This window comes from Asterias rubens, chromosome 16, assembly GCF_902459465.1.
Source record: "Asterias rubens chromosome 16, eAstRub1.3, whole genome shotgun sequence".
NCBI classification, from domain to species: Eukaryota; Metazoa; Echinodermata; class Asteroidea; order Forcipulatida; family Asteriidae; genus Asterias; species Asterias rubens.
In genome coordinates, this window is record NC_047077.1 from 8,362,751 (window position 1) to 8,506,929 (window position 144,179).

The window sequence follows — 144,179 nt, forward strand, 5'->3', positions numbered from 1 at the left end:
GGGGTGAGTGGATCAAAATGGGGAAATGTTTGCTCAAAGGGAAGGTACACGTTTGGTAATTACTCAAAACAAATATTAACTTAAAAACTGACTTGGTAATGAGCATTGGAGAGCTGTTGATAGTATAAAACATTGTGAGAAACGACTCCCTCTGAAGTAACGCAGTTTTTGAGAAAGAGATAATTTCTCACTAAAATATTAAAAGACTTTTAGCTAGAAGTCTTTTATTCCTATCCGAAAGCTCACAATTTGTCCAACAACGGTGTTTTTTCTTTCATCATTTTCTCGCAACTTTGACGACCAATTGAGCCCAAATTTTCACAGGTTTGTTATTTTGTGCTTATGATGGGATGCACCAAGTGAGAACTCTGGTCTTTGACATTTACCAAACGTTTACAGTGCCTTTAAAGACAACGGACACTATTGGTAATTGTCCAAGACTAGCCTTCACAGTTGGTGTATCTCAACATATGCATAAAATAACAAACCTGTGAAAATTTGAGCTCAATCGGTCATCGAAATTGCGAGATAATAAAGAAAGAAAAAATACCCTTGTCACACGAAGTTGTGTGCGTTTAGATAGTTGATTACGAGACCTCAAGTTCTAAACTTGAGGTCTCGAAATCAAATTCGTGGAAAATTACTTCTTTCTCGAAAACTACGTCACTTCAGAGGGAGCGGTTCCTCACAATGTTTTATACTATCAACCTCTCCCCATTACTCTTTAGCAAGTGAGGTTTTATGCTGATAATTATTTTGAGTAATTACCAATAGTGTCCACTACCTTGAATGGTAAGCTTCAGGCATGATGCCAGGTATTAAAGCTGTTTATGTTATGGGGCCATGCAATAAGTTGAATGGCCTTTTGACGACTCCTTATCATTAGCTGTGTCTCATATCAATGCACAGTGGGCAATCTTTTTATATTTTTGGGCGGCACAACGTGTTTTGCTCAGAGTGCTGTGTAAAATTTGCAAGTCCTGGGCAGGCACGCCCAGCACCGTTCACTGTGGCTACAACACTGGCACTCTGGGTTTGTATTTTGGGGAAAAGTCCACAAGACTAAATGACTTGTTGCTCAAAATGTTTACTGGACCAAAATTGTTTTTCCAAAACCAAAATCAAAATGAGAAAAGACATATTGACACGTTTCTTTTCCAATTAGGCCTAACTCTTTTTATTTGAACAATCAGTAATTACTTATGTTTAAGAGAGCGCCATCACGCGGTCAAAAATACAGCGCAGTCCAGTGATGTTAAATTTGAATTGGGTATCAGGAATATTGATCTTTGGTTTTACCCCTCACTGCACTGAGTTTTACCCCTCACACCAATCACACTGTATACTCAGTACTTTACTGAGTTTTACCCCTCACACCAATTACACTGTATACTCAGTACTGCACTGAGTTTTACCCCTCACACCAATCACACTGTATACTCAGTACTTTGGTTTTACCCCTCACACCAATCACACTGTATACTCAGTACTTTACTGAGTTTTACCCCTCACACCAATCACACTGTATACTCAGTACTTTACTGAGTTTTACCCCTCACACCAATCATACTGTATACTCAGTACTTTGGTTTTACCCCTCACACCAATCACACTGTATACTCAGTACTTTGGTTTTACCCCTCACACCAATCACACTGTATACTCAGTACTTTGGTTTTACCCCTCACACCAATCACACTGTATACTCAGTACTTTGGTTTTACCCCTCACACCAATCACACTGTATACTCAGTACTTTACTGAGTTTTGTGAAAACAAAAATCGCAGGCATATTACTCAGGTGAGTTCAAATCTCATACATCTTGGATGAGATTTTGTTCACAGAACTCAGGAAAGTACTGAGTATACAGTGCTTACACACATCGGTGGATTTTATTTTATGGCAATGACCCCTGGACAAATAATTGATTTGTAGTCCCCACCTTGAAGTGGCTTTCAGGCCTTGTGTGTCTGGCGACTTGCAATGAAAGGTACAAAAATGACTGAACTGAATTGTGCTGATTTGTTCTGACAGGTCAGAAATGAGTTTTACAAAGACACTCAGGGAGCGATGTTGGTGTATGATGTATGCAACAGAGGCAGTTTTGAAGCTCTTAATTCATGGATTGCCGAAATGAAACAAGAGATTGGCGCCCCATCAGAGATGGAGAAAGTTTTCTTCTGTGTCTGTGCAAATAAGGTATGTAGTAGTCCAGGTTTTAAACAAGGTTTTGGCTTTTGCTGAACCAACCTTGTGTTACGCATTTGCTTCGGTTGCCCGGGGTTGTATACTCCACAGCTACTCAGGGAGCTGAGAAAGATAACAGGAATGTTATAGACCCTTTGCACAATGCAGAACGCACTTCCTAAAGCAACTTTCTAGCCGCCATGACAGGGGCAAAGTGGTGACATACGTATTTTGCATGACTGTGTAAACAACGAGTGACCCGTGGGGAAACTTTCTGATCGTTTGGAGGCACTATGACGAGCGCCTCAAGTGTTACTTTGACCCCTGTCATGGTGAACGGAAGTTGCGTTAGGAGGTGCGTTTCGCGCTGTGCAAAGGGTCTATTGGCACAATGACCAGGACACTAATGTACAAGCGCATTGAGACAGATATTGGGAAATGCGCTATAATAAGAACTTATTATTATTATTATCATTACTTGAACTTGGGAAAGTACTGAGTAACAGTACTAACACACATTGGTGTATATGGGTAAAACCAAAAATGAATATTCTTTATCCTGATGCAAACTTAACATCTATTAATGCGTTGCAGTACCTGTTGCTTAATATAGGACTTAAACTGCCTCTAGCTACCGGGAAATCTCTGTGGTCTAGTTCATATGACACTGCTCTACAATAGACCGATCCATTAGGCTCCGCCCATGACGCACGTGTGAGCAAGAACACGTGAGCCTCTCCAATGCCTTTCTGCACAATCTGCCGCGCGCGCCAAGAATACGCGCACGCATGTCGGACCTTATTTGTCGACCTTCGTTGCGTTGTGATGGAATGTGGCGGGGCTTAATGGATCGGTCTATTTCAAAGGTGGTGGGGTAGAATCCCACCCGAGATATGACTGTGATTTTTTTTCACAGAACTCTGGGAAGTCCTGAGTAGGACCTATGCAGTGCTAACATACATCGGTGTATGCGTAAAACCAAAGTTAATATCCTTTATCCCCGATGCAAATTGAACATCTATTATTATTTATTACTTGATAATTTGTGTTCAGATTGACAGGGGAAATCAGAGGCAAGTAGAGGAAGGTGAAGGGAGGCTCTGGGCTGATGAACACGGTTTCCATTATTTTGAAACGTCAGCGCTGACTGGTGAAGGGGTTGGTGATGCTTTCAAGGTAAGTAGCTCTTCAGAGCCCCAAAACTTGCTAAGCATAGACAAATATTGCTTAACAGAAACAGGTTACCAGCCAAAATTTCATTAGGTTTACAATGTTGTGACTCAATTTTTGCTCTGCACAGAAATTTGTTAAGCAGTATTTTCTGCTTAATAGCTAGCTCTATAAAACTGGCCCCTGCGCCCAATTTTATATATCTGCTCACCAGAAGCAGGGAATTTTGCACTTTCTTCAAGCGTATTTCAGGGGTTAGCAGGGAATTTTGCACTTTCTTCAAGCGTATTTCAGGGGTTAGCAGGGAATTTTGCACTTTCTTCAAGCGTATTTCAGGGGTTAGCAGGGAATTTTGGCCGGTGGGCGTGCGTACTCCACATGAGGTGTTCTTCACTTAAACAGAAATTCGGTAGGTGCCCTGCAAGTGTACAATGGCGATTGGTGATATTGTGTTTGAAAAAGCCTTTGGAGTGCCACGGCAGCCCAGGAATGTATACTGCCCATGGAATTGAGAAAGATTACAGAATGTTTTTGGCACAATGACCAGGGAACTAATGAAAAGCACATAGAACAAGCGTTATTGTAAATGTGCCATATAATGTAATAAGTAGTTAAAAATATTATTAGTTTATACGTTGATAGTTTTGAAAGGTTATTCAGTTTGGTTTTACCCATACACCAACGTGTGTTAGCAATGAGGATTCAAACTGGCTGTAGCTACCGGGCAATCTTGGTAGTGTAGTTGGTATGACACGGCTCTAGAATTGCAAAGGTCGTGGGTTCGAATCCCACCCAAGTAATATGCCTGTGACTTATTCACATGAGATCAGGAAAGTACAGAGTAAGGTGCTAACACACATGTATCTGTGCACACTGTGTGCGCACCAAAATGAATATTCTTTATCCCCAATGCAAATTCAACATCTATTGAATGAGGTTGTTTACTTTTGTTTGTTCCAGGAGTTGTTCAATGGTCTGGTTACAGCCTATGAGAATGGTGGTAGAGCAGTGCGGATCCAGACTACTCTTGGCTACACCAAGGACCAGGTGGAGACCATACAGAGACTGAAGAACAGTAATAATGATTATGAGAGGCTGGGTATCAGACCTGGTGCATCAAAGTAAGTAGGGCTTGTAACTTGTTTGTTGTTTTTTGCTCAAATGGTGCACGCAGGGATGTGTTTTCTCTGTTTCAACCGGAATTCCGTTTTCTTTTGCCCCCCCCCCCCTCCAAAAAAAAAGAGAACATTTTTGTTAAGATCAAATTCTTAAGAAAAAAAGGAGATAAAACCATTATAATGCCCCAGATTGCAGAGTAGGGTTTTTAAACCACATATAAATGTTAATATTGGGCTTCATGGTGCAAGTTTTCGAGCTTGCATGCTTTCTCGCTTTGCGCTCAGAGTTTAAAATTTTTTTCCTCAACAATCTATCACATCCCTGTGTTGACTTTCGGTCTGATAAGTATCTTTTGATTCTGTTGTCTTATACTCACCCTTGATGCAAATAAGATCAATCTTCGCTAAGTGCTTATTCAAAGTTCAAACAGCTCGAATGTTAACCTCATAGGCATTTCCCCATTTCAATTCCGGTCTTGTAAAACAATGTTTTGGTCTTTAGTCAATATTTTGAGCTACAATAAGCCCTGCAGTCTGGATTTCTCAGGAGTAATCAAAACATTTGTAACCCATAACATTTTTAAGGTTTATATTTTCGTTATAACCTACAACTATATTACCTAATTCAATTAATTGATCGTTTTAAAGATCAAAATAAAACACAGGGTAATTTAACCAAGATGAATATTTTTTATTCCCGATACAAATTTAACATCTATCAGACTTTTTTTAAAAGAAATTTCTAACGTTTTTTTTTCTTCAGAGATGACATCAACAAGGCTTATCGTAAAATGGCCGTCATCCTCCATCCCGACAAGAGTGTAGCCCCTGGGAGCGAGGAAGCATTTAAGATTCTTGTCACTGCGAGAACCAATCTCCTTAAGAACAGATAAAGATCACCATCAACCTCCATCCCAACAATAGTGTATTACCTGGGAGCGAGGAAACGTTTAAGATTCTTGTCACTGTGAGAACCAATCTCCATGAGAACAGATAAAAGAGACCATCAACCTCCATCTCAACAAGAGTGTAGCACCCGGGAGTGAGGTTGATGAAGATGAATTTGGCTTGTGTGAGCGCATACTCCACAATACTAGGTATTATATGCTTACACAGCTAGCGCAGAACTTCGTTCAGCAAGTGGAGAATAGTGATCGTTTGGGCAGAATTTTGTAGAAGCAGAGAGCCACGCCTTCAGATTTTGTCCTTCAGATGGAATGTGAAGCCCTAGGTCCAGTGCGTTGTGTATCAAATCCTTTCTAGTCAAAAGGACCCCCAAGCAAACCAGCCAAAGACGCACAGTCCAGTGACCTTACCTTGGGGATTTAAAAGATAAGAGACGAAACCCACGCTGCATAAAGGATACACAAACAGGGTGGCAGCTCGCCGAGCCCTGCATTACGATCAATTTCATTGGCTTTCAGATCCACAATTTCTTTTTAGTGAATACACGCGAGCCTAAACCTCAACCAATCACAAAAAAAGGTTTACATTGTTAGAAAGCTGACAAGCCAGAGAGAAATGACTCCAGAGATCTAAGCTCACAGAAGGGCGCTATTTAATGTTATGATTATTTTAGTACAGCAGTTTTTGGCTACTCGCGGGTTTTACACAGGAAACGGGTCAATTTTTGACAAAACAGGCAAGTTTTAGCATGATTTACGCGAGTGAAAAACAATTTTTTGTTCAGTGTTTTTTGCATTTTCTAAAAGTATGCAATGTTAGGGTCATAATGTTGCAAGAACTAAGGTATACTTTGTTAAATAATGTTGTGGTGGCGATAGATGTGAAAAAGGACCCGTTTTTCAAGGTTTTTAGATACACGTTCTCATAGAGATGTCACGTGAAAACTGTCCAGTGGCTTTAGATCCCCAAAGGAATCCATATGTGTAATGCCAATGAAAGAACCCAGTACATATTATGTACACTTATTGTTTTGAGAAGGGGGGTTTGCCCCGTTGTTTCTGGCACTGGCTGGCGTGTGTGCCGGAGCACTTTGTAAACCCTTATAAGATGCTGTAGCATTCAGTCTCAATGAGACACTTGAGCGCCTTGAGCACCTTGCTGGTGGATACGTGTGCTAATATGAGACTACATGTACAATTTTATTATTATTACTATGCCTATTATTTCTTTACTCGCTGTAAACGCAAGAAATTTGAATAGCACGAAGTAATTGGGGTTGTTAGTTTTGTTTGTGTGTTTTTGTTGACAGCATTACAAATATTGGGTGTAAATCGATTGTATGCATAATGGTCATTTTGTAGGTTGGAAACCAAAACACAATTCAGTTGTCAGGCCTTGAACTTCATCAGTGAAAGGGCAGGAGATTTTTATTTTAGCAAAGTTCATTTTCATTGGAATATCTTAAAGTCTTTTGGGGAACTTTTGAAGGGGCACCAAGGCCAAGACCAGGGCAACCAGAGTCTATGGCATGTTATATTTTCAGGCCAAATTGTGAATGCCTTTTACAAGCCAAGACAAGAGTTTTTATTGTGTGCAGTGTTCAAGTTTTGTTTATTTTTTTACATGGTCGTATTTCCGTCCACCTTTAAGGAGCCAATAACGTGTGAAGGCTGCAGCTGAAAATCAGCTGAAACTTCTTTTTTATATTCTTGCAAAACCTACAGGAAGAAATAGTTGTATTCATGTTATAGGAACACGTTGCCTGAATCGGACATGTTGGTCTTTGAAAAGTTTTTGAAACCGTTTGTTATGAGATGCATATGGTTAGAAAGATGTTTTAAAAGTACATGTAGAATATAATGATCAATACAAGTATCACTCGAAATTGCGTTGTTTTCCTTTTACCTCGTCGACTAACACGGTCGGCCATTTATGGGAGTCTAATTTTTTACTCCCATAAATGGCCGACAGTGTTAGTTCGTGAAGTAAAATGAAAACCACGCAATTTCGAAGCAAATTTGTGTGGATCATTGTATTCTACTTTTAAAACATCTTTCTCACCATATGCATTTTAAAACAAACGGTTACAAACGCTTTTTAGAAGACCAACTCGACCGATCAAGGCAACGTGTTCCTTTAAGAATGCGTTTAGTGTTAACCGTTTTAGTTCCTAACATCTCTTAAATAATCCGTCCATATAACTTTTGATTTATCTGGTATTCAAAACAAAAATGTTTCTCTATGCAAAGAATAGATTCACAAACCAGCCTAATTTCATGAAGCAGAAAATACTGCTTGACAAAAGTCTTTGCTAAGCAAAAATGAGTGGGGCACTTGTCACAATATGTGAACTTAAAGGGTGGCTGCAGTTTTTTTTTTTTTCATTTAAACGATTAAACATGACTTTTTAAACCTAAAATATTTTATTTTATTATTTTTTATTAAATGCGCAAGTATTTTAAAAATGGTTTTCAAGAGATTAGGGGAACCCACCCCGCCCCTAAAAGGGAGCCTTCATTTGCATAAATGTGACGTCATGTCGGTAACCTGAGCCGACGGGCCCCCTGGCTGTGTGCACATAGAGACGTGTGCACTGTGTGGCCTGGTACCTAGGCGCGTGTAGTTAGGGACCAGACTTTTTTTGCCGACGATATGTTTGAATTCCCGACGCGACGTCGATGGTAGGGGGGCGGTAACAATCCACAAAAGGGGGGGGGCATGAGTTATTCGCTAATTATGCGAGTCAGATATGTCGGGAATAAACAAAACACACTGATGTTCAATACATATATCAGAAATAAATGACAGCAAAATTAACTTTTTTATTTGAATTCACTGCAGCATCCCTTTAATGTAATTTTGGCTGGTAACTTGTTTCTGTTAAGGGATACTTTTCTGTGCAAGTTTTTGTGCTATTGGGCTTTATGAAATTGGGACTAGGCCGCAGTTTGTTTTTTCGTACCACATACTGCTCATCGCAGACACACATAAGGTATGGGCGTTTTCCCGGATCCCTTCACTGTTTACCCTGTGACCTGCGTGTGGTACGAAAAAAAAATGGCAACCAGGCCAAATCAATATATCCAAGATGGCCACCAGATAGGGAATCCCATTTTGTTTTTGATAGGGAAGGGGGAGGGGATGGACATTTCCTTGATTCCCCCCCCCAAAAAAAAAGCCCACTATAAAAACATTTGACCCATGGTCAAACAAAAGGTTGCCTTGGTAGCAATTGACCCCTGAGAAGACCCCCCCTTAACACGAACAGCCTTCGCATTATTAAACAGCCAGATATTACATAATACATGTACATGTACCTTTAAACTTTGTAACAAATCTTTTGATTAATATCTTTTTTAATTCAATATTTATACATTATTATTTATTCAATACATTAGATTTGTATATAATTTCTACAAATAGTGTACATTTGTTTGTTAATAAAGCAACTTGGTTGACAGTTTCATTCAACATCAAAAGTACATTTGAAACTTATTCATGATTTTGTTTGTCAATACCAATGCACTTTTGTAATTACTCAAAATATATATAGCGTAAAAACTGACTTAGTAATGAGCAATGGAAAGCTGTTGATCATTTGATAGTATTTAAACACTGAAAGAAATGTCGAGACAGAGGTACTTTTTCACTAAAATAATATTTGAGTCTGAGAAAGACTTCAGGCCTGAAGCATTTTTTTTTATAAGTTTTTTTTCTAGAAGTCGCATTTAATTCAAACATTTTCCGAAACCCTGGGTTTCTACTTTCTTCCTGTTATAGAACCAAATGGTTTACTCAAATACATGTTAGCCTGGATTGGGAAGATCTTTTTGATTATAGTTTTGTAAAAGAAATTCTGGTCAAGTAAACAGTTTGTGGAAATCCCCCCCCCCCTTGAATTCTAGCCCTGTATTGTTAAGACCAATTATAAGAAATAAGAAAATCTTTAGTTTTAATTTAACAGTGAATACTTAAGGCGATATTAAAAAAAAACATGTTTAGCGTGTAGTCCCGTGCACCTTTTTTGAAGAAAAAAAAGGAGATTTGTTTTAAATGGCCGCTCCACACATTTTTTAATACAAAACGATTTTTTTTTGCTGAGTTCTAAAACATTTTAATTTTGTTTTCACATTAAAAAAAACTACACATGTTTTTATATTGCTTTGGCCTAACTAAAGCTTACTGCTCCATTGATATCCATTATCATCTGCATCTTTGACTGCAAGAGAGAAACAAAGCAAGGAGATCAATTACATAAAATTCATACAAATAACACGTTGAATGGGAAACGAGGAACGACCGCGGTACCACGGGTTCGACTTTTGAAATCCCTTCATTCGAGCTCCTTCTCTTCCTTCCTCCATGGGTGGACACAGGGCCATCTATTAAGGGAACTATTTGGTTTGGGTGAATAACCCAGGTCCTGGTTTCGAATCCCACCCGAGTAATATGCCTGTGATTTTTTCACAGAACTTGGGGGAAAGTAGTGAGTATAAAGTTCTTACACACACCGGTGTGTATGGTTAAACCAAAATGAGTCAGATTGTTGAACATACCAACTTTTCCTTCTTTTTCTAGCTTGGCGAGATGATGACCAACATTGTTGGCTGCGGCAATGTGTAGCGCCTCTGGGGTGTCCTGTAATCAACACACAAACAATTGACTCATTCAAATCTATTTTTAAGGCAGTGGACACTATTGGTAAGTGTCAAAGACTAGCCTTCACAGTTGGTATATCTCAACATATGCATAAAATAACAAACCTGTGAAAATATGAGCTCAATCGGTCATCGAAGTTGCGAGATAATAATGAAAGAAAAAACAACCCTTGTCACACAAATTTGTGTGCGTTTAGATGGTTGATTTCGAGACCTCCAGTTCTAAATGTGAGGTCCCGAAATCAAATTCGTGGAAAAATACTTCTTTCTTGATAACTATGGCACTTCAGAGGGAGCCGTTTCTCACAACGTTTTATACCATCAACCTCTTTCTCCCCTTTACACGGCACCAAGAAATGTTTTATGCCAATAATTGTTTTAAGTAATTACCAATAGTGTCCACTGCCTTTAAGGGCACTAGACACTAATTACTCAAAATAGTTGTTAGCAACGTTACTTGGTAACGAGCAATGGAGAGCAATAGGATAACCTGTTAAAATTAGGGCTCAATTGGATCTTAAAAGTTTCAAGAATATATTACAACGAAAAGGAAAAACACACTTGTTGCACAAAACTATAAGCTTTCAGATGCTAATTTCTCAAGTGTCATGAACTGGATTGGAACCCACACTCTGCTGTTGACAACACCACAGCTTGGGTTTGGTGAACTTGTAGTAGCCCCGAGTCTCTTGGATATTTAGCTAGTTAGCTCTTTAGAAGCATCATCAAGTGTGCTCAACCAAGAACGTAAGGCTGGCTGAATCTTTTATCTCTCTCAGTTTACATCTTAAGCAGCCAGCTGCACCATTTAGCCGCACAGTATAGAATTTGATGAGTGTTCCAGCTCGTTAATTTTAACTTTAAATTTGTCACTTTGAGGTTTCAATTTGGCAGTAGTATACAGCTAATAGGTACACCACAGTGGCCTAGTTTAAGACACGCCGTCTTAAAACTAGAATGCTCCGCCAGGACATGTCATATGATCTGTTCCCTGCATTCATTACTCACAGTGTATACTATCTTGACCACATCCATGGAGGTAAGAGCCTTATCCTTGTGAGACTTCAAGACATCTACAATTTGTCCCTCCCTCATGTTTCTATGATTGATGTACATCTGAACCTTGTTGACAGCATCATGCAAGACCGGTCCATGACCCGGGTACAAGATGTCTGCCTTGCAAGTCAGAAGACGTTCTAGTGACTTCATGTAGGTGAAAAGGTCTTCAAATATCTACAGCATAAAAGAGAGGGAATCGAGGGGAGAGGGATTAAGAAAAGTACAGATTCTATTACTGATAAGTGTCATTTGAAGCTTTGCATGGTGTTGAAAATAAGAAGTAACTATTAATAGAGTGTTGGCTCTGAAAAGAGCCGGTCTGGTCTCAACGTTTCGAACAGTATACTCTGCTCTTCTCCTACATCTCCCGAAAAACGAGCAAAGTAGACTGTTCGAAATGTCACGAGCAAACAGATGCTTCTCAGAGCCAACACTCCTCCCAAACGAGATTTTAAACATGGTTGTACCACAAGTTTACTATTTACAGTTATTTCTTTTACTACTGATGTTTAAAAAAACAGTTCTTGTATAGATTGATTGCACATGACGTCATTGACCACCATCTTTGATGTAAAACAATGGAAAAGTGGATGCATGTTTGGACTGTGCACAACTATCAGCCAATGATGACATAACCACGAAATTCCCTGTTTTCCGTAAGCACCGATTCTTTGCTTAAGCAGAGCCATGAAATTTGGCCCAGTTCTCTTGGATGATGTTTGGAGGAGAAGTTACATAAACAAGAGGCGAGTTACTTACCGCAGAACTCTCCCCAAGAATACAGTCTCCAGTGAAGATGGCATTCTCCTCCTCAAGTAACAGAGCCATGTGGTCATCCGTGTGGCCGGGAGTGTATATAACCCTAAGTATAATAATAATTGCGGATTTTATAAAGCGCCATTCCATCTAGATCATGGCACTGTAGCAAAAAAGAAGATAATGACATACAGAAATACTGGAAACAAGTGAGTCTTAATAAGTTTTTTGAATGACGAAACTGTGTCAAGTGATTTGAGCTGCAGAGGAATATTATTCCAGAGTTTAGGACCAGAAATAGAGATTGCTTTGTCGGCAGAAGAGTTCCTTGATCTTGGTACAGACAGCCAAGATTGTCCAGGTACATAGGGGTGGAAACACTGATTAAGATGTTGAGGCGCAGTGTGGTGTATACATTTGAAGATGTGAAGAGTAACCTTGAACATTATTCTTTGTCGGACAGGAAGCCAGTGTAGTTGGGAAAGTAGTGAAGTTGATTTAACAGGAGGAAATCAGAAAGCTCGTAACTAAATGGAGCTGTCAACATTTGCATCTTGCAATGAATCAGGGAGGAATTTAGAATTACATTCAACATAATAGAAAAGTCCAAACAACTTTCCACATACAGGGAGATTTTCAACTTTGCTCATAAGAACATGGAAATAGGACGATGGAACTTTTAGGGAACATTCTTTGTTCTTTACTCTTGCAAGTTTAACATCAAATAGGCACTGCAAACGTTTAGTAACTGTCAGAGACAAGCATCCTCACTTGGGGTTTCCCAAAGTTAGCATTAAAAAACAAATCTATTTGGACTCAATATTGGTCATCAAAGTTGCAAGAATAACAAAAGGAAAAACACACTGTCGCACAAAACTGTAAGCTTTCATATGCCTGAGAAAGGCTTCAGGCCTGGAAGTCTTTATTAGATTCAAATGTTTCAGTGAGAAATTACCTCTTTCTCAAAAACTATGTTACTTCAGAGAGAGTCGTTTCTCACAATCTTTATGCTATCAACAGCTCTCTGTTGCTCGTTACCAAATAATTTGTTATGCATATTTTGAGTAGTTACCAAACATGTCCAGCACCTTTAAGATGAATAATTTACTATGACAACAAGATTCCAAACCTCAGCGTGGCTCCTTCTGCTTGTAACACCTGGCCATCCTCAAGATACTTGTACTTAAGATCGGCTCCTTCAATGGGCTCTGGCTGAGTTGGGTTTCTTGACAGCTTGCTGAAGCTTATGGAGGGAGCTTTAAAGGAGGAAATTAAATTTTACATTTGTAAGGAAATCGTATACTTTTTTTTTTTTCAATAGTTCAATTTTTCTAATCTTTTATACATTGTACAATAAAACTAACAATCATGTGGAAATATCATTTTGAAGGTATCCCCAAAAATCTGGAGCGGTTATATACATGCAGGAAGAATACTCTGTAGAGTAATTGGAATCTCAGATCCAAATTTGGTGGGGGATAAAAACGGGTTGTTCTAAAACCCCCTCGACCCCCACGACCCACGACCCACGACCCTCCGACGTCCGCCCCGTGTTCGAAGTTCGAAGAATGTCCCAATTCCGAATTCATAAATTGTCGCTTTACGGCCGAGTAAGAATTAAGTCCCCGATTTAGAATTCACAGTGTGTGATCCGTGACGCAACTTCCTTCCACGACTAGGCTTGACTTCAAGTCTGAGACTGCGGTTATATTTATCTGCATCAGCCACACAGAATTGGGAGTATTTACTCTCCGCTTCCGCATGAGACAAGTGCACACCGATTGGGGACCCCAAACACGTCCATGTGGCCATTCGGTCGGTCGGGTCTACAACCTTGAGCTCTGCTTAGAGCAACTAGTAGTACCATAGTACACAGGACGGGAGCGATCGGCCGGAAATGGGTCCGTCTGATCATCACGTAATGAGTTGGCCGTAATCGTACTCGGGCGGTAAATGCAGGTTCCCAGTTGGGTTAATAATCTCGGATCGGCCAAGAGATACACGTGGAAATGCCGCAGTTTTTTATCTGTACATCGTAATTGCCACAGGCCCGATCTCGGCAGCCAATCACGCGAAGTTTGCTTCGTGCATACTACGTGTCTCGTACGCTGTGTTGTTGTGATCTGCGAGGCATGGTAGTCGATGTCAGCAAACAACATTGTGTGCGTGATTGGCTGAGGTTGTGAACTGTGGCAATTTCGGTGTACAAAAAAAAAGATCGCACAAAAGTCGATGGTCGAGGGGGTCGTGGGTCGTGGGTCGTGGGGGTCGAGGGGGTCGAGGGGGTTTTAGAACAACCCGATAAAAACTGATGTCTTTTTCCACTTACCAAATTACTTTGAAGTAAAATGATACTCAATATGCTTTTTTAACTATCAAAACCTGCTGTACTTGTAAACGAGTAAGTTTTCATTGCCCTTTTAGAACAATTTCTGCTGATATCTCAATTAGGGGTTGAACAAAGACAAATTAACTAGAGCAGGATGTGAACCAATGACCTTCCATTTGACATGTCTGAGCTCCACCTACTGAGCTTTGTTGGCGTTCTCCCAAATTAGTCAATATCTTTTTTTGCGAGTGCGAGTCAGAAGCCATACAATCGTGAGCTGTCATGTAGCCAGAGATCACACCCAAGGTTATGAGTCAACCTGAAAACGGCAGCCAGAAATTAAAGGCACTGGACACTGTTGGTAATTGTCTAAGACCAGTGTTCTCACTTGGTTTATCCCAACATACATAAAATAACAAACCTGTGAGAATTTTTGCTGAATATTGGTCATTGAATTTGCAAGAAAATATTGAAAGAAAAAACACCCTTGTTGTATTAACAAACACTGACCCAATTGCAATTCTTTGTGGACATCAGCGATTCCTCCAATGTGGTCATGATGCCAATGTGTGAGTAGTACCTCCTGTATACTTGTATTATGATCACTCAGCGTCTTCTTCAGATTGCTCAGATATTCTGGCCGATCGTCTTCGCCGGTGTCAATCAGAAATCGTCTATTTCAAAAATAAATTCATAAATACAGTTATTATTGAGAAAATAGAATTAGCTAATTGCAAACAACTTACCAGCCACAAGGACCGATAGTATAAATGCAAGAAAATAATTAATGGCCTGACATTTCGACCCCAGCAGAGCCTTTCTTGAAGGCTAAAAAAGAAACCTAAGTTAGCCTTCGAGACAGACTCTGCTACTAGGGTTGAAACAAGGCCATTAACTATTTTGTTTGTTAATATTATTATTTGTTTCTGGTAAGAACCAAGAATGCCTTAGAACAGAAATTGATTATAATCACTGCACTCACAGTTGCGATGATCGTGACACTCCATCCTCTCAACGGTCGGGAGGATGGGTTACGATCTCGAACTATTATCATGTGAAAAGCGATCTTGTTAATTAAAACTAAATACCAATACTGGTAACCGTTACTGGTTAATTGTACATGGGGGGTGTTAAAATATTTTTTTAGACAATTATTTTGGTTGTTCAAGTTCTACTTTTAACTTTACTCGGATAATTTACGCATGGGCTGGCGCTACTCCTCGAACTATTTCGGTTTCGTCCGGATATCGTCTCCGGTAACGATAGCCGGACGAAACTGAAATAGTTCTAGGAGTAGGCTGGCGCCACCACCTTTTCACTCATTTTTACAAAAAGGGATATCTCATTTATTCAGTAAATTTAGATACTATTTTTCAATTTTCATATCGTCATCCGTCTAACCGCATGAAAAAGTGGTGGCGCCACACAGAAACTTTTCCTAAGTAAGTTTAATGTAAAACCGTGGCCATTGTCTGATTGTGTTCTGTTCTACCATCGACCATGGTGCTACATGTACACAACCTAACTTTTATTTTAGTTTTAGTTTACCAACAATAAACTTTATAAGTTTACGCGCAAAACTCGAAATCCGCGCAAGATTAAAACTTCAGCGCAAAATTGTCAGGCACGGTTTAACATTGCCGTGTTTGCGCGAGCAAGTTTCATTCTTGCGCGGGTAACTGCATGCGCTCAACAACAATGACTGTCGAATCACCTTTTACCGGTACCAACGATGTATGTATTTGTTCCCTGTAGAGTTATAGGACCAGGATTACAGCCCAGAACACGAATAACCCTGGAGGAAAGTTGTTCGACTTTTGGGATGAAGGTCGCCATGGTTGTTTTGGGAGGAGAGATGATTGTAAAAAGTTTGTTGTTATCGCAGACCAATGATGAAGGGCGCCACCAATGGTCGATCAAATCATATAAATGATGGGATAGACAGAGACCCGTTTGCCTTAATTTCTTATTCGATTACAAAATGTACATCGACGTCTAGACTTCATGCAAATAATTCACTCTCATTTTTTAGCTGAACTTAGAAGTCTATGTGGAATTGGCAGAGCAGAAATAAGGTAAAAAACACATTTCTTTCAATGATATTTGAGCAAGAACTTTCACTTTTTGTATATTTGTAATTTGGTTAATTTGTTTGTATTTTTTTAAAGATTTTTAATGAATTCAAAAATGTATGTTCGGTGGTGTTTTCCCACACATTTCATTTCTTGAATTTTATAAAAAAGGTAACACAGTAAACTAAAGGCACACATTCATCACTGCATTGGTGAGTAATGTTGTTATTTAATGTTAGGAACTGCTGACAGCAGTGGGATTCCCAGCAGTGATGTGGCTGCCCATGGCCATGAGCTAGCTATAGTCACTACTTCAGTGACGTGTGTGTACGACGTTGGATTTACCTATTGTTACCTAGTTTCTTCCTCCATGCCTAGTCACAGTAAACATGGTAAAACTCCTGTATCCGAACCGAAGGCCATTTTTATAGACTATAGAACTTATGCATTGACGTCATCCAGCCGCCATCTTTGAGGTCAAACGGTGACAAAATAATCGAAACGCACATAGATTGGCCAATGAACAACCTCCTTTTGACCTCAATGCGGGGGCGCCGTACTGAAATGACGTCATGTGCATAAGGTCTATTATATTATAATAGACCTTATTTAACACCCTATTTAACGCAATTCCTGCTCGGGAAAGGCATTGTGGGAAGGAAAAGAGGGCATTCGAAAGGCATTGTGGGAAGGAAAAGGGGGCATTGTAAGCCCCCGTCTCTTTCCAACATAGCCCCATCAATCATTATCAATTCAATAGTGCCTGTAGTGCCAATATGCTGGACTCCCTCCACTTCTTGGCCCTACACCCATGTACTGTATGTAGCATCAGGCTACTTCTAGAAACTATAAGGCTACCCCGTGAGCCTTAATAATAGGGGTCTAATATTTTGGACCTCCCTAATGTATACGTTTTTAAAATCGGCGTTGATAGATGAAAGTTTTACGACCGTTCGCCATCAATAACTAAAATTTCCTTTGTACTTCACACACAAAACTTATCACACACCTCAATATACATTCATGATGCTTGTACTGCCTTTTTGTTGAGTTTAATTAAAAAACATCTTCAAAAAATGCAATTTTCTGCTCGGTACTTACATGTACTGTTGTTTTTCTGCCACATCGCACGTTTTTGGACTTCTCAATATGCTCAACGCTTTATTTTTTGTTCACAAAGCGCTATAACTCGGGCACCAGCCTACTCGCTTTCTGAAGTGCCGAGCCACGACCGAGTTGGACTAAACCATTCTGTAGAAGGGGTGTTACACGGCAGTGCGTGTGCGCTATAAAATGTGTGAACGGCGGGTATCGGTTTAGTCCAACTAGACTTTAAAAGTCACTTTATATGTGTGAAAAGTCACTTTATGTGTGTGAAACTACAAGGCCCAGGTAGACAGTACACATGACATGTTATACCTCGATGTGCTTTTATTTGTTAGGCTAAAATTTGGCATTGTAAAACTAGTCTCAGAATTTAAGACTTCAAATAAAAAATCACGATATTGTTATTATTATTAAATATCGTGATATTTTCTTGACGATACATCGTGAGATAATAAAAGCAACATCGCCCATGTTTACAACAGGGTGTTGAATTTTTTTTAAAATAGAAACCAACAAATTTATGCCTAGATTTTTTCCCCAGTTGTCACTTACCTCAGTACATTAAAGGAACTGTGTTAGTCGACGAGGTAAAGGAAAACCACGCAATTTCCAATGATATTTATGTGGATCATTATATTCTACTTTTAAACTATCTTTCTAATCATTATGCATTTTATAACAAACGGTTACAAACGCTTTTCCAAGACCAACTCGACCGATCCAAGGCAACGTGTTCCTTTAATACACGCACAATACAACAAAAATGTGCGCTCTCCTGTTGGTGTAATTTTATTAACAAATCTCGGGGCAAATCACTAAATTTTATATTGTCGCTCGGCCGTTGGCGCCATGATGTTTACTGATGCGGTCGCATTGTCTGCCAAGTCTTTTAGTGTTGCTGCAGCGCGCAGTTTCACGAGCGTGCACATTTTCGTAATAATGCAGCGCGCAGTTTGACTCCACGCTGCTTGCTGCTGATTCGTGTTCAACTGTGGTGCGTGAGCAATGAAAAAGGATACCCGACTACATGTAAATCACCAATCGCACATGCGCGCACTCAACTGCACTGCCACTGACCATCTTGGCTTGGGGTTTAAAGGGAGTCCGCCGAGGTTGCAAGGTATCGGAGCAGAAACAGTAAAATTCTTTCAATGTTATTTGGATACCTGATTCTGATTCTTGTTATCTAAGTTACCTGTCTGTGTGTGTTGAGTTGTCATTTTGCTTTCGAGAAAGACTCTGCTAAGGTTGAAACGTCAGGCCATTAACTATTTGTTTAATCTAATTGAGTTGTATTAAACATTGGAGTGAAACTTCCTCAATCAGTCTCAAAGGTTCCTTGCCCTCGTTTCGACAATGATATTACTTTTAGACTGGCAGGTTCAAAAATTTGATTTTTAGTGCATGTGATAATATAGGAATTTACAATTTAACCAATAATGAGAATCAGAAATCGCTGAAAATGTCTGTTATTCCTAGCAATGCATGGCAACACAGTGTGCAAAGATGCAAGCAATGCGGAAAGAGGGCGAGGTTTATCCAACATTCATTGTATTGTATTGTATTGTATTGTATTGTATTGTATTTATGTGAATAATTTTATTTATGTGGGGCTGCAACCTGCAGCAAGTCTGAGGTGGGATTCGAACCCGGGGACCACGGAGATGAAAGGCAGGGAAATAAACCACTAAACCAACCCTAATTACCAACCCTGAATCTGATCGGAGTGTGGTCCGATTACCGGTCATGACACTTGTCCTTTAGCGGTGCGACTAATCATACTTTCTTAAACCAAAGTGATGGGAGTCTGTGAGCGCTGAGAGTGAGACAGTAAACAACATCATTTTCCCCAAACCCAATTTCATAAAGCCTTTACTTGCTACTTGCTATAAACACAGAACATAATTGCTTAGCAGAAACTGGTTTCCAGCCAACATTCCATAAAGTTCAAATGGGAAATTGCATTGTTGTGACTAATAATGTTCTAACCACTTTTTGCTTAGCATAGAAATTTGCTAAGCAGTATTTTCTACTTGACAGCTTTATGAAATTGGGCCATGTTCATCTGGCATACTTTTTTAGACCATTCCTCCAACTTTCTCCCTGGGGAGCAAACGACCCCAAGCTGCTTAAATTAGCACTAAAAGGTTACAAACAATACTCCCAAAGGAGTTTTAAGAAAGTTATAGGTATGGTCTAAGTAGGCTTGATAAGCAGGAAATATAATAGACCCTTCCCATGAAGTATGTGAATGACATTCACTCACCTTATTGGTTGGCAGACGCCAGAGATGTGCGCTAAGCAGACCGCAAACGTATCTGCGTCACTCCGGCAGTAGCCGCATACAAAACAGCATGATGCTCCCTCATTTGCATTTTACATATTTCATGGGAAGGGTCTAACACTAACAAGCACCTTGATCTACGTGTAGCTGCTCGGATATACATGTATTGCCCTCAGTATTGTTTTTGACCATGCTGACCCTAGTCACCTCTTTTTTCTTCTACAGAGTTCACACAAAGAGCAAAAGGTCAAGAAGATGTCAGAGGTCATAATGTGACATCATCACACGCAGCTCAAAAGGTCATCAGTTGTAAAAACAGTGAGTTTTAACTCTACTCACTAAATCTCAGACGTGCAGACCTTCATGATAGCTACAGCATTTGACTTCTTGGCCAAGCAGCCATGACGGAGGTGAGTAAATTTTGAAAGTTTATTGTTTTAAAGGAGCATTACATAGTTGTTAAGAAAAAAACATCATGAATATCACAGATTTACATAAAACTTACATGCGGTCTAATGATGATGATAGGTAGAACACATCCCTCAAATATTTCTGTGTGAAATGTCATATTGGATGAGTTACACCTTTAAAACTAATAGCTCGTTTGTAGTATTGCTCAGTGAGCGCTTTATTAATTTTTTTAAAAGGTTTTATTAAAAGGTGTTTTATCAGGTTTTCACTATTTTCTTGTGACCCAGATGGTCGATCGATCTCAAACTTTACAGGTTTGTCAGTTTGTGTATGGTGGTTTACATAAAGTACTTACACTGCCAGCAACTGTTTTGTTACACTAGCAAAACAACAATTCTCTAGTGTTCCTTTAATTTCCCTTACCCTTCATCCCTCATATATTTGGTTTATGCCCCTATCAATAATAAAATAATAAACTACAGCATTTATAAGGCGCACTTTACTGAAAAAGAAAAACATTCAAAGATGCCTGTCAAGTTTTGTCAAGATGTTGGAAAGCAAGCAAGAACAAGTGTGTTTTGAGTTTCTGCTGGAAGAGAGTGATGTTGTGTATTTGTCTGAGGTAATCCGGAAGTGAGTTCCAGAGTCTTGGTGCTATGTTGGAGTAAGCCCTGTCCCCATAACTGACCAGGCAAGTTGGAGGAACATGGAGTGTTTTGCTGATGGATCTTAGACCTGGTCTTTAATTTTCTTTGTTCAGGGATGAGGAAATGAACAGACTTTTAACTGAATTCAGAATTTCAGACTTGTTTATGTCTGCATGATGAAAAAAAGATACCTGTTGTTTCCTTTGGATACAAAGAATTCCGGCTTTTAAACTATCTCTCTAGAACCAAGGATACTGTTAGCACGGACCTAGTAAGCCGGTCAGCCGGACCACCTGGAGTGAATTCTGAAAGGTCCAACTGTGTTTTAATACTGAGTACTGATGTTCTACTATACCCTTTTCTAAAAATTCCCCTGTGGGTTCCAGATTAAACAAAAGAATTCTTGTGTGGGGTCAATGGGTCTATTGTCATGACTGTATAACAAAAGGCCCGACAAGGGCACTCACGTACGACTTGGAGCATAGCCACAGCATAGAGAATTAAAACACAGTAGACATGGTACTTCACAACCCACTCTGCACTCAAAATTGTATGCATGATACAGCATTGTTGTGGATGTACTCGAGGTGTACCTTCTACCTGTCATGCCTATAGTAATACATGTATGCAGAACACTTGTGCCACCATGCCCGGGGTAAGATGCAAATATTCAGCAGCCCTCGAATTTCACCGAAGCCACGCAGGCCATGGCCTACGTTTTCCTGCTCTTGGCAGTGCTACCCCTTCAAAAGTTTCCCATAGACTTGAAGATTTTCCAATGGAAGTGCCTTTGAAAATGATGTCCTCTCTAAGTTGAAATTCCAGGCATGATTCAGGGGCAGTTTCTGCTTTGTCAGCAATGTCAGTCTTGTTAATGTTGTCTGAAACAGGAGTCTGACTTTCTGTGACACTGCTCTAGAATTGCAAACGTCGTGGGTTCGAATCCCACCCAAGTAGCTAAGTATGCATGATTTTTTTTTCACAGAGCTCGGGAAAGTACTGAGCAGACAGTGCTTACACACAACAGTTTATGGGAAAACCAAAACTAAATCAATATTCTTTATCCCTGATGAAAATTTCCATAATTTAAAGGTAACTTGTCATGCTTGTGTGTTCTAAAGCCACTGGACACTAGTTGGTAATTACTCAAGATAATTGTTGCTATAAAAACTCACTTGGTAACGAGCAATGGACAGCTGTAGATAGTATAAAACAGTGTACATGTAGGAAACGGCTCCCTCTGAAGTTACGTAGTTTTTGAGAAAGAAGTAATTTTCTACTAAAATATTTGAATTTGATTTTGAGACCTCAGATTTAGATTTTGAGGTCTCGAAACCAAGCATCTGAAAGCACACAACTTCATGTGACAAGGGTGTTTTTCTGTCATTATCTCGTAACTTCGACGACCAATTGAGTTCAAGGTTTCACAGGTGTGTTATTTTATGCATGTACATGTATGTTGAGATACACCAAGTAAGAAGACTGGTCTTTGACAATTACCAAAGGTGTCCAAAGCCTTTAACACTTCATAAAGTGTTGGCCGGAGATTCAAAGAGGACCAAACATAGTGGATACACAGTGTATACTCAACGAAACAAAGTAATGTCCGCACAGTGACTGAAACCATGGAGCTATAAAAACTTCTTGCTACATCACAGAGGGCGTGTGGGTGAGCAGGCTTTCATTAATAAATACGAGCAGAGCTGCAAATCGCTCTCCTTAAATCAAGAAAGTGAATTAAGGAGGGAGATTTGCTCTTGCTAACAAAACCCAAGTTTAATGAACAATACTCTTGTACTAAATACAAAAGTCTACATATGTAATCCTATTAGTTAGGATGAGTAACTTATCCTACCACTAGTCTTAATTCTTTGCGGAATCTACCCCAGAACAAAATAACTACATGTAATTAAAGAAAATATAACAAAACAAAAAAAACATAAAGAAGAGCCCCCAGTATGATTCTGATTAGAAAACAGTGTCCAGGGTCTATTGGCTTTCGTTGAACCATGTTGAACCAGGCTAGAGAGATAACCTCTTGGCTTTGGTTGAACCATGTTGAACCAGGCTAGAGAGATAACCTCTTGGCTTTGGTTGAACCATGTTGAACCAGGCTAGAGAGATAACCTCTTGGCTTTCGTTGAACCATGTTGAACCAGGCTAGAGAGATAACCTCTAGCTCTGAAGTTGGTTTCAACCATAGAGCAAGGGTTCAAATTAGGGGTAAAGTAAACAAATATTAACTTTGGGTTGAAAGATTAGCCCTGTTATCCCTCTTATGGGGGCTGAACTTTGCCTTAGAGTAAACAGGGTCTGTCCATACCCTCTGGGTGAAAGAATGTTAGGTCATCATTGTCAAGACCAGCTTTGTGGCTGTGTGTGGAGTCAGGGGTGCACCCCACTAAGCTTGGGCGATATCGATTTATTTTATTCACGATATATCGCCGACAATATATTGCGATATTCGATATAATCGCGAATAGTTAAATTTGACATCATCAGTGTTCCAACTCTCAGTGAAAGTTGTATAAGAGACAGTCACAGCATAAGAGAGGTGTTCTAATGACCTATTCTTCTGGTTTTACTCCAAATCTATGGGGTGCATGATGTCTCAGCTAGAAAATACATCTCGATATTGCGATACTTAATCGATATCGCGATATCGCGATATCGCGATATATCGTTATTTTGATATTTCGATATTTCGATAAAAACCAAATCGATCCGATATCGAAATCGTTTCCAAGTTAGTATCGCGATATTCGATAATATCGTGATATCGCCCAAGCTTACACCCCATTAAATAGGGCGTTAACAGAGCGTCTGCCTCATAAATAGGGAGTTAACAGAGATAAATAGGGAGTCTGCCTCATAAATTTGTTGTAGGCCCTCAAAATATAGACCTTTATCACGGTGTGGCCATCTTGATTTTACTCCATTCCAACTCATTGTAACCAGACTGAGGCTGGACGAAAAAATAGTCTGGTGCCATGTTGGCGCAATGAATGTTAGCATTCATTACTGTTATGGAAACAGGGAACATGACCAAGATGGTGACAGCATGATAAAGGTCTACTCCCCAAGCTCGTGCATGGAGAGAAACCTGCTTTTACTTCATCAGTTGCTCGGAGTGTTCGTGAAAAGGCTTGACATAATTAACATAAAATTTGGTCTTCATGTCTTGGCTCGACAGGGATTATTCTCTAATTGGAATTATGACACCATGGCCTTCTCAATGTCAAGTCCCATTCATGCATCACCCTGATTGAATATCAATAAGACTATCGCCCATGACCCAAGCAAAGTCTGTCTTACATAATTAACTCATAGTGGAACCGAGAAGTGATGAACCACAGCAAGAGTAGGCTGACATTTATGATGTTGTTCATTGCTTCAATAAGCCATTTGCAAGTTAGATTTGAATAATGTCTGGTACAACAACTTGCTTAAGAGTAAAACACAATATAGGCCTGCCGCTTAAAGGAACACGTAGCCTTGGATCGGTCGAGTTGGTCTTTGAAAAGCGTTTTGTAACCGTTTGTTATAAAATGCATAGGGCCTATGGTTGGAAAGATGTTGTAAAAGTAGAATACAATGATCCACACAAATATGCCTAGAAATTGCGTGGTTTTCTTTTTACCTCGTCCAATAACACGGTCGGCCATTTATGGGAGACCAACTCGTCCGATCCAAGGCAACGTGTTCCTTTAAATTCATAAATACCCCAGACAGTTTCTCTACTCCTATTGGTGGAGAGGGGGTGTTTAAATGGTTGATAATGACCAGTGTTTATAACCGGCTGGCTTCCGCGTGTCAGGCGCATAAGATTATCACGCGGAATGCAATTTATAGCTATTAGTAGCAGCACGTAATCTACTTCTGAGCGCGTGCGCGTAATCTATTTTTATGCGCGCGCGGGTGTACACACAACCCTAGCGCAACAGACTCTTCACAAAGTTTTTGGAACAAAATATTTCAAAACTCGAATTTTCAACTGTCAAATTGTCTGTAATTGTATTTTTTTAACGTTTTTTAACAAAAGGGCATTTATGAATGGGAATAAAAGTGTAGTGACTCGTTCTTAAAGGTCCGTTTAAAACCTTGCAGGGTCGTTGCTGTGCGCTTTATCACACGGCAATTTGACCCTGCCGGCTTTAAACGGCCGTGTAAGAACTCGTTGCTACCCTTTTATTCCCTTATTGAGTTCCTGAGACAATCAGGCCTAAAAATAACTCACACCATGGTGCCCTGTGCCCTTTGCAAAGTTCCACTACAAATTTAAATTGTTCTCAAAGAAGGGGCTCTTACCAAAAGGAAATTGCTGTGCCCCTTCAAGAATTAAATTCAAGGCCTGTCACATGGTATTTTGGCTGGTAAACTTTATTCTTGTTCAAGTTTAATTCAGAAACTTGGTGAAACTACATTAACCAGCCCTTTACATATTTTTTGTACATTATATTTTACTGCCAATAAAAACTCCTTTTTATGTTCATGTTTAGTCCGTAGCCATGCATGACTTCGTATTAAATCTCTCGATTGCATCTCATTTCACATGATGAGCCAGTCCTTGCTCTATGGATAAACTAGTCATTGGACTGGAAAGAAGATAGGCAATGAAATAGAATGCATCAGTGGTCTTAAATAGTCTGCTCTGAAATTGCATTCAGCCACACATACAGACATAGCTCAGGGTTTTTGTACTTTAGGAATAAATAATGATAATACTTTATTCAGGCATCACAAAACATTCTGATAAAACAAATTTTGAAAAATACATTTTAGTATAAAATATGAAAATTGAAAAACTCTACATCAAAGTAAGAAACCACAGGAGAAACAGAAAGAAAAATGAAATAAAACACTATCACCAGAGAGGTGTGTTACTCCGACCCCTCAAAAAGCGTCAACGACAACCACAACAACAACAACACACGCAGACACACAAACAAAGTGAACAGACAAGCACCAGAAGCAGACAAAAACGGTGGAAACCAGGACAAAGTAAATTCAGTATATTATAAAGACAATCTTTAAAGTCACCTGGAAATAGAATTTTTTTTCTTTCAAACATAAGAGTATATGCTTACGAACAATAAAACAATTTTTTTAGTAATTGTTTGTCACGATTTATATGTTTAAAAAATATATAAAGTTGTTTGGGGGCTGACTCCGCCTACCCCTTTCGTGACGTCAATTGAGGCAGACTTTGCCTGCAATGCGTATAGTAAACACACGTGCAAAGTACATGTACGTCCAAGTCGTGAGTTGGTACATTTCAAAAAGTGTTGTTCTGCATTCAGCAGCAATACACCTGGTCGGCATTGCCGGAAAAAAAGAAAAACAATTTTTTTTTTTGAAACGTACAAACTCACGACTTGGTCCGTACATGTACTTTGCAATTGTGTTTACTCTACGCATTACAGGCAAAGTCTGCCTCGATTGACGTCACAAACAGCGCCCTCTCGGGTCAGGGTCTACTCTTAAATTTGTAAATAACATAAGAACTGATTTTTTAAAACCTTAGTTAACTGTTTATTCACATTCCACTCATCAAAACACGTATATTAGTGACAAAAGCTTTATTTTGAAAAAATACCACTTCCAGGTGACTTTAAGTTCACCCCCCAAAAATTAGAAATCGGCACACATGGAAATCTGTCTACAATGCTATCATGAACTCTAGACTAGTTTCTGATATAAAAAGACTTGGCATAGAGTACTGTCTCCCTCAGCAAATCCACCCCAGCAGTGTCACTAGAAATTTTCAAGAAACATCTACAAACTTTCCAGGGCCCCTGGCCTTATACTTCATGGAGGCAACGGAAGTGATTGCCTCAATGCCCCCTGGTCATTGCCTTGCTGCCCTTAAAATGCTCCAGTAGAAACTTACAATTTCCTGACAGGGTGCCCTCTACCAAGGAGAAAATCCCTTGGTTCCCTGCCCTTCCAAAAACGAAGCACACAGGCCTTTGATGGCTCTGCTTACCATAAGCAAAGAATCGCTGCTTGCAGGTGGGCTTATGTCAAGCGTGTTGCACAGGTTAGCGGGGAATTCTTTTGACAAACTTTTGATGGATCTATCAACAGGGGCACTTCAAACAAAATACAAAACTTACTTTTTATCTTTGTGGTTTATTACAAAATATGAATGATGCAGTATTGTTTGTATAGTTTATGCCTTGCTTACTCTCAACCATGACCGTTCATGTTTTAACCTGAAACAAATATAAGAATAAATCTATAAATACAAAAAATAGTTTTACAGGTACTGTGTGTATAAATAAGTTAATTTGCATACATCAAACAAAAAAAGTAAAAGTTTTTTTTTGCAGGCACTTGTGATGAATGAATCAATTTGCAACCCCTGGTGTTTTGTTTCGTTTATATTGTTAAATATTTAAAAAAATTGCTTTCATATCTCAAAGTATTTGTTGGACCAAAAAAACCCAGAGAGTTTGTTAAGAAAGGAACTCATAAAATACGGAATAAAGTGATGTAACTGTTTCCTCTGATTTGAGAATACATTGTATATATGCTGAATACACGTTTGCTTGATCTGGTTGCATGAAGACCTTGAACAGCCCTTCGGTTCCATTCAAATCCAACAATGTGGTGTCGTTTCAGTTGAAATTCATACAAGTAAACCTTTTAGCAAATTAAACCACATTTTTAGACCTACAGCATTTTGATGTCATACATTACTGTTCGTAATAAGGGAGCAGTATGCCAATGTGCGATGGTGGAATAAAATCAAAGCACCAAGCACAATGTCACGGCCCTCGAGTCACCATGAGCCGTCAACTCTCCCTAACTCTGAAGAAATAAAGCAATCTTTCATCAGTCCCTGCGAATAAAGCAATCTTCCCGTATGTACTGATTCGAAAACATTTCTAAATCACCCTGATTATGGAAGCTAGTTCCTATTTATGTTGCAAACTCCCTGATTGTTGTAAAAAGCTCCCTGATTGCAAGATGCAAGTGTTGGCAGCTCTGGTTTACCACCGAATTCTCTGTGTTTGTGGTCACTATTTTGCACAAGTAGAGTTGGTGCAAAATGTCTGTGCTAGCTGTGTACAAACAGTATAATGTAAGCAGAAGTACGTATGTTGGGTAACGTAAATTTGCGCGTGCACTCAAACCAAATTTCATTGCAAACCTGTGAAGTACAAATTCATCTATTGGTGACTTCCTGGTCTACTCAAAATAATTGTTAGCATAAAAACTTACTTGGTAACGAGCAATGGAGAGCTGTTGATGGTATAAAACATTGTGAGAAACGGCTCCCTCTGAAGTAACAAAGTTTTTGAGAAAGAGGCAAATTCTCACTCAAATATAAAATACTCAGCTGAGGCCTTTTATTAGGCATCTGAAAGCCCACATATTTTTTTAACAATGTGGTTTGTTCTTTCATTACTCTCTTGCAACTTAGATGACCAATCGAGTAAACATTTTCACAGATTAGTTATTTTATGCATTTCTGTATTGTTGTGATCACCAAGTGAGAATACTTATCCTTGACACTTGCGAAAGGTGTCCAGTGGCTTTAAAAACAAAACAAACCCATTTTATAGTAAATCAAATGCAATTTTACAAAGAATCATGCATGAACCTGTGTCTCATGACCTACTTCATCATCAGTGATGTCAAATATAAGATGTGTTCCTTCGTTACGATCACAGTGTCACACCTCTCATAATGGAGGCCATTTTAGCTCCTTGTCTGTGTGAGGCAATTAGTGTTTTGGCCTGTGGGAATAAGACTCCAGAGCTTACTAGTGTTTTGGCCTGTGGGAATTAGACTCCAGAGCTTACTCTACAAGAAATGTGTCAGGCCTTGAACTTCATTCTTCAAGAGGCACAGCTGGTAAGGGACACTTCTATTGCGTAAGAATGTAAGTTTGTCTTGGAACCTGTGTTGGCATTCAATGAGCATGTAGATTCCATTGTGGAAAAAATGAATTCTCGTATGTTTTGTCTTAGGAAATTAAATTCTTTTCATGTCAATCGTAAAATTTTAGCTACTTTTTACGACATTGTGGTTGCTAGTGTTTGGGCCTACTGCTTGATCTGTTGGGGTGGGAATGTACGTGGGATTGCAAAGGATCGCATAAATAGAATGATAAAAGCAGCAGGAAGGATTATTGGGGAGTCGCGGCCGTTTGTTGTCACAGCATATGGGGATCTGCTGGCTTGCAAGCTAAATATGCTACTGAATGATGCTAACCATCTGCTTCATGATGCGCTTGCCAGCCAGTTTATCCCTAGGTCTGGTTGTATGCAAGTGCCATATTCTGCGACAAACCGCTACCCATCCTCCTTTATCCCTCGTGCAATAACACACAACAATCTCAATTTTTTGTGTTTTTTCTTGTTATTGATAGCCATTGTCTGTTTTGTAATGTTTATAGTGTGTCAATGTTTTTACTGTATGCGAGCATTTGAATTACCCTTTTTGGGATCTAATAAAGATTATTGTATTGTATTGTAGGGCACCACTACTGGGTAGAAATCAGCTCAGCACGAAAGCAGAAAATACTTTTAAAAAGTTACAACAAACAATAAAAACTACCAGGGGAAAAAGAAATTTGGAAAGGATGATAGGCATTAAAAAGAAAGCAAAACATTCTTAATAAATATTTTTTTTCAGATCTGAGTAAATTTATGCTATGCTAGTTTTTTTTTACGGTTAACAAAATATGTTAATAATCCAGAGACAATAATTATGGGCTGAAATAATTAGAAGTCTGTAAATTTGTATGAGACCATAATTAATTAGGCCTATAAGCCCGGTAGGCATACTCGTGTACACGAGTCGATGACAGGTCGTCAAATTTCAATGTGTGATAATCAGTTTGTAATTTCAACAGGTACTGTACAAACTTGCTTTACACTTTGTGTTGCATGAACACTCAATAATTAAAACTTGTAGTGGAACAGTGTTCGAAGCACGTTTGGGATAATGCGTCAAATTGTCACTGACTTATAACAGTGTTGGGTCAATAATAACGATTTTCAGAATTTTGAATCAGCACTTGCGGAAGCAGGGAATTCCGCACTTACGTTTTACGTGTTAGCAAAATGTTTTGCTTGTGCGCGTGTGTACTCCACGTTACTGGACCAGAAGTTTGATAACAACAAAACCCGAATTGAAAGACAAATCCTGTAGTTCTTTGAATTGTTTGATTGGTTTAAAATCTACACTTAACATAACCGGCTCATTTCAAAAGGGGGTAGCCATTTTTTTTTTTTAGATATTTTTAGTTTCAAATTTCAAGTTTATTTATTTGTCCACAGTATCAAGATCAGTCAGTTTCAAGATTTCAAATCACTTAATTATTAAGATCAGTCAATGATACATTAACAAATATTACTACAATTTACAAATAGAAAAGTAGTTATTCATGCTTAACATTGCCGAAAGTTGTTATGTCCATGCAGGAAGAATAATCTGTTGGAATATTTTGTACACAATGGGAGAAATGTTACGTGGATGCAGAGAGGTTCCTCAGATTAAAATTTGTTTGCACCATGAAGAGAGTTGTACCCCCTCTATTGATCATTGTTGGCCAATATATTTAGATTCTCCAAACACACATGATACACACATTCTCAATGCATCCCTGTAGAGACATCTTTTGTTCTTTCCATTGTCCCTGTACTTAAGATTTTTTCCATAGACTTTGAACACAAACTTTCTTGTGGAGCACCCGGACTTTAGAATTTCCCTATGGAGTCCTTTTATTTTCCCTTTTTTGTTTTGTCTTTGGTCTCCAGAAGGTACCAAATATGAGAGAGCATTTCTAAAAACTGTCCATTGTTCACTAAATTAGGATCAATGACAAAAGTGTGTGGTAAACAGATTAACACACTGTTTAACAACCCTGTGTTTAGTTATTTTTAGTAATTTATTTCCCTTTAAACGGCCTTTTTCCAACTCTCGTGTATTTTGTATTTTGTCTTGATATTTTTATAATGCACCTGATGTCATTTGAGTAGGGCGCCCTCACTTGTTGATCATTGGCCAATTCTGTGCATCTGTGAATATATTTTTTCAATGCTACCAATGTTTTGCACACCCTTAAAAAAGAACTGTTAAATTGGGCCCAGTGCTGCATTGCCAACATCCAGATCGTCAATACTAGAAGTTGGCACAGTTTGGTGGGTTTTTTAATTAAGAATTCTCCAGATGATGGTTCTTAACCTTGACGTTATGCCAGCTGTTTGGCAACCTCTTCATAATACTGCACCGTGATTCTCTGAAGAAATTGTCTCTGAAAACACAAGACTGTTTGTCTAGTACAGTGTAGGGAACATTAAACGATGTACATCCGAGGATAAGATGTGGGGCCAGCTTCTTAAGTCTCTGCCTGAATGTACCAAGTGGTAATTCATGGGTTCTCAGATCTTCTTCTAAAAAATTAAGAGTGATACATCATTATACCAAACTAATGCAACACAAATTTTAGTTCGCTGAATTTTGGGGTTCGAGCGCAATCAATTATCAAAGTTTCAGCCTTAAGTCCGTGTGAAACGAGGTAGTTAACCTGAAATTAACCTGATATTCGAATAGGTTTTTTTTTCGCCGCTAGAGGGCGCTATTAAAAAAAAAAAAAAATTAAAAAAAAAAAATGTTTTGTTTGCCGCTTTGTTTTAGAGGGCGCTGTTCGTTTGTGAATGAGATCGTATGGGCGGATTGATATTAGTTTTAGACAGTGTCACTCGGTTCATTCATAAAAATAACCGGATCTAATTTAAAGATGGCAATTTGCTTTTTCTTTTGATCGTGATTGGCTCTACGTGAAGGAAAACTTTCGTAATCTTTGAACAAATTACGTCAGAAATGTCATTGTTTTAACTCTTCGTGGTGAGCATAGTTAAATACTTAATTTATGCTGTTTTATGCTGTCTTAATAGAAGTTTCATATGGATTCAGACAAAACATTCATATCAGTGGTCGCCCGACGTCCGCGGATATTCGGATAGGGGCCTATTAAAAGAATATCCGGTTACTTGGTTGTAATTACAGAACTATCCGGTTTATAAATAGCTATTCGCGCCCTATGCGGATATCCGGTTAAGAAAAAAAAGGCATTCGCGGTTACGGATAGGAAAACCTATTCGCCATTAACCGGATATTCGAATAATTCGCCCAGGCCTACAAGAGAGTAGGAACTGTAGTTGGGCCAACTGTATCAAGATATAGAACTGCAATTCGGCCTAGATGGTAAGAACAATAGTAGGGCCAACTGCACCAAGATGTTAGTTAGAACTGCAATCGGGCCTAGAGAGTAAGAACTATAGTTGGGCCAACTGTACCTAGAGAGTTAGAACTATAGTTGGGCCAACTGTACCTAGAGAGTAAGAACTATAGTTGGGCCAACTGTACCTAGAGAGTAAGAACTGGGCCAACTGTACCGGACGTGTAGGTTGTTAGTTGGGCCAACTGTACCAAGATAGTAATATAGAACTGCAATTGGGCCTGCTGTACCTAGAGAGTAAGAACTATAGTTGGGCCAACTGTACCAAGATAGTAATTAGAACTGCAATTGGGCCTGCTGTACCTAGAGAGTAAGAACTATAGTTGGGCCAACTGTACCAAGATAGTAATTAGAACTGCAATTGGGCCTGCTGTACCTAGAGAGTAAGAACTATAGTTGGGCCAACTGTACCACGATAGTAATTAGAACTGCAATTGGGCCTAGAGAGTAAGAACTATAGTTGGGCCACCTGCACCGTCTATAGTTGGAGGAGAGAGTAAGAACTATAGTTGGGCCACCTGCACCGTCTATAGTTGGAGGAGAGAGTAAGAACTATAGTTGGGCCAACTGTACCGTCTATAGTTGGAGGAGAGAGTAAGAACTATAGTTGGGCCACCTGCACCGTCTATGGTTGGAGGAGAGAGTAAGAACTATAGTTGGGCCACCTGCACCGTCTATAGTTGGAGGAGAGAGTAAGAACTATAGTTGGGCCACCTGCACCGTCTATAGTTGGAGGAGAGAGTAAGAACTATAGTTGGGCCACCTGTACCGTCTATAGTTGGAGGAGAGAGTAAGAACTATAGTTGGGCCACCTGCCGTCTATAGTTGGAGGAGAGAGTAAGAACTATAGTTGGGCCACCTGCACCGTCTATAGTTGGAGGAGAGAGTAAGAACTATAGTTGGGCCACCTGTACCGTCTATAGTTGGAGGAGAGAGTAAGAACTATAGTTGGGCCACCTGCACCGTCTATAGTTGGAGGAGAGAGTAAGAACTATAGTTGGGCCACCTGTACCGTCTATAGTTGGAGGAGAGAGTAAGAACTATAGTTGGGCCACCTGCACCGTCTATAGTTGGAGGAGAGAGTAAGAACTATAGTTGGGCCACCTGCACCGTCTATAGTTGGAGGAGAGAGTAAGAACTATAGTTGGGCCACCGGCACCGTCTATAGTTGGAGGAGAGAGTAAGAACTATAGTTGGGCCACCTGCACCGTCTATAGTTGGAGGAGAGAGTAAGAACTATAGTTGGGCCACCTGCACCGTCTATAGTTGGAGGAGAGAGTAAGAACTATAGTTGGGCCACCTGCACCGTCTATAGTTGGAGGAGAGAGTAAGAACTATAGTTGGGCCACCTGCACCGTCTATAGTTGGAGGAGAGAGTAAGAACTATAGTTGGGCCACCTGCACCGTCTATAGTTGGAGGAGAGAGTAAGAACTATAGTTGGGCCACCTGCACCGTCTATAGTTGGAGGAGAGAGTAAGAACTATAGTTGGGCCACCTGCACCGTCTATAGTTGGAGGAGAGAGTAAGAACTATAGTTGGGCCACCTGCACCGTCTATAGTTGGAGGAGAGAGTAAGAACTATAGTTGGGCCACCTGCACCGTCTATAGTTGGAGGAGAGAGTAAGAACTATAGTTGGGCCACCTGCACCGTCTATAGTTGGAGGAGAGAGTAAGAACTATAGTTGGGCCACCTGCACCGTCTATAGTTGGAGGAGAGAGTAAGAACTATAGTTGGGCCACCTGCACCGTCTATAGTTGGAGGAGAGAGTAAGAATTATAGTTGGGCCACCTGCACCGTCTATAGTTGGAGGAGAGAGTAAGAACTATAGTTGGGCCACCTGCACCGTCTATAGTTGGAGGAGAGAGTAAGAACTATAGTTGGGCCAAGTGTACCAAGAGGGTGAAGACTGCATGCTGTACTGTGTAGTATCATGGAGGTAGAAATAGCCTCCATGGTAGTACCTTCTTGAATTAAAGAGAGCACCGAACAATTTCAAATGCATGCAAGTGCAGCATTTAATAAAGCATGTCATACAAATATAACAGCATTATCAATGTTTTACATTATCTTGATTCAAAGAAGTATTAAACAAGAGCACCAGGGCCCAATTTGATAGAGCTGCTCAATGGGCCTTTTTGTGCTTACTGCTACTATTTCCATTGCATAGTGCTGCTTTACTAACAATCCACGAAAAGGAATGCTAACCATCAATGACGTCACAATGCAAATCCATGGAGAACCTGAAAGGTAGCTGACTAATTTTCTTGCTAACCATGCTAACCTGTGAAATACGCTTACACCTAAGCAAATTTTAAGCTCGAAAATGTGCTTACTGCCAGTGTTAAGCAGTGCTGTGAAATTGGGTTCGTGTTGGTGTGTCCCTTGCTTCACCTTTATGGCTGGGAATAGCTTATAAACCACCTTAATTGGCATAATAGCACCAGCAATTAGTTGGATTATTGACAGTAGTAGATCCTTGAGCCAGCGGCAGGCAGGCGGCAGGCATCATGGCACACTGTGTATTGAGGAATGAAAGTCTCTCCGCAGTATAGACCTTTATTTATCATGCTGCCTCCATCTTGATCTTGTTCCTCATTTCGAATAACAATGATGAATGCTGATAATCCTTGTGCAAACAGGAACCAGACTATATTGTTCTTCCAGCCTCGGTTTCGAAACATTTATATCAATGTGTGTAATTTTCAACTTCAACATAAATATATTTATACATAGTTTTATCTGTTTCAAGTGATACCTGTAAATGGCGGTTATCCATTGTTGGATGTCAATAAATAAATAAATAAATAAATAAATAAATAAATAAATAAAACAGGAGAAATTTTAAATGGCTGCACCATGATAAAGGTCTATTAACAGGGTCTAATTTCATAGAGCTGCTGCTTAAAAATATTTTCTATTGAGCAGAAATTAGCAGGACACCAGGCAAATATTGTATACTTGAAATTGTATTTTTGCTGGTATTCTGGTAAGCATAATTTTGTTGTGCTTAAGCAGCTCTATGAAACTGGGCCCTGAGCCTAATTTTTATTGCTATTAATCTTTAAAGTATTAACCAAACCTATCTTCCCTTTAAAAAAACACTGGATCCCACATAAAGCCTTTCAGACAACCAAACGGAAGACTTTCATGTTCTTTTATCATCTGTTCCGCTTGAGGCTCTTTTACAAACATGCACCATCAATTCCAGTGTCATCTCACCAATCAATAACGCAAATTACATGACCATGGACGTTAATTACCGGTGCTTTCCTTATAGGCCTATCAGTGAAAATATAAGAGTAGGGAATGCATGAGAATTGCCATGTGCATAGTATTGATTTTTCATTAATTAAAGGACACGATGAAAACAAAGAATGGAAATGTTAAAATGAGCGGCATGGATATAGCCCTGGAATTTATCTTGGTTGTAGGACAGAAAAACAGTTTTCAGTTAATCAACGACAAATTTACTAGAGCCGGATGTGAACCAATGACCTCCGGATTAATGCACGGGCTATCGGGCTATGGATACCAACTGAGCTACATGCCTTTTTTTTTGCAGTAAATGGATATTTTTGTTTTTGCTTGTTTATGCCTCTGCTGATATAGGTTGGGTGTCGATCTAAAGCCCTTACTAATTTATACTTGTGCATACATAATTCAAACAATCAAATGGTCCCAAAAACTATAACTTTACCCTTTTTTAAAGGGCCTGCATGGGCTGAATTCTTAAGCAGGACAATTAAATTCAGATAAGATTGGCAGCAATTGAGGAATGTCACACCTGTGTGCTTTGTTTTTGAAAGGGCGAGGGCACCAAGGCATTTTCTCCTTGGCAAAGGGCACCCTATGAGGAAATTGCAAATTTCTACTGGAGCATTTCAAGGGCAGCAAGGCAATGACCAGGGGGCATGGAGGCAATTATCTTGGTTGCCTCCATAAGTATGAGGCCTTGAACGTACTTGTACCATTTATCAAAACGTCGCAGAATGTACTTGATTCAAATAATCAAACGGTTCAGAAAACCAAAGGTACCCGTATACCTGTACCATTAAAAGACCTGCGTGCAGGACCAGGAAAATCCAAATAAGATTTGGCAACAAATCGAGGAACGACAACGTACTGGTACCATTTAACAAAACGAAGAATGTTCTTGATTTGTTAATGTCTGTGGTCATGCATACAAACACACGATTAGTGCCTATGGGCACCAGTGGTGATAGAACCAGACGGTAATTCAATTTATACACTAGGCATACTTCTCTGGATCGGAGACTATAGAGAGTCGCGGTGACCCTAAACACCACCAGAGGCTGCTAGTCATGTCTGAACAGCCCTGAAAGGAATCCAGTGTGCATATTAAAGGCACTGGGGTGGATTTCACAAAGAGTTAGGACTAGTCTTATCTCGAGTTAGGACCAGTTACTCGTCCTAACTTAGGACTATCCATGCAATGTGTATATCTCCTTAAACTAGTTCTAAGTTAGGACTAGTCCTAAGTTAGGACTAGTCCTAACTCTTTGTGAAACCTCATAAGAAAAACAATTTAGTTTCCATCAATCGAGACGGGATTAAGGTGGGTAGCTCCCGGACTACTTCCTAAGCTCTTCGTTGTCGCTGACAGCATTATCAAATGCTCAATTAGGGGAACTCTAATGTTAAAAGTTTAAAGGGTTTGGGTACTGTTTTATGTCACAAAACACAGATGTACATGTACATTAAACCTACTGGTTTAACACAGATGTACATGTACATTAAACCTACTGGTTTAAAGATAATGAGGTTAGAAAGCTACCCTTAAAATATTGCGTACTGAGGTGCTGTAGTTTTTGAGAAATGAGTAAAACAATTTGAACATGTACAACGGATTTGCACGACTCTCCTGAAAACATTGCTCTGTGATTTTCACTTTTATTTTCTCTCAACAACTTGACGACTAATGAGGCTGAAACTTCTACAGGTAAATTGTACTGCATACATCATCATTAACAGTTATGAAGTGGCCACAAAATTAATCTACGAGAGGTGTCAAAACCCTTTGAAGGGAACAGGGTTTTTGGAATTACAATAAAACTAACCTGTGAAAATTTTGTTTCAAAAGGTGGAAGCACTTTTGAGAGTTTGCCGAAAATCCAGAGAGGTTATGTCAATGCAGGATACTCTGTAATTGGAATGCACCATCTGATAAAGGTAGCTGACAGATACGTTTGTCAGATTCAAATAACTGATATAATAATAATAATACTGGGAATTTATATAACGCCTATCCATGTAAACATGCTCCTGGGCGCTGAACAATTAAAAGAAAACCTATTAAAATCCATACAGTTATAACACCCAAGAGAAAAAACAGTAAACGTGTCATAAATGCAGAGTTTCTATGCAGAAATCAATGATTAAAAACAATGAGAATAAAACCTAGTTAAAAAGCTGGAATTGCTACAGAGAATAAAAACAAAAAATATGTACTTGTACTTAGTGGTTTAAAAATAGTTTTAACCATGTTAATAAGTACCCGAACCCTTTAAAAGCATCAAGAGACATCGACCCCTCTTGAAATCTCATTGAATACCAAAGCATGAAAGTTGAAGACCCTAAATGACCCGGTGTTCAGGGGTCTTCAGAAATAGAAAAACCTTGGAAGAGAATCGTTCAGGAATTAAAATTACTTCAAGCAGAGACCTTGAGGTATAACCATAAAGGGCTATGGGAATCTATTTTGGGTCTAGCAAGGTTTGAAATTCACATTGATAAGTTGGAGAGTTATTGAAATCAAGTACAATAGACTGTCTGCAACTCTTGAAAATAGAATTGGTCAACAAAAAGTGCATTGCAAATTTCTTTTGTATGCTTCATGTCTCGTGCCTTATTGCATTGCATACTAGAGAACAAAATGAATGGAGATTTTATTTTTTCGATGCAATCAAATTTCTTCTCTTAAAATTCTTTTGATACAGAGTTCTTAAAATATAAATACTCGGCAATTATTTTATGATCATCATTAGACCGTGTAAGTTTTATGTAAATCTGTGATCTTAGACAAGTTTTTTTCTAACCAATTCTGTAATAGTCCTTTAAAGCCATTGGACACTTTCGGTAAACAGTATTGTTCAAGGCCCACACTTCGTGTAACACAGCTTATTTAGGCTCAGTTGGTCATCGGAGTCGGGAGAAAATAACGGGAAAACCCACCCTTGTTTCCGCACGTTTCGCTGTTTCATGACATGTGTTTAAAATAAATTCGTAAATCTCGATATGGAGAATTATTATTGTTTTAATATTTTCTCAAAAAGTGAAGCATTTCATGGAATATTATTTAAAGAGAAGTCTTTCACCATTACCTTCTGTAAACCCTGTAAGTTATTTGTAAATCTGTGAACTTTTAATATTTTGTTTCTGTACCGAAAGTGTCCAATGGCTTTAAAAGACATGAAACTGCACAAACACAACTATTTTTGAACTACATATAGTAATGAACCTCTGTTGGATATCTAACATTGAACCTGTCCTATATGTCAAAAGAAGTTCACAAATACATACAGTGCAGAAATTGTGCAGCCATTCTTTAGCAAATTGTGTAATTTGTGCCAATAATATGTGCAAATTGAAGACAGTAGGGGGAGACCACCAGAGATCCCTTACTGCATTTTGTGTACGGAATGCACATGTAACCAATTATCATAGACATCACTCCCTGTTGTGATTGGTCAGTCAAGAGTAACAAACATGTACAAGATATCACTTTGTAGCTGACATAGATCATGTAGATCTAGGGATCCCTCCTGCATAGACATCACTCCATGTTCTAATTGGTCAGTCAAGAGTAACAATATCGAGACAACTACACTAGCAACTGACGTACATTGTAGATCATCATAGATTCAGGGATCCCTCCTCTGTTGTTCTTGATAAAAACCGTGGCACACATTACTCCAATCTGATTGGTGCAGTGATGATAGCACTGGGCCCAATTTCATAGAGCTGCTTAAGCACTGAAACTAGCTAAGCACAACAAAGTTCTGCTTACCAAAAAAAAGATTCCGGCCAAACTACCATGTCACATGTACAACTTGTGACTGGTATCCTGCTCATTTCTGCTTAGCAGAAAATTGTTCGGCAATATTTTCTGCTTAAGCACCTCTACGCAATTTGGCCCTGGTTGACACCATCAGCCAAATAAAACAGAGCCCCTTGAGCAGAGAAATATTGCTTAATTTGTTTCTGCTAATCAGAAATTAGCAAGATACCAGTCACAAATTGTACCTGTGACATTGTAGATTGGCTGGTAACCTTGTTCTGGTAACCTTTGTCTGGTAAGCATAATTTTGTTATGCTTTACTGCTCTCTGTGCTTCATTAATAAAAGCTGCTCTTTGGAAATTGTGCCCTGGGGCCCGATTTTCTCAAAGCGATAAAATTCACCGCAAGACAAATTGTCATAATTACCATCTAGTGATTTGTATTGTGACATCACACTTAGCAACTACGATTGATTTGCAGTTAAAATCAATCTTAGCTCGTTGTGAATTCGACGGCAAATGTGAATCACAATTAAAGGATCCCTCTGTTCTTGATGAAAACCATGACAGCGACACTCACACATAACAGTCTGATTGGCAATGACAATAATAGAGTGTCACTCAGAATGCCATCACTGTCGCTAGTATAAAACATAAAGGTATACCTCCATGGTTGTACTGGTTAATAAAAACACACAGACATCACTCCTCCATCTGATTGGTTTAGGATTCCCATCATCACCGGTACTCAGCCAGCAGCTGATTTGACACAAGTTAGGTGTATGTATCCAAATTGTCCCTACACCACAGGACAAGGGTAGAGAATACAACCACGCTACGGTTTGCTGTGGAATCGCTTACACACTCGACTTGGCATTCAGTACGTAATTACCTAAACAGCCCATGCAATCAGGGCACACACAGCAGAAGATATTTTTAAATCGGTAGAGCTCAATACAATGCCAGTAGCGGCCGGACGCATTGAGGAACAGCATCAGATGTGAATTTCAGTGGAGGCGTACGGATCAATGCTAAACAAACCAGTGGATTTTATTACATTTTCTATGGATGAGTGCAGACTACCATAATGCTTTGAAGTCTTTGAAAGGTGATATCGGCAGGGAAAATAACTCAGCTGTTTGGTGATGTGTGCATTCAATCCAAAGCAGACTTCGATTTTGGGAAACTGTTTCATTATTTTTTATTTCTGTGGATAAACCGTTGGTGCAAGATATTGGAATTGAGGGTTTGGTGATGCATGGAATTAACAAACAGTCAAATCCATAGGTTTTTAGAAATGGAAACCCACTTTTGAGTCTTGTTTTGTGGTGTCTGAGCTGAGGTTAGTATTTAGAAGCAGAGTCAAAGATTGTGGGTGGAAGCCATTTGCCATTTGCGTGTTAGATTTGAATATTGTCTCAAGGTGCAATGACGCGCTTGATCACATGTACCTCTTAAATTTTAATTCCTCTAACTATTGAGACAGTCGCTATGTCATGTGATTAGGGGAAAGCTTTTGCGAAGTTACGTAAGAGACTGTGAATACCTTTACAAAATTCCGAATGGGTGTGTATGGCTCAATGGTACCAGGGTTTGCTCATCTGGAGGTTGCTAGGCAAAAGCTTGCACCGAATTATGTGACATGGCAACTGTCTAAGGAAGTCATTTTACCAGACATTATTCAAATCTAAGTCGCAAATGGCTTATTTGTTGCACTGAATCTTCCTTGTTTCTGTGATTTTTGTTCTACTCTTACAATGAGTTTTATGCTACGTAAGCCTTTGGGAGGTGCGGTCAAACTCAAGAATTTCAGCTGAAGGAAATAGATGGAGAAGAGTTGGGAGGAGGTTTTAACTGCTCAAGTCAGAATGATATTGCCTCCTTCTAATGTGTTGGTTGCACTAAACAACTTTGGCATTCTCAGTATACTTCAAGGGTCATGAAGATTCACACTCACTGTAACTGAGCTGAGTATCAAGATTTGCTGAGACTATTTTCTTAAATATTTATAAAGCAAGTTCACCCCAAACAAGGCTAAAAGCCACTCTTGGTACATGGGGTTACAAAGAAGAAAAACTGAAGGGAGCTGAATGTACATATTCCTCTTAACACAGTCTAGATTGTAGGATGGAGGGAAATATGCACCAGGCAAGGAGTTCCAAAGAGATGCAGTACGTGGAATAAAGCTGCTGGAATGGCTCCTTGTTCCATGGAAAGTATTGCAGATGCTATCGTTCCTCTTTGCTGATTTTGGAAAATGTGTTCATCAAGAAGGGATATGCCAGCTGTTTTTACCTGGAATTATTTCTTTCTGTGGAGGAATTTGTTGTGCATGGATGATATTGCTGTGGATAAGTTTGAAATGAGATTAGTGATTTATGTCAGCCACTGGAATTCTTAGAATAAGTAGGATTTGAAACTATGAAATGGAAATATGAAATAGTAAGGTTTGCGGTAACACCATGTAATGATAATCTCTAAATGAGGTAAGGTGGTTCTGAAAAAAAACCTGTAGGTTTCAATTCGACATTTCGATCAGTATGCTCTTCTTGCCTACTAATTCTTAGGATGTTTAATTATTTCAGGGCCTTCTCAAATCCTCCTCATGTCTTGAAAGACTGAGAACCGCCACCAAAATGAGAAACAATTAGTTCCCATTGTTTTTAGGGGCTTGATCTCCACACCTTCAATAAATCTTTTTCCATTTTACATGTTTTGTTCATTTTGTGAAACTAGATTTTGGAAGTCTGATAACAATTACTCTGGTACCCATGGACATGTACGTCTTGAGGTGTACACCTTGTATGGTATACTGCATTGATGATGTGTTTAGTCTTTGATTGCACATGTATGCATTGTATGGACCTATTATACAGATGTTGCCAGGGTAGAAATTTACAACCCTTGATGATTTTATTGCATTTAATTCTTGATGCAATTGTAGAGATAAAGCGGGTTTAATCTTGTGTTAACAGCCTTAATGCGTTTGATGCATCGATAGTGAATCAGAACACAAAGCCAGTCACGAGTGCCATTCTGTGGATTTTGCGCGAGGATACCGCTAGCGTCATCTTGGATTTTCTCTTAATACATAAACACTAGGAGACTCAAACAGAGGCTTGAATCCAAAATAGACTGGTACCTGATGTCAGTATCGTTCGTTGTTTAATACTCTGAAGTGGTGTCATTGGGGACTATTCCAGGATAGTGACTTCAATGAGTATGAGACTGTTGGTATCGCTGCCCAAGCAGGTGAACTGTAAGTCGCACACAGCAAACATGTAAATGTCAAAGCTTGCGGTCTATTTTTGGCTGGCAATCTGTAATTAGGACACAGGTTGCGATTGTACAAGCGACCTTCAAGTTTGTTTATCCTTTAGATGCACAGCTTTCCTAAGTTTCGTTTAGTGTCACGCTGTCTTAATATGGTTAAGTCTGGTTTGAGGTCTCGAACCCAAACTGATTTTTCTTTGATTGATTTTCAAAAACCGTAATTTCGGCGAGAGGTTTAGTTTTATCCTTGCTCTATGGTTCTATTCAGGCTTTAAGGGAGATGAGCATACTGATTAGTGAACTTAAAATATTTTTCATCCTTGGCGATTATGTTTAAACGAAAAATAAACAGTTTGTTAAATTGATTGGTAGGACACCGGCTTAGACCCGGTACTCGGCAGTTACCTTCTGAATTGGAGAAAAACTCCTGAGAGCCTTTACTGAGAATGCGTGCTGCGAGGTTTACATTTGGTACATTCTTAAACCTAGACTGGTGCTTTTCAAAGTGTTTCCTTCCCTGTAGTGATTTTTAGTGAGGGGTTAGGGAACTTGCCAAATGCTTCGTGATGGATGAATTAAAAAAGTTTCCACAATCAGTGGGTTTTTCTAATTTGTTCACCAGAACTGGTTTATTTATCTGTTGAATCAGGAAGAGTTGGCATCTCCGAAATAATGTTTTTGCATTTGCCTGGGTTTCAGATCTAAACTTGTGATCAAACCTTTATACGTGTACTTCCCAGTGTTTGGTGCTGAAATCGTGGAGTTCCAGAGAGTGGCTTTGTAATTAATTTCCTTTTCATGGAGCTGCATGGACCAAGTTGACCATGACCTACTTATTAAAATCTTCCTGATACTCCGCCAGCATCGTTGTAATAAAACTCACTCCCAGAGACAAATTTCATGAGAGCATTCTTCAATGTGCTCCGGCGGTGTGTTTTTAAAGACTGTCTTCAAGTAATCCTGACTTATATTGTATTTGGTTTGCGGTAACACCATGTGTATGTCTACTTGCCAGGGAGAGCTTTTTCTTTAGAGAACTGTCTTGCTGTAATTATATTCTACTACCGTGTAGTAGATTCTTCAGATTTTTTCGGGAGACTTCTCACTTCTGAACAGAACTTTCCAGCTTTTTTTACTACCTGGGCGTTTTTAACTGCACTACCATCAAGCGAGTTCTTATTTAATTGGTCTCAGACTAGCTTGCCCTAGTCATCGTCAGGAGACTTGGAATCTTAAATGAAAAGATATTCTATGGATTGAGAGGATTTGTTGGAGTTTTGTGAAAATGACTCTTTGGTTTGATGAGCTGTTGCTGACGATAGGGCTGGAGCCCTTGATGCTGAAACTCAGTCATAATCTACCGATTCGACGCTCAGTGCATAGGAGCCCTCTATGGGTTGTTCATGGGGTAAGATAATCATTCTGGGCCCAATTTCATAAAGCTGTTAAAGCAGAAAATACTGCTTAACAAACTTCGTTGCTAAAACTCAATCCTAAGCAAGCAATATATTCTGTGCTTTGCAAGTTTTTGTGCTTACAGGCTTTATGAAATTGGGCCCAGGTCTTTATAAAATAAAAATATTCCATTAACAAATTACGGTAATGTTTTTTAAATTTACAAATAGAAATTTAGGATGTCACCAGCTTTTAAAATTGAGTAAATAGAATTAGCTGTTGCAAACAACTTACCAACCAAATGGACCGAGAGTATAAATGCAAAAAATAGTTAATGGCCTGACGTTTCGACCCTAGCAGAGTCTTTCTCGAAGGCTAAATGACAACACAACAAACATGAACAGGTAACTAAGTGAAAACATAAGCAGTGAAGTGGAAATACATTCAAATTAGGAGATTCATTTGCAATTAAAAAAAAAAAAAAAACTTCAACCCAATACATGTATGTTTCAGTGGTACTTTTGATGCAATTTAAAATTTAATTGCAATTTATTGTAACTGTTTATAAATCATACAAGAGAGTTATTCCCACAGTGGTGCCATTTTACTTGAGACTGCCTAGTGACTGCTAGGCCTTGGATAATTGTGTTCCTTTGTTAAGCTTACATCCTTAATGAACTCCGAGCAATGACCGAAAGTCCCAAGGCTACATTTGTCAGTGTTTGTTGGTGGTATACATGCAGGCAGGGATGTAGCAAAGTCTTGGGAAAGGAATGAGGATGCAAGTTATCTTGAATCTTGAGGGTGTCACATACATTGTACATGTAGTGCTTGGCGATGACAAATTAGAACTAGACAAAGTTTTTGTTGAAAAAAAATACCCCAAGGTGTTCGGTGTAGAAATCATCCGAATAAGCAGAGCTGATGAGAACTAAACAGAAAAGTAATTTATGTACTAAATTTGTCTAAGATTGTAGATGGGTCCGCTTTTTTTTTAAAGCATTTTTTATGTAAAAAATATGGTTGGCAAGATGGAGAATAAAAAGACCCAAACACAAACAAACCTTGAAGTTGTGTGGTTTTCCTTTAACTTTATGAACTAACACAGTTCGCTATTTTTTACGTTTGACTCCACAAAATTGCGGGCCGTGTTAACAAGTTCTTGAAGTCAAAGAAAAAACACACAGTAAATTTTAGGTTTATTTGTGTAGATTCTACTTAGATTCTTTTGAAAATAACAATATAAACTTTTTTTTAAAGCCCATAGTGCCCAATCCGAAAGCACTCCCTTTACTACACAGTCTTGTTAAATACATTATTGCTACAACATTAATGTAATGTATACAACTTTACAATCTGTGAAAGACTTGAACACAAGGGGTTGAAACGTGTCCCGTTACACTGCAAGGCCTTGCTATTGAAGTTAAAGGAAAACAATACAACTTCAAGGTACATGTATTTGTGGGGATGATTATATTCTACTTTTTAAAACACCTTTCCAACCCTATATTTTCATAACATCACTTTAGTAGCCCAAAGCATCCAATCCAAAGGTATAGCTTACCTTTGGTTTTTGGATTTGTTTGATTGTTTCAATACATACAATAAAACTTTATTGAGATATTACCGAAAATCTAGAGCGAATAATGTCCATGTAGAGGAATAATCCCTACTAGGAATACACATTCCTTAAAAAATAGTACTTCAAAGTAAAATGTTTCTTAAAATGCTTTATTCCACTGAAAGCTAACTGTAGGCTTCTAACCCACAGTTGTTATTGCCTTTAATTTTAAGAGTGATTATCAATCGTATGACCTTCCCTTTAATACATGGATACACAAAGAATTCCAAGAAATTATTGAAATTCCATTGTGATCATTTTATGAATGGAGGACTTATCATCGACAGAGCGACAATGACTGACATATTGACATTTACTTACTCATTCAGCCTGCTATTTTGTCTCATCACCAATTTTACTGAGCCCAAATTTCATAAAACTGTTCAGCACACACACAGACATTACTTAGCACGGAAATATCGTGCTAAACAGAAACAGATTACCAGCCAAAAAATATTGCAGCATGTGTTGTCGGCAACTGGTTCTCTGCCAATGTAAAAGCAGACGTACATTACAATGTACATGTTGAATTGAATTGAATAAGCCATTAGCGAGTTAGATTTTAATAATGTCTGGTACAATGACTTGCTTAGTCACAATGTACCGCTTACATTTGAGTTCCTCAGACTATAGAGACAGGTTCTCTGTCAACTGGGTCGAGGGCAATCTTTGTATAGCAAACTCCAGATGAGCAAACCCTGGTACCATTTACTATACACATTAATTCAAAATTGTGTATGGGTGTTTACCGTCTATTAGGTAACTATGCAAAAGCTTGCCCCTAATCATGTGACACACCAACTATCTCTATAGTCTGAAGAATTCCAATTTAAGTGGTAACTTGCAATCAAGCATGTCATTGTACCAGACAATATTCAAATCTTATATGCAAATGGCATATTGAATTGAATGATCTACTTTTGCTGAGTAGAAACCTAGTTCATCTACATCTTGGGCAGATATCCCAACAGCAAACATTGGTCCCCACATCTACATTTACATCTACAACTATGATAATACAAGTGTCAGAGCCTTTTCAGCATCTAGACAAGGTGGGAAGACAATGAAGAAGTTTCCAGTTCTAGAAGTGGGAGGAAAACCCCAGAGAATTGTTCCAGGGAACAATTTCATGGGTTAGCAGGGAATTTTTGCCTATGCATGTGGAGAATTGTAATTGTAAGCGAAGAATTTGGTGGTAAGCAGAGCCATGAAATTGGGCCCTGTTTAGCAGAAAATACTGCTTGAAATTTTTTTATTTGCTAAGTAAGAATTGAGTGGGGCACCAGTCAGAACAATGTAGACTTTATGTAATTTTTGCTGGTAACCTGTTTCTGTTGAGCAATCCTTTTAAGTTTTTGTGCTAACAGCAGCCGATTTCATAAAATCTTACGCAACTTTATGAGTAAGTCCACTTGCGCATCGTTAAAATAAATCCATAAACGTTGCACAAGTGGACTTCCGCAGTTGTGTTAAGTTTCGTGAAATCGGCTGCAGGTTTCTTGAGATAGGGCCCTGCTCAGTTTCACTCCTTGATAGAGAAACAAACATCTCATGAACAGTGCAATCGTAATTCCTTTCCTCATGTTGATTGAATTTCAATTACTGATGTGATGATTTGTTAGTTGCCCAATATTAAGAAATGTAACCGTAAACTGCAGGCCGAGTTTTGTTACAAACCCTAAGCACTCACACCATCAACTGTAACAACCATCTGCAGAAATTATATTTCTCATACGTCTCAATGTCCCTAGACTAGGTTTTCAATTCCAAATGTAATTTAGTAATCTCGACCCTTTTAAAGGTATTATACAGGATTCGTAGAGCTGACAAAAAAGTCGCAGACAGAGTTCACGTTTTGTATGATCGACCATGGAGGTAGAATACCTCCATGGATCGACCATATAGGCCTATTTTGGTTTGCGGTAACACCATGTGTATATCTACTTGCCATAGTGTTTGTACTTACAGAACCGTCTTACTTTATATTCTACATTCACGGAGTAGATTTATCGGATTGTACGGGAGACTTCTCAGTTCTTAAAAGAGCCCTGCCCTGTTAACTACTACCTGGGGGATCCCGGATGGTAGAAAATCTAGACTACTACTTTAGCTTACACATGTACATGTAGGATGTTTATTTACTTCACTACCGCGGAGTGAGTTCTTAAAACTGGTCTCAACAATTCCACTATCTTGCTCCAGCCATTGTCAGGAGGCCTAAAAGATGAAATAATAAGGGAATCAATGTGTGGTGAAGAGCTTTTCAACTAGTGGTTTAAACCCGCGCCGAGGCCTGGACTTGATAATATTACCGAGACGAAGTCGAGGTAAATTATCAAGGAGAGCCGTTGCTCTCGACCAATAGGAATGAAGAAACTGTCTTATATGCACAGGTGCAAGCTCGCATGTCACGCCCATGTTTCAACACTTTTTACTGGTGTTATATCATCCGTTCAAACAACCCCTCGTGATGCCCTCTCGACCAATCAGAATGGATAAACTGTCTTAAGTATTTATGAATAATAATTACGCTGTTTTCATGAAGCGCTTTTCACACTCGTTTTATCTGTTGTGTGAATCAGGAGAAAATAGATGAGTTTTGCTCACACTAAGAGCATTGAAGCATCCAGTTGCTCATGTTGTTAAGCCATGGGGATAGCTACCTCCATGGTTAAACCACCGTGTATTGAGAGAGTTGCGACAACTTGCGATTAGAAGCCATTTTTAGTCCGCTTAAACGCACGTGCAAACATGGGGTGCCAGACTAGTCTGGCCATTGGGTTGTACTGCATTTGTACCGAAAATGGCATCCAGCAACCATGGGATCAAAGAAAACTGATCTCTGTCGCAATCACAACACAGCACCGGTTCTTTCAGTGAGAATACTGAAGCTCAGAAGAAGATGTATACTGTTAATAGAATGGGTTTTTAAAGCCTTCGAGGTTGACAATAGCATTGTAATTAAGCTGTAAGAAATTGACGGGGATGAATTTATAAATTCACGGTCCTAAGATGTGTCACCGTTTCCCCTTTTATTAAAGTAGCCTTCTGGATTTCACCACTTCAATAGAGGCGTCTGATGTTGCCACGGTAACCAGAGATGCAAAATTTACAATATTGTTACATGGTCGTAGTCATTACCTCTTCTGTGCACATGTGTGTGTTCGGGAGATGATTCTATATATAAAAATTGCAATAATATTTTCTGTGTGCATGACATTGAACACTGTTTGTTATTTGCGCAGAAATTATTTTACCAGTTGTATCAATTAAGGGTGAGGATATTTGATTAGGGAAGGTCACACGTGTGGAATCATTTCTGTTTGCATTGAGTCTTTCTTTTCCAACAACGTGCATCTAATGGTTTATTTTCTGTATGTTTGTAATGTGTGTAAACCAAGAACACGACCTTCATGCTTTATTGTGGTATACATGATGTGTTTTGGTATTGTGATGGTTTTGCCTGCTTTCAAATTTTAGTTTGGTAGGGCCTATTGCATTCAAGCCACAACATCATCATAAAAGCAGATCTAGAGTTATCAATAAAGCAATTTGCACTAGATTTGGATATTATCTGGTACAATGACGCACTTGATTTAAGACAAGTTATCACTTTAATTTTAAATTCCTCAGACTATCAAAGCCGTTGCTATTATATAACATGATTTCAGGGAAAGCTTTTGCTTTGTTTTGTAAGATATGGTGAACACCCATACTCAATTCTGAATGGATGTGTATGACACAATGGTACCAGGGTCTGCTCATCTGGAGTTTGCTATACAAAAGCAAACCCCAAACCATTTGACATAGCAACTGTCTCTATAGACTGAGGAATTCCAATGTAAGTGGTGCATATACAGGCTTGTGACTATTAAGCAAGTCATTGTACCAGACATAATTCAAATCTATTTCACAAATAACTTATGGTGGAATACTAAGGGCTAACCCTTTTTTTCCCTTCATGTTTTTTTTTCTTTGGGGGTGGGGGTGGGGGGGGGTGGGGTGGGGTGGCAAGCACAAGCTCTGCTCCCCTGTCTTTTGTCGGTATCCACAAAAGTGTTCATGGCGCCTGCTCCAAATATAATTAAGTTCCATGTGGCGTGTCATGGCCTAGCGGTTAAGAGCACCTGACTCTCGTGGTGTTTCGATTCTTGGTCTGTTCTTCATGTTTAGTTGTATATAGTAATCTTTTTTTTCAATGAGTAAGAGCCCCCCCCCCTATAAATGTATTGTATTGTATATTGTTTACGCCTTTTTGTCCTAGTGGGAATTTCTCCCGCGTGAAATCAGAAGGAAACTGACACGCACCTCTAAAAATGTCTCTTACACACCCTACGCCTTGTACTCCAAATTACATTAAGACCATTAGGCAACAAAAATGTTAAACGTCCTGCCTTTTTTTTTTTTTTACAAAATGGCCGCCCGACACTTTTTAAAGACAACCGGCTTGGTTATTTTTCACAATTAATGTTTTCTGTCTGAGATTATTATTATTTTTTCAAAAAAAAAAATGGAGGCAGCCTCTAAAAAGAAAATGTGGGCAGGAACACTAAACATGTTTTTTATTTGGCCTCATGGTATCTGAAGCAGTATATTGCAATATAAAGACATTTCCTCACTGATTGAATTTACTACATTGATTGCGTGAGGCGAGGAGACAGCTATGAAATTACGGCAGTTCAGAAATGACATTTCTGTCGTACCCCTGCCTTGATGTCGTGTTGGCCTTGAACTTCACACATGACACTCAAGGGCACTTCGTTTTTAGTGAAATATATAGAAAAGTGTCAAGGTATTCCGAGGGAAGCAATTGCAGCAGGGGCATAGAGCAGACAAAAGCCCTTAAAATGGATTGTATACCTTTTTCTTTTTTAACCAATCCATTGTTTTCATCCTATATGTATATGAATAAAGATGTACATGTACATGTGTATACAATAAATTTTAATTTCACGTCGCGTTTTTGAGATATCGCCGAAAGTACGGAGTGGTTATGTCCACGCAGGAAGAATAAAGCACAAAAAATAGCTATGTTAGTTGGTTTTACCCATATACCGAAGGTAAACTGCTATAGTGTATCCCTAAAACCACAAAGGAAACTTTATACAAGATTCCCTTAACATCCAGCTAGAAAGAAGGAACAATCTCGATCATCTCGTTCCTGTTTCTCACGTAGCCGTGTCGCCATTCTTGCCCTTTCCCGTTTCGATATCAACTAATCAAATAATTTTTGCCTAAATCCACGGCCGGGTACTCGATCCTCCTTGTTGTCGAGGCGTCCGTTCAATAATAGCCGTGGAGTGTCTGGATCAGATCGCTCCGGCCCTCGGGGGGACCGGGGGAAGGGGGGGGGGGGCGTATTAGGTAAACACTCCCCACTTCTCCCGCGCTTGTTACAAAGAATACAACAAACCTAGAGACGATGTGTGTCAATACATCAGTATCCAGATTAGCCAGAAAATGTGTATAAAGTAGATCAGATTGCAGGCCTGATACTTCACGCAGGCAAGGGGAGGCGATTGCCTCCATGCCCCCTGGTCATTGCCTTGGTGCCTTTGAAATGCTCCAGTAGAAATGTACAATTTTCTCCTAGGGTGCCCTTACCAAGGAGACAATGCCTCGGTGCCCTTCCCCTTTCAAAAACGAGGCATAAAGGCCTTGTACATTAGTACTCAGATTGGCCAGAAAATTTGTATAAAGTAGGTCAGATTGTGAAGCTGGGTGATTCTGAAACCCCCCCCCTCGCCAATCCAATCCGCCCCTGCGGGATTATTTGTGTTCAGATCCACGATGCCACAAAGAATTAGATTGAAGGGTGTAGAGATGAGGGGAATTAAATGAACATGAATTACTGCAAAGCATTGATTGGGAAACTTACTTCTGTCTCAACCACATTCAGCGTCAATAATGAACTTACACTACAGACAGTTTTTCCCACTTGTTAATTAAGCTTTTGGACGAGTTGGGGTGGATTATTTCACAATAAATTGTGAATGCAATCCGGTCATTGGACCGCGAATTATTGAATGTGTTTAAATAAATCATTATAACCATAAAGAATTAAGACTAGTCTGATCTTGAGTTTTAGAACAGGTTACTCGTCCTAACCTTAGGACTAGCCTTCATTTGTTTAAACTCCTGAAGAGTACAAGGACTAGTCCAAAGTTAGGACTTATTTTTGTAATATCGACCTTAAGACCACTTAGACAGCTGGACAATATCTGATTCAGGCTAGTCGTAATGTTGAATTGTTGAGACCATTTAAGAACTCACCATTATTGCTATAAAGGTGCTGGACAGTATGTACATGTAGTCTCTACTTCAAGTAGTGTAGCTTCACAAACCTTGCATTCATGCGAGGTTTCAACTCAGCTTTGATACGCCCTTTGGGTTTGATAAAGCGCTATAAAACCTACATGTAGTATTAATAATATTAAATGATTTCATTTCTTGTTTGACAGGTCAAAACTGGTTATCTGAGCCTGAAGGATGGGCAGAGAGATGGAGAGCTGGTCCGAGTTCAAATGTCCAAAGAATCTCTCAGCTTACAACGAGAGGAAACATTCCTGGTCAGTCCCGTTGAAATAGACGAGGTAAGTCCGCTAGATTGACTCAGCTCTCTTGTGGCATATAATTATTTTCTGCTTGACATCTTTATCTTCGATGACCATTTGAGTCAAAATTTCCACAGATTTGTTACGTTATGTTGGGATACACAAAGTGAGAATGCGGGTCTTTGATACTTACCAAAAGTGTCCAGTGTCTTAAATTTGACATGTTATATAATGTTGCCAAGCAGTTACTGGCTAATAAGCGCTGGGTTTAACTTGCCCCCAGGAAGTTTTTGAAGCTCTTATTTTAAACATGTACTGTCACAAATGTATTTTTCTGATGCATTAATGGTAGCAATCACAACCAGTATAATAGGCAAATATTCAAACACTAAAAAATAAATTAGCACATTCAAAAATGTATTAATTACATCTAAATGGAAGAATAATTACCATTTTAAACAAGTACATGTAGGTGGCATAGTTTTTAGTAGCCCACAGGGCAAGTTGAGAGGTGGTGTTTACTAGCCCGTAGCAGTTTTTATTAGACAATGCACTGCGGGCTAGTGTTTAGGGGCAAGCCCTTCACATCTACCTGTGCGCTGCCGTGATGCAATCATTCTGTCATGCAGAGAGCAATTATAACAAGCGTTTAAGAAACCTGAGACGACATCAATACGACGCTCAGACATTTTATGGGTTGTAGATAAACACGCTAATCTAATGAACCAACCCAAGAGACAACGGGAAACAAAAATGACACCCAAAAGGCAATAACGGGTAGACTTGTTAAAACCAGTAATTGAATTTCAGATAACTCTAGGGGAACAGCTGTGGATTGTTAAAGCTGCACTGTAATAGAGCGTGCTCGTTGACCTTTGAGGTAAAGGTCAAGAGGTGCAAGTAGCCTCTTATTTTGTTGTGCATTACATTTTCATTTCATATCAGGGCAGGCCTGAATGCTTCGCTTTGGAAGGGCAGGGGCACTGAGGCATCTTCTCATTGGTAAAGGGCACCCTAAGAGAAATTGGTAAATTTCTACTGGAGCATTTCAAGGGCACCAAGGCCATGACCAGGGGGCATGGAGGCAATCGCCTTCGTTGCCGTTTTGAAGTATCGGTCCTGGCATTACGTTTTGTGATCAGCATGCAATTTTCATATCAGATAATCGTAATAATAATATTGGAACTTGGTTGAAGGGAACATTTTATGTAATAATAAAATTGTGAATCTGTTTAGGATATTTTTAGCCAAATGCAATTAAGTCATTGATTTTCTAATTGCAGTATCACAATCGTATGAAAAACTTTGTATGATATTTAAAAAGAAATCAATCAAACCCCAAAACAAATGTTTTTCAGCAAAAATTAACACATATTTTTGTACACGTAAATTCCAAATAATATTCTCTATCCCACTGCAAATTTCTTGTCTACGTACATGTATTATTTATGACTGTTTGACTTTCCTTTCAGCTGAATGGCCCTGATGTAGATTCATCAAAGGTAAGTTCTTCATAAAAAAAACTTTGACAATTGTCACCTACTCAATTATTTGTTTGTAAGCCGCTGTGCATCCAAGCCTTTCCAGCTATATGTTGTCCTGTTTGTGTTTGTTCAGTGTCGTCCTTTGTGTACGTAATTAAAGGAACACGTTGCCTTGAATCGGACGAGTTTGTCTATAAAAAGCGTTTGAAACCGTTTGTAATGAAATGCATATGGTTGGAAAGAGGTTTTAAAAGTAGAATATAATGATCCACACAAGTATCACTCAAAATTGCACGGTTTTCCTGTTACGTCGTGAACTAACACGGTCGGCCATTTATGGGAGTTAAAAATTTGACTCCCATAAATTACCGACTGTGTTTGTCGACGGCTAAAAGGAAAACCACGCAATTTCAAGGCATGTTTGTGTAGATCAGTGTATTCTACTTTTACAACATCTTTCTACCCATATGCATTTCATAACAAACGGTACAGAACGCTTTTCAAAGACCAACTCGTCCGATCCAAGGCAACGTGTTCCTTTAATGTTTCGTTATACTTGTAGTTTCCTTACTCAGTGCTTCCTTACATTAATATTGGAAGTCTCCACCCAACAAGTTTGCTTTAAGGAGACTCCCACCACTTAAAGGGTGCTACTTTTTGTAGGAAACAAAAAAACACTGTCCACAGATTTACATTAAACTTACACAGTTTAAAGGCAGTGGACACTATTGGCAATTACTCAAAATAATTGTTTGCATAAAACATTACTTTGTAACGAGTAATGGGGAGTGGTTGATGGTATAAAACATTGTGAGAAACAGCTCCCTCTGAAGTGACGTAGTTTTCGAGAAAGAAGTAATTTTCCCCGAATTTGATTTCGAGACCTCAAGTTTAGAATTTGAGGTCTTGAAATCAAGCATAAAATCACACAACTTCGTGTGACAAGGGTGTTTTTCTTTCATTATTATCTCACAACTTCGACGACCGATTGAGCTCAAATTTTCATAGGTTGGTTATTTTATGTATATGTTGAGATACAAGTGATGAGGCTGGTCTTTGACAATTACCAATAGTGTCCACTGTCTTTGTTGAGATACAAGTGATGAGGCTGGTCTTTGACAATTACCAATAGTGTCCACTGTCTTTGTTGAGATACAAGTGATGAGGCTGGTCTTTGACAATTACCAATAGTGTCCACTGTCTTTGTTGAGATACAAGTGATGAGGCTGGTCTTTGACAATTACCAATAGTGTCCACTGTCTTTGTTGAGATACAAGTGATGAGGCTGGTCTTTGACAATTACCAATAGTGTCCACTGTCTTTGTTGAGATACAAGTGATGAGGCTGGTCGTTGACAATTACCAATAGTGTCCACTGTCTTTGTTGAGATACAAGTGATGAGGCTGGTCTTTGACAATTACCAATAGTGTCCACTGTCTTTGTTGAGATACAAGTGATGAGGCTGGTCTTTGACAATTACCAATAGTGTCCACTGTCTTTAAAGATAATGGTGGTAGAAAGCTTCCTTTAAAGGATTTGGGTACTTTGTGTAACACAAAACACAATGTCCACAGATTTACATTAAACTTCCGCCGTTTAAAGATAATGATAGTAGAAAGCGTACCTTAAAATATTAGTTGCTGAGGTGGTGTAGTTTTTGAGAAATGAGTAAAACAATGTCATGAAAATAATTCATTTCAAATTACTCATTTCTTAAAAACTACAGCACCTCAGCAAGTAATATTTTCATGAAAGCTTTCTACTACAACTATCTTCAAACTGTGCAAGTTTAAGTGTAAATCTGTGGACATTGTGTTTTTTGTCCTTAAAAAAGTACATAGACCCTTTAAAATCGTCATGTACAATAATGTCTAGTGGAAAAAAACCCTGAACTGAACTGCAGTTACGAAGGAGGTTCAATGCTGCCTGGGGGAGAAATAATTAAGAAGTGATGATGTAAAGATCCCAATCAGAGCGTGGTACAATGGAAGCTCACTTTTCCACGCTTGCTTAGACTTGGAAGTATTATTCTTTCCAATAAGAAAGTGAATGCTTTAAAGGGAGTGTCCACAAACTGAAACATTTCCCTTGTGCGCAGGTACGTTCTGCGTTCCAATGTGTATTGTAACTATTGCCAATCCAAGTTGATCATAATACAGTCACAATTATATGGGATTTGAAGCATTGCATGGTGCGGTATGGTTTGCGGTAACACCATGTGTGTATCTACTTGCCAGGTAGTTTTTGTTCTTTAAAGAACTGTCTTGCTATATATTCTACTACCATGGAGTAGATTCTTCGGGTTTCGAGAGACTTCTCAGTTCTGAAATGAACTGTCCTGCTTTTGAACTACTACCTGGGCTGAAGGTAGGAAATCAGCTGAGACTACTACTTTAGTTTTTAGAGGATCATTATTAATTGGTCTCAATGTTTTGACCAGCTTGCTCTAGTCATAGTTATCGCCTAAACTCTCTCTCTCTCTCTCTCTCTCTCTCTCTCTAGTCGACCGAGGTCTGAATCATGTTGAGGCTCCGCATCCCTGTCTATCTCTCATTAGGTTGGGAAGATCGCCTAAACACTGTTCATTGTGCAGTGTTTTTTAACCTGTAAAGATGGACAAAGACTTGAGAGGCAATATAATTAAAATGTCATGAGGATTAGTTTAAAGGACGTCAGTGTTTTATTTATTTATTTTTCCTGTTTTGTTCATTGCAGGAAAGAACAGTGAAGTTAAGGAGGCTCAAGGTTGGAGGTCTGGGTCTTAGCATCAAGGTTAGTAATACCAATGATAAAACAGGTCTGACAAAAGGTATCAGACCTACAATAAACCCCCAAAGTAATTGTATGTTTTCTGTGTGTGGAGGGAATATTTTTGGAAGTATTCTTACTTGGTGTATCTCAATATATGCATAAAAAAACAAACCTGTGACAATTTGGGTTCTGCAATTCTAGAGCAGAGTCTTACCTAAGGTCATCGGTTTGAATCCCGCCCATGTAATATGCCGGTGTAGGCTATATGGGTTAAAACCAAAATGAATATCCTTTTTCCCTGATGCAAATTCCCATCTATTACATCCTTCCGTTATTGTGCTGGTTGTATCCACATTGCATTGATGTCCCCTTCTGGAAGTCTCTTGGAAACCACGGTTGAAACCTCGAGGTCAAAATGCAAAAACCTGCTACTTATCATCAACAGGATCAACTTCAGGGCACGGTTGTTAACTTGGCTACTGTACAGCGTCTTGTCCGCAATGTTATGCTGATTTTATGGGATTGAGTTCATCTATGAGTACCCATCTGTGCCCGGAGCACCATCGCGCATTGAATTAGATGCGCAGGCCTGATACTTCACAGAGACAACGAAGGCGGTTGCCTTCATGCCCACTGGTCCTTGCCTCGGAGCCCTTGAAATGCTCCAGTAGAAATTTCTGCTAAGTAGATAATTTTTAAACGCAGACAATGTTGCTTAACAATTCTGTTTGTGCTAAGCGAAAATAGGCAGAATACCAGTTAAAGATTGCACATGTTATGTGTATGGTAGGCTGGCCGATTCTTGTAAGCTTTATTATATTGTGCTTAGCTAATTTCAGTGGTTAAGCATCTCTATGGTATTGTGACCAAGTCTTCTTTTTCCATAATTGGAAACACTTTTGTACTTTTCATTTAGCTTTACTGTACCTCATGCATTAAGACCATGGTCCAATTTCATAAAGCTGCAAAAATTAGCTAAGCACATCAAAATAATGCCTACTATTATACGGTTACCAGCCAAACTACCAAAACACTTGTACAGTTTGTGACTGCTAGCTAGCCTGCTCATATCGGCTAAGCAGAAACATGTTGGGCAATATTTGTTGCTTTAAAAGCAGCTCTATTAAATTTGACCAAGGGCCTAATTTCGCTCTGCTTGAGCACAAAAACTAAAAAAATGTAGCTTAGCTCAATAAAAATATGTTTACCAGAATAAGGTTACCAGCCAAAATAGCATTCCACATGTATCATTTGCGATTGGTACCCTGCTTAGTTTTGCTTAGCAGAACATTTCTTAGCAATATTTGCTTCTTATAAGTAAGCAGCTCTATGAAATTGGGCCCTGTTTTTCTATTTCCGTAATTGAAAACACTTTTGTAAGTTCCCCTGCAGCTTTACTGTACCTCATGCATTAAGACTTGACCTAATTTAAGATTTTGATTTTCTTCTACTTAGGGAGGCTCGGAGCACAATATTCCCGTCTTAGTGTCAAGAATCTTCAAGGATCAAACAGGTAGGCGGTTTTCTTTTACCGAGTGGAAGTTATTCTTAACCTTGCTAATATCATCAGCCTGGTTTTTGTGTTGAATACTCCGGAGCTGATGAAGACGTGATTTACGTCAGTAATAATGGCAGTGTTTAAACGCACTACACACTATTGGTAGTTGATAGTATAAAACATTGAGTTAAAGCAGTGGACACTATTGGTAATCACTCAAACTACGTATTAGCATAAAAACTTACTTGGTAACGAGCAATGGAGATTGATTGTATAAAACATTGTGTTAAACGGCTCCCTCTGAAGTAACATAGTTTTTTTTAAGATAGAGGTAATTTCTTACTCAAATAATAAAAGACTTTAGCTGTCCCCTCTGGTAACAAGTCATGCACATGTGTCATGCAGTGTGCTCTTGACAGTGTACACCTAATCACGTACAACTACATGAACTAAGAATAAGTAAAGGCCGGTTAATACTTCCTGCGAATGCCAAAGCGATACAAATTTTGACGCACAAGTTAACTGTTGCAAATTACTCTATGCTAATATGTGACGTCAACATTTGTATCGCATTCGCATTTGCCGTAAGTATTAACAAGGCTTTAGAAGGCTGTACTTAGAGCGGATTATTCTCTATCCTGCTTTGCTCTCCTCCCTCCCCCAACCTCAAGACGGAATTATACTCTATCCCACTTTCCCCACCCCCCCAAGTGAGATGTATTCTTAAAGGGTGAACATTAAAAGGAAACATTGACTTGGATCGGGCGAGTTGGTCTATGAAAAGCGTTTGAAACCGTTTGTTATGAAATGCATCAATTAGAAAGATGTTTTAGAAGTAGAATATGTATGCCTCGAAATTTCACAGTTTTCCTTTTACTTTGTCAACAAACAAGGTCGGCCATTTTGTGTGAAGTAAAAAATTTGACTCCACAATTTGGTGTGTTGTGTTAGTTCACGACATATAAGGAAAACCGTGCAGTTTTGAGGTATATTTGTGGGGATCATTTATATTATATTTTTAAGACATCTTTCTACCCATATGCATTTCATAACAAACGGTTTCAAATGCTTTTCATAGACCAACTTGCCCGACCCAAGGCAACGTGTCTCTTTAATAAGAGTAATACTTAATTTCAATGCTGAGGCACTTTAGCTAATTACTACAAAGCAGAGAGTGTATAAGCCCTCCATTTGTATTTATAAGGCGTAAGTTGGGATTAACTGCTTAGGGTTGGAGCTAAGAGGGGAAAAGCTTCTTGTAGGTCGTAGAGACTGGGGAGTAACTTCCTGAGGATAGGATCAAACCTTAATGTGGTGTGTTTTTGTGCTACATGGCAGACATTTAATCCTTAGATGTAGGTGACATTTTAGAAATTACATTTAGGGTCATACATGTAGATTGGTTTTAAAATATTAATATAATTGTGGCTTCTATATATGTTTGACTAGAGAGCAATTAAAAAATAAAATGTTAGAATAATCCCCCCTCAAAAAAAAAAAAAAAATAATGATAGTGGCTTCTTATATTGGGCTTATATCTGTCGCTCACTGACATGACATACGCTCATGGCGCTTCAACATTCAGTATTTTCCTTTTAGGTATTGTGGAGCTACGTTTTTGACGTACATGTTATGAGATCATTTCCTTCACATAGCACCATATAGTAGTTTCAATGGTGGTGTGGCTTATTAGGCTGCCATTCAAATTGCTGATCAGAAGCACCGGTGTAGCGAGGGATCACACCCAAATGTGCATTGCATCCTGGGAGGGGAGCCAGGGGGATCACCTTAAAGCCATTGGACACTTTCTGAACAGAACAAAAATTAAAAGATCACAGATAGTGGTGAAAGACTTCTCTAGAAATAATATTCCATGAAATGCTTTACTTTTTGAGAAAACATTAAAACAATATAAATTCTCGATATCGAGAATTTCGGATTTATTTTAAACACATGTCATGACACGGGCGAATCGTGCGGATACAAGGGTGGGTTTTCCCGTTATTTTCTCCCGACTCTGATGTCCGATTGAGCCTAAATTTTCACAGGTTTGTTATTTTATATAGAAGTTGTGATACACGAAGTGTGGGCCTTGGACAATACTGTTTACCAAAAGGGTCCAATGGCTTTAAGGAGATGCAACTTTTTATTTCAGATGTCAAATAATAAACCATTAATATCTTATAGATGTTAAATTTCCATCGGGGATAAAGAATATTCATTTAGTTTTTTTACCCATACACACCGATGTGTGTTATAGGGCCACTGATTTTCCGTTTCAGAAAAGTGCAAATTCCGTTTGGCAAAAACATGAATTCCGTTTCAGGCACAAAAAATTCCGTTTCATGTTTTTTTAATTAGATAAAAGGTTGTTTAATACCCAGGGACACACTTCAATCAATTTGAGATAAGTTGCACTGTTGACTTCGTAAAATGTTCATTTGAACTGACAAATTTCAAAAAAATACTTTTTTTTATAATAAAATTGTGGATTATTTTGTATACTGCTGTTCTAAAAAGGTTGCACTGTGACTGCAGTATCAATGCACATGATGTGATAGACTTGATTCCAAGTCTAAAACTGCAGTTGATTCTCTGCATCAGCCACATTGTAGGCTAATGACAGGAGTATATCCACAAGAGGGCGCTGTTTCAGCATGATCAAAGACTTGGGAACAAGTCTATGGACGTGACCATTCTCCATCCACAAACAAAATGTCAGCCATTTTGTTTTCGCTTTGGCGACAGAATGTTGACAGTTTACGGTTTTATTTTAGACCTTTCCGAGATGAAAAAACATTGTATGTGTTCTTATAGATCATAGGTAAGCTAGTTTGTGTATTATTGTTGGTAAAAGAGAGGGAGAAAATGCAATTTGGGTGAACAAAAAATGTTTAAAACGTGCCGCGAATAATGCCCTTCGCTTAACCATGTTAACAACGTGTGTACATCATGTGTGTAAACATTGAGGATGGTGTGAAGTAGAACAGAATGATCCACGGTTACGATCTCGTACTTTTTAATGGTCTGATTTCTGATGCCTTTTTAGTTTAACAAAAAGAATCTTAATAAAGAATGCAATTTCAATAGTTTTGGCGTCAAGAAAAAAAAAAAAAAAAAAAAAAAAAAATCAAATTTTCTGAAATCCCGTTTTCCGTTTCAAAGGGCGGATTCCGCGAATTCCGTCCGTTTTCCGCGATCGCGGAAAATCAGTGGCCCTAGTGTTAGAACTGCATACCCAGTACTCTCAGTACAAAATCACAGGGATTCGAACCCACTACCTTTGCAAATCTAGATCAGTGTCATTACAGCTGCATAGACCAACGAGATTGCCCGGTAGCTAGAGTCAGGTCGAATCCTATGTTTCTTCCTGATTCTTCTGAAAGTTTCCTGATGAACAAATCTGAATATCCCTGAATATGGACAAACTTTCCCCTATTATGTTGAATGCATAAATATCTCCCTGATTGTCTTACAAAGTCTGCCTTGATTTCAAGCAAGATGCAGGGCTATGTCTGCACGTCTCGGAAACAGCAGTTTTTTTTTACCTCATTGTTATCTAGTTAACATTACACAGGAATCGGTAATTGCTTTATTCAGTCAGGAGAAATGGGTCGTCGGAAACCCCGGTTTAATTCTGACGCTATTCTTGCATGGATGACTATTGAATTACTTTGACAATGTTGAAAAGATGTTTGTACACACCCAAGGTCCTTTGGTCGCTTAACGCTTAGGGCCTTCAGAAATCTGCTGGATAAAGTTACGATGTCGCAAATTGGTGTCAACAAACATTTAGCGTTTTTATTCAGGGAATCAAAGATTCACTTGGATGGGGTTCAAACCCTTGACCGTTGCCTTGCTTGAGCAGATGTCTAACCTCTAGACCACCCAGCTATCCCGGTGGCTAGAGGCAGCTGGAATTGTAGTGTTACTGTTAGCAAGGATTAAAGACATGGCTAGAGGCAGCTGGAATTGTAGTGTTACTGTTAGCAAGGATTAAAGACATGGCTAGAGGCAGCTGGAATTGTAGTGTTACTGTTAGCAAGGATTAAAGACATGGCTAGACATGCTAGAGGCAGCTGGAATTGTAGTGTTACTGTTAGCAAGGATTAAAGACATGGCTAGAGGCAGCTGGAATTGTAGTGTTACTGTTAGCAAGGATTAAAGACATGGCTAGAGGCAGCTGGAATTGTAGTGTTACTGTTAGCAAGGATTAAAGACAATTAACAAGTTATATTTGTTATCCTGACGACATTTTTTTAGATATTGTTGAAAATCTTGAGTGGTTTTGTCCATGCAGAAAGAATAATCTGCAATTTGAATATTCAATCTATTAAATGTTAGTGTCTCATAAAAAAACTTTAAAAACAATGCACTTATCGAAAACAGAAGAGGTTCTCTCCGAGCGCCTTGTAAATGATTACATGGTGCTATGTAAAAGGAGTAGGTCTAATAATTCAAACGTTGTCTCACATACCTTGCAGAAAAATACTGAATGTTGAAGCGCATTGAGTGTCACTGACTGACGGATATGCAAGCTGTGTACGAAGCCACTTTTAATATTATTATTGTGGTATACATGTATGATGGCTTTGAAAGTAACTCCAACATATCATAAAATAGTTATTGCTCCTTGTGCAGCTCATGCTGCATTCAAGTCAAGGTGACATAGCGGTCAGAACGGTCGGGTCGCACGCCTGGTGTCCAACAGTATTAGTGGGGAACCGCCGTGATGCCTCATTGGATGGCTGCCCATGACAAATATTCTCATCAGCTGTCAAGGGGGGTAGGAGGATGCTTGGCTTTAATGAAGTTTATTTAAAGGCACTGGACACGTTTGGTATTGCCAAAGGTCTGAGCCCAATTTTATGGCACTGCTTACCATTGAATTCTGTGCTTACGATTTTCATTCTCAGCTTGCCTGTTAGAGCAGAATTCCCTGCTTCCGCAAGTGCAGACTCTTTGCTTTTATGTTAAGCAGAGCCATGAAATTGGACCCAGTATTCTCACGTGGTGTATCCCAACATTTGCATAAAATAACAGACCTGTGAAAATTTGTATTTTCTTGATGTTGAAATACACTGCCCAACTTGTCTAAGCACACTTCACATGTAATTGTTAATAATAATGATATTCATGTAACCTTTGACCCTCAGCTGATCAGACTGGTGGCCTGTTCGTTGGGGATGCAATCTTAAAGGTAAATTTGTTACTTTTTGTTACTTGTTAGAAGATACGATGTGCATGCTTAGCAATTTGTGATAAACATTTTGTGACATAATTTTGTGACATAAGCTTCCCATACTGCATTATTTGGCCGAGGTGATTTAATTTTTCAGTAAGCATTGGTGCATAATATCATTATGTTTACATACGTCAGATATTCATGCTAGACGGTTCTTTTCAGGTCTTAGTAGGCTCCTGAATTCCAAAATCAGCTTCGCTGCTCTGTGGCTGTAGAATAAATGGTGCTCTTTGGCTGTAGAATAAATAGCAAGAAAAGTTCTTAAAGAACAAAATCTATGCATCAAAGTAAATAAGTACACATGGTGTTATCTTGCATAGTTATTATTGCTTCCCTCATAATGACTCTAAAACATTTATCCCCCCTCCAGGTGAATGGAATGTCCATAGAGAGAGCATCTCATGATGAAGCGGTAAGTTGTTGAAAATGAACGGATGATCATTAACCTTTTAAAGGCATTGACAGTATTGGTAAATATTTATAATAATTGTGAGCATAAAAACTTACCTGGTAACTAGCAATGTTTATAGTATAAAACATTGTGAGAAACGGCTCCCTCTGGAGTATCGTAGAAAGAGGTAATTTCTCACTCAAATATAAATATTAAAAGACTTCAGTGCCTGAAGCCTTTTTTTAGGCATCTGAAAGCACACAAACTTGTGCAAAAAGGGTGTTTTTTCATTAATTATGTCTTGCAACTTCGATGACCAATTGAGTCCAAAATCTAACAGGTTTGTTATTTTATGCATATGTTGCGATACACCAAGTGAGAATACTGGTCTTTGACAAATACCAAAGGTGTGTCCAGTGCCTTTAAAATGGTCTGAACAAGTTTTGAATTTGACTTTTTAAAGTGTGAAGATACCCTGCTACTTGATTGAATGGGATTTTTCTCCTACATCTTGCACCCACATTTCTTCATCCTCCTCTCTACACAGTGTTTCTTCAGGCCCTGATGCCACAGTGTTAGCACTTTAAAGGCCCGGTCCCACTGCAGCGATAAGGAGAACGATAACGATAACAACACAAAGAGAACGCAGTCCATTGGTTGAATAGGCGTGGGCGTATTCTGCGTGGAACAATTCAACCAGTAGAATGCGTTCTCTCTGCGTCGTGATCGTTATTGTTTTTGTTATCGCTGCAGTGTGACTCGGCCTTAATCTTGTTAAATAACAATATTATTTGGTGTTGCACTGGTGTTGCCCCTGTTGTTGAATGTTGTTGTCTTTTACACCATTTTTTGTTTGGTTGTTTGTTTATACATTTAGGTTGCAGCTTTAAAGAATGCAGGATCTGAGGTTGTGCTAACAGTCAGGCATTTTAGAGCGGCAACACCATACCTTAAACAAGCTGGTAAGTAAAGCATTCAAACTATTCATTCGTACCACCGTTAAATTCATCCAAACCATTCATTCGTACCACCCTGAAAATCATTCAAACCATTCATTCGTACCACCGTGGTCTAGTGATTAGACTGCATGACTTGCAATCACAAGGTTGAGGGTTCGAATCACCCAGCTAACCGCTGATTTCACAATGACTAGAATAAATATTGTCGTCTAGTTTTTGAGAAACAACTTAACAAAATAAAATTTTCGTCTTGGGAGACAACATTTTAGCATGTACAACAGATTTACGCGACTCTCCGGAAAACATTGCTTAGTGGTATAACTTTTTTTGAAAATTGACGCTGAAACTTGAAGCTGCAAATTTTACAAGTAAATTATATTTATTACATACATCTTCATTCACAGTGAGTAGAGATTCATGTCATGGCCAAAAATATTAAGGGGTAGAGTAGTTGATTTACTCAAAATTGTACACAAATAAAAAAAAGGTACTAATCTGTAACATCGCGTAAAAATTACATCTGATTTTTCTGTCCAATTTGTTATCGTTTTTCTTGCAGTCGCAACACAAAATCGAGATGCACATTTTGCACTGAATTTAGCGTGTGTATTTTGTTTTTGTTTACAGCTAAACTAGCAGATGAAAAAGAGTCCGAGCAGTCAAACTCAACCCAAAACCACGACATCAACTGGCAAGTAAGTACTGTTTATGGAGTGGCAACAATAGGCCAACAGCCTTGCTGTACGATGATGTCATTTGGCTATAAATAAACCACTTTCACTGAATGCTACTACTGGAGTCCTGCCATCTTTAGAACATGGTGTCAGAAAAACCAGGAAACAAAGAAGTTTGTGAGCATTTTTTTTTTTTAATCACAAAAATATCTAGCTTCTGGTCATTTTAATGGCCTCATAAGTTTTAATGAGATTGTTCCTTATATGTGTATCACTGAACATAACAGGCTACTTTTTTAGTTTTTATAACCAAATCTTGAATTGATCTTTAACCCACAGACAAGAAACAGTGCGTTGAGTCAGCAGCAAGAGGCGGTTGCCAAGCAACCAAAGCCTGAGAAGAGATGGGTAGATCTTCTGTCCATCCCACTCCTCACAGCGAGAATTTCACGGTATACGCCGGGAACGGACAAGCTAAGGTACGGAAAAAAAACACTGTTCATGATCCTCAACTACGCTGTGTAACATATTTTTTTTAAATATTTGTTTTTATGCAAGTCACCAGACACACAAGGCCTGAAGGCCACTTCAAGGTGTGGGCTACAATATTAATTTTCCAGGAGCCGTTGCCACCTACATTGTACTCCTGGGGCTGAAACAAGGTTATCTCCTTTACAGTCCATACGAATTTAGGCTTAGGTATCATCCATCAGAAGCCTGGCTGGTAGAGCAGAAAGCACTACCTCCCAAACTTTCAGAAGCAATCATGGTCAAGTGTCACGACCGGGACTGGAACCCACACTCTGCTGATCAAAAACACGAGAGCTTGATTCCGGCGCTCTTAACCGCTAGGCCATGACACGCCATAGTTACCTGTAGAACCTGTGCTACATGTACATTGCATGACACTTCAAAATAGAATGGACGAATAAAATAGAATAGAATCATTGACGCCACATGTAAGGGGTCTATATTGATAAGCAGCAAAAACTTCTGTGAAAAGAAGTGATTTCAAGAGACTGCAAAAGCCAGAAAATTTATTTTTAGAGTAGCAACCCGCACTCTGCACTTATTTGAAGGACAAAGCAATCATTCTTTTAAAAGTGTCTTGCTTAAAGTTACAAGTGTCAAGACCAGGGCCCATTTTCATAGAGCTGCGTCAGCACAAAAAGTAGCTAAGCACAACAAAGTTAGTCACCAGCTAACACTACCATACCTAGTGTACAATTTGTGATTGGTATCCTGCTCATTTCTGCTAAGCAGGAAATTGTGAAGCCAAATTTTCTGCTTAAGCAGCTCCATGAAATTGGGCCTGAGACTTGACCCCACACTCTGCTAATAAGGAACACTAGACAGGAAACTAAAACATACAGAAATATTTAAAAAACTATGATTTACTTTGTACACTGATGAAAGATAAGTTAAAAAAACAGAAGAACCAAACAAAAACACCACATAAGAAAAAAACTGCCCAAACCTCTCCGCCCCCACAAGCCATAAAAATAGTCAGTAAAAACCCAAGTCTCTTTGATAAGAAAGATCAAAGTACACCCATTTTGTAGAACAAATTTGAGACTTTCCTTCTGTTTTGTTTTTCCTTTACTGTCAGACCCAACTCGTTTGAGCTTGTTGGAATGGATGGCGTTTCGTCAGGTATTCTTGTATGTCACAATGCATCGGAGCTCAACGACTGGCTTAAATGTATCTCCGCAAATATTGCAACATTGAATGCACAATCTGTAAGTACTTTGTCTGATATTGTCATTAAGTTGGTCCTGGTTTTTCATTCTTTTAGTTATTCGTAAAGATTTAAATCACATGGCCCATTGGCCACTTGAAGGTGAGGGCTTGACTTAACTGATTTGGGCTATCGACCCAAATCAACTGTCACCAGGGGAATGTTGCCACCTTCTCTAGGGCCCACTTTCATATAGCTGCTTAAGCAGGCAATATTGATGAATAATTTTCTTCTAAGCAGAAATGAGCAGGATACCAGTCACAAGATGCACAACTGGCATGATAGTTTGGCTGGTAACCTTATCTTGTAATCATCAATTTGTTGTTTGTGCTTAAGCAGCTCTTTGAAATTGGGTCGACCTACATTATAAATCAATTTTATATAACTCCAGCCTCGCTATCATGGGCAGCGCGCCATATCGATAACTCTCGTAACTAACCCCTGGGAGGCATGTACTGGGAAACAACTCTGATTGGCTCAGGAAATTGGTTATGCATTAGATGTCATGGCGCGCGTAGTTTGAAGGTTTTTTTTGTATGTTGATCACGCCCGCGTTGTTTTATGACATGAACACGTTTTTTTTAAACAAAAACACAAACATTCTTTAAGACGAAAGACATGCGTGCGCGCGTAGAAAAGATTGAATAATGAATATGTACGGTCATTTATGGCTCATTTAAATGTGCTAGCATGTAGTCCATTTAAGTTTGCCAATTCCTAGAGTGCGTTTTGGCGACCCCAACCAAAAACTGTTTCTGACGCCATAGCCAAAACGGTAACCGAGCTCACAACTCGGTTACCGTTCAGTCTGAACAGCAGAACCAACGACCAACAACCGAAACAGTTTTTGGTTGGGGTCGCCAAAACGCACTCCAACGCAAAACAAGGTTGGTATAACCCATATTCCATTTGCCCTTGTTTACAGATGAAGATCACCAATAATCTACTTCCACCAGCCGACCAGATTCTCCACATGGGCTGGATAGGGGAGAGGCACACCACACCGGTTCAATTAAACACATGGAAACCAAAATTCTTTGCCATCAGGGGCTCTGATATCCTGCTGTTCAGTACTCCTCCAGTAAGTACAGGAACAAGACTATAGAAGGTCCCCTGTCGTTATCTGCAAGGATAAAGACAAGTATTGGTTTTATAGACCAGGACCCAATTTCATAGAGCTGCTATGTACACAAATTTATCCTTGATTTATCTTTGATAAAAACAGGAATGGCAACCAAACTTCCAAGTGATTCTCAGGATAAGCAGACAACAGCTGAATACCAGTAACAAGCAATATGCAACAAATGGAAATTTAGTTGGTAATCCTGTTTTTATCAAGAAAGAAATTTCATGCTGAGCAAATTTTTGTACTTAGCAGCTCTATGAAATTGGGCCCTGGCTGGTAGAGCAGAATGCACTACCCTTTCCAACTTTCCCTGGCTGGTAGAGCAGAATGCACTACCCTTTCCAACTTTCCCTGGCTGGTAGAGCAGAATGCACTATCCTTTACAACTTTCCCTGGCTGGTAGAGCAGAATGCACTACCCTTTCCAACTTTCCCTGGCTGGTAGAGCAGAATGCACTATCCTTTCCAACTTTCCCTGGCTGGTAGAGCAGAATGCACTACCCTTTCCAACTTTCCCTGGCTGGTAGAGCAGAATGCACTACCCTTTCCAACTTTCCCTGGCTGGTAGAGCAGAATGCACTACCCTTTCCAACTTTTTACAAAGCAATTGTGGTTAAGAAGGGTACAAGTGTCATGACCGGGATGCAAACCTGCTGCTGACAACACCAGAGCTTGGGTCCAGTGAACTAGACCACTCGGCCACAACAGACCTTGAATATGGCCTTTTCCTTATAATACTATTTCACTCTCTTTCATTTTGTTTGTTGTTTATTTTGGGTGGTGTCCCCAACCTGTGATGGTCCTTCATAGGGTTCTGTCCTGCATTGCTGTCAATAGCTCTGCTGTCTCCAGTCCGCTGTCTTTCCCCAAAACTTCTAAGTAGGTCAATCATTTTCTGCGTCCATGTTTTGGTTCCCAGTGATTGAGTTTTGATGCAGACTCCTCGCTCCTACTACAGTGCCCAGCAAATCACATTTCACTCGATCTTGCAAAGTCTTCATACAGCTCTGCATTTGTCAATTGTCGTTCCAAGTCAATATTTAGGACAGTCCTGAGCATGCATGTGTAGGTGCCATACAACTCCTTAGCAAGTTTTGATGTAACAATAGAGAAGGACTAACTCAACAGTTGCAGCAACGATTCTAAACTTTAAAACTCCTTTCATTTTGTTTGCAGGTAAACACAAGAGATTGGGTTCGATGTGAGAGAACGTACAAACTGTATGAAATCATCACCAGAGTTTATAAGGTACTCAGTCAAATAAATAACACTATATACAAATATACATGTACATGTAACATACAAGGGAACTAGTTTGTCAACTTCCAATACAGAGGGGAGCTAATATCGACTAGTCACCCAAAATAAACCATGTTATATTTGTTTTACTATACTTCATACATATTCAGTCACCGAAACATGACTTGGAGCAAGGGAAAATGACGACTGTGAAATAAAATGCACAAAATGATAAGTTTGTTCATGTGTTGGATATCAATAGAGAGAGCGATGTTCGTGCATGTATACAAAACAGTACCACGATTGTAAAGTGCATGAAAAGTGGAATAGCGCCCGGGCTGACCGGGCCCTATTCTACTTGTCATGCACATTTACCATGTGCGTGATTACTCGCGTGCGCGCTCGGTAAATAGCTTAAATAGCACCTGGCACGTGATGATGAATGAACCAGTAAGACATTGAATCTCTGTCATGAACATGTATGAGGTATAGTAATAATAAATAAACAGTGGCTCCTCATAACACAGTGTCAGTGATGCTCATGGCGCTTCAACATTATTACCCCTGGTCACTGGGCAAGTTTGTTTCATTTCTTACACCATCTCAGCTCCCTTGGGAGTATACAGCCTGTGCTGGCAAATATGTAGCAATATTACCAAGAAACTTAGTATCATTAAAATGACACTTACATGTAACCATTATTGCTTGTCCTTCAAATGGGACGTTTAGCTGAAGGTTCTGTGTGTTGTGAATGCATGTAAAAGAGCCCAGTGCACTTGTCATTAGGAGAAGCGGGTTGCCCCAGTGTTCCTGGTTTGATTAGCTGCATATTGCGACACTGCACCTTGTAATTAACACCATTAGTAAACCGGGATCGAGGTGGAGATAACTCAATAAGTAAAACCATTACATTGTACTTTGTAAAGGAATAGACTTCATACTTCAACACCAGTTGTTCAACACGTAGCTCCACATATACTTGATAGGAAAATACTGCCAGCACAAGGGGGACTTCACAGTAGTATGCGAGGAGTCTCCTGACTATGACTCGAGCAAGCTACAGTAGTCAAAACACTGAAACCAATTAAGAACTCACTCTGCAGTAGTGCAGTTAATAACGAGATGTACCCTCGTACCACTAAAGCAAGAGTAGTAGTCCCGATTTCTTGCCTTCCACCCTGGTTGTAGTTAAAGGAGCACGTTGCCTTGGATCGGAAGAGTTGGTCTTTGAAAAGCGTTCTGACACCGTTTGTTGTAAAATGCATATGGGTAGAAAGATGTTGTAAAAGTGTTTGATCTACACAAATATGCCTCGAAATTGCGTGGTTTTCTTTTTACCTCGTCGACTAACACGGTCGGCCATTTATGGGAGTCAAATTTTTGACTCCCATAAATGGCCGACCGTGTTAGTTCGCGACATAAAAGGAAAACTGTGCAATTTTGAGTGATACTTGTGTGGATTATTATATTCTACTTTTAAAACATCTTTCTACCCATATGCATTTCATAACAAACGGTTTCAAACGCTTTTTATAGACCAACTCTTCCGATCCAAGGCAACGTGTTCCTTTAACAAGCAGGACAGTTCTTTTTAGAACTGAGATGTTGCTCGAAGTAGATACACACATGGTGTTACTGCAAACCAAATAATTATATAAGTTCTAAAGTTAGACTGATCGAGTTCAACCCATAAAAGTTAGACCGTCAAGCTGGGGGTTAATCTTTAGACCACTTCGGGTTTATCTTTTAACACTGTGTGTGGACAGAATAAAAAAGACCACATTAGGTTGAACTCACAACAGATGACCCATTAACCTCCGTGATCGTTACGTCAACACACGGTGACCAATGAACAGGACAATAAACCGAGTAATGGGGTCGGGTTTGCTTTGACCTCTTAAAACCTTTGATAAACTGTATCAGGTTTATCTCAGTGCTGTCTGAACGCAAGGGGAACCACTGGGTCGGATCTATATTAGTACGCTGTCTGAACATACCCTAACTTAGTATGCTGTCTGAACACACCCATTATAATAATTGTTTTTTTTTAGGATGCAGAGCTACTAGACGACAGGCCACACTGCTTTACACTACAGACAGGAGAGAGTTTTGATAACCAACATTATCTATGCACCCAGAGTAGAAGTGAGCTCAACGTATGGCAGAGTGCCATCCAACGGGCAACGCATACCGTGGTCTCAAAACTAGGAGTAAGTACCCATTTAAGTACCCTTTAACAGTGGCAGTATTGCACGTTATGCAAGGAGTTTAAAGGCACCTTTGGTAATTGTCCAAGACAAGTATTCTCACTTGGTGTATCCCAACAAGCATAAAATAACAACTATGTGAAAATTTTGACTCAATTAGTTGTTGAAGTTGCAAGAGAATAATGAAAGATAAAACACCCTTGCTACACAAATTTATGTGTTTTACCTTTCCTAATAAAAAGGCTTCTAAGTCTGAAATCTTTTAATACTTGAGTGAGAAATTACTTCTTTCTCAAAAACTACACTACTTCAGAGGGAGTCGTTTCTCACAATGTTTTATACTATCAACAGCTCTCCATTGCTTATATCTAGGATAATGCCCGAAGTGCGCTCTATTCGTGGGTAAGAATGGCCCGAGGGCGAAGCCCGATGGCCATTCGTATCCACGAATGGCGGGTTTACCGAGGGCATTATGCGACTTAACCCACACCTGTGACGTCATGCTATTGTTAAATCGCTCCATTATTTTGCACGAATGGCGCGATATTGTTTAATATTTAAGTCAATTGTTGGTATGTATTACGTAATAAGCTTGTCCACTCCAGTGAACACCTGTGGGGGTGTGTGAACATGGTACATGGACGAAGACCAAGATTTAGGAAATACTCTCTCGTTCCTTGGACAGCAGGGGCATCATGGATCGGGAGCGAAAGTGGCAGCAGAATAATGATTTGTTTTCCCTGACTCAAAGTATAGTCAAGTGACAAAAAGTGACTATGACACGGATGATGTTTGTAGCCGACTTGCTCGGTCTACAACAACCCCAATAAGATAAAAGAAGTGACCTACCGTAAAAGCCCGTAGTTTAAGATATTTCTGACATAACTTTGATTAACACCTTTAAGCAAACTTAATGATCAACAATTAGCACCTTGTAAACCCTTATAAGGTGCTAAATAATTGGGTCTCAGAATTAATCACTGCAATAACCTATCTTTCTGAAAGTTTGTATATACTCAGCGCCTTGAGTACCTTGTTTGGTAGATACGTGCGCTATATAAGACTTTGATATTATTATTATTAAGAAGTATCTTTTCAAACTTAATTTTGAGTGAGTTTACTCACTTACCATGTTTGTGTATGATAAATATTAAGCATTTTGAATTAATTTAAAAAAAGAACTGGTTTAAATGAATCTGACTTTTTAAAAGATATGCTTAAAATGACTGGTGTAACTAACTAACATTTCTTAACGTATCAGCTAAATAATAATTTAACAATGTAGCTGTTCACTTGTGGAAAGTCTTTACGATCATTTTGTAATACATGCGTAGCTCTAACCTTTGTTCAACAAAAATATTGGTCTATGTCATTTACGTCACTTACTTTATTCCTTAACTCTATGATGACAGTTTCACCCGTTTGCACAATGGGTGAATAGTTGTACCCATCGCGCCATTCATGCAAAATAATGGAGCGATTTAACAATAGCATGACATCACAGGTGTGGGTTAATACCAAGTAATTTTGTTATGCTAACAACTATCTTGAGTAATAACCAAAAGTGTCCAGTGCCTTAGTTTGACTGAAAAAGGCAAAGGTTGTATGTGACGTCTACAGGGTTGTAATGCTCTCTCTTCTTTGGAAACTTATTTCAGTTCTGTCTTATTTATTTAGACAAAAACTTATGGATGTACGTGGCGCAAAAAGGTGGTGGGTTTGACCTTTGACCTGTCAACCGGCTTCACATTATTTGATGCACAAAACAAGGTAAGACTATACAAGTTTAAATCCTAGTTCATACTTTCTGCGAATGCGAATGCGATACAATTTTTGACGTCACAAATTCACAACAAATAATTTGCATTGGTTAACTCATGCTCAACTCCTGCGAAACGTTCGCTGCGAAAACAGCTCTGTGACGTCAAAAATCATCACGCATTCGCAGGAAGTATGACCGTGCTTTAGACGATTAAAAATTTTCTCCTGTTGTGATCAAAGCAGCGACTTGTGACAACTATTTTGAAAAAAATAAAAAAACAGTACTCATTTTTTTGTAGACCTTTATCTATGGGCACCTCAAAGCAGAGGTTTCCCTTAAGTTTATTTTTTCACATGTTCACCGGATGGTCCCTCTACACATCAAACAAGCTACCACCGTCTCACGTTTCAAGAGTCTTCTTAAAACATTTTGTTCAATTCATCATATATATAATTTTCGTTGTTCATCGGAGTGCTTTGAGAGTTATTTTGGAGGTGTGAGGCGCTATAGAAATGCAGATTATTATTAAATAAATGTGGATGTTGACATTGTTGATCTTCATGTATTTATTTTATTTTAAACCAAAGCAAGCAATTGTTTGGAGATATCGCTTCTCTCAGTTGAAAGGCTCGTCTGATGACAACATTTCCAAAGTGAAGCTGCAGTTCCAGAATCCTAACACAGACCAGGTTGAAACGCAGGTTCGTTCTGATTTATTCTTCTTTAGTAAGTAAGGTTTGCAGTGACATCATGTAAAAATCTCTTTTGTAAGTAGTGGTGGGTCTGAGAAGAGACAGTTTGTACTGGTCAAAATTTCACTCGGTGTGCTCTGACCTTCTGGAGAGATTATTACATGGTGTCATCGCAAACCTCTCTTATTATTTTCCACTTAAGTCTTATCTTTCTCCTTCTTCCCAGTACACTGATTGTCTGTTTCTCATCAAAGTTATAAACCTTGTAGGGTGTCTTGGCCGAGCAGATAAGAGCACTGTACTCTGGCTCTGTTGTTTCTGTTTAGGAGAGTGTGGGTTCGAATCCCGGTCATGACAATTGTGTCCCTGAGCAAGATACTGAACTATAATTGCTTCTCTCCACCCAGGGGTAAATGGGTACCTGTGAGAGCAGAGATGGTTCTTGTGATTGATTTAGCCGAGTAGTGCAAATTTGTTGCACAAGCTGTATACTCCCCAGGGAGCTGGATTGGTTTAAGGAATGAATTAAGGCCCAGTGACCAGAGGTAATAATGTTGGAAGCGCTTTGAGAGACCCTTTGGGTGTGTAAAGCACTGTATAAAACCAATTATTTTTATTCTCACAAGGGGAAACTGACTACTGGGTAAATTTTTTAAAAATGATTTGGGGCTGAACAACTGAGCTATCTATAATCTCATCCAAAATGCTTGGGCCATGTTACGATAAGCACAACCTCGGTTCGGTGCTCTTATCCGTTCGGCCACGACACCCAAAAGAATACGAGCTGCAGTTTGCATTTGACTCCCAAGTTTCTGAATATTTTCCTCTGATTTCAGGAGTTAGAATGTCCACATCTTCGGAAGTTACTTCATTGTATGCACGCCTTCTTATCCACAAAGCTAGCCTTAGTTGACCCAACCTTCATGAGGAACACAGCAGCAATGCCTGGTGACTTAAACTGCTGAGGTTAACAGAACACGTGTCTGGTCTCCAGACTTCTTAGATTGACATTACACATGTCTGGTCTCCAGTCTCCAGTCTCTTCTCTGATGACCCTGATATTTTATCGTTGCCACTCTGGATTCCATACCTGCGCATGTCATGTATACAATCGAACCGGACTGTTCTTACGCAAGAGCCCTTGTGGGATCTTGTGGACAATAGAAAAATAGACCTTACAAAGTTTTACTTTGTTCAACTTGGACCCCACTGAGGAAGTCGTCAGAAACAGAATAATATAACAACAATGGCAGGAGGACACCACAAACTCGGTCTGTGAAATAAAATGTGCCCGAAGACGCAATGATAGAGGGCGCACTATGCGTATGTATAGGACGCACTTTGCATTTGTTTCCTACATGTGCGTAGTACTACATGCGCAGTAACGCACTTACTCGAACGACTCAGTTGTAAGCCTTCTCAATCATCGGTACCACGGTATTCAACACTCCATTGACTTCCGCGTTTACGCTATAGTGTCAATGGTTCCCATGTTAGCATGGAACAGGCTACCAGGACCACGGAAGAAACCATGGGCTCAAGGCTGGTTCCAAGTTGTCAACCTCGGTAGGCAACCAACGGTCGACCAGCTTGGGTTCGAGTCAGTTAACCATGGTGCACACTCAAACTTTCTTCTCGTGGCTTGCCTGGTCTTGTCACCTGAGAAAGAGGCTACATCCATCTATTTATAGAACATGATGTAACGATACGGTAGGTTGGTGCCGTTGGTTTTGTTTGTGAAGAAAACCCAGCCTCAAAACAGCATTTTGAAACCTGCCAATGAAGCTACAGTTGTTAATAACGACATTCGATTTATCAGAATGTACAATCAGTTATTAAGGAACAAAATTAATCAATGAAATATAAAGCTGCTTAAAAAAAAAACTGTTATGATATTTTATAGAATATTTTGGTTGTATCTTGTGGTTTTTTAAACATAGTCAAATTGTTCAACATGTTCAAGTACTTCTGGGGCTACAGTTTCCTGTGGAAGTTCCCCATAAAATCAAAATTTACACTGATGTATTTTCCAATTGGTGTTAAACAGTTCTTCTTTTTCGACTCCACTTCTAGAAAAGTAACAGGTTAGTTGTGAAAGTTAGAGAAATGTAATGAATGTTTTACTTCAAAAACCCAAAGTTGTATACCCTTTTTCCAGTTTTTCCGTATGATTTTTTATAATAGCATTTTTCATCATTGAATGATAAGCGATTCCAGCCTGCAATACGATGTCATGTGGTGAATGCATCTACCCAGTACACAGTCAACCCTCCTACCGTCTGACCATTTGTTATCATCCACTGTGGTTTTCAATGATGGCTGAATTATAATATATCAACCTGCAATATGACATCATGCGATTGATGCATTTTCATGGTACCCAGTCAACACACATTGTTGTAATAGATGTTAAATTTGCATCGGGGATAAAGAATATTAATTTTGTTTTTTACCCATACACCGATGTGTGTTAGCACTGTATACTTTCCCGAGTCCTGTGAAAAAACATCACAGGCATTTTACTCGGGTGGGATTTAAACCCACGACCCTGTTGTGTTGTGTTTTTGTGTTGAGTTTTGTCAACTTTTTCTTTCGCTTCCATGTGGAAAGTGACCATGGCGGGCTTTGTTATTTGCTGCAATTCTACTGGTCGTGGTAGGTTTACAGCACAGAGCTGTTCCCATTGCAATGGACTTTTTACAGCGTGGTCGAGGTAGGTTTACAGCACAGAGCTGTTTCCATTGCAATGGACTTTTTACAGCGTGGTCGTGGTAGGTTTACAGCACAGAGCTGTTCCCATTGCAATGGACTTTTTACAGCGTGGTCGTGGTAGGTTTACAGCACAGAGCTGTTCCCATTGCAATGGACTTTTTACAGCGTGGTCGTGGTAGGTTTACAGCACAGAGCTGTTCCCATTGCAATGGACTTTTTACAGCATGGTCGTGGTAGGTTTACAGCACAGAGCTGTTCCCATTGCAATGGACTTTTTACAGCGTGGTCGTGGTAGGTTTACAGCACAGAGCTGTCCCCATTGCAATGGACTTTTTACAGCGTGGTCATGGTAGGTTTACAGCACAGAGCTGTTCCCATTGCAATGGACTTTTTACAGCGTGGTCATGGTAGGTTTACAGCACAGAGCTGTTCCCATTGCAATGGACTTTATACAGCGTGGTCATGGTAGGTTTACAGCACAGAGCTGTTCCCATTGCAATGGACTTTTTACAGCATGGTCGTGGTAGGTTTACAGCACAGAGCTGTTCCCATTGCAATGGACGTTTTACAGCGTGGTCGTGGTAGGTTTACAGCACAGAGCTGTTCCCATTGCAATGGACTTTTTACAGCGTGGTCATGGTAGGTTTACAGCACAGAGCTGTTCCCATTGCAATGGACTTTATACAGCGTGGTCGTGGTAGGTTTACAGCACAGAGCTGTTCCTATTGCAATGGACGTTTTACAGCGTGGTCGTGGTAGGTTTACAGCACAGAGCTGTTCCTATTGCAACGGACTTTTTACAGCGTGGTCGTGGTAGGTTTACAGCACAGAGCTGTTCCCATTGCAATGGACTTTTTACAGCGTGGTCGTGGTAGGTTTACAGCACAGAGCTGTTCCCATTGCAATGGACGTTTTAGCGACCTGTTAATTCTAAGTTACTGTGGCTGCGACCTCTTTCAGCCTGTTAGTTTTATAGCAGTTTCTACAGAAAAGTTGCAGTACTTTAAACAGAAGAAAGTCCAATGGGTCACTGCTTAAGAGTAGGAGGGTAACATAACGGTATTCTTCAATAGATAAAAGTAGTAAACATGTGTGGTGAACAAAAAGTTGAGAAGACAACTATGGGTACACCTGATTATTGATTATTTGCTTTAATTATTACATATATTATAATTATATACATGTATTATATGCAATGGCATAAACTTTTTGTCTTGTGCCAGTTGAGAGTTGCAATATAGCTGTATCCCGTAATATGCAAGTGACAATGCTGGAGGTTGAAAGACCAATCACAATACCAGGGGCCCGATTTTTTAGGCAGAAAACATTGCTCACAAATTGTTCTGCGTAGCAGAAGTAAGCAGGGTACCAGTCACAGATGGTACATGTCAGATGGTCTTTTGGCTGGTAACCTCGTTCTGGCGAGCATAATCTTGCCATTTTTGGGTTGTTTCTCAGTGATGGAGAAACTCGCACGGTGTCAGTGATTCGCCATTATTGGTTTAGAAAATTAACATAAAACACACAAACAAATTTTGTTTTTACAAATGCCTATTTTTCTCTGATGAATTTAATACCTTCATAGATAAATACTCTCACCTTGAAGGCAAGATTGTTTGAAATTATTCTGAGCAATTAGCGGACAGAATAGATCCAGCCGAACAATTGATCAAGCTGAATAGTTTGATTTGTCAAAAGAATAAGAAATATTTGTTTTTATCAAGTCATAAACAACGAGGAAAATGACTGGGTAAATTGTATATATTTTAAGGTTGAACAAAGGTAAAGTGACTAGAGGGGAACCTGCTACTGTATTAATGTGCAAGCACTCTGCCAACCAATGTGTGATCTTGGGTATGATCCCTGGCTACAGTTAGCAGTTAATGGTTGGTTGGCTTCTGACTGGCACCCCAAAACAAAGTCATTGATAAAATAATGAGACTGCCTACATAGGGCAGGATAGCTCAATTGGCTTTCTCAGATTCAAATTTTGGGGTCTAAATCAAGTTTTGTCTATTACTATAATACTTCAAAGGTGGTCGTTTCTAACAGTGTTTTATAATATCAACAGCTCTCCAGTACTCTTTACTAAGATAGTTTTTTTATGGTCTTTAACTGGTGTTGTAATTAGCAAAATAACCCTGTCTTTAAAAGGCACTGGACACTACTGGCAATTGTCACAGCCAGTATTCTCACTTGGTGTATCCCAACATATGCATAAAATAACAAACCTGTGAAAATTTGGGCTCAATTGGTCATCAAATTTGCAAGACTAATGAAAGAAAAACACCCTTGTTACTTTGTGTGCTTTCAGATGTATAAGCTTCAGTGAAGTCTTATATTATTTTAGTGAGAAATTACCTCTTTCTCAAAACGTTACTTCAGAGGGAGCTGTTGCGCACAATGTTTTATACAATCATCAACCTCTCCCCATTACTCATTACCAAGTAAGGCTTTATGCTAACAATTATGTTGAGTAATTACCAATATTGTCCAGTGCTTTTAACACACAGGAACATAGACTCCCGAAAAAGTCGCAATCAAGATTACTGTGATGACGACTGTGGTTAATAATTGGAGTCATAAACTTGTTTAGTCCTTTGAGGGTTTTTGGTGGTGAAAAAGGGTGTATGTTTGGAGCTATAGACTTGAATAGTCCTTTCATGGTTTTTTGATAATTTATTTAAAACAATTCTGCCCTTTAATATTACCTTTTGGAGAAGCAGATAGTAGGCATGCAGTTTGGAGTACTCTGTATTAATTTATAATGGGTGCGTTCGATTAGCTTCCCTGGGTCGACCCCAGTCTGTCCCCGGTTCGTTTAAATAGCTTTTACGCCATTCCAGGGGCTCATCTGGGTCAGCCCCACTGCCCTGCTTGTGGAGTGGATCACTTGAGGGTAACCCGAGGTGCATGGCGTCACCACGAGAGGTCGAGTGTGATCGTTTGATTAGCTCATGGCAGGGGCTCACTCGGGTGAGCACCGCGGGGTCGACTCAGGGAAGCTAATCGAACGCACCCATTGTTAGACATAGTGAATAATGTAATCTAAAAATAACAATTATAATGAATAATAATTTTACTTTCATTTATATATCTAGACTGTACTGACAAGTTCTTTCCACAATATGTATTTTTGCACCTATGTACAGCAAACAAAGTATTTATATCATATGTATCAAATTACAATCAATTAACATTTGTAAGTTATAATATTTCTTCATGATACTAGTAATTAATAAAGTAATGTGGAGTTTGGAGTACTGATTTAATGTTTCAGTTTGTTTCAGTTGGGTGAGTTTTAAGACACAAGACACTATTGGTAATTGTCAAAGACCAGTCTTCTCACTTGGTGTATCTCAACATATGCATAAAATAGCTAACCAGTGAAAATTTGAGCTCAATTGGTCGTCGAAATTGCGAGATAAAAAAAACACCCTTGTCACACAAAGTTGTGTGCTTTCAAATGCTTGATTTTGAGACCTCTTAATCTAATTCGGAGGTCTCAAAATCAAAATCGTGGAAAATAACTTCTTTCGTGAAAAATACGTCACTTCAGAGGGAGCCGTTTCTCACAATGTTTTGTACTATCAACCTCTCCCCATTACTCGTTACCAAGTAAGGTTTTATGCTAATAATTATTTTGAGTAATAACCAATTTAATTGGAATCGTTTTGATGTTTGTAAATTATAAATGTAGATAATACAATTAAACTAACCTGTCCAAATTTAATTAAATAAAAATCTGCAGCGATTATGTCCATGAAGGATTAGAATGTGAACTGGAATATACAATGAGCTAAACTTCACTACCTCCATGCTCTCAGTAACGGTTCTTGGATTCAAATTTAGGGTCATAAAAACTGATATAATTTTGACCTAACCACATTACTTTGAAAGTGAAATGATTGTCAAAATGCTCTTCTAAACCATTGAAAGTTGCTGTACTTCCCAAATAGGTTCTCCTTGCCATTAAAGATGCTATGCCAAATAGGTTCTCCTTGCCATTAAAGATGCTATGTCAGATTTTTGCCCGATTTGACCCCAAAATTTTGATTTAAAATTCAATGGGTATTTTGATGGGGGTCGAGAAAGTTACAAGCTTTCATTTGAGCCATTGCTCGAAAAAGTCCGCCAATTATTAGTAGCAGTGAAATAAAATGCTCAAAATTAAAAATCAAAAGAAACGTTTTAAATTTTTGACATGGTTCCTGACCATTAAAAGTAAAAGTTAAACTTTGTTTTCGTTAGAGCGGGTTATACGCTTTGAAATACCATTCACTAAAAAAAAATCTATTTTTTAATGTTTGGGGCAAAAAATCTGACATAGCATCTTTAATTTAAGGAGTGGTTATCAAAAATATACCTTCCCTTTTTATCAAAACAGAAAGATTGCATCAGCAGACTGATGAGGTGTGTCACCAAAACAAAGACAGTGCCTGGCACAACACCACTTTGTTCTCATGTTTTTCAATGTTTAAATCGGCACAGCTGAGAAATCAAGCGTAAATCAGCCGATCAGCTGAAATGTTGCATGACTGCACATACAGGCCAACTTGCCAAAAATGTCAACAACAAAAATCTTACTTAGTGACATTCAAAAAGTCAATGTTAATTTTTATTTTTTATTGATTAGCTATAATAACATGAGCTGAGAGAACCAGATATTTAAGATCAATAAGTTCTCCAACATCAATAGTTTTCAATGGCTCTTCGTGGCTTAAATGAACAACTGCTCCTCACCAGGCAGACATGTAAATAAAGTATACATCCCAGTCTAGCATGGGGATTACTTTTGTCTGTTCGCATGTTTGCTACATTTTTTTCTTTCCTGTTGAGTTTGAATGTTCAATTTGTTCTAGGTTTAGTTTGGGAATTTGTATTATTCGTGGACAAGTTTCCCTACCATGCCACCACTTTTTCATTATGATTCAATGACATAAATAGTGTCTAAATTACCGAAATTATATATTCCTTTTTGAAAAACAAAGACTGATAAAGTGGTCGCAGGATACGGAAAGTGTTCCTTATTATTGTTGTGTGACTGCTTGTGAGATTGTAACAGAAAACAGCCGTACATAATTATTTCCGAGGACATAAAACGGCCGTCTACAAATAAAGCGCCCCACCACCACGTGTTTGACAGCGCGCCCTCAAAATTTGTAAACAAACTCACACATTCGTCTAGCAGCAGACGTTGAATGTCAAAATTGTTTTCTGCCCGCGCGGGAGTCCTGAGAACTAAATTCTGAGCTATTTTGCAGTATTTCTACATTGATTGAGTGCTGAGACGTCATCGTGGCTGATCTCAATGCGTGGATAACACTAACACAACCATTTTATGGTAAGATGCCGTTTTTTTAAGTTTGATTAGGAGATAAGTTCCTCGGTTCATTTTACGCACAACTGAAGTGAAGTGGCATGTGCTTGTGCAACACGCTGTCCGTGTACAGCGCTTTCAGGCGAGCAATGGTTACGTGTACAGTTTGTCCTGCAACAGGTCACATGTGTATTACATTTTGTTGTTTTTTTGAGAGCTCTGAGAAGATCGGGCGAAGAGCAAGGACAGAGGAAGAGCTAAAATGACTGCTAAATATAAACAAAGTAGTCGAACGGGGAGGGAAGGGCTAGATGCATTCTCAGGACTTTGATGACGACATTCTGGCAGTTGCCATCAGTTCCCATTGGCTGGGTGTGCTATAATATTTTGTTAGTACATTGACACAAGCAGCCTTTACTTTGTCAGTTGCCCAATCGACACCCCTATTTATTAAATGTTCAGACGCTCTTGCATATATTTTACTAACCCAAGCCCTAACCCTAGCAGGCTTGTAAATAATTTTTTTTTGAAACAGGGCTTGAGGGTTATCGGAATATGAGGCAGTCACCATTTCAATGATATAACATTTGAAGTATTTTAAAGACACTGGACACTATAGATAATTGTCAAAGACCAGTCTTCTCACTTGGTGTATCTCAATCTATGCATAAAATAACAAACCTGTAAAAATTTGAGCTCAATTGGTCGTCAAAGTTGCGAGATAATAATAAAAGAAGAAAACACCCTTGTCACACGAAGTTGTGTGACTTACTGTGCTTGATTTCGAGACCTCAGATTCTAAATCTGATGTCTCGAAATCAAATTCGTGGAAAATTACTTCTTTCTCAAAAACTACATTACTTCAGAGGGAGCCGTTTCTCACAATGTTTTATACTACCAACATACATACTTATTTTGAGTATTTTACCAATAGTGTCCACTGCCTTTAAAACTACAATTACCACTCATAGTATCACACCAGTATGATAATTTATATTATATAACACCCAAGCAGATCCTTGCCATTTGATTGGAGGATTGTCCGTCACGTGATAGCAAATAAAAGTACCATTGCACGCTGAGTCACTCACCGTGCTTTTTCGTTCCATCCGAAAAGTACCAATGCACGCTGGCAGCGTGCAATGGTACTTTTCGGATGGAACGAAAAAGCTGAGTAAAAACATCACTGCGTGCGCGTGTCTTTGGTAACGCAGCAGGTGTTACTGCAAGAAGGCATAGTAAAATTACTAGCATTCGGCTTCTACAGTTGAAATTGTTTGTTTTGAAAGTTGTATCTTTCAATCAAAATGACAAAGATCTACTTGGATGTTATATAAAACAAATAATGAATGTTTTTCATTCGTGCAATGGTGCGAATATGTTCATTCGTTGAAAGCTGGAATGTTCCATTCAACTCGGCTCCGCCTCGTTGAATAGAACATTCCATCTTTCAACTCATGAACATATTCGCACCATTGCACTCATAAACATTCATTATGTGTATACTATTGGTATAAGAATTATATCATTAAAATAGGCTGCCATTGCTTGTTTTGTATCTTATTTGTAATAGCCTTATAATATACATTGTAGCATCCCATAATGACAACCATGTACTCTTACTATGTGCCAAATGCCATGTTAGTAATCATCAGAGGGGAAGGCACTGTCGGCACGTATTTGCCATGCTAAATCAAATATAGTGCAACCCAATTTGTAATTTTATACAAAACGCTAAATTGCCATGACCCTGTCTCTGACAGTAGTCCTATCTGACAAGTGACATGCTGGATAGAAAATATCTCTGGAGAATTGGTAGTGGTATGAGTCTGACCTTCGTAAATAGTTAGGCTAATTGAAACCAATCAATTAAAAACTAGCTACTGACTTTGCACTTTCTCTTAGTCTTAGCATAGAGTAAGGGTCTTAGGGCCATGCCACACAAGGCAATTTACAGGCAACCAGTTCCAGGCAATCTCCAAGAGGAAAAATCATTCACATTTCTATGTTGAGGGATTTTTCTTGTTGATCATAAGACATTGTTTGAAAATCGACTCATGTGCTACCAGAGTGCTCCTGTAGCATGCACTGTAGTTGGTTGCCTCCAAGTTGCCTGTAAAAGTTGCCTTGTGTGACAAGGCCCTTAGACTAGAGGTGAATAAATGTACACTGTATGTATGGGACCATGATGGAACTAAACCAAATGTCTGCAGGCTAAAGGAGACCATCAGTGTTTGACTTAGAATGGTTAGAATGCTTGAGATAAATGCATCCTGGTGTATGTAACCTGAAGAGTGTGAACATTAGGGTCCTTATCCCTCATGTGTGATTCATTTAGACATCATCCAAGGTTTTGTTTCTGAGAGAGTCAAGGGTTTGAGTAAACACTTTGTGGAAGCTCCCATCTCCCATGCATATGTTAATGTTATGCCCATTACGAAAGTGTTAAACGGAATTTCTTTGAACATCAGGCCTGGAAGTAATTCACGGAGGCAATGAAGGCAATTGCCGCTATGCCCCCTGGTCATGGCCTTGGTGCCCTTAAAATGCTCAAAGTAGAAATTTACCAATTTCTCTTAGGGTGCCCTTTACCAAGGAGAAAATGCCTTGCTTTGTGCCCTTGTCCTTTCAGACCAGGAACATGGAAAAACGACCGGATTACATTAATTAGCACCAATCATCTACAAAAATATCAATATTTTTCCTAGTCTGCTCAAGGCAGTCGCATTATTCGCTCCGAGAAGACGCCGCTGTAAACCCACCCGTATATATACCCTGTGCGTGGTGCGTGCGATCACACCGCATGACCCACCCGTATACACACTGTCACATCGTACGACTACTGTGCACACAAGTCATCTGCACTTGTACCACTAACCGCATGCGGAGGCCGTCAGGCCGACAGCCTTGTCGGGTCTGTAAATTCCGGGTTTAATGTGTTGTATTGAAAAATTTCCACTTGTGGAAAAAATTGGGGGGGCTCTCGGATATGCTAGTATGCAGCTCATGAATATGTATATCTTTCGTCAGACCTATCAGACAACACAGGATGGGAAGCAAATGAATTATTCATTTTGTTGACGTCCAATCACGCACGCCTTTCATGCTCGCTGAGCGTCCGTGGTGGTGGTGTGTGATGTAGACATGTCTCGTCTTTCGCGGGCATTGTGGTAATGAGCTGACCGTGGGAACTCTTCGCTTATTATAGTAATGAGGTCAGTGGCTTCAACACAGACCCTACAAGGCTGTCGGCCTGACGGCCTCCGCATGCTATGCGGATAGTGTACGGGGGCATCGTGCCGTGCGATGTTACGCACAGTGAATACGAGTGGGTTTTATACAGCGGCAGTCTTTTTTTCGGAGTGAATAATTCGACTGCCTTGAACTAAATTAATCTACATCAAAAAGGTATATGCTTGGTAATCACTCTTAAAATTGATGGCAGTTCACACTTTTGGGTAGAAGCATACAGCAGCTTTCGATAGCATAAAAAAAAACATTTTGAGAGTCAATTCATTTTGAAATATTGTGAACAATCATTCCACAATTGTGGTAATTTCTTATTCATCATGTTATTTATTGGCAAAATGTTGTTATGGGATGTGTCATAAAATACTGTTGAATGACACTACATTCATATTGCTTCTTTTCAACAGTTGGAAAAAGCAATTACCACGCAAAAATAGTGTTGAAGTTCTCAAATACTGTGCTTTGTTCATGGCACCTGAGGGGTAGCCAAGCCCAAGGGGTGCCATTTGCCCCCCCCCCCCCCAAGGGTGTTTGCCCCTGAGGGTGTGCAAAACATAGAGCCATCAAATAGTGCAACAATTGTTTTGTTATGTGGTAATAACAACCCATTGAAAAGGAAACAAACATCGTTAGGAGTGATTTATGGGCAATGAGAGTCAGTAGACAGCAAACATGAACAACAATGGGTGTTTTTTTGGGGGGTACAAACATGTTTTTGTCAACTTTTCCCATGGCACCCCAGAGGAATGTATGGAACCTAAATGCCATGGAGCCTATTTATAATATTGTACAGGGTGCTGGAAACGACCAACTGTGGGAATGATCAAAATATTAATCTTGCTCTGTGAGATGTTGAACTTTGGTGACATCAAAAAGGGTTCCTTACCACAGTTATTGCGCACCTTATAAGTGCGTGTTATTGTTATAGGCCTTTCACTGATTATGATCCATCACTTTTCATGTTACCAGCAGCCAAATTCACAAAACGCTAGGATTAATCCTATCTCAAGTTAGGACGAGTAACTCTTTCTAACTTAGGATGGGTTGAATGCGTCCTATGCCTTTGGATACAGCAACTCGTCCTAAGTCCTTATAAGATTAATCCTAAGTTAGGAAGAGTTTGGTGAAAAATAAAAATTCCCAATCTGTTTCTGTGGTCAAACAAACAAACATTGTAGCCACTTTTACCAGCATTGAATGTACAGGACCCTAGCCTAGCAAGTCAAAATTTACGCGTCACAATTTTGGCATTTTTATGTGCTGATTTCTTGAAGTATTCTGTGACTTTTCAACAAGTGGATTAGAATCAATTATCACACAACAGTAATTTTGAAGCAGAATAAATATCCATGCATTAAACACAGTGTGACAAATAAACAATTGTGCAGGACCCTGTTGACACCAGTTGAAAAATCCTGCAAATACTTATGTGAATTTCAATCATCATAGTGGAATAAGCAATAAGCAGTCATCATGCACCAGCAGTCATCATACAGTTTAAAAATATAGAACTATACAAGTAGTTAAAACTTTAAAAGCACAAATGGTCATATAAAAATACAAATCTACCATGTAACTGATCCTTCTTGCAATGGTTTCAAGGGAAACATTTTTCCACCTCTAAAGTAATCCTGGGCAGACACCTGACTTATGGACACCACGTCCAACCAAAACACAAATTCACTACCTCAATTGTAAAACTGAAAATTCAAGAGCAGAATTTATTGAAAAGTTTCTGCTCCAATAGGCTGGTGACAAAGTGACAACTTACCAAAAATAAGGTCAATGTGTTTCAATGCTAAAAACTGTGCATGGTTTTGCACCTGACTTGCACAATAGATGGAACCCAAAGTTTTGCAGCTTTGTTATTTTCTGTACGGTTGATCACACAAAACATGAACTCTGTCTGTGACTTTTAAATGTCAGCTATACCAATATTGTATAAAGATTTGAAATTCAAGTAATAAACCACAAGGGAAACTGGTATTCAGTTTAAGCTTGGGCGATATCGATTTATTTTATTCACGATATATTGCCGACAATATATCGCGATATTCGATATAATCGCGATTAATGAAATTTGACATCATCAGTCTTCAAACTCCAAGTGAAAGTTGTAGAAGAGACAGTCATAGCTTAAGAGAGGTGTTCTAATGACCTATTCTTCTGGTTTTACTCCAAACCTATGGGGTGCAAGATGTCTCAGCTAGCAAATACATCGCAATATTTAATCGATATTGCGATATATCGCGATTATCGCGATATCGCGATATTTTGATTAAAACCAAATCCATCCGATATCGAAACCGTTTCCAAATTAATATCGCGATATTCGATAATATCGTGATATCGCCCAAGCTTAATTCAGTTGAATTGATCGATGACCATAGAGCAAGAAATCACTGCTTTACAATGACCCAATTGTTGCATTGCAAACCAGGTCATAGATTTATTTAAAAGCACTGGATCTTTTAGATATATATTTTGGTTGTGAAAACTGTTCATGGCTATGATTTGACACTAGAGCACAGGCTTAAAGGCACGACACCATGGGTAATAGTCAAAGACCAGTATTCTCACTTGATGTGTCACAACAATACGCATTAAATATATAATCTGTGAAAATTTTGACTCATTATTTGGTCATCGAAGTTGCAAAAGAATAGTGAAAGAAAAAACACCCTTGTTGTGCAAATTTGTGTGCTTTCAATTTTTTTTTTTTATTTGAGTGAGAAATAACCTCTTTCTAAAAAACCGTTTCTCACAATGTTTTTAACTATCAACAGCTCTCCATTGCTCGTTACCAAGTAAGTTTACCTTGTGTTTACCAGGGAATATTGCGCTTAGCTAAGCGCAGTATTTTCTTGTAAAGCAGATGTGCTTGGCACTGTAAGCAATATACTAAAACTGGCTGAGTAGAGCCATGAAATTTGACCCTGGAACCAATTTCATAAAGCTGCTTAAAGGCAGTGGACACTATTGGTAATTACTCAAAATAATTGTTAGCATACAAACTTACTTGGTAACAAGTAATGGAGAGCTGTTGATAAGTATAAAACATTGTGAGAAATGGCTCCCTCTGAAGTAACAAAGTTTTTGAGAAAAAGTAATTTTCCACGAAGTTGATTTCGTGACCTCAGATTTTTTCGAGACCTCAGATTATTTGAGGGTCTCAAAATCAAGCATCTGAAAGCACAATAATTTACAAAGTTTGTGTGACAATTAAGGTTTTTTTCTTTTCTTCATTATTATCTTGCAACTTTGACTACCAATCGAGCTCAAATTTTCACAGGTTTGTTATTTTATGCATGTTGAGATACACCAAGTGAGAAAACTGCTCTTTGAAAATTACCAATAGTTTCCAGTGTCTATAAGCAGAAAATATTGCTTAAAATTTTTTTGCTAAGCAAAATGGAGCACATTATCAGTCGTAAATATTACTAGTGAGTTTGCTAGTTGGCTCACTAGCAACCTTATCCTGGTAAGCATATATTGTGATTAGCTACTTTTTGTACTCAAGAAGGTCTTTGAAGTTTGGCCTTGTTCGTTCCTTTTGACGCCTCTTGATATTTTAATTTACATAAATGACTGTAAGCCTCAAGGAGGTGCTTTAAAACCAAATGAGTAGGTGCTTAATCTAATAGCCATTCTATAAATCAATGATGGAATTAATAGTGGAGGAAGATAATGAGGATGCATATATTCCCTGTTATGAGAGGTTTTGTGTAGCTGCGATGTATGCGTCGCTGAGGAGCACGCATATTATTTGATGAAATTGTTAGTATTTTATGGCAAAAATATTTGTATGACTTGTTGCATGCTATTTGTCTGCACAAATTTTCGCTTGGAGTTAAACAAAAACAAAATCATTGATTCACCCAGAACCAAGAGGAAAAAGTGTTTTTTTCGTTTGAAACGTCAAGACCAAATCAGTCTTTTTTTCTGAGCCAACCAAAAAACAAAAACATGGTTGGAACCGCAAGTTCACTATATATAGTTTATTCTTATTATTCACACAGATTACTTTTATAATGCATTCTTACATTGAATCACACACACAGGTCTGACGACCCTTATTACACGTTTGACTGATATTTCCACACTACACTGTTTCAATCTAGCATTGACCCCAGCAGAGTGCTCGGTCCCCTTGGAAACCAACCATACTCAGATGGTGTGTTGAGCAAGTTGTTTTTTACCCATGTGTAGAGAATTACATTTGTGGAAAATAAGATGATTTCTCGTTGAGCAGTGTGAAAGCAGCAGAGTAGATTTTAAAAGTGTTGAAATTGTTTGTGATGAATTTGGATTTGTAAATCATTATAACGCATTGACCGTTGCATAGTGATCAATCCCCTTGGAAACCATCCCGTGCTCAGATGGTGTGTTGAGGTTGTGTTTTTTATCTGTGTAGAGAATTACATTTGTGGAAAATAAGATGATTTCTCGTTGGGAAGTGTGAAAGCAGCAGAGTAGATTGAAACAGTGTTGAAATTGTTTGTGATGAATTTGGATTTGTAAATCATTATAACGCATTGACCGTTGCATAGTGATCAATCCCCTTGGAAACCGTGCCCTGCTGGTGAGATGGTGTGTTGAAGTTTTGTTCTTTATCTGTATACAGAATTACATCTGTATACAGAATTACATTTGTAGAAAACAAGACATAATATCCGAGTGGGCAGTTTGAAAGCAGCAGAGAAGGTTTGAACAGTGTTAAAATGTTTGTGTTGAACTTGAATTCAGAACCATGCAGCATTGACCCTAGCAGAGTGCTCAGTCCCCTTAAAACCCTTGCCCTAGCTGCTCTAATGGTGTGTTCTGAGGTTGTTTTTTGTTTAACTGTTTAGAGAAGTAGAAAATAAACTGATCGCGCATGGTTTTTGACAATATAATTTCTACTTGTTGAAACGTTATGAACGAAACAATATGCATTTGTGCACAAATGCAATCATGTCTAGTTTCTTCTTGTCGTGTCCTGTCAGGGGGCCGCATGGTATGAAAACGTCTTTGGCATTGTGAGCTTTCCTGATCAGCGTGAGATTAAATGAAGCCTGCAAATAGGCATCACAATTAAAGGTTTCCCCCAATACAATGTACAAACATGTTAACAAAAGTAATACGAACTCACAAACAAACATCAAGAGAAAACATTTGGAATGCTCCAGATTTGTGGGCCTGGTAGGACTTTAAAGGGTCATGTACTTTTTGTAGGACAAAAAACACAATGTCTACAAATTTACACTAAACTTACACAGTTGTACTGCTTGCTGAGGTGTTGTAGTTTTTGAGAAATGATTAAAACAATGTCATGAAAATCATTTTTGTCTCAGTGATCATGTGACGAAAATTATTTTAGAATGTAAACATGTATTTTCAAGACATTGTTTTACTCATTTCTCAAAAACTGCAGCACCTCAGTAACTAATATTTTAAGGTACGCTTTCTACTATCATTATCTTCAGATGGTGTAAGTTTAATGTAAATACCAATAGTGTCCAGTGTCTTTAAGTACTTTCGTGGTTATATATGTCCTTCGTCCTCATCTATGATTTAAAAAAGAAACTGCAGAAGGAGCAGCTGTTCTTAGCATCGACTTGGTACTAGCACATCATTTATAATCCATTAGAAAATACTATAATGATTTCAGTTTATACAAGTTGTCCTTACGGTGCACCTTCAGGCCTGATACTTCATGGAGACACTGAAGGTGATTGCCTCCATGCCCCCTGGTCATTGCCTTGGTGCCCTTGAAATGCTCCTTGTAGAAATGTTTAATTTCCTCTTAGGGCGCCCTTTACCAAGAAGTCAATTTGTCCCCTTGCTCTTTCAAAACGAAGCATCATGCAGGCCTGCCCCTATTGATCTATGCCTTCACCTTGCTCCATGCCTGCTGCAAACAGCGTTGTGTTTGCACACGGCACACCACTGCTACAGGTGATTCTTAATTAATTGGACGCTTTCGTTGGATCCTGCATAAGCGTACATACATGCAGGCCTGCCCCTATTGCTCTATGCCTTCACCTTGCTCCATGCCTGCTGCAAACAGCGTTGTGTTTGCACACGGCACACCACTGCTACAGGTGATTCTTAATTAATTGGACGCTTTCGTTGGATCCTGCATAAGCGTACATACATGTACGCGGCGGCGGTACCATGGTTGACATTATGTCCTGTGTGCGTTGCCGTACGGACTAACAGACAGCTTTGGTACGACCCTCTCTGTGTTTGTGGTGCTCCCACAATGTAGGTCAAGTTTGTTTGTTTTCTGGGATTTAATGTGAAGTCTTGGATTGCTTGGGAACAATTTATAAACCAACAAACGTAAGTGTTTTGTTGTCTGTAGTTCATTTGAATACATGAGAATTTAGTTTTCCCTGTTGTTTCCACGCAAGGACTAGAATTATGTTAATTGATTTTTTATAAATTCAGCTCAATTCGTTAATCTAAGTTGTTGTTTAACAGGTGTCTCTCAGGGAAGGTGTGTAATGTACGAAAACAAAATCAATGCTTCATGTTTACATTTAATCTTAATGTTTCTCAACGTCAACATGCATTTTAACACAATATTGTTTATTAACGTTTTGCAATTAATAATAATGAGTGTAATAACCACGCACATTTTGCCAATTTGTAAAGCTTCATTAAGTATTCATGAAATTGTATTTTTGTGTTGCATGGCTGGATTTTTGCTGAAAGAAATTGTTTTCTCTGGACAATTTTTTTTAAGATGATGCCATCGACTTTGCACAAATGAACGTAGGATACAAAATTATTTGTACAAGCCTGATGGATGTGAAATAATAATTTTTCAGTGGCAGATTTATTTTGTGCAATACGTGCAATAAAAGTTTTTCTCAAATCTATAGAATCAGTCAAATCAGACAGAGTACCTTCAAATGCATATTACTGTCTTAAGAAAATAGCGCATTTCTTTTGCAATACCCTAAATGAGAGCTGATAACCTCTTAGGTCTATTAAAATAAATTCATTAATATTATAGTCTTGGTAATTTTGGTACTTATAGTAGTGTTTGGCAGTAAACAACTATTGGTAAAGAGCATTTATTGGGGAGCTGTTGGTATTATAAAAAATTGTCAGATAGAGGTAATTTTTCAACAAATAAATTTGTATCTATAAAAGACTTCAGGCAAGAAGTTTCTTTCATCAGGCAGCTGAATGCAGTTTCATGCAACAACAATATTTTCATTAAATATTCTCTTGCAACTTTGATGACCAATTGAGCTCAAATTTTCACAGGTTTGTCATGTTTGTCAAAGGTCTGTTTTGAATTGTGTGCTAAAAAGTTAGGATACATCAAAGTGATGATACTTGTCTATGTCTTCAAATCTTAATGACAGCTAAGCATCTTTAAATGCACTGTCGGCACAGTTTGTAGTAGTCCAAAAGCGACTTCTTTATGCACAGTGGCTGTGAGTGCACTGTTAGAGATTTCAACAGCCGTAGATGTCATCTATAAATAGCCCTTCATACTCTCTAATAGGATCTTGTCAGACATTAAAAAGGGGCCAAGTTGGACTTTGTTCCTTTCCTTCATAGGCCCATTAAGTGTTTAGTTAGAGTGGGTCCGATGTTTACCAACTTCACCGTTGAGATGTAACTGGGGAGGTCCTAGTTAACATTCCGTCCATAACAAGGGCCAAATGTCTGTTTCCTAGGAGCAAATTGCTAGGTTATTTTTTTTCCTTTTCGTTTTTTTCCCCCTTTTCGTTCTTTTCGCCAGAGGTTTTGGATAAAATGCTGCAGCTATTTCTGAACATTTGTTGCTGTTGTGTCATGTCATGCATGATTACGATGGAGTCATGGGAGGATGGTTAAAAAGGAATGTCCATTATCTGCTCTCTAGTGGGGGAGGGGTTTGCGAGGAGGGGGAGAGTGAGGGACGGGAGGCTGCAGGGCTCCCTCACTACCAGGCTTGTGTATCTGCCGATGCGTGCAATGTACATGTCACACACACAAAATGATTATGTTAGTTCAAAGTTTGTGATACACATGAAAATGCTTCCTTTACTTTAAAATATAAATGAGAATTTGTTTTAGTAATATGCTACGAAAGCTCATCATGTTTTTAATGTAATTTTTTAGTCTTTAAATGACATAATAATAACATAGGGGATAGAATGACGTAAGGAACTATAGGTAATAGAAAAAGTATCAAAAAGTGGGGGGAAAATATAAAATTTAAATAGGATTCCTATGTAGGATTTATATAGAATTTTCGTCACTTCTTTGATTCCTATATAAGATTCCTATAAAATTCTTATAGTTTGGTTTGAATAGCTGAGTACAGCTGGTACAACTGGTACCTTTACATGGTGCTTTAAAGGAGTAGGTCTCTTTCTTCAATAAGGTACCTCCCAGTTATATATAACAACTAGAGGGCGCACTGGCCTATATACGCGCTCCGGCATTCGCGCAGGCGGCCATTTTCTAAGTTGACAAAACTGGCATCCCACAGCGTGTGTTTGTGTAGCCATTTTGTAAGTTGAACAAAACAGCATCGCGTAGGGCTCAATAAACACAAACTCCAACGTGTGTTTCATATTCAACGCGCGTACATAATGGCGCGCGCATGTCTCGTTTTGGTCCCGTCGCCGTTGTGCAAGAAGTATCACCCGTGCGCCCTCTAGTTCTTATATATAACTCTATGGTACCTCCAAATTCTTTGCAGCACAAAATGCTGAGTGCTTTGATACGTCACTAGTGATAAAGCACTATTTAAGAACCTATAGTACCATTATTATTATTACAGTATACATGTATAACTATCATGACTTAACATGTAGCTACAATGACGTCAATTTCAAAGTCAAGATTTCAACACAACGACTTCTGTTTAAAAAGTCAATTGGCCCGGTACTCCCATTTCCGGGTATTTGAAAGTAAGAGAAGCAGTTGAAAGCTTTGTGGTAGCAAACAGAGCTCTTAGCTATAGATGCGTTAACCCTGAAATGGTTAAGTGTTGCACTGCGATAGATTCCGTTGAATGAAAGCGACAAAAACGCTCCACAAAATCTATTATGAGCACTGATAGTGGAGCCACAGATCATACATTATAAACTATGCCCTGAAAGGATTGGGGTACTTTCAAAAACACATTGGGGTACTCAAAACACAATGTCAAAAGTAAGTTGCATTTTTGAGATATTGCCGAATCCTCTCTGATTCCAGAGTGCTATGTGACTGTTGCCTCCATGCTCAAGGTAGCCATGGCAACGTCACACTAGATTTCATACTCTCGTGTCAAGGCGTTAGTAAGCTGTTACCTGTTTCTTCCAATGCTGGAATGGTTTAAATGGTCGAATCATTGTTGGCCTGGTTTAACCACAATGAAACTTGGTTCTTATACGAGACCTGGACCCAATTATGTCACAGTTCTTCTTATCGCCAAACTCTGCACTTGTGATCACTATCCTCCACATCATGTGCAAGCACCGAGTTTCTGCGCTAGCTGTGTAAGCGTAGAATGCCTTGTTAAGTGGAGTGCGCACGAGCACAAGCTAAAATTCCCCGCTAAACCCATGCAATGCGCTTGATGTAAGCACAGAATTCCCTGCTTCCCCGCTAAACCCATGCAATGCGCTTGATGTAAGCACAGAATTCCCTGCTTCCCCGCTAAACCCATGCAATGCGCTTGATGTAAGCACAGAATTCCCTGCTTCTCCGTTAGTGCAGGGCCCAATGTCATGGCTCTGTTTACCGTAAGCACAGAATTGGCGCTTGCGGAAGCAGCGTATTTCACGGGTAAGCAGCAAATTTTGGCTTCTGCGCATGCGTACTCCACGTTACTAGGCATTCTACGCTTACAAGGTTAGCACAGAAATTCGGAGGCTTGCATGTAAGCAGGGAATCGTGATCATAAGTGCAGAATTCGGCGGTAAGCAGAGCCATGAAATTGGGCCCTTTTGTTTTCCATTTTCTGTTTTGTTCTCGGTATCTATAAGGTAGTGAATAGGTAGAGGCACACTTTGCATCCTGGTGATATGATCGTAAACTAAACACTGTAATCCCTTTTGTTGTTTCACACCATCTTCTCAGTGATGGTGTGATAAGCAGATGTTGATGATTCAGGTGTTGGGGTTTCCGGGTGCTGTTTCAAACACATGACAGTTCCAGATGGGGATATTGACTGGTCTCCCGATGAACATGTATTGGGTTTACAGAACCAGTGATTTCATTGGATAGAATGATTTTATTGGATGTACAATGTTTTAGCCAAAGCAAAGACACATTCATTACTACATAAGACCTGTTTATTTGTTGATTTTGGTTTGTTTTGTTTTCGATTGATCTGCATTTTTCATGTTGTGAACTTTTGTGAGCATGACAAAATTACTTTTGAACTTTGCTGAGTGGATAATTTGGTGTATTTTGTTGACTGACTGGAGATCAAGAGAGAGGCCGGACATCCCAACCAGGAGAAAATGAAAAAGAAAGACGATAAACAAGTCATTTTGTTGACTTGGCCTTGCTAAGATCATTGAGAAAAGAAAAAACCCATTCAAGATCAAGGCCCTTTAGGATGGGTTTAAACCATTGAGTAAGATTACAATGAGATGTACATACATGTGTGCAATTTATGTTGATTTCTTAACCCTGCTTGCATATAATTTGTTGATCATGAGCACCATAGAGTGCATTTGGATATAAATGTGTGTGTGCTCGGTTGAAGGGTGTATCAAAATTTAGCCCCGAATAGTACCTGTACTCTGAAATAACATGTAGACCACGGAGACCATGGCCTGCATTGACCCCGGTCTTAGCCGTTAAGCCGCTTCAAAAATTCCCCATAGACTTTTAAGCTTTTCCAATGGAAGTGCCGATTGCAAAATGGAAACGCCCTTGCCCTTTTAAAGACAGTGGACACTATTGGTAATTGTCAAAGAATAGCCTTCACAGTAGGTGTATCTCAACATCTGCATAAAATAACTAACCTGTGAAAATTTGAGCCCAATCCGTCATTAAAATTGCGAGATAATAATGAAAAAAGAAAACACCCTTGTCACAAAAAGTTGTGTGCGTTTAGATGGTTGATTTCGAGACCTCAAATTCCGAAATCAAATTAGTTGAAAACTACTTCTTTCTTGAAAACTATGGCACTTTAGACGGAGCTGTTTCTCACAATGTTTTATACCAACAACCTCTCCCCATTACTCGTCACCAAGAAAGGTTTTATGCTAATAATTATTTTTTAGTAATTACCAATAGTGTCCACTGCCTTTAAAGATGAAATTCCATGCCTGTGTAAGGTCACAACAAGCAGTAATGTTTGTTAAATTGTGTGGTGATCTGAGTGGTGAGGTTGGATCATTTGTTCTGCCATAATATTTACTCCGACATTCTTCTCAATATTGCTGTAAAAAAAAAATCAAAATAAAACAAGCCAACCAACAAAAAAATTAGATAAACAAACAAACATGCGAGTCATTATAGATTGGCTCTGAAAATAAATATATCATATCGCCTGAAATGGCATTTACGTCGCACACGCCTTTGGAAGTTTAAAAATATCTCCCATTTAGAAGAGCCCTGGATGTTGCACAAAATCAATAGATGCAGTGAAGCATTGTTTGTGCGTGGAGCATTTTCCCACGAGATACAATAATGTAGCATTGACTTCACGATTGCCCTTTGCTTCAAAGGAGCCATTTCATTTACTTGGACAGCGGGCTTAGATTTTACACTGGACAGCATGCCAGAGGCCAGTGATTTCTAAGCATCGGGCAAGTAACTCATGCCTGGACAAGTCCGGCAGTCTTGTGTTTATGTTCAACTGCTGACTTTCTGTCTGATAAATATAATTCTAATGATTAAGTCAAGAATACTTACCCATAATACAAATGAGATCAAACTTCTCAGTGCTTTTTCGAATTCAAATAGTTCAGTTGTTAAACTTTGTAGGCATTTTTTCTTCTCTTATCAATTTTGGTGTTGTGTATATAATTTTGGTCCAGTAAATATTTTGAGCCCATCAGTTCCTTGTGGATTTACTTCTAAGATTCCAGCCCTGTACTATACTGAATAGAGTGCTGCGGGTGGCTAGTGCATAACGTCCTCGGCTCCCACCTATCCGGGTTCGATTCCCGGCTAGGGCCATATTATGTGAGTAGAGTTGTGCATTGGGTTTCTCTGTTATGCCACAACAGTTTTTTGTTCATTGGCTGGCTGCCAGAGGGAGCCGTTTCTCACAATGTTTTATACTAGTTAAATGTTTTATAACGTTACCAAGTAAGGTCTTATTTATGCTAACAATTATTTTAAGTAAATACCAATAGTGTCCAGTGTCTTTAATCAGAAAACTTAATCAAGCATGCACGTACCCTTGGATAAGGTCAAAGGTCAGTTAGATGGTGTATGATGTCGAGATGGATGGAAAGACCGAGACACAAACAGTTGAATAAAGCGCTTAGCCTTGGCAGACCGATCATACATTAGTCTGATGGATTTGGCCTCTAGTGAATTTCCTCTCCAGTATAAAAAAAAGATTATTAGTAGGAGTGTAGTGTACATGTACTATCAAACAGTTGGCTCGACACAGAAAACATGCATAAGTGCACAGACACAATCATGGGTACACATTGTTTTGCCTTCATGTTATGATTATTTGATAAAATACACAACCGAGAAAATTGAATTAGCTGTTGCAGTTCAAACAAATTACCATTCAAAAGGACCTATGGTATAAGTGCAAAAAAATAGTTAAAGGAACTTGTTGCCTTGGATCGGACGAGTTGGTCTGTAAAAAGCATTTGTAACAATTTTTTTATAAAATGCATATGGTTGGAATGATGTTTTAAAAGTGGAATTCAATGTTCCACACAAATTTGCCTCGAAATTGCGTGGTTTTCCATTTAATGTGCAAACTATACACGGGAGTCAAAAATTTGACTCCCATAAATGGCCGACCGTGTTAGTCGACGAGGTAAAAAGAAAACCGTGCAGTTTCAAGGCATGTATGTGTGGATCATTCAGTCCAGTTAACATTTTGAGCAACAAGCCCGTAACAGTTAAAAAGCAGTACAGTTCTTTTCAGAACTGAGAAGTCTCCCCGAACCTCCGATTATCTACTCCGCGGCAGTAAAATTAAGCAAGACAGTTCTCTAAGAACAAACTCTACCTGGCAAGTAGATACACACATGGTGTTACCGCAAACCAATATACATTGATACCTCACCGTGCAATGCCTCAAATCCTATAAGCCTGTAACAGTTTTGTGGATTTTTCCCAAAATTTTGAGCCTAGTGCTAACCACATGTAGTATTTGAATGGCCCTTAGTAACAGTGTAAAACCCCTGTATTTAAACCGTCGTTTTTTTAAAACTCATACAAACCTAAAAAAAAACATGTTTTTTCATTCTATAAACATTTGTTTGCTTCTTGATTTATTTGTTTATTTGTTTCCAGGCTAACAGTACATTCAGAGAAATAACACGAAAAATAAGACTACAGAGAATAAGCCTGCGGATAACAAAAAAGCCAAAATGATCGCTATCTGAAAGCGATCCAGACAAAAACAACCTACAAAGGCACATCAAAGCTGGTTGTCTGGGTTTCAGTTCTTCAAATTACGAGTAAGCTGTTAGGGGGGGATTTTACATATGGATAAGCAATGTTCTCTGAGGTTATTTATTTTGTTTGAGAGTTTTGTATTTATTTTTTAAATTTTTCGGGTTGGGGATTTAGAAATCATGTTAATATTGTTGTCACAAAGATTAGGTTTCTTTAGTTGAAAAATATGAGGTCGGCTGTGTCGGGGAAGGATTTGATTTTTCAAACTGTTCCTCGAGGTTTCATATATTTGAATTTTGAAAATTAAATCGAGTTTATATTTGCTTTTCATTAGTACATTTAGGCATAGGTTCCTTTTTGATGTAAAAACAAACATACTTTGTGAAAGTAGAAAAATAGTTTTTAAAAACATTGAAACTACTACTTGAAAGCTAAAGCCATTATAAATACACTTTCGGAACAGAAAAATAAATAAAAGTTACCAGATTTACAAATAACTTACAGAGGGTAATGGTGAAAGACTTCTCTTGAAATATTATTCCATGAAATGCTTTACTTTTTACAAAAAAACATGAAAACAATTATCATTTCTCGATATCGAGAATTACGGATTTATTTCAAACACATGTCATGACACGGCGAAACATAAGGAAACAAGGGTGGGTTTTCCCGTTATTTTCTACAGACTCCGATGACCAATTTAGCCTAAATTTTCACAGGTTTGTTATTTTATACATAAGTTGTGATACACGAAGTGTGGGCCTTTGGAAAATACTGTTTACCGAAAGTGTCCAATGGCCTTAACATTAATTTAACACTTTCATTTTGGTACTTTTAAAAGTCCAGATTCCAAATGGGGTGGGGGGGGGGGCAGGCACAATCCTCACCATGCCCTCTCCTCCACTTTATAGTTACGTTACTGTTGGCTTGCTTAGCATCATTTCACGCGAAGTGTTGTTTAGCTGTGAGTAGCCCGTATCCCCACACTAATGCTAAAAATAGAAATTAATTACCTGGATCGCAGACAAACGTGTCAAATTTCTTCTCGCACGTGCCAAGCTTTACGTTTGACGTGTAGCGACTATTACTAAATAGTGCAGTTTGGCGCGCCGATGATGCAGTGATCATTTGGTGGAATGTGTGTTGAACAGTTGGGTATTTTTAACAAAATAGTGACGTCATTATTTTAGTGTGGAGCGCTATTGCTGTGTCACCATCAAATGTGGGGCAAAAAAATCCAGAGGGTACGATTTAAAATATTAAGATTATAATTAGGGTTGATCGGAGTTTTGCAAGTTGCCTCTAGCAGTGGGACAATCTCGGTGGTCTGGTTAATATGATACTTGCATGGGAATTAAAACGGGCGCGGGTTAGAATCCCACCCAAGTAATATGCTTTTGATTTGTTGTCACAGAACTTGGGAAAGTCCTGAGTATACTGTGCTTATAGCACACATCAGTAAGGTTAAAAACCAAAATTAGTATGGATTTTTTGCGAGTATATTTTTTACATTTGAGCCCCCCCCCCCCCCAACACCCTGACTGGAATGAACCAGTGCATGCATCGGTGTTTTGGCATTCCCCCTACTCCCTGTACCCAATGTTATCGCAATCAATGTGTGAATCAACTTACGCATTGATGAACACTGAAACACCCCTGCTGCATTAAGCCGCTGCTAATGCTGTCTAGCTGGCCTAGTTCTTTTACCTAATTCCCTGTCCAAATCTTGCGCTGGAGAGAGCCAGGGAGAGAGAGAGAGAGGGGGGGAGGGGAGTGCTCTTAACGCCAGAAGCTTCTTGGGGCAGTCGTGCTGCCCTTACATTACAACACTCTTCCCTTTTAGTGTCTTGAGGCTGACAAAGTCGTCTTAAGGATGCGCCACGCTGAGCTAAGGATAGTGGCGCCTCTCATACATGTATATGAAGCCAACTCCCTCATGGGACGATGACTTTGTCATTGGTGGGAGGGGGGCGGGGCTCAATCATCACTGAAGGGGTTGGTAATGAAATTACATGTAGTTTACATCTGCTGTTGGGCGAGATTTAAAGGGGCACACTGCCTATGGATTGGGTTCTTTGGGCTATGAAAAGCAGAAAAACGTTTGTTATGAAAATATTCGGTTGGAAAGCTTTCACAGTGTGAGCATCAACACAGTCTGCTATTATGTAGAACCAAATTTTCTACTCCACAAAATAATGGACTAGGTTTAGTTCAAGATACAAGGAGAATGAAGCAATTTCTGAAGATATTTGTGTGAATCATTCTTTCAAAAGATCTTTCAAATTTTATAAAAAATGCTTTCATAGCTCAAAGTGCCCAATCAAGAAGCTATAATACCCTTTAAGCTGTGGTTTTGCTGTACAAGTAAAGCTGTTGGGCCCTTTGTTTTATGTGAGTTGCCATGGTGCCCTTGGTAATGTTTCAGTAAATCATATTAACTCCATAGAAGTGTCATTGTGCTCAATGGATGTGTTGAAAATGACAGGATAATGTCCTTGAGCTCTGTGTAGACAAATTATGTTTGGAATGTCAGCTATGTTTTAGCTGCATGAAGGTGTACATAGGTATCGTTCATTTTACAAGGTGTAAGATGTGTGACCACATCTGAGCCCAATTACTGCTTATACAGAAAATATTGCTCAGCAATTTTCTACTGAGCAAAAAAGGCAAGATACAGATGGTATAAATGTGACGAATTTTGCTTTAAACAGAACATTTTACCAGCCAAAATTACACTAAGGTTCACATCGTCGCGGTGCCCCTCTCAGTAATTGCCTAGCACAGAAATTTGTCAAACAGCATTTTCTTATTAACAGCATGCAATTGGGCATTGGTAACTTTCTTAGGGTAAGCATAATTTTGTTAGAAACGCTTAGTTAAAATAATAATAGTAATAACGAGGAATTAGCTCAAGTGCCTTTTCCCAAGGATACAAAGCGCATCCGAGAAAGAAGAAATGAACAGGTTTTTCTGAACTGAGATATAGAGATGGAGTGTTCCTTTGTAAACAAGTGTGACCCGGGTTAACAATATGGCGAGGAAACGGCTTTAACTTGTTGTCAGAAGATTCTTTATTTTTCACTGACATGGGTTGGGGGTGGGGGATGTTGGGGGGGGGGGGGTTGGTTAGTGACTAGACAGCAAGTGATGTAGAATGGGCCAAGTGGAATCATTGCTCATATTGGCTTAAGACAGTGATCATATAGGCCTAACACTGAAACACACTGCAAGCATTAACCATTACAACTTGTGGCGCCAATACTATAAGATTAGTGTGAAGCTCAATTCAATTTAGAAGCTGTCTTGTTCCCTGGACGCGTGATATCAATCTAGATACGTATTCTTGTGACTCCAAAAAGGATTCCGACCGTTTGCCTTCCAGACTTTAAACAAAGTACATTCGCCTTAAAGGGAAGATACACTATTGGTAATTGTCAAAGACGAGTGTTCTCACCTGGTGTATCCCAACATATGCATAACATAACAAACCTGTGAAAATTTGAGCTCAATTTGTCATCGGAGTTGGGAGAAAATGATGAAAGAAAAAAACACCCTTGTTGGATGAATTTGTGTGCTTTCAGACAGAAATAAAAGACTTCCAGCTAGAAGTCTTTTATTATTCTAGTGAGAAATTACCTCTATTCCAAAATCTATGCTTCTTCAGAGGTAGCCATTTCTCACAATGTTTTATACTATCAACAGCTCTCCAATGCTTGTTACCTAGTCAGTTTTTAAGTTAATATTTGTTTTGAGTAATTACCAAACGTGTACCTTCCCTTTAAATTATTGATGTCTATCTTTGAAGACAGGCCTGGAATTTCATCTTTGAAAGGGCAAGGCCATTTTCATTTTACTGAGGGCTCTTCCATTAAAGTTAATGGGAAGCTTTTGAAGGGGCACCAAGGCCAAGAACAGGGGCAACAGAGCCATGACCTCTGTGGCCTGTGTGTAATTTTAGGCTTGTGAGGCAAACACTTAAAATATCCCTGCAAAACCTGAGAAGATGGTGATTGGTTTAAAAAATTTGTTCATTTTCCCTTTGTACTACATCGAAGATGCTGATTGGATGAATTTTTTTGTTGTACATTTTCCCTTGGTATATATATCAAAGATGCTGATTGGATGAAAAGTTTTTTTTATACATGTTCCCTTTGTATACATATCGAAGATGCTGATTGGATGAAAAGTTTTTTACATTTTCCCTTTTGTATATATCAAAGATGCTGATTGGATGAAAAGTTTGTTTCATTTATCTTTGTATATATCCAAGATGCTGATTGGATGAAAAGTTGTTTACATTTCCCTTTGTATATATCCAAGATGCTGATTGGATGAAAAGTTTTGTACATTTTACCTTTGGATATATCGAAGATGCTGAAAAATAAAACCTTTAAAAAATGTAATGTTGCCGACATTACATGTTTTTATTATCTTGTTGAGTACGAGGGAGCTACCAGCACATTATCACCATAAACAAAGTCATCACATTTTTGTTTCACAAAAAGGATCAATAAATGTTTAACTTTATGTACCAGCACATATTCCGAACATACATTGTTGGCTTTCATCTTTTTACATTAATAAAATATGTAACATAAAGTGATGACAGATACCTTCAACATTAATAATAATAATAATAATGATTACATTTATATAGCGCTTCATACTAAAAATAAGTTTCTAAGCGCTTCACAAAGTAAATATAAACGATTAAGTAAGCTAACGGGAAAATTAAAGCTAGAAATATACAATAATAATACAAAAGGTACACGAAATATACAATATATAACAGGCTATTTAGAAGAGACAAATATCATTAGACTATGTGAAAAATTATTGTAATCTCATTGGCACTGATGGAAACCATTGAAAAGATGGGTTTTTAATTGTGTTTTGAAACTGCCAATTGTCTGAGCATTCTGGATGTAGGAGGGGAGACTGTTCCATAATGTGGGGGCACATACTGAGAAGGCTCTATCGCCGTATCGTGTGTTGGTACGGGGACCTGGTGCAAACTGGGATGATGATGAAGATCTAAGGTTGATTGAGGGGCGTGTTCTGGAAGACAAAAGTTCAGCTAAGTATGATGGTTCATGGTTACGCAATATCTTGTAGGTGAGGAGAAGAACTTTGAACTGGGTGCGACGGGGAATGGGGAGCCAGTGTAATGAGTGAAGTACTGGGGTGATGTGCTGAAACTTCTTGGACCGAGTGATGAGGCGAGCTGCTGTATTTTGGATGGACTGTAGTGGGGCGAGATGAGAAGCAGGGAGATTTATCAGGAGGCTGTTACAATAATCAAGATGGGAGGTGACTAGTGCGTTGACGAGACGTTCTGTGGAGGTACGGTCTAGGTATTGTCGAAGTTTTCCAATTTTGAATATTCCAAAGGATGCGGCGCGAGAGATTTTCTTGATGTGTTCTTTCATAGTGACGGCATTATCAACTATAACCCCGAGGTCCTTTGCAGAAGTGGAAGGAGTGATGCGCACACCATCAATGATCAGATCTGGTGATGGATTTCTTTTACGAAACTGTGACGCGATATGGATCACCTCAGTTTTCCCACCATTCAGCAGAAGACTATTCTGACTCGACCAGGACTTCACATCAGTAATGCAATGCTCAAGGATTGAAGCTCCAGATGCAAGTTCATTTTGTTTCAAGACGATGTACAATTGGGTATCATCAGCATACATTATGTGATTAACACCCGGATGAGCAGATATAGTGTTAGATATAGAACCAGTATACATGGCGAAGTAAAGCGGCCCCATTACTGATCCTTGTGGAACTCCCCAAGAAAGGGGGTACTCATCTCCCATAGTACCATTAACCACTACGATTTGTTTTCTGTCTATGAGGTAGGAGGTAAGCCAGCTAAGGGCCGTTCCGTCTATGCCGTAAGACTGCTGAAAGCACCGAGTGATCTTTTTGTGGTCGATGGAATCGAATGCTGAAGAGTAGTCGAGAAGAACAAGGATGACTTCCTGACCCTTATCAACCGCCAGAAGGATGTCGTTGTAGACTCTAGTAAGAGCCGTCTCTGTCGAGTGATTTGCACGATATGCTATAAAACATCAAGGCTGAACATAACTTTTATTATATTCTTGTTATCATTAGTTTAATAATGTGAGCAAATATTGCAGTGTAGTAGGTCTCGAGACCATAACAATAAAATAACCGTATTTATCATAATGCGCCAAATTGCCAAAGGTTAGAAGGCGCTGAAGAAAAAGGAAAAACAAGACAGAACAAAGACAAAGTCGACCAGCTAAAAGAGGGGGAGAGCTTTGAGAGGGTTTTTGAAGGCTTGGACACTGTTTGGAGTTTCTGGTTTGGATTGGTAAACTATTCCATAATCGATCTCTATACCCAATTTGTTGAGGTCTTGGCTGTTGGCAGGTCTTGTCTTTAAGACTCAGTCAAGACTTGAAAAAGGAACCCAAACAAACATAAATCAAGAACTCAATATTTGTCAAGCTTGCTCCCTGTTCACACTTTTCCCCCTTCCAACCAGAGTGAAGGCTGAGCAATGTTTACAGGGGGAAAACAGTGGTTCAGCAATCAATAAGGGGCTCTAGAAATTATTATCTTTCTTACTTACAGAACAGATTAATCTAAGGTCTTGGTTTTAGTCTGAGGTCTTGGTTTCAGTCTGATAAATTGAGGTCTCAATCTCGATAATGGCTTCACGCAGGGGGATGGGGGAGTTGCTCTTAAACTATTGCTACCATAACGGAACATAGCACTCATTTGCATTGAGCGTTTCATGTCCGGGCCCGAATACGCACAAAATATACTTTTAAAATGCATAATTTCTTACAAAATCCATAATAACTCGAGGTTGCAACAAGCAAATTTTATGGATCACTCAGTATTTTGAAGAGGAACTTACTCTTTTTCAATTCATGCACACTGATAAGTTCTATATAATAAGGAACGTGTTGCCCTGTTTAATAATTTTGTTTTTACTTTCTATTGCGGAGTGAAAAACTATCGAAATTGCCACTACTCGTTTTACATAACTTGCCATAACTCGTGAACTGCGCCGCGCACTTGCCTGGGTCAAACGGCTTCTGAAGCTGAACAGTTTATATGTCCATTCATGTAACAATTTTGATGATTGGTTAACTGTAACCTGTTGCCCTAGAACGGAACATACGCTGTCCATAGTTTTGTGGCACAACCCTTTTCGTGTTGTGCCTGCGAGTGCGCGTTAACATAAACATAATGGCCATTGACTTAGTACAGGGATAGCTCATTTTGGGAGAGTGGGGGTGTCCATACAGGAAAACACTGTTTAATGCAATCATTGCAAAAGTTGGATCTGATAGCTAATTATATTTAAGCTTTATCTCACGTGTTATTGTCTTATACCACAATGACTGAGTGAAACTTCAAGTATCACAGTAATACGCAACACCCATTGTTATGATTATTGGACTCCACTCCTGTGTCAAAGTGGTACAGCCCGGTGCACGCACAGTGTAGTGAATGTTTATTTTTTTATCGCTCCCTGCGTACTACATGTACGTTCCGTTATTTTATTAGCTTGACTCATAGAGAGTAGCTGTAATACCTAAGTAACTATAAAGCGATTATGTAATAATAAATAACTTATAAATGAAAGCAATAATAAATTATATAGCGCTTTATCAGTCGCACTCGGTGGGCATCTTGGTAGTATTTTCCTGCAAGGTCAGGGAAGCTACGTTTTGAAATAGAAACCTTTTCCCTTAACATAGCACCGTGTAATGGCTAACAATGTGCTGTGGCACAATATGCTGCCAATCAAACAAGGAACACCGGGGCAAACCCGCTTCTATTAAACGATACGTGCACTGGTGCTTTTATTAACCAATGGGCTTGTCACTTCATGTCCTAGAAGTAGTACCAGTACTTACCAAGATTAACCTATAAAGTACCAAAGGCATAACAACAACAAAATGTTATGTTGGCGTAACCCGACCTACCCTAAAAATACGGCCGACCCTGGATATTTTTTTTTTTAATGGAAGAAATTGAATGATTAAATCTATTAAAGACACACAAATAAAATAAATGTCATCAAGAGTTTAAAAATATACTATTTGTTGTGTCTATCCTTGTTTTCTTTGTTACCGTGTATAACTACCGGCTTATACAATTTGAAATTAGAAAACATGTAATTTTTGTTGCTGGGAGGGGGAGAACATTTTTTTTCCCTACCCCTTCCCTATTTTTGTGGGACCCATTACGCAAATAACATATTTTTTTATGCCTAAGTGGACAAGACCTAGCAAAATCTGGCACATGTTTTGAGACGTTTTGGGAACCTTACCTTTATTTTGTACAAATGCAGAGTATGATATAGACCGTGCCATTGCCATTGCCATGAATCAACCAATCACTTTAGGATTGAAACTGTAGCCACCAGAGTATCTCGGTGGTCTTGTGGTAAAACATCTGCTCTAGCAATACGAAGGTTGAAGGTTTGAATCCTACCCGAGTGATTTGCCTGTGGATTAGTGTTCACAGAACTCTGGAGAACACTGGGCTTACAGTTTGAATACACATAGGTGTACTGGTTTAAAAACAATTATGTTCTTTATCCCGATGCAAATGTAAATAATATCTCTTACATCCAATTGATTGATATTATTAATGTTTTAGGGAATACAAAAAATCGTTGCGCGACAAAAAGAGAAAAGAAACCAAACCACTAAGCCATCCAAACCATTAAATTAAATTAATAACAGCCAAAGAAAGATAATAATAATACGCTATTCATACAATTTGAAACCCTATAAGGTGATGTGTTTCCCTCAATCCGATTTCCGACATTGTTGATTATCCTTAGCAGTGTTCATTCACAGATTGTCTCTCCCCTCGTGAACGTTTACTGAACTGGCGGACGAAGCGCCTGCGGCTGTAGCTTGATGACCTTTACATCCGTTAATAATCAAAGAAGATACCTTACACGAAGCTGACATTAAATCGTTCTAGTAGTCTTCTTAATGGACTTGGCAAAGCCATCTTGAGTTTTTTCCTGCTCCTTAAAGGAACAATTTCTTTTTACAGAATAGTTTTTTGCTAACAAACGTTTGCTGGCAGTGTAATAAGCACTTAATGAAATTCATCATATACATAACTGACAGACCTGTAAAAGTTTGAGATTGATTGAGAAAATAGTTAAATAGTTTGCATAACATTGATTTAAAAGAATACATGCATAAAACGCTCTGCACTAAGAGATCAACTCCAAACAAGAAAATTGGTTTGAATTCTCATCAAAAATTACATTTCAGACAGAAATATTTCAAGGGATGTTTTTTACTGTGATCATCATTAGACCATGTAGGCCTAAGTTTGATGTAAATCTGTGATCTTAGACAAGTTTTTTTCTTACCAATTCTGTAATGGGGAGGAACTATAACTGAACTTGAGGGTACAATGTGTAAATCTCTTTTGTGGGAGTGTTGGCTCTGAAAAGAGTTTTTTGCTAACAAACGTTTGCTGGCAGTGTAATAAGCACTTAATGAAATTCATCATATACATAACTGACAGACCTGTAAAAGTTTGAGATTGATTGAAAAAATAGTTAAAAACATTTCGAACAGCATCCTCTGCTCGCTTGCTTTCTCCTGGAGTTTAAATTAAACCATATCGTTACTTAACCCCATCTCTACCACCCTTCCTTGTGAGACAGTCTCCAGATCCACGGCAGATAAAAATAAACAATGTCTGCAAGTTATGACATTGAGCAGTGTTTGACATTTGTAGGTACAATCTAAAATGTGTATCCACTGTGTAGTAAATAGTGCCTTTTGCTTAGTTCATCACTGAAGATTACACATCATACGTTCTGTCTGTTTACACTTCTCTGTTTATTTTCTAAGGGCCACATCAGTCACGGTTTCTTTTAAAGGGATATATTGGGTCCGTGTCTGGATTGATGGGTTTGGCGGTTGCTACGCGCTCTACCGCCAAAACTCTGAAATGTGTTGGGCCAAATTTCATGGTTCTGCTTGCTCTAAGCAAAGAATCAGTGCTTCAGAAACAGGGATTTCCCAGCTAATGTCAAGCGAATTTCACGGGTAAGCAGGGAATTTTTGTTGGTATAGGCATTCTTCCCTTAAACAGCTAGCGCAAAAGTCTGGCGCTTGCACAGTAAATATCCTTGCCAGGCTAGTTCTGTACACTGCAAGTCTCTTAAAAACTCACTTGTTTGAAGCTGATAATTTGTAATCTGCTTTACAAATGTCTTTAGTAATATATGATTTGAGGCACTGCATGGTGAGGTATCAATATTATTTGTTTTGCGGTAACACTATGAGTTGGTTCTTTAGAGAACTGTCTTGCTGTATATTCTACTACCGCAGAACAGATTGTTCTGATTTTTTTTGGAGACTTCCGTTCTATAAAAGAACTGTCCTGATTTTTAACTACTATCTCAGAGCGAAGGTAGAAAATCAGCTATTGGCTATAAAAACTGCAGATTAAACTGTTTTCATTCCACTCAGAGGTGCATCATGGATTTTCCTCCCAAAATGGCAGACAGACTTGGCGTGTGGGAGTGCTCTGAGCAATGTACTATCGTTCTTTATACTAGCTATTCCTCTATGGAGATTTCTGCGCTTCCGATAAAATAAAGAAATTGTACGTTTTTCATTACAGACCTTGATTTTTATCTTTAAAACTGCATTAGCCATTTTAATTTTAGCAAAGCTTCTTCCATGAATCCCCAGCCGTGACGTCCTTCAGCAAGACACCTCACCATTCCTTTGTCCTATGGATGGAAGTGGTTCGCCCTGTTGTTCCTGGTCCGATCGCCAACAAATTGCGCCACAGCACCTTGTAATCACATGGTGCTATCAGAACTAGGTCTCATAATTCAAACGTAGTCCTAAATCTCGCAGGAAATACTGTGTTACAGCGCCAGGAGTGTCACTGAGTGACGGACTTGTGCGCAAGACGCCACTGTTTTTATTGTTGCGAATTTCTCTGTTTTTGTTGTTGTTTTTTAAACTAAGACCAAATTCATCAGATGATGAAGATAGAACCATATTGAACGTCCCAGATTGTAGAGTAGAGTTTTTAAAACCAAAGATAAATGAATGTAAGCAGGCTGCCTGTTCATAAGCTTTCTCGCTTCCAATCTTTCGCACTCGCAAGCTTTCATGCTTTGTGCTCATAGTTCAACGGTTTTTTTCAACAGCTTACTACCACATTCCTGTTACTAAGAGAATCTTACAAAACTTTTAAAAACTTTTGAAATGGCATCAAAGCTGGTGACCGAGGCAGAAGAGGGTCATGCCCCTCGAGCAAATCCAGGCCTGACAGTCATCAAATGATGTCTTACATGTAAGTTTACTAAATCTGTTCTCCGTCCTGCATATATCAGAGTATTTCCAACAAGTCTCATTAATAGCCTGTTCATGCCTCTCTGATTGGCGTTAAAACCTTCCATTCATTCTAAGTTGATTACTTTATCAGTGGAATCGTTGACTTTGATCGATTGCTTTAGAAAATGCAGACTAATTTATTTTCTCAGCCGGGGCATGACAGATTATTGTGTGGTTATTGTTTTAGTGTTTGCCCGACACTAGGAACTGTCTGTTTTGCTTATAACATGAATGTCGTTCGCCCTGTCACTGTTAAGAGTAGATTATTAAAGCCTACCCTCGAGCCATGTTTATTTAGGTATCTTCCTGAAGCTTGGATCAGGACCAGTTACTTCATGGAGAGGCCATTTTTCTTCCATTGTCTTAAGTCAATGCCTTGGTGCCCTGTCATTAGAAACTGTCTGTTTTAATTATAACATGAATGTCGTTCGCCCTGTCACTGTTAAGAGTAGGTTATTAAAGCCTACCCTCGAGGCAAAGTTTTTTAGGTGTCTTCCTGAAGCTTGGATCAGGACCAGTTAGTTCATGGAGAGCAATTGCTTCTGTTGTTTGTAGTCATTGCCTTGGTGCCCAATCATTAGGTACTGTGTGTCCTGCTTAATTATAACATGAATGTCGTTCCCTTTGTCACTGTTAAGAGAAGGTTATTAAAACCTACCCTCGAGCCATGTTTATTTAGGTATCTTCCTGAAGCTTGGATCAGGACCGGTTATTTCATGGAGAGGCTTTTTTGCTTCCGTTGTCTGTAGTCATTGCCTTGGTGCCTCTTGAAATGTTTCAGTATGTATACATGGCTTCAAATTAACATTGGGTCGGTAAACTTTTGCCCGGCTTACAAGTCTGGTGGTCTTGTGCTTTTCTGAATAATAACACCTCTCTGCATTTCAAAGGAATATTCTGAATAATAACACCTCTCTGCATTTCAAAGGAATATGGGGCCTTGGATCGGTCGAGTGGGTCTTTGTAAAGCGTTTGTGACCGTTTGTTATAAAATGCATATGATTAGAAAGATTGTTTAAAAGTAGAATATGATCCACACAAGTATCACTCGAAATTGCGTGGTTTTCTTTTTACCTCTTGACTAACACGGTCGGCCATTCATGGGAGTCCACTTAACATGGTCGGCCATTTATGGGAGTCAAATTTGTTACTCCCATAAATGGCTGACCGTGTTAGTTCGCAAAGTAAAAGGAAAATCTTGCAGTTTCGAGGCAAATTTGTGTGCATCAGCGATTCTACTTTTAAAACATATTTTTAACCATAATGCATTTTATAACAAACGGTTACAAATGCTTTTCAACAACTCGACCGATCCAAGGCGACGTGTTCCTTTGAACTGTAGGACACTTCAGATGCTTTGCATCTTTTCCAATAAAAGAAAATTGAGCCCATTGTCAAAAAATGTCAAGGTTGGGGTCACATTAGACATGGTTGGGGTCATCAACGTTTTACAAATTTGTTTTGCTGAAAGTCTTTGTAAAATCTGGCTTTTCCCTTCACATTGTGCAATTGAATAGTGCAGATTTTACCATGTAAATATGTTGCTTTAACAGAGTATTTAAATGCATCCAATATTTGTATAGCATTTTTTCAATTCAATTCAATTAAAAACTTTATATACACTGAATCAATCAATAATACGCACTAGAGATAAATAAAGATCAACAGCAGTGGATTGATTATTGTATGAAAGGAGGAATTTATCATTCAGATCAGGATCAGGACATCATCAGAAGAGCGAAGAATAGGGACCTGTTGGGGGCATCAAAGGATCAAACAGAATATCGCTGTGACCCTGGTGCCATTATTATTATTATCCAACTTCAAAATTGTTCAGGCATTTAAATAAGGGAATAATAGGGTAGCTACTAGTTCTTTCATGGCCGTTTAAAAACCGGCAGGGTAGAATTACCGTGTGATAAAGGCCCGAGCGTACTTGAAGTAAGAACGAGTCACTACTCTTTTATTCCCATTCTATAGATGCCCTTTTGTTAAAAAACGTTAAAAAAATTACGGACACTTAGACAATCGAAAAATTTGAGGCTTGAAATAAAAAAATTTCAAAAACTTTGTGAGGAGTATCATGTTGCGCGTGGGTTGTGTGTATGCGTGCGCATCCTTAGAGATAGATGACGCGCGCGCTTAGAAATAGATGCTATGAATTGCGTGTTCCGCATGATAATCTTGCGTGCCAACACGCGGAAGCCAGCCGGTTATAAACACTGGTCATTATCAGTCGTCATCACCCCCACGTGACGCGCACCAATAGGAGTAGAGAAACTGTCTGGGGTATTTAATGAATGTCATTTAACCCCCATTTCCATCATTGTCAATACAGAATTTCCTCCAAAAGAACAAGAATTAAAAAACAAAATATTAAATTCTTGCTTAAAGGCACTGGATGCCTTTGGTGAGACCAGTATTCTCACTTGGTGAATCCCAACCGATATAATATATACAAATAACAAATGAAAATTTGGGCTCTATTGGTTAAATTGAAGTTGCAAGAAAATAATGACAGAAATAATCCTTTGTTGAACAAAGTTGTGTGCTTTTAGATGCTTGAGAAAGAATTAATTCTGGAAGTCTTTCTCAGATTCAAATAATTATTTGAGTGATAATTTACCTCTTTCTCAAAAATTATGTTACTTCGGATGGAGCTGTTTCCCACAATGTTTTATAATATCAACAGCTCTCCATTGCTCTTTAAAAAGTACGCTGATATATATTTTTTGATAATTACCAGTTAGGTCCAGTACCTTTAAAATATATGTTTGTTTATATAGAAATCAGTTTGAAGAGTCTGAGTGGTTATTGTGAAGAATCAAAGGATGGGATTTTGGAAATAAAATAAAAAATAAAAACAAGGAAAAGCTAAATAAAATGTTGAGTGCTTTCATTATTTTGTGTAAAAATACCCCCCTCTTTTAATTCTTGTTAGTGTTTTGCAAGTGTGAAGTGAAAAATTGACCTCTGCAAAGATTTACTGGGTATCTATGTTAAAAGCCAATACCACTAACGATCACATATTTATCATCACTTGTCTAGAGTGGTTACCCCCAACATTAGCAGCGCTCACAGTCGACCCGTAGATACAAACTTGTCATCATGATGTATTTGCATCCATCCGTGCTGTCGACATGCTCAAGCCAAAATTGTTTTCCTACAGGTCTGATCAAACCATTTTTCGGTGCAGTTAGTAACGAGAAAGAGGTCTCATTATGACGGATGTCTGTCTTGTAAGAAGGGCTGTACAGACCAGACTATTTATTTATAGAGATGTGCCGTCGGCGTTCCGCTGCAAACTCATCATGTCCGTGTACGCCAATTCCTAGTTATTAGTCTTCCGACTACTCAACGTCTTAAAGGCGCGTGTGGATTTAATTGTCAGTTGGTGCTGAGTTAATAAAGTGATAAATTTGTTTATTATGTGAGAATAGACAGTTTGACATTTCTTGTTCTTTTGTGTAGGTGTTGTTTTGAAAAAACACCTACTAAGATTGAATTAAGACGTCATTTATTGTGAATGACCTGTATGTTTTAAAACAATTTATTTTTGACAAACTTGTAACTTTAACAGTTTATTCAGATAAAGCAAGTCACTTAACCATTATTACTGTATCATTTGGTTAGGACGTAAAGCCAATGGTCCTAGTGTGTTGTGAAATGCACATAAAAAAACAAAGTGCACCGGTGTGTTCTGGTTTGTTTGGCTGCTGCCTAATTGTGCAATTTCTAAATAAATTGGTCACATACTTCAAAAACGTAGCTCCACAATACCTTGCACAAAAACACTGAATGTTACTCACATTGAGCGTCATTGGGATGAGTGATGGATATAAGCACATATAAGAAGCAACTTTTATTAGGAATTTAGAAAATGAGGGTAGCTATCTAAGAAAGATCAGGTTGTGATCCGACACAAACAACTGGGTGCTGCACAGTTGATGTTGCGTAAATAACAAGGTGTCTGTACTTCCTTCAACATACATGCATGCACTTGTCTATACTTATCGCTCTATGAACTAAAAACCTGACTTGTTTTGTCATTTATGTCTAAGGAAGTCTTGGACTCAATCCAGCGCAAGTTTGCCACTGTGATAAATGTCCCATGCTTTAACACTTGTCAGCCGAAGATCCCAGCTGAATTGAGAAGGCGGAGAAGAAGAAAAAAAAACGGAGTACATTATTTTCCCCCACATTAACCTATCAACTCCATTGGCAATAATCTCACTTAAGGAACGGGTTCCTCTTTGCACAAAGTAGTAGATCCAGACATGATAAGTCCGCATGATTGACAAGGTTTATTAGCGTAGAGTCTCCGTAACTAACAAACCTGCGTCACTGTTCCTTTTGTCGTTATACCCCTACACAGAGTGAGATCTCTTCAGCATGCCGATGGCCACACGGCTCACATTCATTACTAGTGAACAACGTGCATGGAACGGCTGTAATAAAACAGCGCTGTGGAAAGTAAATTTAAAAAAACCGGCCTGTGACGTGTGTTGTTGGAGTGCGTGTTTCTCACCTAAAGGTAAGTGTTGCTGTGTTAAACTATTTGGGCACCAAGTGGATGGCACCTATGTGTATGTGATAAGGAAGGTTAAATTTCCATCTCTTGTACTGCTGTAATTGCTTCATTTTGTTCATTATGGAAGAAGTTTTATAACAGTAAAGGAAAATTTAGAATTTTGCATGTGCGCACAGCCACAGTATTGGGTATTTTTTGTTGTCACAAAGACACAAAAAATGAACAAAACAGATCACTCTTTGCAGATTTTGTATTCTACAAACTCAAGCACTTCAATTGAGTAGCCTCTGTTTATTGATATATAAATCACATTGAGATAGCTGCTACATCATTGGTATTCAAACTGTCGTTCATAAAAAGGACACAAAACATTGAGCACCCATGTTCATGGCTGTACACATATTGTTGGATTTTTGTTGTAATCAATTAGTTTGTGAAATGTATAAGCTAAGGGATTGATTTAAAACATCAACAAGCCATGCTAAATACATACAGCTAAGTTGGTAGAACATCACAGTAAACTGAAGGGCCACACTTGTTTTAAGCGAGGCCATTGTAATTTATGTTCTTCTCATTCATTTTTAGAAGGTTCGCAGGAAACTCAATGTGCTACTTCAGTGTCCAATTTTTGTTGTTGATAAAAATGAGTACAGTAAAGCCAACTTATATGTCCCCCCCCCCCCCCCCCCACCATGCTAAAAATAAAATAAATAAATGACTACAGCCAGAAGGTCATCGATTCCACTGGACTGGAAAAACTTAATGCGAGGGATCGTGAATTTTAAAATGCTTGATGCCTTGATTATTTTGTAGTGGAATTCTATGTTTATTTTTAGTAGCTATCGGAGACAAAATAAGCACTGTTGGGATAATGGGCACATTTTTTATAGAGCTGCTTAACGACACTGGACATTATTGGTAATTGTTAATGACCAGTCTTTTCACTTGGTGTATCTCAACATGTACATAAAATAACAAACCTGTGAAAACTTGAGCTCAATTGGTCGTCAAAGTTACGAGAAAACTATGAAAGAAAAAACACCCATGTCAGATGAAGTTGTGTGCTTTCAGATGCTTGATTTCGAGACCTCAAAATCTAATTCTGAGGTCTCAAAATCAAATTTGTGGAAAATTACTTCTTTCTCGAAAACTACGTTACTTCAGAGGGAGCTGTTTCTCACAATGTTTTATACTATCAACTTCCCAGTGCTCGTTACCAAGTAAGGTTTTATGATAACAATTATTTTGAGTATTACCAATAGTTTCTACTGCCTTTAATGAGAAAATAGTGCTTGGCTATTACTGCTAAGGAAACACAAGCGGGACACCAGACACAGACTGTACAAGCTATTTTGTTGTATAGCCTTCTGGTTGTCTGCTGATGCATTGATTAAAACCTTAAAACTGCTTGACCCTAAGCATTCAATATGGGTTTGATTGATAGCTAAACGATAGCGGAGAAAGTATGGCAGCATGATTTATCTTTAAATATGACTGGTGTGATATAGCGTACAATTATTACCTTTGGTTTTTTGTTCAATGTCTTATGGCTATTCTGCTATATGTGTTGATTAAAACCAAAATACTGTGTGACTATCTAATATCATCCATATGGACAGATAAAACCACGGAGGTAGAAATATACATGGATAAACCATACAAAAACACTATGCTATAGTCTGCAGAAGCTTTACATTTGTCTGTCAATATGACTGATGCGACCTCAGACTGAGGGTGCAATTTGTTATCACCGTTTTAATGACTTTTGGCTGTCTTAACAAAAAACTTAACACTGTCTGATCAGAGGTTTTGTATGAAAAGATAAACCAATAGAGGAAAAAAGTATAGCTTGACATTTTGCTGTAAATAATAAGGAATGATTTAAGGCCCATTGACCAGGGGTGGATTTCACAAGACTGACCTTATCTCGACTAACCCATACGTTTTTAATATCTTCTAGGACTAGTCCTAAAGTCCTAACTCTTTGAGAAGTCAACCCCTGGGGTAATAATGTCGCAAGCGCTTTGAGACACCCCTCGGGGCGTGAAAAGCACCATATAAAAACGGGTTATAATTATTACTATTATTATTATTATTATTATTATTAATATGACTCTATGTTAAGGACGAGCCCTGTACACAAACAGTATAGTTCTTGGTGCAGTTGTGCCGCCCTACAAAACCACGCATTTGAATGGTTTTTATATTGTTGGTCAACTCTTGAGCAATTAATACAAACACTAGAAGTATTGACCTTAAACATCATTTTCCAGGCATTGATTGATATTATAAGGGTGTGGTAACTGAACCTAGCAAGATAAATGTTTTTACTGAATATTGATAAATGTTATAGATTAAAACAAAATTGTTTACGTTATTTCTGTCCTCATATTTCACCTTCTGTTTGTGTAAATAGACATACATGTACAAGTACACATACATACCTTGTACAAACATGATTACTTCGCATGTGGTGTTTTATTCTTCCCAATGCACCTGTTGCAATCAATCTAATTAACAAAAACACTGCAGAGATGCAAATAGGGGCCTACATGTGTCTCAATACACAATTAAATATTTGTTTTAATTATAAAGGCACCGGACACGTTTTGTAAAATTGTCAAAGACCAGTCTTCTCACCTGGTGTATCCCAACATCTGCATAAAATAACAAACCTGTGAAAATTTGAGCTCAATTGTTCATCGAATTTGCGAGAGAATAATGAACAAAATTTCTTTTGTGCTTTTAAATGCATAATAAAATGCTTCAGCTGAAGTCTTTTATTATTTAAGTGAGAAATTTCCTCTTTCTCAAAAATAACCTCAATAGAGGGAGCAGTTTCTCAAAATGTTTTATACTTATTACTTTCAACAGCTCTCCCTTGCTCAGTACCAAGTAAGTTGTTATGCTCGCATCGAGGAGTTCTGGGAATATGGTAGGGTCTCATTAGGAACAAGGTTGCCAAGTGTACTCTGATGGGGGAAAGTTAGATGAAACTGGGCTTATATGGGTGAAGATATTCAAAGACTCGGATATTGATTTATTTACACTGATTGAACGCAATCCTGGGTTCCCAGTATACTATATGGGTTCAATCAGTGTAGATACATCAATGTGAGTCAGGATAGTTTAGGACTACTGGGCGACCCATTTTCATCAGAAGCTGTGGGTTCAATCAGTGTAAACAGATCAATGGAATGAGGCAGGATAGTTCGAGACTACTTGGTGACACCGGGCGACTATTATTTAGGAGAGAATTGGCTTCAATCGGTGTAACAAAAATATATCAGTCCCAACTGACTGTTCTTCACCACATGAGGGCGTCTCAGTGGCAAATTTCCTTCCAACATGTCGAAGGTGAAAATTCCAGTTGAAACCAGAAACAGTCTAACTTTCAAACGCTTCAAACTGGATTCAACTTGTAGCTCAACTGTAGTTTCAAAATAAACCAGGAAAGGGCTCCAATAAGTGTAAAATATACCCAAAGTGAGATAGTTTTGGAGGCAATGACACTGTGAGCTTTCCGACCAAAGTCAAAGGTCAAGTGTTATGTACCCAATTTTCTAAGATTATTTGCATTGACTTTTATTTTAGCCCATAATGCGAAATAACCACTTGATAAACCTGTAAACAATGTGCAGCAATGAGTTCTTATTTGACTAAGCAATCGATTACCTTTGTATTGTTTTTATTGGCCTTTTGTGATTATAGGTCATATTTATGTTATGTACTTGACATCTTCAATTGCTGCCTCTGACTCCACAATGACAAATGCCAAGGAATTTGCAAAGTATTCAGTTTGGTCTTTGCTTTCTAAGATTGAAAAAATACCAAAGCTGACAGAGCCTTCTCAACTATTGGCCCGAAAATGTCGAACAGTATACTATCTCACATTAGATCACTGGACACTGTTTTCTCATTCAAAAACAACTTGAAAACTCACCCGTTTCCAGTTGCTCTTTATTAATTGATTTGTTTTTCACTGCCTCCTGTTTCTGAGCGCCATGAGATGGAAAGGAGCCATACAAATCCTGTTATTATTATTATTATTATTATTATTTTAATAATACGATTGAATGTGCCAAATGACGACTTATTTAATCTTTTCTTAAATTAATTGGACTTGTGCAGTTACATTGATATCTTCGTGAACAAAAACTATAATTTTGTCTTATCAGAACATACGAAAATTGTGAAGTAAATTATCATGAGAATGTGCAAACACGTATTGAATTTTGCGGCAGCATAGTTGAACGTACTCTTGGCCTTAGTCGAAACCCTAAGGGGCTAATATAGCATATTACAGGAGGTAGGATCATTGTGTGCTGATCAGATGAAATTTCCAAAGAAGAAATTTACTGATTGATAAACCAAGATGAAGTGAACTTGTAAGATGCAAAACAGATTTTCTTTTTGATTGTTTATATGAAACGTGAAGCCCAATGGCCAATTTCATTGAGCTACATTAAAGGCACTGGACACTATATCGGTAATTACTCAAAATAATTGTTAGCATAAAAACTTACTTGGTAACGAGCAATAGAGAGCTGTTGATAGTATACAACATTGTGAGAAACAGCTCCTTCTAAAGTAACATAGTTTTTGAGAAAGAGGTTAATTTCTCACTGAAATTTCTCACAAGCATCAGAAAGCACACAACTTGGGCGACAAGGGTGTTTTTTCTTCCATTATTATCTCGCAACTTCGACGACCATTTGAGTTCAAATTTTCACAGGTTTGTTATTTTATGCATATGTTGAGATACACCAAGTGAGAAGACTGATCAGTGTCTTTAGCAGAACAAATTTCTTTTAACAATTTTACGCTAAGGAGAATTAAGCAGGATACAAGTCACAGATGGTATTATGTGAGAGAGTATTTTGGCTGGTTACTTCATTGAGCTGCATATATAAACAGATAATATTGCTTACAGTTTTATGCTAAGCAAAAGTAAGCAGGATATCAGTCTAGATGGAACATGCGGGTATTTTAGCTGTAATTTATTTCGGAAAGCCTAATGGTAGTAAGCATCCTGCAAAATCATATTGTCTGAATTGCACCCATTGGTTAGAAATCAACAAATTTAAATCGACAAAAGATTGTCTAAAAGTGAGTTTTGGAGATTCAAATGTGCGATTGTTGCGGCCAGAGATGCATTTGGTTCCTGGTGTCACCTCGCTTAACATGGATGGATTTGACATTCTTTCATTCTTTGATAAAAATACTGTGACAGCCTTTGCTGTTTTCTCAATAAGTAGACACTTTATTCAGCTGACTTATATTGTATCTCTCTGGATAATTTGGCTTATAAATCAACATTGCAACAACAACAAAACAATCTATAACACCTCCATACTCATTGAAATGAGCTGATTTATTCTGGAACTCTATTCTTAATATACCATCATACAAAGACTCTTGCCCATTTTAATCTGGCCAAGGGAAAGTACATGGCCTCTTACCATTTGCACGTAGTCTGTCAAATCATGATTTCACCTGCCGATGATGTTTGACGTCAAATTGTCAAACGTTGTCAACATGTGTGTGGGCATTGCCATTTTCCCATTGCTTATACATGGAGTCACTGTGAATTATTAAAGGTAAGTACGACCAACTTATCAAATGTTTGGTACGCATTGTTTTTCCTCTTTTCTATTAAGTTGAACAAGTGGCCCCATATTTTTGTGTGTTTTGGACATAAAGCTACACCTTTGGAATACATAAAACAGATCATAGCCTACATGTGTGATAACGGAACTCTTTGAATACATAAAATAGATCGTACATGTGCGATGTCGGAACTTTCAGAATACATACGATCTATCGCACATTAAACTAATTTCAAGGATGGTATCCTGATAAAAATCCAGTAAAGAGATGGGTGTATGTTTGGCTTGTTCGATTGGTTTAATTCCATAATAAATATAGATACATACTGTAAAACTAATGTGTGAGAATTTGATTTCAAACGGTGGTATTGTTTTTGAGATATCGCTAAAAATCTGGAGTGATTATGTCCACCAAGTTAGCTATAATTGAGATACTTAAGTCTGAAGTAACGCGCAATGAAATAGTCTTTCTCATTAAAGATGATTTTCTGTTCTGTACAATCATCACTCTTGTTACACCAACGGAAAGATAAATTATTAAACTTCAAGAAGCCTTTAGGTCCATAAATCTGTGCTGCGCAGTACAGACCTGCTATGGTAGGTCAAGTTGTGATAAGTTGTAGGGTTTGTAGCTATCTTCGTAAGCTTATGAAGGAAAGTTAACTTCTTTAAACCCCAAACTACAACATTCATGATTCAACAGTGATTACATTATCATTATAAAAGTGCATAGTCCATAGAATTTGCTTGTAGAGCTCTCGAGAGACTTCTGGCTATATACAACAAATTTTCATCAGTAAAACGCAATTTTCACTGACTGTGGCTGTGAAAACATTGAACAATACAAATGAGCTCTATTTTCTGATGTTTGAAAGACAACAATAAGATGGCTACAGGCAGCCACCATGATTTGTCACTGCGTTTCTTGTACACAGGGGACAATAGACCGTATTGAATAACCCCTTTTTGCTATGAAAAGTCGCCATCTTGTAGGGCAAACCGTATGTGCGTCCAAATGCGTACATCATCAAAGCACGCAGCAAGCACACGCAAAGACGCCATCTTGTAGGTCAGATATTTGAGCCGTGTGACGTCATGTTCAATACGGTCTATACATTCTGATAATCATTCTACTGAAAAGGGATGAGGCTTCTTTCTTTTGCTAATCTTGGTTTGAAGAGCTGAATGGCCCTGGACAACTTTGGTAATTACTCTAAGTAACTGTTACAATTTGAAACTTTCTTGGTAAGCTGTTTGATAAGTGGCTCCCTCTGAAGTTATGTAGTTTTTTGATAAAGAAGTAATTTCTCACTCAAACAATGAACTACTTCAGGCCTGTAGCTCTTATTAGGCATCTGCAAGCACACAAATTTTTGCCTCGAGGGTGTTTTTTCTTTCATTATTCTCTTGCAACTTCGATAGCCAATTGAGTCCAATTTTCACAGATTTAACATTTTATGCACATATATATGTTGTGAAGTGGGTATAACAATTTCCAAATGTGTCTAATGCCTTTATGATGGTGATAGTCCAGCTTTATTCACCATAAATTTATCTTAAATTTTTCTGGACGTTTCCAGAACGTTCAATTCAAAGTGTCTGCATAAAATCCCTTGTGAATACCTGCCAGACTTAAATTGAGAGAAACAAAATTGATTATTTTTAAAGTACCCTAATTCCCATGAAGCACGTAGCATTTCTTCTGTATCTGAGTGAAGAGAACATCTTGAGCCTTCGGCTGTACCACTAGTCTAGATACATAAATGTATAAGGTGGTGCGAGCGCAGTGCCCGTCTTGGAATAAAAAATAACATGTTACATGAGACCATCGTGTCGATACATGCCCCAGTAAAAACAACAACATGCCCCAATAATGGCGGGCCACGTCAGTGGGTTGAATGAGTCGATATGGACTAACTACTATGGTTTGACTCGGAGGGAAATTAATTTTGATTTGGGTTTCTAGAAGCCATGTGTACAGGAAATGTATAATGCAACAGTTTTTTTCATCAGAACCTTTGGAATTTGATTTCTTTTCTTGGCAATGTTCATTCTGTTTTGCAATTCTCGCATCTTCTGGGGGTTAAATGAGACGATGTGAACTAACTACTACCTTGGATGGTTTTACTGGGAGGGAAATTCATTTTGTAGGGAAATTCTTTTTGATTTGGGTTTTTGGAAGCCATGTGTACTAGGAATGTACAACGCAAAAAGCTTTTTTTTTTATTAGAACATTCTTTGCAAAGTTTTTTTCCTGATTTCCTTATCTTGGCAAGCCAAGTTGGCTTGATCATTGTTCATTTTGTCTTGCAATTCTCGCATCTTCAGTGGGTTCAATAAATGGAGTTTGACTAACTACTAACCCTGGATGGTTTGACTCCGAGGAAATATCATTTTGGAGGAAAGTTCATTATGATTTGGGTTTCTGGAACCATGTGTACCAGGAATTGATAATGCAACCTTTGTAACAGGTTTTTGGGTTTTTTCTCGATTATCTTTTCTTGGCTTGATCAATGTTCATTCTTGCATCTTTACTTTGTGTGTCACTATCTGAAAATAACTGCATACCATCGGATTCTGCGAGTTATTTAAGCTGCCACTTGAGTGAAAGAATTGTTAACAGAAATGCTATTTAAACCTGTTGATAATGTGTTTTCGTTTAATTGGCAAAAATTTAAGAGTTATTCATAACACAAACCAGTCTCTCAGCCTCAACCTTTGTGACTGATATCATGGTAATTTTTGCTAAAGCAGCTCTATTTTTGTCGTAATACGTTAGAGCTTGAAGTACAGTTTCAATGCTGTTTAGCATGGGGTTCTTATTTAGTGTACTAAAAACGACTTTCCGAAGCACACGAGACAAGTTCAGGTAGATTCAGTATTTGATGTTTTCTTTGATATTGCATTTGTATTGTATTTCTCTTCAACATGTTCTGGATTTCTTCTTAGCTTAGGCTTACGTTTCAATTTTGGTTATTGTACATGTAAATATTATTCTTTGTATTTAGCGCCATGAGCACTTTGATGGATTTGTGCGCTTTATAAGTTCTCATTATTATTATTATTATTATTATTATTATGAACTGGCCCTTAACTGTGTCCACATTGTTTTTTCCCAAAGTCATTAATGAGAGCTCTTTACCAACTCATTACCAATCCTTACCCTTGAGCGAATGACATTCTTGGTGTGGGTTTCTGTGTATCCCAGGGAGGTGCTGGTCTAGTTCTCAGAATCTCAGAAGATGGCTCTAATTTGTATCTTGATCCGCTGTTGAAGGTTGAATTGTGGTCATGAACTCTGGGGGATATAGGGTTGAAGAATGATGGTCCTGTCCAATCAGTGACCAGGGCCCTATTTCATGAAAAGTTAGGACTTGTCCTAACTTAGGACTATAGTCCTAGGAGATATTAAAGTCTCAAAGGCTAGTCCTAAGTACTCGTCCTAACTCAAGATAAGACTAGTTCTAACTTTTTATGAAATCGACCCAGGGCCGGGGCCCAATTTCATAAAGCCTGTAAGCCCCAAAACTTGCTCAGCACAACAAACTTTTGCTTATCAAGAATAGGTTACCAGCCAGAATACCATACAGTTACCATTGCTGTGACTAGTACCTCGGTCATTTCTTGCTTAGCCAAGACATTCGTTAACCATAGTTTTCTGCTTAGCAACTGTTGTTTTTAGAGGAGACCATGCACATGCCTTGGCAGCAGCTGACAAATGTATTATTCAAGATGCACTCATAAATTCTGACAAAATTCTCTCTGGTGGAAATCTATAAATATTAAAATTCATAAAACAGGGAGTTGAGGTATGAATAAAAAAGTTATGAAATGAATGAAGAAATGTAAATGGCGCCTGAGGTATAATTATGAAAAACATAATGAAATAAGCGCTGATACATTTAACTGGTTGGCAATTACATCAACTCCCATTTCGTAAAAACTTGATTTTTCTCGAAATCCATATTTCAACTAAAGTGGCTGTTTTGTCGGTTCGTAAAAACAAAGGCGATATAATTGTGCCATTACAGGAGTTTCGCTTGTCTAGCATTGTCTAGCGAGTTAGACTCAAGTTTCAGTGGGCGAGTAGAATTCAGGTCCAAGTTCTGGCACGGTTGTGTCCTTGAGCGAGGCATTTAACTGCACTAAGCTTAATCCACCCAGGATACACTGGCTTGTCCGCTGTTTCTGGCATACTTGCTCTAGATTGCGCCACATTATTTTTCAAACTGTTACTATTGTACTATAGATGTGGGTTTCATAATTCAAACATTGTTCTGCATACCTTTCCTATACATCAAAAGTGCTTTGGGGTTCCTGCAGGGTGTGATGAAGTGCTTCATGAAAAATGGGTGCTATTATTTTTCTTCTATTGTATTACTTTTGTTATATTATTGTATTGGCTTGCCAAGGTGCTTGCACCAGTAAAGAATACATCTTTGTTCCCTCAGATGAACATGAATTTCACATAGCCTACAGAAAAACTAAAGTCTGTGGGAAATTTTTACCCACTCTGGTTCACAAAAGGCCTTTTATGAGACCCGGCCTTTATTCTCTGGTTCTTGCTCAGGGGTCTGTCTGCCATTTTGAAGGCAGGGTATACCTTTGGTAATTGCACCCAAAATTATTGACCATGAAAATTTACTTGCTAAGAAACGCTGCAAGTTTTGACTAAAGCCGTGTTCCCATTGGACTTATTTTTGCTAAAGTACCGCGACTTTTCTGTAGAATGACAAAATTAAATCCAATGGGAACGCATGTTAAACTGACCTCCCTGTCAACTTACCGCGACCGTGATGTAAAACTAACAGGCCGAATGAGGTCGCGGAAGACTTCCGCGCAGCCACGGTAAGTTATCAGGGCCGATAAAAAGTCCAATGGGAACGCTCCGCGCTGTAAACCTACCGCGACCACGGTGTAAAACGCTTTGCAAATAACACCACTTCCTGTAGCTGTATACACACAGAGGGCGCGCGAAAATGGAAGTATGGTTCCCTGTCTCGTTTGCACTGACCATCATACCATATGCAGCGTGTGTACATGTACCATGTAATACAAAACAACGCTATTTTCCAATTTCGTCCAGTTGGTACTATACTACAGTACTACTTTGGTAAGAAATATGGCAGATTTGATCAATTTGTGAGGAGTTTAATAGGAGTTTTGTTGTTGTAGGAGGAATGCCTATAAAAATTATGTAGCGTCGTCGCGTTCGTCAATAAAATAGCGCGCGAAAACTACGTCACAGACACGTCGTATCCTGCTTAGGTCAAAGGTGACTGTGCACAGCGCCCCCGATGTGTGACGATCTGCCAGTTTTGGAGAGCGAGTTAGCTGTTCCGTCGTGGAATTTAAGTCCAGGTGGGAACGCACGGTAGAACTACACCTAATCCAGTCACGGTAACTTTCCGCGTGGCCGCGGAAGAAAAAGTCCAATGGGAACACGGCTTAATTAGTGTATAACATTTTTGAGAAACATTCTCTTCAAAGACAGTTAGAATTAGAGAAAGAGGGATTCATTAATATTGCAATCATTCATGGTTTGTGGAAAACTTTTTCTTTCAATGTTTCCCCATTCAAAACAAATTAAAAATATTGGTCCACTCATTTTGATTGAGCAGGATGTTTGAGGAAACCGTTTTCTTTCAATGTGTAGTCTCTCTTTACAAAACACTGTGAATATTGACTCATTTTATTGGAGTGGCTGGTTTGTGGAAACATTTTCCTTTCAACGTGTCTCTCTCAAAAACACAAAAATATTGACTCATTTGATTTGAGTGAAAATGTTTAAGGAAATCTCTTTTTTATTTATAATTATCCGTTTCTGAGACAGGATGAAAATTTACTCAATATTATTTGAGTGTGAGATTTGAGGAAACCTCTTCCTTTCATAAGTGTCTCCGTTTCGAAAACACAGTGAATAATTACTTTTTTTTTTATTTGAGTGGTTGGTTTGTGGGAATCTTTATCTTTCAATGTGTCTCCATTAAAAAAATACATAAATATTGACTAATTTTATTTGATTGAGCAAGTTTTAAGGAAACCACTTTTAATGTTTCTCCGTTTCCAAAAAAGTGAATATTGACTCATTTTGTGTGTGTGCAAGGTTTGTGGAAATCTTTTACTGTCAATGTGTCTCTGTTTCCAAAATGTAATAAATATTGACTCATTTTATTTTACCTGCCACTTAATAGCTGTACCAGTTTAAAAGGTACAGTTTTTGAGTGAGCTGGTTCAAATGCAGAAATTAAACCTTTTTCTTTCAATTTTTCCCCAATTCAAAAAGACATAAATATTGGTCCTCATTTTATTTGAGCATGATGTTTGAGGAAACCATTTCTTTTAAAGTGTCCCCGCTTCCAAAACAGAATGAATATTGACTCATTTTATTTGAGTGCGAGGTTTGAGAAAAACTATTTCTTTCAATGCGTCTCTTTACCCAAAGAGCAATAAATATTGATTCATTTTTCTGAGCGAGCAAGTTTCTAGAAACCTTTGTCTTCTTTCAAAGTGTCTCCAATTCCAAAACACAATGAATATCGACTCATTTTATTTGAGCAAGCAGGTTTATGATATTGGTACAGAACACCAGACAATTAGGGATCCCATGTCAAATATCACCGGCCAATTACCACGGATGTAAATAACCACATGGGGAGTAGTCTGGGACCCAGACTGTTGAAAGCTTCCCTCCCCAGATACTGATCAGGACCACAGTCCATGAATTCTTGGTTGGGTTTATTAAGGGCCGTGAAGTGAGTAGTAAAAGGATGTTGTGAAGGTGCCGCCTCGTTCACTCATCATTAAGCCTCTTCACTTAAGAGGTCAAGAGACCTTAGATGTTATCGGTTTACTGTCCAGGGAGGATAGATGGCAGTCTTGGGAGGTGGATGGATGCTAAGAGGGTATAGTGTACTTTAGGTGTCTTGCTGGAATTAAAAAGCACTGGACACTATTGGTATTTACTCAAAACAATTTTTGATACCAAGCAATGGAGAGCTGTTGATAGTCTAAAACATTGTGAGAAAAGGCTCACTCTGATGTAATGTAGTTTTTGAGAAGTTATTTTCCACTAAAATATTTGAATTTGATTTTGAGACCTCAGAATTAGATTTTGAGGTCCCGAAATCAAGCATCTGGAAGCGAACAACTTCGTGTGACAAGGGTGTTTTTTTTTCATTATTATCTCGCAACTTTGAAGGCTAATTGAGTTCAAATTTTCACAGGTTTGTTATTTTGTGCTTATGTTGAGATACACCAAGTGAGAGGACTGGTCTTTGACAATTACCAAAGGTGTCCTGGGTTTTAAAGGCACTGGACACTATTGGTAATTCTTCTTCTTCTATTCATTAGTAGTGTCCCGTAGTCAATAATTTATATGGCTGAATTGTCCCCAGATCTCCCTGTTCCTCATACTAGTAGATATTTCTCCAGCAAAATAAGTTAGCATGAAATCTTGCTTGGTAACAAGCAATGGAGAGCTTTTGAGAAACATTGTGAGAAACGGTTCCCTCTTTCTTAAGTACATTTAGGTGTCTTGGTTTACTTAAGACGGTCAACAGAGTCAGTCATTTTCACGCCGTCTTAAAATAAAATATTTGTTACATGGAAGTTATCGTTGAGATAAACGTGCTTATCATGATTGAAATAGTCAACCACTGTCACTTTCTAACAAATGTTTTATTAGTTAGTAATAGCTTGACGTTTCGACCCTAGCAGAGTCTTCCTTGAAGGCTAAAAGAAAGACTCTGCTAGGGTCGAAACATCATGCCATTAACTACTTTTTGCATTTATACCATCGGTCAAAAATATGAGAAGGATTGGAACTATTTGGAGTTCATTGAGTCTACCATGTATGTATAGCCATTTACAAATTTTCATCCAATAAATCTACTCTGCGGTAGTAGAATTAAGAAAGACGGTTCTCTACCTGGCAAGTAGACACACACATGGTGTTACCACAATCCAAATAAATATTTTGTTCACTGTATACCTAGTTGTATGATTGGGTTGATTAGTTCAGAGTGATCTTTGATCCAGACTTAATGAAGTCAATTAGGTCCTTGACCTCATCAGGTCTCCATGATGACCCTAAGTCCTTGGTCATTAGACTGGCTTAATGGGATTACTACTACTGGTCAAACAAATTAATGCCCTAATTTGGAGCTCTATTTGATTAATAAATTAGAATAAATAGGAGTTAGATTAGAAGGATACAGAGGCAGGGGGCAGACAGAGGCAAGTGTAGTGGTCAATGATGAGGTGACATAGGATCAACTGCAGGAGATCATAATATGCTTATATTTCGAGTGGGCAGAAATTGATGTAACGGGCAGTGGGATCAAATCCCATGTGAGTAATATGCCTGTAGATTTTTAATGATGAAGGCTGCCTGATGACATCAGATTAAAAGCAGAGTATGAACTCTTCAATGCCAGCAGGAAGGGGATACTGTAGGGAGTGCACTGCAGCTAAGAGATAGTTTTACATCTTGAACTTTGTTTTGAAGGGGCACAGCAAATTTCTTCTTATGACAAGGGCCACTTATATGTTTGTATTTGAACCTTGCAGAGGGCACCAACGCGAAAGCACAGGGCACCACATGTGCCATGTGCCATTTCGAGGCCTGATTTTAAGGCAATACATTCTGTTCCTCTGTGTTTCTACTGCCTATTTTAAAGGGGTACGCCTTCAAAGCTCTCAAAGTGTTGCTGTTTAAAATTATGGGCCTACTCCCTGTCCATTTTAACATTTCTTCATGCACACAAACACTTGTCAGTGTATTTTAAAATAGTGAATAGTGAAAGAACGGTGACTTTTGAAACACAACCAGCAGCAGTCTGCCATCATTGCTTTGTGTTACCAAATGAACAATATATAAATATCAAAACTGTTTGCAGATATTGTATATATGATAAACTCTTATTCATTGATGCAGCGATTGTTAATTGATATAAATAACAATAAGATAATAAACTGCACTACATTAGTGGTTTCAAACTTTTTTTCATAAAAAGGACATGAACAAAATGTGTACCTACATGTATTGTTGTTGCTCTGCACATTGATTTAAAATATCCCTTACTTTATGGCAGTGGCTAGTTTGGATCTTCTGGAGTCAAACACTTGGTTTGACAAAATAGTGGACCATGCTCTGTTATGAAACTACCCAAAAGCCATACACATAGTGTGGAGGAACAAAGTACCTGAGATGGCGGTTGTTAGGAGTGACAGCTCGTGGGACTGAAGAAGGTTCTTTATTTGATTAGGACAAAGGGCCATGGCTGTTTAAAGAAATTAAGTTTAGTGGTCAGTGTTGTGTGAGCGGGGTGTTATCATATATCCATTTTGATTTATAATGATCATTCTCAGGTGATTTTTGGGGTTGAACAAAGAATTGACTAGAGTGGGATTCGAACCAACAACCTCCAGGTTAACGTGTCAGCACTCTACCAACTGAGCTATCTAGCGCTATATTGGCCGTTTCCCTATTTTGTCAATATCTTTGTTCGGGGGTGCCAGTCAGAAGCCATACAACCGTTAACTGCCGTGTAGCCAGGGATCACACCCAAATTACGATACAACCTGGGAAGCGGTAGCCAGGGGATCACCTTAAGGGGATGCGACTTTTTGTTTCAGATATCAATATAAACCACAAGGGAAACTGACTGGGTAAATTTTGAAATGATTTTTGGGGACATTGGTTTGAATCCCACTCTAGTCAATTCTTTGTTCAACCCCCAAAATCATTTCTTTGGTCATTCTCAGGTGAGGTTTTGTAGCACCTTGTGTTAATTCTTTTTTTAGTAGGAACTGCTCTAGAACGTCATAGGTCATCGGTGATTTTTTTCACAGAACTCAAGAAAGTACATTGATAGTGTAAGGGCAAAACCAAAACTAGTTTTGAACCCCTGATGCAAATTTAACATCTATGAAAGAGCAAATGATGATGAGCCCATATCCTCAGTTGGAATTCCCCTTGACCAGTGTAGAGACAATGACATAACACTGTATAGGCTAGTCACCTTTTAAGGACATATATGTAAGGAGGATGTGACCATTAGTTACTGATGTGTTGTGGCCAGTGCAGGCATGTGGCAAAGGAGATGGCTGACTGGCCATGGCCGCCACGTTTTGCATATTCAAAACTCAGAAATAACTTAAATTTAAATCTCAAATATCCCAAACCAAATGGCAGTTGTGAGTATTAAGAAAACCTTCAACAAATAAGTCTTCTTTACAAATATGTTGTTGCTGTTGAAATTGCAAGAAACCTAAGTGAAAAAGGAAACTTTCCATTAGCTTTGGAACCAACAGAGAAAGTTCAACATTCTGTATTTTATTTGGAGTAGTTTATGTTTGTGAATGCCCCATTTATACGTTTGAAAAAAGTACATGAAAATAGAAAAACAAAACATTGGGGACAATTATTTGAATACCCTATATATACATGACCACAGCATTGATGGTCAATGGTAGAGTGTAAATTTGTGCACAGTTAATGGCCATCCCAAAAATCAGAGAGTTGTCATCGGAAGTGCTAAACATATGACATTGGGCTCGCCAGCCACCTGCTCATTGGTACCAGCCAGTATATTGTAAAATACCACCCAGCTGACTAGACCCAAGATGTATTTTATTGGTTCCCGTATCAATCCACTAAACAGGGCCGGGATTAAAAAAATGATTAACGCAATTGTTTGATGCAGATGGTTAAAGGCAGTGGACACTATTGGTAATTACTCAAAATAATTATTAGCATAAAACCTTTCTTGGTGATGAGTAATGGGGAGAGGTTGATGGTATAAAACAATGTGAGACCTCAGATTTAGAACTTGAGGTCTCGAAATCAACCATCTAAAGGCACACAACTTCGTGTGACAAGGGTGTATTTTCTTTCATTATTATCTCGCAAGTTCGATGACCGATTGAGCTCAAATTTTCACTGGTTTGTTAGTTTATGCATATGTTGAGATACACCAAGTGAGAAGAGTGGTCTTTGACAATTGCCAATAGTGTCCACTGCCTTTAAACCTTACTCACATACCACTGTGCCAATAGTGTACAGATTTATTTTGTTTTACTCATTCATCAATGTGTATTAAAAGCACTGGACACTCTTGGTAAGTACTCAAAACAATTGTTAGCATAAAAACTTAATAGGTATAGAGAGCAATGGAGAGCTGTTGATAGTATAAAACATTGTGAGAAATGGCTCCCTCTGAGGTAACGTAGTTTTTGAGAAAGAAGTAATTTTCCACGTAAAAAACAAAAGACCTCTGAAGCCTTTTATTGGGCATCTGTACGGACACAAAGTAATGCAACAAGGGTGTTTTTATTTCATGATGAATTTTATTGCAACTGCTATGACCAATTGAGCAAACACATTTTCACAGGTTAGTTATTTTATGCATATTTTGGGATACACAAAGTGAGAATACCGGTCTTTGACAATTACTTAGCGTGTCCAGTGCCGTTAAATAACATACACAATACTGAATGTAGAATTACAGTTTGTTAGCACTGCAGAGAATCATGATCATAATGCATATAATATAGGCCACCACCTGTTTAGCAGTCAGGGTATTGTACAAATCTATCCACCTGTCTACGACTAAGAGAACAAATCTTTAATTGGATTCACCTGTTATCTATTTGTTGCATCAATGAAGTTCATGGATAATGAATGATATACACCATAGAGCAAGTTTTAAATACATATCTGAGTTATTTTCATTCAATCATTACCTGTTTATTCAAGGAATGTGTGTTTTGTTTTTCACCGATTGTTGGATCAAAGGCCTATTTTTGTAATTGTTTATATAATCTCAACGCTCTTAAACAAACGAGAAGAGAAAAGACAATTAAGAAACTTCAGTTTTAGATGTGGGAGGAAAACCCCGAAGAAATATTTTAGGGAAAACTCCAACACAGGGACTGAAAATCCAATCTACATAGTGCCCCACAGTGGGATTTGAACTCGGGTCCCAGAGGTGGAAGGCGAGGCAAGACACCAGACTATACTACATCAAACTGACCGCCTGTGCTGATGTTCAATTGAAGCCATGTTCATAATATGTGAGTTTTTCTTGCCATGGAAAAAGGTTTTTAAAAGAACAGTACAGTAATATTAGTGTGTTGAACCCTTACACCAATGTCTTTTAGCACTGTATACTCACAGGCAAAACAAAAATCACAGGCATATTACTCGGGTGGGATTCTAACCCAAGACCTTTGCAATTCTAAGAGCAGTGTCTTTACCAACTAGACCAACGAGATTGCCCGGTAGCTAGAGGCAGTTACAGCAACGATTTAATAAAATAAAGGATTCAAACTGCCTCTTGCTACTGGGCAATCTTGGTTACCATCACATTATGGAACAACTTACATGTTCATATTCCCCTAGCTGACTCTGTTACGATTTTCAATGGACCTTTAAAGCCTAGCTTGTTTTAATCTACATTTTGGTAAAACGAATTGCTTCATATATTTCATTGTTTTATATGATTTGTGTGTTACGCATAGAGGCTCCTGCATAATGCATATCAGTAGGCTCTCATTATGAAGCGAACTATTAGGAAGAGGTTCTTGTTATTATTTCAAGTCCCGAATCTCATTTCTGCATTTTTTTTCTTGTTTTGCTGTCCTCTTATTACAACGTTCCTGTTGATAAGAAGTAGTTTGGCCAAATGATCTTGTCATAACAAGAGTCCACTGTAAATGTTTTAAATTTTCATTTTGATTGCCAGAAAAATATACAAGAATAGTAATTATTTACTCTGCCATTCATATGGTATTTTGCCTACTCTTATGTCCACCATCAGTCCGACTGATCTCTGGTCATCCAATCTGTCCATCAGACCTTTATATCTCCTCCTGCGTCAGCTTGATCTTTATTCCTCATCCCATCAATCAACACAAGACACCACGCCATGGTCATCCACCGGTCATTATCGCCATTCCATCCCCAGTCTAGATTGTAAAATTGAGGGAACGTGATATTTATTTATACCGAAGTTAAGGCGTCAAATCTTATCCTTCGCGAAGCCCAAATCTCAAAATGAGATCGTAAGCTGTAAAAGCTAACTCCTTTCCATCTTTGGGGAACGCATCTTCTTCGCCTTGTATGATAACAAACAGCTGTATCACTATACAGCAGCCTGCTAAATTGTGCTATCACAACAACGTTCCAAGGTAGTTTACATGTGAGGCTAGACATATACTTCTCAAGGGAAGATGAAGCAATGTATTTCATGAGACCTGGCCGGATGGCCTAGTTGTCTGTACGATGATCAAGTACACAGGTATCAGAATCGCTGTCTGTACGATGATCAAGTACACAGGTATCAAAATCGCCTGCTTTTTTAATCAGGTGTGAAAGCAAACAGCTTCTTTTGTTTTTACAATTGAGTGTTAAATTTAAGATTACAACACTTGGATATTTTTTGTATGAACCTGGTATTTGTTAACCACAGTTTTGATCGAAAATTACAAGTATGTAAATGATTTGCTTGTGTTTGTGTTCACATTTTTAAAGACAAAGGATACCTTTAGCTTTTGTTTGGAACCATGCAATTGTTCAAGCGTGTTTCAATCCTGGCCTAATTCTCTTTACGATGCTCAGGTATATATACACGGTATCAAATTGCCTGCTTTGATAATGAGATGCAAACACGAAAAACTTTTGTTTTTATGATTAAGTGTTAAAACTTAAGATCACAAGACTAGGAAATTTGTTGTCTACGTACCTGTTAATTTTTTTTTAACCAGAGTTTTTATCAAAAATTACAGGAATGGAAAACATTTCCTAGTGTTTGTTATCAAAATGTTTGAAGGCAAAGTATTTTCTGAAAAATATACAGAGTATATCATCATCTGGAAGCCAAGGCTTATGTAGGGATGCCTGGGGACAGACAATGGGCCAAATTCACAAAAACTAGCAATTGCTTATAAGCACAATGTTTCATGCTGCCATAAATCATAGAATAATTACAAATGCTATATAATCAAATTGACAGTACTTATTTTGTTTTCAATATTTTACTCAATTTTATACAAAAGTGAACATTGAACAGTTGGAAAACTAAAATCAAGTAATTTGTGAGCATCGAATTCGAAACCTACATGTATACCAATGCAGATAGCATGCATTAGGCCCTATATGTATGTATGTAAAATATACCACCCATAGATCATTTATGCATGTGTTTGTGCTTAGAGATTTACCTGCTGCAAAGGCTTTGGGTCCGGCCACCCTTTTGTTCCTTGAAATGCAAAGCATATTAAGAAATATTACAATAAATAATTGAATATTATTGGATTTTTTTAGCAAGTAGGCTTGCTCAAGTCCCACTGTTATCATGTGTGGTCAGTTAAAATTGTATTTTTTTCTTTTAGTGACTTGTTTTTTGTTTGGCTGTACACTAAGATCATGAACAAGTTTGATGGATGGTTGTAATAATAAATGTAATATCATCTCCATTGTAACATTCGCAACAAAATAAAAAGATCCAATTGTCATTTTGTTTTCAAAAAATATTGAATGGTATCATTCAGTCACAACTACAATTCAATTCTATTTAATTCAAAAAACATTTATTGCAATGAATAAAGTTTTTATCCAAATTGGCAGCTACGACTGCGGCTATCTCTGAGGGTGTTGCTAGGGACATTCTGTACTTCAACACATGGTGACGTGGTGAGCCAGACATAGCCATAGCCACCAATTTGAATGCGTTCGAATCCCACCCAAGTAAAATGCCTGTGATTTTTGTTCACAGAGCTCGGGAAAGTACTGAGTGCTGACACACATCGGTGTATATGGGTAAAACCAAAATTAATATTCTTTATCCTCGATGCAAAAATGTCCATCGTTGCGGTACACACTGCCAAAACATAGGATTCAAACTGCCTCTAGCTACCAGGCAATCTCGGTGGTCTAGTTGGTAAGACACTGCTCTAGAATTTGAATCCCACTTGAGTAATATGCCTGTGATTTTTACTGAGTATAGGGCCTACAGTGCTACAATCGAGTTGGTCTTTTAAAAGCACTTGTAACCGTTTGTTACAAAATGCATATGGTTGGAAAGATGTTTTAAAAGTACAATACAATGATCCACACAAATTTGCCTGAAATTGCGTGGTTTTCCTTTTGCTTTGCGAACTAACTTGGTCAGCCATTTATGGTAATCAAAAATTTGACTCCCATAAATGGTCGACCGTGTTAGTTGACGAGGTAAAAGGAAAATAACTCAATTCCGAGGTATGTTTGTGTGGATCATTGTATTCTACTTGAAAAAAATCTTTCCAACCATATGCATTTCATACCAAGATTACAAAGGCTTTTCAAAGACCAACTCGAACCCGTCCAAGGCAACGTGTTCCTTTATATCATCTACATCCTAAGACAATTATGACCAATCCAATGAAACAAAAAACTACAAGAATGTATGTTAGTGAACACACAATTAATATTAACATAGCAGGTTCTCTGCATGCGTTTCATTGCCAACATTTGGCCCTGTGTGGGATGAATTCCAAGCACAGAGGAAGAGCCTGAAAGAAAGTTATAATTTGTTAAAGATGAGAAAAGAAAGAAAGTTATAGTTTGTTTGCTCACAGTGCTATAAGGTCATTAAAGGCATTGGACACTGTTGGTAGTTACTCAAATAATTGTTAGCACAGCAATTTACTTGGTTAACGAGCAATAGAGAGCTGTTGATAGTATAAAACATTGTGAGAAACAGCTCCCTCTAAAGTAATGTAGATTAATTTTTTTATGAATTCCAGTTTATTAGTAGTGGTGTGTCTTGGCCTAGCGGTTAAGAGCATCGGATTCAATCTCTGGTGTTCGAGCAGCAGAGTGTGGGTTTGAATCCCGATCAGGACACTTGCCACATTAAGTTGGGGAGGTAGTGCTTTCTACCAGCCAGGCTTCTGATGCTATCCAAGCATACATCCGTATGGACTGTAAAGGGGGTAACCCTGTTTCAGCCCCAGGAGTAGGTGGCAACGGCCCCTGGAAGAACAAAAATTATAGCCCACACCTTGAAGTGGCCTTCAAGCTTTGTGTGTCTGGCAAATCGCTTTATAAAAAAGGGAAACAAAGTAAGTTGTAATGTTTATTTTTGCTCACAAATGCTTTGGAAAAAAACTTTTGATCAATATACTCTGAAGTCCGTTTATCAGGAGCTCCAAATTGCACAAAACCCGTTTTATGAAATCCATACAAATTGCACTAATGACCTTAGAGGAATAATGACTAAGGCATTATAGCTTATAATTGTGAATTTAGCATTAGTCATAACTGAAGAATATCTCATTATCAATTAGCATAATTCATTATTATGACTTCAGTCATTTAATTTGATTGATAACACATCCTACTGCACAATAACAGGATTGAATAGGAAACAAGAAGAAAAGTTCAGTTGAAAATTGTTTTCCAGTGTGCGTCTTACGATAAAAAACACAAGAATAGTTAGTAACATAGAAAGGAAGACCTATAAAAAGTTAAACGGGACAAAATAAAAAGTGACAGAAATGTTTACAACCATCCTAAATAATACTAGGGAGATGACCACAAAATTAAAAACCACCAAAGTAAATTAACAATGAACAAATACAAAACAAAATTTTTACTCCAGCCATGTCGCAAATTATGTGGCAATAAGTTCAGCCCATTTTGCCCATACTGTAGCAAACCACCGCGCTGTTCTATTAATAGACAACGTAAAATTGACAAAGCAAATGAAAATTGAAATTGTGATGAGCCAGGAAATGAATAGAGCTTGATTTTTAATTGGGTTTTGATCTTTCATACATTGATTTATGCATATTGCATGCTTTTATTATAATCTTCATGACCTTCAACCATACGATGTAGTCATCTTGATCATGATCCCTATATTCATTTATGTAGCAAGAACCATGAAAACTGGTTCTCATTGGAGGGGCCAGACCATTTCTGTTCACAGCTTTGATTGATTGGAGAAAGAAGATTAAAAATACATGTATTATATCTTTGATGTTTTCACAACATTTATTGCATTGTAGATAATGCGATATTCATTTATTTCTGTTAAAAAGCAGATGTTAGATTTGCAAGTTCACTCATTAAATGCCTCTCCATTTTGTTTGATGAAGGTTTGATTGTTTTAATCATATATAAGTGTATATATATATACAATAAAACTAACCTGTATTTCAAAAGGTTGTTTCAATTTTGGGATATCTCTGACAATCTGGAGGTTGGTTAGAAGAAGAAGAATATTTTATGGTATTAGAGAAAGACAATCTGAGAAAGCTATGACAGTAAGGTTTGTTATAAAAACTGTAATCTTTTTCAATAGCCACATTATACTTCAAGTGAAATGATTCTCAAAATGCTATATACTATTGAAATCTGTTGTACTTGCCAGCCAAGTAAGTTTTTATTGCCAGTAAATTTAAGAGTGATTTCTAATCCATACCTTCCCTGTTATTGGTTTCTTTACTCAAATTTAATGCAGTTTTCTTGGCCCAAGTGCCTTTGATTACTCAGTCATAAACACGACCAGATGAAAAAGATGTTGAGAATGTCGTTCGTTCGTTCATCCCATGAAAATAAAGTCCCCCACCTCGTTTCTACTTAATATTAAAATACACCAAGGAATCAAAAGAAGTGTGAAAACATGAATTTGACATTTGAAAAGTAAGAGACTACTGCGATCGTCGACATATTTCCTTCTTGTGTCTATCTTCCAGGAGGGCAGACATGCAGGACTATCTGAAGTTAATTAACCCTTCTTCACACTTATAGTGCCTGTGTATAGAAACCCTATTGATTGAAATTTAACCAGCGTCGCATATCACCCACATCTCTTCCTTATAGTTATATTTTCATGAGATTTGTATGGTGACACTCAGGCGCTGGCAGCCCCGGTCAGTCGTTGCAATTTCGGAAACAGTGTCTGGAGTGTTTTGGATTTCAAATCTTTTGCGACACCAGAGAAGGGATATAATTTGCAGAAGATGCAGCTTGGATTGAGTGGACAAAATTTCATTTTTATTGAAATATTGGTGTGTGTGGGTGTGTGCACTGTCACTTTAATCAGAGCTGTAGACTAATTCCAAAACGAAGCTTAATTGGCTAAACTTTAAATCTTGTCGACATATGAGAAGGAGATGTTTTGTAAGAAAATACATTTCAAAATTTTTGTGAATTTTAATGAGGGATCCCCAAAGTCAAGTTCCGCTTTGTGATGCACACATTTTCCAATAGATAAAGTCCACATGAAGGTGGAGAGAAACGAAAATAGTTTGAACTCACGTTAACATTTGAATCATGATGTCATTGGACAGCAAAAAAACAAGTGGGTCCGTACGTTCGAAAAGAAAATTTTTCGCCTCAGGATAACTATAATATCACATTTAACGCTTTTTCATTGAACACCATCCAAATTCAGAAATGAAGTGACAAATTATGGTACATGTAAATATTAACATAAAGTGTGTTTGGGTCTAGTGGGTCGCCTTTGCTTTCACCATATTCCTGGTCTTAAATGTTTTTAAGGTTTTTTTTGCATTAAAAAGGTCTGAAAAGTATAAGCAATGACTTTAACTTTAAAAAGTGTGCAGATCACTTTTTTTTGTTGACTTTCCAAACCACATCATTTGTCTGCTCCTGAATTTCACCATGGCAACTGTTCCGCCTGACTGCTTCTACACTAATCCTATTGTATGTATTTGTTGTGTTGTCATTGAGCCATTGAGAGAGACTCTGCTAGGGTTTGACGCACAAGGTCAGCGCCACTATTTGCGATTAAATTTATTTGTAACATGAATGGGTGGTCTGTTTTGCGAAGCCTATGTTAGAAAACAAAACTTAATTTCTAGTTATAGCCAATTTCATCAGGATTGTAGATGTTACTTACACTCGTATATGTAAGTAACATACATTATTTTTTTGATTTGTAGAATCGAACCTCTTATTCATGAATTTCTTGTTGTTTTTGTTTGTGCGGGCTTGAGAGGATTTACATCTACAGAAATGTTTGTTTCTTTTACGTAATACATGTAGTCTGGGTTAACTCTTTCCATTTGTTGAAGCTAATTTGTAATTTTTATGTGATTGTATGTTTCTTCTAGACAGAGAAATCAACTAAATATAATATAGGCCCCTATACATAAATGCGTGCATGTAGGGCTTGACAGTTTGCATGGTGGAAGTATTTAACTATGAGAGGTTTGCGGTAACACCCTAGTGCTGCGATGCAGTGAGATTGAGTTGGAAATTTGTAAAAGAAAATGGTGAAAGAAAAATGCTTCTTGTGAGCCGTCACTCCTCCTGAGAAACACCAGAGTTTGACTGACCATGGAGGTCTAATTTTAAAAGCAATGGACACTATTGGTAATTACTCAAAACAACTGTTAGCATAACTTACTGGGTAACAAGCAATGGGGAGCTGTTGATAATATAAAACATTGTGAGAAACGGCTCCCTCTGAAGTAATAGTTGTTTTTAGAAAGAGGTCATTTGTTACTCAAATATTAAAATTTCAGGCCTGCCACTGAAGCCTTTTATTCGGCATCCAAATACAGACACATTTTGTGCAGCAAGGGTGTTTTTCTTTCATAAAATCTCTTGCAACTTTGATTACCAATTGAATCAAAATTTTTACAGATTTTGTGTTCAATATGCATATGTTGGGATACATCAAGTGAGAATACTGGTCTTTGACAATTACCAAAGGTGTCCAGTGCCTTTAACTGGAAGATTCTGTTCCCTAAATTCAATTCTGAAACATCTCATGAACAAGTCGTTATCTAGGTAGGAGTACATCCAGCGACTTTAATATCAACATCCAGACGCTTATGACCGACAAGTTTATATATTTCAGCCCTGAGCTGGTTGGCCTATCTGTTTACTTAATCACATTATGAAATTTCCTCTTCCCTAATGCGCATCGATTCCCTTGGAAGCCTTGTGCAGAAAAATAGGATGCTGGGACGCTGGAACTCTTGGTTAAATGTCAGCAAAGGATAAAACGCAGTCGCTGTTTTATTCCTTCAATGTTGGCACAGTCTGGCATACACACTTGTTTACCGTTGTGTTTTCCCGGCCATTACTGTGATGCAAACACGCCCAATGCTTATACTTGTTTGTGTACAAGAATCTAATCTAAGTTTGGGTGGTTCTCCCACACCTAAACTGTGTTCCTCCCACATCTAAAAGCCCTTTGACATGACAGCAATTTAAAAAAGGTACATGGCTTAATTTTAGCATGGTTGCGAAGTTTAAACCAAAAGGATGTTTATGCTGTCCATACAGGATGGCAAGTTTGACAAAATTTCACACTGGACACTGGACAGTTAAAACATTGTTGTCCTTGCACACGAACAGCAACTTGTACAATTGCATAACCATGCTCAAATTAAGCAAGGGACCCCTGCTAAATTGCTGTCATGTGAAAAGGGTCAGTCTTCTCCAGCATACGCACCAGGTTTAACAGCTCCTAGGGGGCGCTGTTATCAGAGCTCTCGACATTACTTAGAGGCAAACACGCCCAGTGTTTCAAATTTTTGGGTACCATGAATCTAATGTAAGTTGGGATGTTCCTCCCAGTTTATGCACCAGGTTTATCAGCTCATTATCAGCTGTTTACCTATGTGTTTTCCGCCATTACTTAGACATAAACACGCCCAACGTTTATATTTTTGGGGTAGAATCTAATCTAATCTTTTTGTTTATTGTGCACCACATGCAATTATCTGAGCACTTACCAACCCTGTCCATTAAATGCAATACTAGTCAAAAGATACAAATGATAAAACCATGATAAAACATATCACATACATCTCTGACCATTGATTTTGATGCAAGAATGATTCTGACTGGACTAGAAGCTTGCACCTACACAAGCTTAAAAGCATCTAGACAATGCCAACAAATAAATAACTAAATGTAAAACAGGACATGTGAAATTGAATTAACCGTTTAGTGAGGGAGTTTGAAAACCAAATTTACTTGATTCAAAACAAACTTTCATTATTGTTTTTTATTTGGCTGGGTAGAAGAAAACAACATATAAGAGTAAGCTTGGGCGATATCACGATATTATCGAATATCGCGATATTAATTTGGAAACGATTTCGATATCGGATGGATTTGGTTTTAATCGAAATATCGATGTATCGCGATATATCGCGATATCGATTAAATATCGCGATGTATTTGCTAGCTTATACATCTTGCACCCCATGGGTTTGGAGTAAAACCAGAAGAATAGGTCATTAGAACACCTCTCTTATGCTATGACTGTCTTTTCTACAACTTTCTTTTGGAGTTTGAAGACTGATGATGTCAAATTTAATTAATCGCGATTATATCGAATATCACGATATATTGTCGGCGATATATCGTGAATAAAATAAATCGATATCGCCCAAGCTTATATAATCGGCAGTAGGTCTATATAAAAAAGGACAGGGAACTTGTGATTCTTAAACTTCTTCTGGTACACCTATCTTTCTTGTAGACCTATCCCTCAAGGCAAAGGGCACAAGACCTCTATAGCCAGACTATCCAGGGTATATAAAGATCTGGATCTCTCTGAATAGTGCATTGGTCAACATAACTATTATTAAGATATTGATGGATAAGGTGTGAACTTACAAGAGTGCATCTCTAAACATCCATCTTGAGGAAAACAAACTTAAAGGGAGTGGGTCAAACTGAATGCTACTCTAACAAACTTAAAAGGAGTGGGCCAAACTGAATGCTACTCAACAGCTGTGTTCCCATTTGACTGCGTCTTTTCTGTAAAATGACAAAGTTAAATTCAATGGGGACCATGTCAATTTACCCTGACTGTAATGTTAAAAGCAATGTAGCGTCGTGGAATATAAGTCAAGGTGGGAGTGCTCGGTAAAATTATTCCAAAGCCAGTCAAGGTAAAAAGTTGAATGGGAACACAGCTTAACATGACTCAGTTTCCGTAGGAATGTGTTTAAGGTACCCTCACAAACTACATCTCTTTGCAAAAATTACTTCTGGGCTGGTGCTTTGACCCTAGCAGAGTCTTTCTCTAAATTTTAGCCTTTGAGAAGAATATATTCAGTATTGCTACATGCGGGCCATATTTCAACTGAAATAGGGGGGAACAAATTCAACACTAAACTATTCTCCAGTCGGACCATCTGGAGTGGGTTTTCACTGAAAATAATCCTGCATGGGTTTCGGTCAATTTTGAAAGTCAAAGCAAACTTGTTCAAATTCATGTATTGTCAAACACATTGTGTGTGCCACAGTCGAGTGTTGAATATAATCAAATACAGCCTATAACCTCCATTTTATTCATGGCGATTTTCAGCAGCGCTGAATAGTCCGGAAACTGTAATTGAATACAACTGAATGGGAACACCCCCAAACAACTGAAAGCCCTCCAGGCCAGGCACATCGAACAGACTCAATTTGATCCATTTACGGCATAATAACGTGGGGCCCAGGAATCTGAAATATCTATCTCCTGCGTAATGTTGCGTAAACAGCTCCCCTTCTTACCCCAACTGCTTTGCAACCCGATCCGACTAGTTTAATTGAATTTTTTCGCGACGAGCAAAACCTTTGCCACTGCACACAAAATAGAATCTCCTTCATGACATTCAGCCCAGTGTCTTCATTGTTCCAGTTACGTGGCAAAGTCGAACACCACTTACGAAAATGTTTTTGTAGCGTCGCAATACGATTCTCTCCCTTTGAGTCTGGGGGCTTGACCGATATTTTCTGGCAATCATGAATTGCCTTGGCAACCGTTGGAATTGTTCTCTCTCTTCGAAGTTTCAAAATTGTCGAGAACACCTTTGGTGGAATTAGACTAGAACAGGATTAGATTCATTGGGTTTAACTTCCTTTAAGGCAAAGTATACCTTTGGTTTTTGGAACCGTTCCATTGTTTTAATCCTATATGGAAAGGTTTGCGGTAACACCATGTAATGACTATCTCGAAATGAGTTGGAGTAGTTCTGAAAAGAACTGTTGGTTTCAACTCGACGTGTCGATCAGTATGTGAGTGCTCTGATTGTTTTCTGTTTTAATCCTGTAGTGTAGACTATACAATTAAACTAACCTAAAGTATGTCATTTCAAAAGGTGAGAGTGTTTTTGAGATACCACCAAAAATCTGGAGCAGATATGTCAAGTCAAAAAGAAAATCTGCCTCGATGTAGTCTCATTGGTCGCCATGCCAACGGTATTAATGTACTACGTACGCACATTATCTATGGTACAACTGGCATAAATTAAAACATACAACTGATGGATTGTACAAGTTGTTTAAAAAGACCATGATTTCCCTTGTATAGCAGAGCATAATGCTACACAAATTTAATTGGTTGCTACTCAAAAATCCTGATTTACTACTAAGTGTACACAAAATAAGTTCAGTCTAAATTGTTTACTACTTAAAATTGCTTGACGATATCGTTCCCTGCATAGCTGTGTGAGTGCAGTATAGTCTCGCATGGAGCAGCAGTCTCAAAGAGGGATAGTTGGGATAGACATTTAACGGCTTGTCCACAAGTCTAACCCTTAGATGACTGAGTTTTTAAGACCTTGTCCAGACCATTCCACACCCACTTCTCAGAAATCTTAAAAATGAGTGACCCAGTTTAGTAATTACAAGAGAAGGTTTACTATAATTTCAATGTTAAGCTACTATCAGAAAAGGTACACAGTTTAACGATGGCAAGATGACAAACATTAGAAGTCAACGAGTTTGACAGCTACTTTGCCAACAATGTTTTGCGTATTACCTCCAAATGAGTTCCAAATTAATTCCAATCTACAGTCATATGTTGGAAATAAATTCTAATGTCTTCAACAAGAACTGACTGAAACTACAGTAACTACAGTCTTGCTGTAAACACTTTGTTATTTGACAAAATTATGAATTGAGAAAATAGAAATAGCTTAGAAAGACCCTTGTCTTATTGGCTACACATCCCTGTACTATGATCTGACACCCTATGTCTCCACACCCCTAGTGTATTATCATAATCTTAACCCTTAAATCCTGACCCTAACCCAAACACTGAACCTAGCTGACCCTAACCCTAATCCTGACCCTAACCCTAACACTGAACCTTACCCTTCTCTGTAAATCATCAGGGTTTTTTTTAAGAGAAGGGTGGCCGGCAGAATATGGAGCAGTCACTGACTTATTCACCCCATCAGGGCCCAATTTCATGGCTCTGCTTACCGCCGAATTCTGC

General features: G+C 38.5%; 3 protein-coding genes across 4 annotated transcripts in view; 2 read left to right on the forward strand and 1 right to left on the reverse strand.

The window, feature by feature from the left end:
* Positions 1-7,180, forward strand: part of LOC117300567 (dnaJ homolog subfamily C member 27-like) — a 10,500-nt gene extending 3,320 nt beyond the window's left edge. The window contains exons 4-7 of the mRNA XM_033784225.1: positions 2,036-2,200; positions 3,242-3,364; positions 4,319-4,479; positions 5,240-7,180. Of these exons, the coding sequence (XP_033640116.1) occupies positions 2,036-2,200; positions 3,242-3,364; positions 4,319-4,479; positions 5,240-5,369 (579 nt within the window). The 3' untranslated portion in view covers positions 5,370-7,180. The remainder of the gene's footprint in view (positions 1-2,035; positions 2,201-3,241; positions 3,365-4,318; positions 4,480-5,239) is intronic.
* A 2,276-nt stretch (positions 7,181-9,456) lies between these two features.
* Positions 9,457-16,065, reverse strand: LOC117301172 (endoribonuclease LACTB2-like). Its single transcript, XM_033785074.1, has 7 exons — positions 15,899-16,065; positions 14,695-14,858; positions 12,985-13,111; positions 11,859-11,961; positions 11,049-11,273; positions 9,939-10,020; positions 9,457-9,601 (listed from the first exon to the last, which is right to left on the reverse strand). The coding sequence occupies exons 1-7, from the start codon at positions 16,018-16,020 to the stop codon at positions 9,555-9,557; spliced, it is 870 nt and encodes a 289-aa protein (XP_033640965.1). The 5' UTR covers positions 16,021-16,065; the 3' UTR covers positions 9,457-9,554.
* A 27,306-nt stretch (positions 16,066-43,371) lies between these two features.
* Positions 43,372-76,040, forward strand: LOC117300871 (gamma-2-syntrophin-like). Of its 2 annotated transcripts, none has more exons than XM_033784724.1 (17): positions 43,372-43,663; positions 51,733-51,864; positions 53,298-53,327; positions 56,025-56,081; positions 57,516-57,573; positions 62,715-62,758; positions 63,174-63,215; positions 64,072-64,156; positions 64,781-64,848; positions 65,167-65,306; positions 66,437-66,566; positions 67,491-67,646; positions 68,867-68,938; positions 70,981-71,139; positions 72,814-72,906; positions 73,486-73,599; positions 74,427-76,040. In XM_033784724.1, exons 1-17 carry the CDS (start codon positions 43,541-43,543, stop codon positions 74,553-74,555), a joined length of 1,632 nt encoding a protein of 543 aa, XP_033640615.1. In that variant the 5' UTR covers positions 43,372-43,540; the 3' UTR covers positions 74,556-76,040. The 2 variants fall into 2 exon arrangements, with proteins under 2 accessions (XP_033640615.1, XP_033640616.1); XM_033784725.1 differs by lacking the exon at positions 43,372-43,663 and adding an exon at positions 51,239-51,260.
* The last annotated feature ends 68,139 nt before the right edge of the window (positions 76,041-144,179 follow it).

Coding starts and splice junctions, on each gene's coding strand:
- LOC117301172 (XM_033785074.1), bottom strand. CDS start 16,020: ATGGCGACCTTCATCCCAAAAGTCGAACAACTTTCCTCCAGGGTTATT. Junction 11,274..11,858: donor TTCTTGGGGAGAGTTCTGCG/GTAAGTAACTCG, acceptor TTTATGCTGTAG/ATATTTGAAGACCTTTTCAC. Junction 10,021..11,048: donor TGGTCAAGATAGTATACACT/GTGAGTAATGAA, acceptor TGTTGATTACAG/GACACCCCAGAGGCGCTACA.
- LOC117300871 (XM_033784724.1), top strand. CDS start 43,541: ATGACTCTTTGGTTTGATGAGCTGTTGCTGACGATAGGGCTGGAGCCC. Junction 57,574..62,714: donor AATCTTCAAGGATCAAACAG/GTAGGCGGTTTT, acceptor TTTGACCCTCAG/CTGATCAGACTGGTGGCCTG. Junction 66,567..67,490: donor CAACATTGAATGCACAATCT/GTAAGTACTTTG, acceptor CCTTGTTTACAG/ATGAAGATCACCAATAATCT.